Source organism: Thermobia domestica, chromosome 5, assembly GCF_964235325.1.
Source record: "Thermobia domestica chromosome 5, izTheDome1.hap1.1, whole genome shotgun sequence".
NCBI classification, from domain to species: Eukaryota; Metazoa; Arthropoda; class Insecta; order Zygentoma; family Lepismatidae; genus Thermobia; species Thermobia domestica.
Window position 1 is genome coordinate 29,305,156 of NC_137458.1, and position 144,179 is coordinate 29,449,334.

The following is a 144,179-nucleotide window of genomic DNA, read 5'->3' on the forward strand; positions in this document are numbered from 1 at the left end:
ATTTTGCTATTTAATTTAACAAAAGAACAAAATTGTACTAATCAGAAAAAGCGAAGAAGACCCATTTTAACTAACTGAGAATTTCTGTACCTTTTTGTACTATTTAAACAAACGATGGAATAAATTTAAGTGACCTATTCAATTTTGTACCAATGAGAAAAGGCATTTAACTGGCTCAGAATTTGAGTTGTCTATTTAGTTTTGTACCAACCTAAGAAGAAGGGTGAAGAAGGACTATTTTATAATTTTACTACTCAAATAAGCAATGGAGTATTTAGTTTTGCATCATTTTGGAGTATTCAAATAAACAAAGGAATTATAATTTGTGTCAACTCTAAAAACGGCCATTTTGTATTATTTCAACAAACAAAAGAAAAAGCAAAAAGGACCATTTTAAACTATTTAAATAAACGAAGGCATAAACATGAGTGAGACCAGAGAAAAACCGAAGAAGGTCCATTTTAACTAACTGAGAATTTCTGTACCTTTTTGTACTATTTAAACAAACGAAGGGATAAATTTGAGTGACCTGTTTTTTGTACTAACCAGAAAAATCGAAGAATGTACCTTTATACTAGCTCAATGAACGAAAGAACAAATTTGGGTGTTCTACTTTTTTATACCAAACAAGGAAGAACCATTTTGTACTACTTAAATAAACGAAAGAAAAAGCGAAAAAAGACCTTTTTAACTAGCGCAGAATTTCTGTAACGCAAAAAATAATTTGGATGGAGTAACAAGAAAGAAAGCAAATATATGCCATATTAACTATTTAAATAAACGAAGGGATAAATATAAGTGATCTATTCCATTTTGTACCAAGGAGAAATGTCATTTTTATCTAACTAGAATTTCTAGTGCATGTTGTATTATTTAAACAAAACGAAGGGCTAAATTTGAGAAAGCGAACATGAACCATTTTACTCAAAATTTGGATGGAGTATTTAGCTTTGTATGAACCAGAAAAAAAATGTAAAGAAGAACCATTTTAACTAACTCAGATCTTTATACCATTCTGTACTATTTTTTGTACCAATCAGAAGAAAATCAAAGAAGGGTTATTTTAACTAGCCAAGCAGAAAAAAGGAAAGAATTAACACTTTGTACTAACCAGAAAAGGAGAAGAAGGATCAGCATTCTATACTTTTTATGCCATTTATTCGGGTGTCCTATATCTTTTTTTACCAACGAGAACCATTTTTAATTGACTTAGAATTTTATACCTTTTTGAAAAATTTGTATCAAATCGAAAAAAGCAAGGAAATACCATTTTAAATAGCTCAGCATGTTATAGCTTTTTGTGTTTTTGGTCTACCCAATTTAAACAAACAAAAGAATAAATTTGTATGACCTATTCACTTTTATAGCAAGCAGAAAAAGGAAAGAAAAATTTGAGTGGCTTAAGCAAAGAAGGTCAATGGTAACTAGCCTATTGAAGAATGAATAAATTTTGTTTGCAATTAAAAAAGCGGAGAAGATCTACTTTCTGTACCAACCATAGAAAAACAAATTTGTTTGAGCTATTCACTTTTATAGCAAGCAGAAAAAGCACGAAAAAAAGGGAAGAAGGTTCATTATAACATTTTGTATTACGGATGGTCTATTTCATTTTTGTAACAATCAGAAGAAAAGATTAGAATTTTATACCTTTGTGGTGTTACATTTTGTATATTTTTGTGTCATCCAGAGAACAATTTAAATTGACTCTCCCGTCACTAAGAAAGGCTTATAAAATATTTCAACGTAAGATTTAACAAACCAGAATTGTGTCATAATTGTGTAGAACAGACTCCATAGCAATTTGCGTAACATCATGCATGGCCATTTTTTATCACAACAGAAAAGCAGATATTTAAGCAACGTTACGAATGCGTTACCTAACATTTGTATTGCCTATTGTTCAACGATTCAATTATTTTTTAAAATTTTCTTTCCTCGTCTAAGTCAAAAGAGACAAATATATATTTTTGCATTTATGTATTTTATTATAATGGAATATAAGTTTATGGAGGATATTTGGAAATAATAGAACATACATTATGATGTTGTATTGCCTTGAAACATATTATTAAACACGGAGAATGCATAGAACAGCTGAGAAAACTATTTATTTGATTTGTTTTTGCTGAAGAGTAGAAAAATGACTAGCATGGAAATTGTTTATGTTTCACCTAGAGAAAAAGAAATGCAGCTTAAAAACGAGAAACCAATACTGTTAATCCAGCCGTCTGACCCCGATTTGCCAGATGAATTACGTGATAAAGTGAGAATCATATATCCAACACAAGAAATAGAAGAAGTGTATTATTTTAGACGCTATAATAGATATAATGATGAAATACTCCCGGAAAGTGATGATGACAGTGTTTCAAATATTACCTGTTTTGAACTGGAAGCTAATGAGTGTGACTGTACTAGTGAAACTATTAGTGATACATGTGTTATACAATTATTTAATGAGTATACACCAAATTCAGTATTATTATGTGAAGCATGTTCTAAACATAATGAGAATGAAAAAGATCACAACTGTTTGCTGCAGTATGATTATGAATTATTACAAAAGGTGTGGACGATCTTAATTAAACGTGAAATGAGAGAGAAAATCTATAAACTCTATTTAAAGAAGCATTTTAAAGGTTGCAATATTAAGAACACTTATACTTTGGAGAAAAAATTTAATCTGGTATATGAATACATTACAGAGTGTGATTATTATATCAACAAAATAGTAGAAATGTTTTTAGAGAAGGATAAACAATTATTTAATTCTGTAAATGAACACTGAGCCCACTGTAGCATATGCATTTGATTGTGTAAGAATAGAAGAACTTGAACTGTTAACTGGATCAATTTGTAGTATTGTAATATTACAAACATTGGACTCTGGCAACTGAATTGTCAGGGAGAGTCAATTTAAATTGTTCTCTGGATGACACAAAAATATACAAAATGTAACACCACAAAGGTATAAAATTCTAATCTTTTCTTCTGATTGTTACAAAAATGAAATAGACCATCCGTAATACAAAATGTTATAATGAACCTTCTTCCCTTTTTTTCGTGCTTTTTCTGCTTGCTATAAAAGTGAATAGCTCAAACAAATTTGTTTTTCTATGGTTGGTACAGAAAGTAGATCTTCTCCGCTTTTTTAATTGCAAACAAAATTTATTCATTCTTCAATAGGCTAGTTACCATTGACCTTCTTTGCTTAAGCCACTCAAATTTTTCTTTCCTTTTTCTGCTTGCTATAAAAGTGAATAGGTCATACAAATTTATTCTTTTGTTTGTTTAAATTGGGTAGACCAAAAACACAAAAAGCTATAACATGCTGAGCTATTTAAAATGGTATTTCCTTGCTTTTTTCGATTTGATACAAATTTTTCAAAAAGGTATAAAATTCTAAGTCAATTAAAAATGGTTCTCGTTGGTAAAAAAAGATATAGGACACCCGAATAAATGGCATAAAAAGTATAGAATGCTGATCCTTCTTCTCCTTTTCTGGTTAGTACAAAGTGTTAATTCTTTCCTTTTTTCTGCTTGGCTAGTTAAAATAACCCTTCTTTGATTTTCTTCTGATTGGTACAAAAAATAGTACAGAATGGTATAAAGATCTGAGTTAGTTAAAATGGTTCTTCTTTACATTTTTTTTCTGGTTCATACAAAGCTAAATACTCCATCCAAATTTTGAGTAAAATGGTTCATGTTCGCTTTCTCAAATTTAGCCCTTCGTTTTGTTTAAATAATACAACATGCACTAGAAATTCTAGTTAGATAAAAATGACATTTCTCCTTGGTACAAAATGGAATAGATCACTTATATTTATCCCTTCGTTTATTTAAATAGTTAATATGGCATATATTTGCTTTCTTTCTTGTTACTCCATCCAAATTATTTTTTGCGTTACAGAAATTCTGCGCTAGTTAAAAAGGTCTTTTTTCGCTTTTTCTTTCGTTTATTTAAGTAGTACAAAATGGTTCTTCCTTGTTTGGTATAAAAAAGTAGAACACCCAAATTTGTTCTTTCGTTCATTGAGCTAGTATAAAGGTACATTCTTCGATTTTTCTGGTTAGTACAAAAAACAGGTCACTCAAATTTATCCCTTCGTTTGTTTAAATAGTACAAAAAGGTACAGAAATTCTCAGTTAGTTAAAATGGACCTTCTTCGGTTTTTCTCTGGTCTCACTCATGTTTATGCCTTCGTTTATTTAAATAGTTTAAAATGGTCCTTTTTGCTTTTTCTTTTGTTTGTTGAAATAATACAAAATGGCCGTTTTTAGAGTTGACACAAATTATAATTCCTTTGTTTATTTGAATACTCCAAAATGATGCAAAACTAAATACTCCATTGCTTATTTGAGTAGTAAAATTATAAAATAGTCCTTCTTCACCCTTCTTCTTAGGTTGGTACAAAACTAAATAGACAACTCAAATTCTGAGCCAGTTAAATGCCTTTTCTCATTGGTACAAAATTGAATAGGTCACTTAAATTTATTCCATCGTTTGTTTAAATAGTACAAAAAGGTACAGAAATTCTCAGTTAGTTAAAATGGGTCTTCTTCGCTTTTTCTGATTAGTACAATTTTGTTCTTTTGTTAAATTAAATAGCTCACTCATATTTATGCCTTCGTTTATTAGACTAGTTTAAAATGATATAAAATAATCTTTTTTTTTGCTTATTCCTTTGGTTGTTGAAATAATACAAAATGGTATAAAATACTCAACTTCAGTTTTTCAAATGCATTACTTCGTTTAATTGATTTTAGAGTTGACACAAATTATAAGTCCTTTGTTTATTTGAATACTCCAAAATGGTGCAAAACTAAATACTCCATTGTTTATTTGAGTAGTAAAATTCTGATCCAGTTAAAATGCCATTTCTCATGGGTACAAAATTGAATAGGTCACTTAAATTTATTATTTCTTATATTCAGCTAGTTCATTTTTTTCTCGTTGGTATAAAAAGTAGAACATCAAAATTATTTTTTCGTCACAGAAATTATGAACTTGTTAAAATGATCCTTCTTCGGGTTTTTCTGATTGATACAAAAATAGAACATTTCAGTATTTCAAAAGTTACATAATGGTCAATTTTCGTTTGTTTAAACAGTACATAATGGGCTAGTTAAAGTAGCTCTTCTTCTCTTTTCCAGTTGGTACAAAAGGAAATAATCCACCTAAATTTTATTCATTCTTTACTTCTTTTTTTCTGGTATTCCTTCGTTTATTGGAGTAATACAAAATGGTATAAAATGGCATTTCTCGTTGGTATAAAATTTATCCTTTCGTTTGTTTAAATAATACAAGATGATTTAAAATTCTCAGCTAGTTAAAATGTATATCGTTGCTTTCTTTCTCGAAGTAAGCCAGTCATATTTATTCATTCTTCACTTTTCTCTGCTTGGTACAAAATTGAATAGGTCACACAGGTTTTGTTTAAAGTTATTAAGGCTTAAATATTTAACCATTGACCTCGATAGTCAGTACTTTTGGAACATATAATAGTTGATGACGTATTACTAAATGTGGAAACAGCACCTCAATATGGGGATCCATTTTCGAGTTATTAGGTTTTAAGTATGTTGACCTTTGACCTAGATGGCCACTATTTTGGAACTTGTGTTACCTGATGACCTATTACTCAATGTGGAAACAGCACCTCAATATGGGGATCCATTTTCGAGTTATTAGGTTTTAAGTATGTTGACCTTTGACCTCGATGGTCATTATTTTGGAACTTGTAGTACCTGATGACCAATTGCTAAATGTGGAAACAGCATCTCAATATGTGGCTCCGTTTTCGTGTTATTAGGTTTTAAGTATGTTGACCTTTGACCTCGATGGTCATTATTTTGTAACTTGTAGTACCTGATGACCAATTACTAGATTTGGAAACAGCACCTCGATATGTTGTTTTGTTTTTTGAGTTTGACCTTTGTTCACGATGGTCAGTAGTTTGGGGACATGCTTATGTCATTTCTGCTATGTTAAAATATGCTCATAAAAGAGAACGAGTTCACCCCTAAAATGGAGGCCTGCTATGTTATGTAGTCTTCTGCTCTTATATGTGTTCGTAATCTTATGTTACCTACTATGTTAAAATAGTGCTATGTGTTATCTGCCATGTTAAAATAGGGGTTGAAAACGAGTTCCCCTTAAAATGGAGGTCGTAAAAGAGAATGAATACACCCTTGTTATGTTACGTATTCTTATGTATTATCTGTTCTGTTGTGTGTTGCGTAGTTTTATGTGTTATCTTCTCTTCTATGTGTTCGTAATCTTATGTGTTATCTCCTATGTTAAAATAAGGGTTGAAAAAGTGCTCATAAAAGGGAACGAGTACACCCTTGCTATGTTACGTAGTCTTATGTTCTGCTATGTTAAAATAGTGCTATGTGTTATCAGCTCTTCTATGTGTTCGTAATCGTATGTGTTATCTCCTATGTTACAATAAGGGTTGAAAAATATGCTCATAAAAGAGAATGAATACACCCTTGAAAAAGTGTTCATAAAAGGGTACGAGTCTTATGTGTTATCTGCTCTGCTGTGTGTTACGTAGTGTTAAGTGTTATCTGCTTTGCTATGTGTTCGTAATCGTATGTGTTATCTCCTATGTTAAAATAGGGGTTGGAAAATATGCTCATAAAAGGGAACGAGTACACCCCTTCTATGTTTCATATTCTTATCTGTTATCTGTTCTGCTGTGTGTTACGTAGTGTTATGTGTTATCTGTTCTTCTATGTGTTCGTAATTAACATATGGGTTGGAAAAGTGCTCATAAAAGGGAATGAGTTCACCCCTAAAATGGAGGTCGTAAAAGAGAACGAATACACCCCCTTAAAAGTGCTCGTAAAAGGGAATGAATACACCCCTAAAATGGAGGTCGTAAAAGACCGTGGGCTCACGGTGCACGGTGGTCATTTTCTCAGTGGCTTGTGAGTTGGCTAAAACTGGCTCAGGTCTGATCCAGATCGATCCATTTTCTACTACTGATGTATGCTCATTTCGTGTCGCTACAATGATTAGTTTCAAACAAAAACGTGCATTTTCTCACCGTCCTTAATGTACTAACGTTCCACTTTTGATCTTTCTCGGGTCCTAGTGTCCCAACGTCTTGGACTCTGCAGCTACAATTTTAGCTGTGCGAGTTCCCCGAGGTACTCTCTCTATATACAAAGTTTCATGAAAATCGGGCTCTGATAGATACCTAGGGTTCCTTGTAAGAAATGATCGATTGCTCTAAAGGATTGTGAGAAGTATGGACACACTTCTTAAGTTCATGCAAATAATTATAATTATCGAACTGAAACGTCCTGCAATTGTCCGAAGTACCAAACATACTAGAATCGGTTATACTATTTGTGAAAAAGTGAATATTAAAAACAAGTATAGTAGCACCATATACTGAGAAAATTAGCTACAAATTTCCACAAGATGTTGTTTGCGTAACTGCACATTTTCTACAGCAATTGAGACTGAATTAAAATATATGTACCAACGAGAAGCACCAAATATATTCATAAGTTACTTCTTTCATGTTTTTGGAAAGAGTGACTGGCTGTAAATACAGCAGTAATAATCGATCTTTTTCCATCGGTCCAGCAATTTATAGTTCTATTGTTTCCTAGCGAACTCTCATGGAATAAAGGAAGGATGTACAAGGTTCAGAGAATGAGGACAATGTACTAGCAAATCTAGTGTTAAGTCTTATTTGAACACCAATTAATACTGTAATAATGTCATACCTAGTAATATTAAATGCATATACGCTTAGGGAAATCGGGAAATTAACCTTACTGTCATATCCGAAAGAGGATATTTACTCGTATATTCTCTTTTTGCTTTTGTTATGCAAGGCGCTTATCAAATCTCAAAGTAACAACTAAATATAGGATCAGCAATACGACCATCCTTCAGTGGTGATTTTAATTCGATTGAAAAGAACGTAATCACAGGGGAAAAGATCTGGCGAGTATACAGAATGTCAGAACACACTAACACTTTTTAGAACAAAAACTCACGGAAAAATAGTTAAGTTGTGTGCTAAGTGTCATTCAACAGCTTGTAGTAGAGGCCAGTCTGATACTCCGGTCTCTCATCTGATTCTTTGCATTACATGTGTCAGAATTTCAAAATAAATGCCGCAGTAATAGTATGGCCGCTGGGTACAAATCTTCGGTAAACAATTCCTTTGCCGTTGTACAAAAAACAATGGGAAGTGTCTAGATTTTTTATTTTGATTGGTTAATTTTCTGTGGTTTGGGTGAATCAAAACTCTTTCATTCAGCCCTTCTCCACTTGGTTTCAGGATCATACTTGAGAACTCATATTTTGTCTTCTTCGATGTTGATCTGGTGGAAATTTGCCTATTTTTCAGCAGTATTCATGAGTCTTGGCAAAGATTCACACTTTACAGTTTTTCTCGCTCGTTGGGGGCAAGAAACGTGCATACAGTTTCCATTTCTTTAAATTTTCCGCTATTATTTGACAAACAGTATCACTATTCACTGCATGAACCCTGATATTGTCCTGTCACTTGCATTTTTGTAATTCAAAATGACATTCTGAACTTTGTCGAACATTGTAGTTGTTCTTACCTGAACCTGGGTGCTCATCATTTTGCACAGATTTCCTGCCAGCATTGGACCTCTTATACTAATCCCAAAACCCAACAACAAAAGGCAATTGTTCCCATAAATATTTCACAACATTTCAAATTATTCCATGGATTTTCTTTGAGTGCACACGAAGCTTGACATTTAATGTGTTCAGTTGCTGAAAAGGTGACCACATATCACAAAGCCAGTCTATATTTAGCCTCGTTATGTACTAAGCTGCCGTCCACCCGGCAGAGCTGGAAATTTTTGCACCTATTCTCAAGGTCACTTGCAAAGTTCATTACTATCACCAATTTCCAAGCGCCAAAACTTAGTTAACAGAAAAAATCAGTCTCTTTTCCTAATTGTCACACTACATATAAATAGATAAAGTGGCACACCATTGTTTCCCCGAAGTGCTCCTATAGCTATATGAGCGTCTCGGCGAAGCAATTATATGCCATAGTTTCTGATTTTCGGTTAAACTGGAAAAGAAGATTCAACATTCTAATGCAATTCAATGCAATTGCACATATTAAAGAAACTTTCCCCATAATCTGCAGGTACACTCTCGACATTAAACTACCTACATGCTATTCTGTGATTCAATCTTTACCCATTTCACTTAATAACTGAATTTCATCGGAAGTAGGGAACATATGAAAAAAGCAATTTATGTTATTATCATAATGAATATTAAAACCAAATTACAAACTATGCAATTGTGTAAGGCATGATCAAATGCAGCATATAACAATATTAGCAAATATTCATGGGTAAGTGTTCTTTGCACAGGATCCAACGTCCGATTGGTTGTGCTTACCTCAAATACAGACCAGAGCAGATGTTCGGATTTTGCAGTTAGTATAGGACACTCTTCAGATAGCCTCAGCGTTAATCCTCAAAAGGATTTGGGAATAAATTAAAATTTCGATCAAAGTTTAATTCATATTTAGCTTGCGAGTTATTTCTACTCGAAATAATTTATAAATGTTAACTTTTAAAAGTAATTTATAATTTTAACAATATTACGATTGATTGGGAAAGAATAAATATATATATATTTCGATATACCAATGGCCTATATAATGTTGTGCATAGTCCTAGATACTTTCTTATTTGATTTAATTTTAACCTGTTTATTTCGAAAATATTTTATAAGTAGGTCTTCAAGACAATTTTGAGCTTTGTAACTCCGTATATTACATGTAGAGTAGCTAGTGTTTATTTGTTTTTCTTATAAATTTTGTCATATTCTATTTTCATTAATTCTTTATCAGTGTTTCTTGGTTTTATTTAATCGTGTTACTTGTCTTAAAGACGCAACCATTCGTAAAAGTATGCATTTTATGATAATCTATATAACTAATTGCAATTTCTTTATGAGTTAATTATTTCAGACTTTTTACTTTATTTTCAGGTTTTTTGTTGACTTCGTATTATTTATAATTAATTACTTAGAGCCGATACTGAAACAATGAGATTGATTTTTCTAGGTAAGGCGATTATTTTTTTTTCAGTTGATATGCAAGTTTCAAACTAATAAGTATTTAAGATTTCATTATGATGCTTTCACTGATGAACTTTATATCTTCAATTATTTCTGCGGAATAATAACTGTAATAATATAATGTGAAGTTATAAGGGTCCATTATAAAAGTATTGCGCATTTTATGGGAAAAATAGATTTATTGCTCGGACCTGTACAAATGCTTATAATTCTTCAAAATACTCTTCCTCTGCATCAATACACTTGCGGAAACGTGTCTGTCACGCCTGGAAGGTATCCTGAAAGTCCTCGAACGGAATGTCTCTGAGGAACGTTGCAACATGTTTTTGGATGTTTTCCACGATCTCCCTATGCTTTCCTTTTAGCTCTCTCTTTAGTCGGGGAAACAGAAAAAGTTTCAAGGAGCCAAGTCGGGACTGTAAGGGGGTGGGGTCCACCTGGGTGTTGCTCCGGGCCAGAAGTTGGTAACGATGAAGGACGTGTGGCTGGGGGCATTGTCATGGTTGCAGATCCTCGGTCACTATCACATGTACCACAAATATGGACATGCGTAGGGTGTTAGGAATTTGCTGGATGCTCAATCGACGGTCGGAAAGCAAAACTTCGCGCACACGATCCTCGTTCCCTTCGGTTCTGGCCTTTGTTGGGCGTCCATAACGGGGTTCGTCGGCGACCTCCTTCCGGCCCTCCTTGAACGCCTTGTGCCACCTCCTGGACTGTGATCTTGAAATGCAGTCGTCCTTGAAGGCCTCTTGAAGCATCTGAAATGTTTCGGTTGCATTCTTTCCAAGCTTCATGCAAAACTTGATGGCGTATCGCTGTTCAAGCGAACGCTCCATTGCGCCATGTTACAAACTTGAAGAAAACACTTCACACGGAGACACGTCTTTCCGCTCACACTTTTTGGAACATACTGACGACCGGCTGTGTTGAAAAGGCAGTCTCCCCACCACATCGTCCGACCGGTTTTTATCACGCTGCCATGGATAGTCGCGTCACAATAAAATCATGCGCATTATTTTCATAATGGACTCTATATCATTAATATGAAAAAGCTACCAAGATTATACTAGAAACAAAAACCACTTACGTATATAAAAACAGCTAGTTTTGATCCAGTGTGACGGCAGTCTAAATTATTTGTCAACGATTGAGCAAAATTGTGTTTTATACTGTCTTGTATAGTAGGCTATTACTGGCTTGACTGACATTAAATCGACTCACGACCAAGCAGTTGTAGCCGAAGTTGCTCGTCATTTGACCATATAACCTATAGGGTGAATTATTTCAGAAATGACGAATTATTTCAGAGACAAATAATTTTAGACATACCTATACACAGTCTCGGACTGACAAGGGCCAGAGGGCCGGAATACCGGCCCGGGTTCTACCCTTAACTTTGTTCTTTTATATATAAATTTTCAATCCTTATGTAAGTATCTACAACATAACAAAAACACGAAATTCGGGCCTACATCAAATGCACGTCACTGAGTATTTCCAGGGATATCAGAAGATTACTGTAGTTCTTCTCTCCTGGACTCCCAATATCTTACAGGCTCCTTCCCGAAGGTTACAACAGAAATATCATTTAGAAAACATGGCACAGCCGCCATTTCTCGTTCAATTATGGCGATCATTATAGTCTGAATTTACAATAGAGCAAACAGAACGAGGCCCCTTTTCTACATTAGTAATGGATTTTATGTTATCAGTAAAGCTAGGATAATTACACATTTTGGATATTGCATATGCAAATACATGTGTAGGACCGCTAAATTGATCTTGCAGCAGGGGCCCTGAGAGGCTCACTCCGACACTGCCTATACATTTCAAACATCATGCTTGAACCGAACTAACTTTATCGGTATATACTGTGACAACAATGTTGATTATCGTGACGGAGGATGAAGAACAAGAAGGGGGGAAGTAGAAGCAAATGTGAATTTCTGAAGTTTAACTGAGACTATCATGACCCGTTACGGAGAGTAAAACTCCTGGAAGTGTTTTGTCGCGTTCTACCCTAGCCAGCTGTTTTAAGTTGGTCATAAAATTTATATCATGGGGTCAAGGTGGAGCAAAATGAGCCCTGCGCGGCTTCTAACCCGTACCTACTACTACTACTACTACAACTCTTCCTTCTCCACCTCATCCTCATACTACTACTACCACTACTTATCTGCACAAAAGTTAGTAAATAACGTTTTCCAGTATTATTTTCATCTTATTTTAACAAAAGAGACACTGACCAAAGCTTAAAACTTTACTTTATTTTAAATTATAATTTCTAACTGTTTCGGATATCTAGCATATCCTTCTTCAGACACGATCGAAATTAATGAAAATACAGACATATATATAAATGTTGTTATAACAGAGTTTAAATTCTTTAACCGTCATATATATATTCATTGTTATAAAAAATTTTTAAATTCTTTTAACAGTCATATATAGAGTCATATATAGAGTTAACAACATTTATATATATGTCTGTATTTTCATTAATTTCGATCGTGTCTGAAGAAGGATATGCTAGATATCCGAAACAGTTACAAATTATAATTTAAAATAAAGTAAAGTTTTAAGCTTTGGTCAGTGTCTCTTTTGTTAAAACAATTAATCCAAAGCCATGAATAGTCTTACTATCTTATTTTAATGAAAAAGTGTTATGATTTTTTTTTAAATCCTTGGGCCGTGTTTGAACTCACGTCAAAAGCGAGGGCTAGGACGCTCGGCCACGATGACCGACAGCAGTTAGTGTTTTGATTTCTGCTATATGTAGGCTACGTGCCAAGAAACGGATAACTCCAGCCAATCAGAGCCGTGTATTTAGTTTCCACTTCCGGGAGTATTACTCTCCCGAGCTAGTCCTAGACTAGCACGGTATTAAGTAAAATGTTAATATTGTTGTTATTTTTATCTGTTAAGTTGAATTCATGCTAACTTGAGTCCAAACTTCAGAGAACACACACGATCATTTTTAAATCTTGTTTTTGTACACCTTGTCTCAAAAAGGTTGAGCGCATTCTTTATTGGTGTTTTGAGGCAAAAATTTTCTAAGTCCAGCTTCGGGTATCTTCGGGAAAAAGTAAGCCAGGTTCGAACCTCCAAGCCAGCCTTTGCAATCGGGAAAAAGTTTGCAGATGTGTTTTTCTTCTTTTAAATATAATAAGACTTGTTACCAAGTGTTTAAAAAAGCAACATTGATTGAAATACTTAATGATACAATATTTCGAAACCTTGCACATGCTTGTTTGTCATTTAGCTCTCTATACGTAATGGAGCATTTAAATACGTTAAAGAATCTTTCCATATGTAAAAGAATGCTCAAAGTTAAGAAATAGAACATAATTATCGCCTGAGTACTAAAATAAAAGTCAAAGTAGAACAGAAACAGCGTTTGTCATGGATATGAATGTCATAATTATCTTGAGATCCGTTATACATCGCTAGAAGCTTAGCTCTAGAAGTCCTTGTGTTAGCTCATTGGTAAGCTGTCGGATTTCAAATCATAAGGTTGTGAGTTCGAATCCCATCTGCGTCAGTACTTTTTTTTAATTATATTTTCCGCAATGCATGAAAAATTATATAAAATAATTATATTAAAATACATAAGTTGTTTATATATAACATAACAATTGCAGAACATAGTAATTATTATGTTTAAAATATAACATCTGAGATAATTTTCACAGTAGGTCGGTATTATATATGAGGATGTAAATACAAGTTAAGAAACTCGTTCAATAGCAATAAATAAATCATGTAGTGTATTTATTTGCAGCTATTTGTCATATAGAGAGTAATTCTCAACATTCATAATATAGAATGTCATTTATGTTCTTGAAAAGTTATTCGATGCATAAACAGAGGGTATAAACAGAGAATCCAAAGTCGGAACGCTCGCAAAAAAATTCATGAACCCCAAAGGTCACGTGAGCAGACTGGAATTGTCCTTATGAAGCATGCCACAGCAGAAAGTCTTTACATAGATTTTCAATTCAATTCCTGATATATGCTTTTGCAATGTGGAAGTGGTGATGCCTTGAGTCGCCCTCTCTCGCTCGCTCACTCTCTCTCTATTTATACAGAATATAAAAGTGGATTTATGTGTGTGTTTCAACATAATTCTGATATATCTAGAGCAATTTTAACTATATTTCTTACAGTCTGGAAAAATAGTACTGTCGGGATACATATCAAAAATGCTAGAAACGGGTCGATATTATTATTGAATCCATAGTTTCGTGGTCGCTTAGGTGAATAGCTCTACTTTCAATTCAAGTCCAATTAAGCTCCCATTAGCACCCAGGGTGGTTACGTAGCGACATAAAGATATCGAAATCAACCGATATTATAATCGAATCGTAAGTTTCTAGCGCCGCTAACAGTGCAGCATTTCCCATTAGTCCACATTAGTCCCATTGCCTAGAGGGCAACATATTTGCAGAGTGCAAATTTTAAAACTTGAATAATATTTTAATTTTTTCCGTATGAAAAAATTAAAAATCATGAGCAAATATACTATTTCACGAACAATCCTCTTTTACTATTCTAATATGTTTAATAATAGCGTAGGAAATGTAATAGTAATTCAGAACATGTTTCACAGTTGTTATTTTTTCTTACATAGTTGTAGCTGTAGCATGTAGTGAGTGGAATTTAACTGTAATAAATTCACTAATTAACCATATTCGAATTAAGTTTTATTTTTAAGTTCGGAATGAAGGGGCGGAGAAATATGGAGTTATTGGGGGCACCGAGCTTTTCTACATTTTACTTTCAAGATCTCCATTTTTCTTTTGTCATTTGTTCCTAATAAAAAAAGTTCAGTCACTTTTGGATTGTCATAGGATAGTAGGAGTTGGACTTTGGGATGCAGCCTGTGAGATTCTAGAGGAGCTAACTGCTTGAAAAAATATTTTTGAATCATCTGTAACATATGAAATAAGGATATGTATCATACAAAATTGAAAGTAACTATGTCTGCGTAATCATCACGGTCAAATTGCAAAGTCAAATGAATTGACGTTTGGTATATAATCAGGCTCCAATCCCAACTGGGAAGTTATCATACGCGTGTCACTTTCATTATAATACATATCCTTAGGGGGAGTAGAAGTCCGAATTTTTGCGAAAAATTTAGTATCTCACAAGCCGTTCAACTGAGAGCTGAAATTCAGCATATAACTCTTTATTAAAAATAAAGAGAATATACCCTGGCATTTTTAAAATTGTCTTTTATGAGCGGGGGGACGGGGGTGCATTTTCTATATATTGGAAATTGGTAGTGGGTTGATTTGTAAAAATAATCGAAAACGATTGATATTAGTTGAGAAAAAAATTGAGTAATGCAAACTAAAGTTCTTTTTGAATTTTATACCCACTGCTTTCTATTTATAATTGCTGAAGCTGGTGTTTAATATATGGAGCGTTCCGAGCATAAGGCAATCAAGCCATAAAGTTAGAGAAAAATGGCCATAAAATTTGTATTCTAAACTTCATTACATGGGCATTTCCAATTAGTACGGCATGCTTAATTATATAGAAAATTAGTTTCTCTCTCTCTCTCTCTCTCTCTCTTTTTTTTTTTTTTTTTTTTTACGTTGGTCTACTTTTCCTTGATTCGAAACTTTTAAAGTTCACCCTATTTTCTACTGAAATGTGTCTGTAAGGCAACAAAGAAATAATTACATATGATAAATTTAAATTCATTTTAATTCGGAAGATGAGAAACACTTTGCCATTATATATCGTAAAGGTCAGACCCACCAGTATTGTAACAAAGAGGTGCTTGAGCCAATGACGGTAGAAATTCAAACTCCGATAAGTGATAATTTCACAGTCTTGTTTTATTACAAGTGTAATCTCTTTAGTCAATGGAGAGGAGGACGTGGGTCATCGGTCAGAGTTGATGTCGATGGGTTTTGGTGGTTCGGAGTTGGTCGCAATGGTTCAGAGTGGTTCATAGTTGGTGGTGGGTCAGAGTGGATCACGATGGTTGATGGGTCAGAGTGGGCCAATGGGTCATTTGGGTGGTGGGTCATAGTGGGTCATGGTGGGTCGTGGATCAAATTTTCATTGACCCACACCATCTCTGGTTAAAATTGTACTAAAGATAAGAGGCACCGAAGATGCATGTCGGCTATTATGCTCAAATTTTGCGCATGGATAGTACTCCACCAGAAAGCAATAAATCTGAAACGGTTCACGGTATGACCTCCTAGAACTCGAGATGTAGGGGTTTGTCTGATTGGCTAAATTAAGACGTCAATGATTTATCCTTCAACAGCCAAGCTTTTTATGATCGTTTCCGTGGGGAAGTCAGAAGAACACGTGCCTAGTAATCGTAATATTGATAGTTCGCGTCCCCCCGGGGTATTTGTTTTGTGTTTTTTTGTTTCACCTAAATATAAAATATCACACATATAGGCATTTTAACATATTTTGGGAGAGTAATTTTGTGGTTCGTTGGCGTTTCATCGCGTCTCTGCCGCTGGTAGTAAAGTTTTCAAAATGGAACTTGGGCCATCACGGATCGTCGCTGCGGGGCCACCAATTTCTGGCGAGAGGTTAATAGTTGACCATCTGTAGTCCACCGACGCTTACAGCTTAGGGTAATGAACGATGTCCTTGCCTTGTAGACTTCATGACTACCGACGTCGGCAGTCAACTAGCTTTTAGTATTCCTTTACTAACCATCTATCGTTCATGTTTGTACACGGTGTTGTCATAATAATAATAATAATAATAATAATAATAATAATAATAATAATAATAATAATAATAATAATAATAATAATAATAATAATAATAATAATAATTATTATTATTATTATTATTATTATTATTATTATTATTATTTGTAGTAACAGTAGTATAATTGATGATAGAATAATTATTGTCTATGTATTGTCTAGGTAGGACTACACACAGGATTTGGCTCGTTTTGGTTCGACTTGACTCTAATCCGAGTCGAGTTGGAAGATATTTTTCGCGCCGAGTCCAAGAGTAGACCTCAAAGATGTCTGTTTCGAGTCGAGTAGAGTTTCAAAGAAAAGTCGTTCGTGCCCATCCCTACTAATGAGAGCTTAATCGGAGTTAAGCGAAATTGAAAGTCTCACTATTTATCTAAGCGACCCCGAAAACTATGAATCTAATATCGATCATTTTCTAGCAATCTTTTATATGTATCCCCCTCCCATTCACCATAGGTAACCCGACAGCACTCTTTTTGAAACTATAAGAAATGTGGTTAAAATTACTCTAGGCCAGTGGTTCTCAATCTAATTCCTATCACGATCCCCTTTTATCACACGCTCTTGCCAGCGACCCTTTTATAATTTGTTTTATAATAAGCTTGTGTGGGATTTTTAACATACCTATTTCTACAATAGTAGAATCCATTTTTTTTTGTTTATAGTGAACAGTGCCATGGAAAATCATTGCCCGGGGCGAGAGTATAGTACGATGTCACCGTATATATGAGTGACGTCGACAGACAAGCTACGAAGCGCCACCATGGTTGGCACGAAGCTCAATAACATTTTCAAAATAAACCCTACCTTTCCTTAATTTTGAGCACATTTTATTACGTTTTTCCTTCTATTTTACACATGTGCACATGCACTTTCCTAACTTGAGTAACACACTTCCTCCGAAATGTGTGGCCCCTCTTTTCGGCGCCCGGCACTGACAGTGGATACAGTAACTGTAATATCTATATTCCCAACGACGAAGGTGCTGGTTCAAGATGGATGTTAAACTCCTTCATTGAAGAGGCCATTAACGTATCCGATCTAAGCCCACAACTTCTTGACCAAATAATAGAATGATCATGCGACAAGTCTTTGCAACTGGTTTTCTGTAACGAAGACTTGGACAAGTTCTGCCTGATGAGGAGAGAAGAATATCCTGGTCTGGTGATTGCTGCTTTAAAAGTAATAATTCCATTTGCTATATCGTACTTGTGCGAAAGTGTTTTTTTTAATGGTAAACATTAAAACAAAGATAAGAAATCGCTTATCAGTTGAAAACGGCTTGATAATATTCGTCATGAAGATTGAACCGGGCATTGCTGCACTAGTGAAATTACACCATGCTTAGGTATCTCATTAGGTTTTAATTTTAATTGTATTTCAATGTGCAGGTTTTGTTTCATGTGTATTTTCTAGTATTTCTATATACAGTTCTCATTAGTTTTATATCATACCTCTTTGATTTAAATTCATTTTTAAACAACTCTACTAACTAACTAACTCTATGGCCTATGGAACCCGGAGGTTCAATGCCGCGTTCACAAAAGCTCTACACTGACTTCTATCCTTAGCCAATTGGATCCAGTTTCTACTTTGTATTCTTATCTCAGCGAGATCCATCTTAATATTGTCCTCCCATCTGCCCCTAGGTCTTCCTAATGGTCGTTTTCCGTTTGGTCTTCCAGTCAAGACTTTCAAAGCGTTTCTACTTTCTTCCATTCTAGCTACATGACCTGCCCACCTAAGCCTCCTAGACTTGACGACCCTAACAATGTTGGGTAAACCGTATAAACTATGTAGTTCCTCGTTATGAAGCTTCCGCCATTCCCCATTCTCGTTCCTCTTGGGTCCGAATATTCTTCTCAGGATCCTGTTCTCAAATACTTTCAGTCTATGTTCTTCCCTCAGAGTAAGCGACCATGTTTCGCAACCATACAGAACAACAGGCATGATTATCGTTTTGTATATTTTAAGCTTCAAATTTCTCGACAGAATTCGCGACAAGAGACTTTGAACCGAATAGTAACACGAATTCTACACCCTTTGAAAATGTTCAGTAGACTTATTTTTTATTGTTCTTTACAGTGTGTATAAAAAATAAAAGTATGCCTATCAGAACAAAATTAAAAATAATATGTAAAAATAATTTCTGGTATTAGATTCTAACAATATTTATCTCTTCCGCCTATCTTCGCGATCCCCTAGGGGCCGCGACTCCCAGGTTGAGAAACCCTGCTCTAGGCATACATGAGTTATGATGGAACATACATACATACACTTTTATATGTATAAATGCAGATAAGAGAGAGTTGAGAGAGAGCGATTAAGGAATTACCGCTCTCAATCTCTTCACTTTACTTTTGCGATTCGTGAATTTCTTACGTGACAGTTTGGGGCTAGCTAGGTTTTTGTCTTGAACCACGATCCGATTTTCGATATGCTCTACCTAAATGCTGTAATGCGAATATTGAGAAGTTATCTGCGATGAAAGTAGCTGCAAATAAATATATTACATAACTTATTTATTGCTATTACACGATTTTTTAAATTTGTATTCAATATTCACACATAACACACCGACGTTCTGTGAATACCTCAGATGTTATATTTTAATGATAAGAATTACTTATGTCGTGAAATGATATGAATATATATATTCAACTGATATATACAACTGATGATATGAATATATATATTCAACTCATATATACAACTGATGATATGAAAATATATATACAACTGACGAATTGTAATGTAACTATTTTACGTAATTTTCATGCATTGAGGAAAGTAGAATATCATAAAGGAATCTCACCTGAACGGGTATCGAACTCACGATTTAAACGAGCGGTGGTGTACCACTGAGCTAACATGACCGCTTTTCGGAAGCTGCTTCTGAAATATAACTGAGCTCATACGTAAATGCTCTTTTCCGTATGGAAATCACAATGACGAAACGAGAGTGTGAATACATAGTCTCGAAATATTGTATCATTAAGTATTTCAATCAATGTTACTTTTTTCTACAGTTAATACCATTTCAACATGTCTTATTATATTTAACAGAAGGAAAAACATATCTGTACATCTTTTCCCGATTACTAAGGTTGGCTTTGGAGGTTCGAACCAGCAGCTTTAGTTTACTGTTTTCCGAAGACACCCGAAGTTGGACTTCGAAAGTGTTCGTCTCAAAACAGCTATAATCATATCGCTCAATCTGTTTGGTATATGGTATATGTTTTTATACGTGTAAAGTCAGTATAACAATTCATTCTTTAAACAGCTTTTCGTATGTATTAATATTCCTTTATAAAAACTGTTTTTATTATTATTATTACGGCGCACCATTTTCAGATTTCTTTCGCGAGTCGTTGACCAAGTCGTTCGCCACCAGCGTTGCCAGACTCACAGCTCGGAATTATTCCAAAACCTGATCGAACTTATGCTAGATTCGGTCAAATTATGCTAGATCATCATAATTACTAATTCAGGAGTTAAAAAAAAAAAAAAAACAAAGTTGAGATACGATAACGTAACTTAAAATACACAGAGAGCAAGAATGCATGGATAGAACTCAATACTTCACGCACCAAAATTTTAACTCAACTAAATTACTGCAGTCGTTGCCAAACTCAATGGCGTATATATCGTATAAATGAATGCAAAGTTTTTGTTTACATATTTTGAAAGAAAATTACTTCGCAGCATAAGCGGAGTTGGGAATCGTCTGCTGGGGGAGGGGGCAGATTTTTGGTCGGTCTCGGAGCTGTCATTTCAGGAATAGATATGATCATGAAGTCAGAAGTAAAGATGGTGAAGTTGTCAAAAAGTTGGGGGGAGAATGGCCCCCATAGCTCCGCCCATGCCTCGGAGTTAAAGGATTAGAAAACCCTGAGTGGAGCCACAAAATAAAAAAAAAAAAAGCCCAAAGCCGTTCCGAACTTACTTAGGAAAATAAGACTGCCTGTATGGTTTACCGAGTGTATGAATCAATGGAAGAGGATACATTTCTGCCGTTCTTTTTCTTCCCACGACCAACTTCTCCAGGTTTTACGGCTTTTTGATAACTTGCTGAAATTGTGCTAGATTTGGGCAGGATGCTAAAAGCAAGATGCTAGGTGCTAGAGACATGCAAATTATGCTAGATCTGGCAACGCTGTTCCCCACAATAGGCGTGTCGTGCAAGTAACCAATCACACGTCAGGTACTAGCTTTTACCTATTGCTTTCTTCTCACAGCTCAGAACATTGGTAACTATGGATAGACGTACAGCAGTAATTACTTTATGGGAGTTGGAAGGTTATTCTGCAACTGCAGCTAGCAGGCGAGTAGGTGTCCCGGCCTCTACAGGAAGGCAATGGATTCGGAAATATGGTGCTACAGGTCAGACTGGTAATTTACGATCTCCTGGTCGTCCGCATGTGTCAACCGAAGCCCAAGATGCGAGATTAGTAAACGAAGCCCGGTTAGACCCACTAAGGACGTCTAGACAGATAAGGGAAGCTTCTCTCTTTCCTGGTAGTAAGCATACAGCTTTGCGAAGGCTTCGTCATGCTGGGTTACGTGGCCGTGTTGCTGCCGTGAAGGAAAAACTCTCAGACGACCACAAAATTTACCGTCTCGCGTTTGCACAGGCGAATGTGGGTCTCAATTGGGAAAACGTAGTTTTCTCAGATGAATCCATATTCACAACATAAAAGGAGGGACGCCGTTTTGTGTATCGTCCGAGAGGCACCCGATATGACCATGGATATGTGGCTGCTTGCAATCGCAGTGGCCATGTATCTATTTTATGTTGGGGTTGGATTTCCAGTCGCGGAGCAGGACAGCTTCATAGAATTGAAGGACATCTGGACAATGCTCAGTACTTAGACATTATCAGTAATATCATGGTGCCATCTGTTTCAGCCTGATGGTGTAATTCAGTTCCAGCAATACCAGTCGCCAATACATAATTCCCGTGTGGTTCAGGAATGGTTCGCATGGCACCCTGAGATTGATTTAATCGACTGGCCGCCTCGTGGAGCAGACCTCAATCTCATGGAAAATATGTGAGCAGAAGTGAAGCGTACTCTAAGGGAAAGTTGGCCTGAGGCAGATCCACCAAGAACTCAGGATGACCTGTGGCATCTTGTTTCCGAAGCATGGCTGGAGGTAGGGGAAGGAGATAGATTTGTCACCCATGTAATAGATTCCATGCCCAGAAGAATGAAGCGTGTAATAAATTCAGAAGGGTCTTGGACACAATATTAATGTCCCCGCCTTAACTCCCGAAAACAGCCCTTTTCAGGGCTACCTAAACGCTTCTGAAAATATTTCTAGAAGTAAACCACTCCTTGTATCCGATTTCTGTGCAATCCTACTAACAAAAGAATGATAATTAGCTGTAGGCTTTGAACTCAAGACCTCTTCAGTGGCAAGTCCGTACTCTACCAGTGAGCTAGCATGAACACGCAAACCTAACCTGAAGAAACACGACTTTCAATTTCTGGTATTCGATGACAATGATGCTCATATACTTTGCAAATGTTGTATTCAACTTGGGATATTCCGCAACACACACACACACACATAAACAAAGCGAAAGAGAGAGAGAGAGAGAGAGAGATGAATACACAAAAGCATATTCAACGTATTCGAATGAGACTCTAAGTAACGACATTCCGTTCTAAAGAGAATTTGTGTTTCTTCCCGTGACGTTAAGGGGATCGGGAAAAGCTATGTGTCTTGAAGCAGGATACGACTTTGGATACTCTGTTTATACACTTTCTATATCCGTAGGAATATACTGTATTTCACGAATATAAATAACATACTGTAATGAGAATATTGAGAAGTTAAATCTGTATGACAAATAACTGCAAATAAATACACTACATAACTTATTTATTGCTATTAAACGATTTTCCTAACTTGTATTTAACATTCTCATATATAATAACGACCTACTGTGAAAATTATCTCAGATGTTATATTTTAAACATAATAATTACTATGTTCTGCAATTATTATGTTATATATAAACAACTTATGTATTTTAATGTAATTATTTTATATAATTTTTCATGCATTGCGGAAAATATAATTTTAAAAAAAGTATTGACCCAGATGGGATTCGAACTCACAACCTTATGATTTGAAATCCGACAGCTTACCAATGAGCTAACACAAGGACTTCTAGATCTAAGCTTCTAGCGATGTATAACGGATCTCAAGATAATTATGACATTCATATCCATGACAAACGCTGTTTCTGTTCTACTTTGACTTTTATTTTAGTACACAGGCGATAATTATGTTCTATTTCTTAACTTTGAGCATTCTTTTACATATGGAAAGATTCTTTAACGTATTTAAATGCTCCATTACGTATAGAGAGCTAAATGACAAACAAGCCTGTGCAAGGTTTCGAAATATTGTATCATTAAGTATTTCAATCAATGTTGCTTTTTTAAACACTTGGTAACAAGTCTTATTATATTTAAAAGAAGAAAAACACATCTGCAAACTTTTTCCCGATTGCAAAGGCTGGCTTGGAGGTTCGAACCTGGCTTACTTTTTCCCGAAGATACCCGAAGCTGGACTTAGAAAATTTTTGCCTCAAAACACCAATAAAGAATGCGCTCAACCTTTTTGAGACAAGGTGTACCATCGTGGCCCTTATAAACGCAAGTCTTAGGGTGTCTAATAAATTAAACGAACACCAGGCACGAGATACTATTTTGTTTGCATTTGCAATCAACACTGCAACATGAAGTATTTTATAATATAACCTTGATTCCTATGTATTTTAACATAACAAGTTCTTGTAAGCGCTATTTATGAGTTTCTTCTGTAAAGACGGAATATCTATTAGAGCAATGTTGCATTATGAATTTAGCTAAGTTGCCATATCTCGAACAAACTCACTTAAGAAAAAATCTCATTTTGGAATTATGGGTATTATTTTAAAAGTATGGAGAGCTCATCTCAGGTTGTGAAAGATCTTTGATTTGATTTCATGTCATGTGAGTTTATGGTCAATGGTGGTATTCAGCCGGTTCGCTAGAACCGATTGTTAAAATATTTTGAGTTTGAGGAACCGTTTGTAATAGCCAGATATAAACAGACACACATACACACATACACACATGCACATGAGATACCAAGAATGAGAACTGGGATCACATAAATGAAACGGTGAAGGGTTATTTATATTTGAAACACCATTGTGAACAGTTGTCGAACCATTGCTAGATGAAGGTATTTTCAATATTGTGATAAAAAAATCCATCTTGCACAACTCATTTCCAAGACATTTGCAGTGCTACATAATGTCTTCACACCACTTTGTATCAGGATACTGTATAAGTCGCTATTAGTCGCTTGTGGTATCAAGTAAAGAAAAAATCCTTTTGTCTGCCTTGTATGTTTGAGAAGTGTATATATATATCTATCCACCTACAATCTCTCTCTCTCTCTCCAGAGAGAGAGAGAGAAAGAAAGAAAGAAAGAAAGAAAGAAAGAAAGAAAGAAAGAAAGAAAACGAGAGAGAAAGAGAGAGAGAGAAAAAGAAAGAAAGAAAGAAAGAGAGAGAACCGGTTGCTAAAAGTTAGAATAGCACCACTATTTCTGGTGGACAATATCTTGACTGTAATTTCTCGGGATTTTGCTGTTTCCTCTTACATGACCAATCCATAATTCTTCCCTGGTCATCTGCTTGCATTTATCCCTTTGGCCATCAATGAACAGAAAATAACTAATGCACTTCTAAGGATTCAACGTTCTTTCGTTTCTTTTTTCATACATTTATTTATTTTATGACATAGTACTTAATAGATTGGGTATACACATTAAATATTTGTTGTAGGAATTGAGAAAACAGAAAAAATGACACTATCATGATGTTGAACTTATTTTATTTATGTATTGGCATAATAATAATGTTGTGACAGTAGCTTCTAACTACAAAATGTGTTACAGTCAGGTAGATAGTAAATACATTGTATACAGAACTAAAAAGGAATAAGTAACCAGCCACAATATTACAGAACAACAAAGATATGAAGGAACTTGATCAAGAGAAACAAAATGTTTTGAAATACTATACAATACTAAACAATGATAATGCAAATGTCGGTGTTTTATCGTGATCTATTTTCTCTACTTACCGTATCGGTTTCGACTGTATGTATTCTGTTAAGAAAGATAAACTGAAAGTACTGCACGTAATTAATTTGTTTGGATATTTGGAACAGGACTTCTCAACCTTTCCTACTGGTATACCACCATGCATATTAATTGTTAACACCATTATAAGTCATACACATTACTAATAGCGGCTAGTGTACCACCAGTTGTGCGTTTACCACACTGAGAACCTCTGGCTTAGGAGATACAAAACCTTAGCTCTATTTCAAAAATAGAAGAAAAGAAATAAGTACAGTGTTACATTAGCGAAATCTATTTCATCTTCATATAAAATGGTAACTAAGAAAGTTCTGTCGCTTTTTCACCCACCACCTTCGAACTAGATATATCACCTAAGACGTATCTGGAAGATCAAAAATAGTCACCATCAGCATCGACGAACTTCTGCTAACGTTCTGGAAGGCCATGGATTCCATCGTGGTAGAACTTGTTGGTTCGTGAAGCGAAGAAGGTATCACGTGTATTTTACACCTCTTACTTGAGATTTGAATTGGCGTTCTCTAAGGTGATTGTCCAACGAATGCACAGTGCAATGTCCGGGAAATATGACGGATGCAATAGTGTTTCCCATCCAAGGCGTAGAATGGTGTCCCGGCTTATCCTAGCCACGCGGGGCTTAGCGTTGTCCTGTAACAGGAGGACCTCTTTGCGATTCAGAAGTGCTGGCTCCAGAGTTTTCAGTTTTTCTTGAACACGGCTCAACTGCTGACATTACACAGTTGCATTGATGCTCTGACCAGCTGGTAGCAATTCCCGATGCACAATGTCGTGAGCAGTCCACCAAACACACAGTGGGACCTTCTTCTGGTGCAGTACTGGTTTCGGGTGTTTTGGAACCGGTTCATGGGATGTTAACCAATGATGACGGCGCCGTGGAGCTTCGTACAGTATCCACTTCTTACCACATGTCAACACTCTGTAAAGAAATGACTCCTTCCTCAGACGAGACATTAAAGAAACACAGTTGTCTGCTCGCGTTGCCTTCTGGTTCTGAGTCAAATCATGAGGGACCCATCCACACAACTTGTAGTGCTTCCCAAGTTGATGGAAGTGCTGTCAAATAGTTTGTCCACTCACACTGAATTGTAGTCCCAATTTCTCACATGTCCGGCCACTGTTCATCTCAATTGCTGCCTGAAGGTCTTCATTTTGTACATACGTTGGTTTTACAGCATGTGGTGCGTCTTTCTAGTTTTTCGTCACCGTCCTTAAACTTGTTAAACCACCGCTGCATTGTCTGTAGAATCACAACACCCTAACCAAAGGCCTGGCATACCTTCCGCACCGTTGCAGCAGCGCTTGACCCCAGTTTGAACTCGTACAGCATGCACGCCCTTATGACGCTCTGTGGAGGTGCAATGTCCACTCTGTCCTTACACAAGTTCACTGTGTAACTGAACTGCCACAACCAGTTAGTATGTTGGATATACCCAAACCAACAACTGACCTTCGCCTTATCTGCATTCGCATTCAACTCACGGTTTGAAGGCCAATTGAACACAGATCTCCACAAAAACGACAGCACTTTCTTGATTACCTTTATAATTGATGTTCACTATCATATGTTTAGTCGCAGTAACCAGAATTGGAAAAGGTCTGACAACGAGAACGAAAATTGTTCGGGGAAATCGCGACTCATATTGACGAAGTGTTAAACCAGACTTCATCTCAGATACTTCTAGTATATAACATAAAGAAGTTGGAAGCCATCAACTGAAGCAGTTCATAATGGACTGTAGAATTGGCAACATTGACATCTATAAAATACTACAGGAAATTTGTTATTTGAGCTTCTCCGGTGAACATAATGATAAACGCAATTTCCGATGAAATTGAGTAGGTGAAACGGGTTGTGATCGAATCATAGAAGAGTATGTAGGTAGTTTTATTTCGGATATGTCCTTACAGATGGCAGGGAAAGCTTGTTTAGAATGTGTCATTTCTTGAATTACTTGGAAATTATCAAACTTCTCTTCTAGTTTACTCGAAATTTTGGAAATGTAAGATAGCATTATGTTTAACTAAACCACGCATTTATAACTTGAAAGACAAAGCGGTGGAAATTTGTCTTCAACATTCTGGGAGACGGGTGAAACCGTTCCTATAATATTTCTTTTAGCAATGTTTGAAATATTTGTGAAATTGAAAAATAATACTGTGGGGGATCAGGAAAGCAGAGTTGTCTTCGAGATTAGAAGACGGGCAGATTAGAGGCTTATTCTGGGAGTCATCAATTTTATCTCGCTTTCCTTTGTGGCAATCGGACACAAATAATCACATTTCTGTTCGAAAAACACATTTGAAATCGGATTTTTGAGCGTAGGGATGTTCAAGAATCGAGACATGTCTCGAATATCGACTCGACTTGACTCAAATTCGAGTCGAGACACACTTTGTAAAATTCGAGATGAGTCGAGACACGTATATCTCGATTCGAATTTTCGAGTCGAGACACGAGTCGAGTCGAGTCGAAACTGCTCGTAAAAATGTCGACTCGACTCGAATGTCTCGAAAATCTTTCTATAATTTTTAATATTATTTTGAAGATAGTACACTGAGAAAAAAATGTAGGTGGAGTACTTAAAAAGATAGGTTACATGAGTAATTCCTGTAGTTTTTGGACTTAACGTACAGCTGACGTATAACTGAAAACGCATGTTTTATAATACCTTCTCTATAAGTGTTCCATCTATACGTACTTTCCGTATGAAACAATATGGGCGGTCAGGATCTCACATACAAATGGACGTATATAATATATAGCTGACAAAGGTAACATAAGTATATGCATGTGATATACGGAAAACTGTTAGATGTCAGACATCCTGCAACGGCATGATGTAACATCTAAGGGCAGTGCCTATGTAGCATACGAATAACGTATGTTCCGTACTGATTTCTATAGTAAGCAAGAGAATACCGTATATTTGTACAATATACCGCTGTCCGGAAAACGAATTTTTCTCTGTGTATTCACTCAGAAACAGCCTTGAAACCAATTCCAGCATTTATTACTTTAGAAAGGTACCAAATTTCACAAAATTAAATCCCCACGTTAAGCGGGTTTGCATATCCAGGCTCCTAACTATGAAAACATTTACGCTCAGTCCAACCTCAATCATTTCACGAATTCAAACTGTTTTACGTATGTTATTAGGACATAATATCGATTGTGATTTGTTCTAAAAACACTTTTATACATTGCAAGAGCTGTAACGTTCAAATATTTACTGAGAACTCATAGTCGTATCGGAATAAACAAAAGCGAGTATGGAACAGTAAACTGCTATAACAAAAGGCAAAAGAAGACGTACAAAGGCATACAAAACGGTCATACGAACTGGTGGTTTTGCCGTGAGCAGCGGTGTAGTGAACATCGCTGTGGTGTGCCTCCGATCTCAACGAGATTCTTACGTTCGTTGAAATTGTTTGAGTGTTTCGTTTACTGTACTCAGTCGTGTTTTCTCAGTAGTAGGAACTACAGTGTACCAGTGAAAACTAACAGTTCATACCAGTGACAAGCAGTTTATTGAACATAGTACTCCGTTTTGTTTTTTCTTGCCATGAATAACCTTCGGAAAAATACTGTGCGGCTTGCATTTGACAAGACGACACGAAATATCCGGCCTTCGGTTGCGCTCATCCAGACTTGGTTAATTAATGAGTTACAGTTATCAATACACGATCTTGAAGCGATTCAACTTCACAATGATGATTATAGCTTGTATTTGAAATTTAAATCGCAAGAGAATGTTGACACATTTTTACGACGACACCCGGAATCACTGGATTTTCGACATGAAAATGGAACAGTAAGTCAGGTCAAACTTTCAAATGCTAGTATCCAGTACACTCGTGTACGCATTTTGGATCTCCCGATGGAAATTAGTAACGATGAACTTAGTGCTGTGCTTTGTCCCTTTGGAAAGATCATGTCCATAAATGAAGAAATGTGGTCGAATACCCTCCCTTTTCCCATTTACAATGGCAATCGTATTGTGCAAATGTGTTTAGGAAAACATATTCCCTCAAAAATTGTGGTACGGGGTTGTCGTGCTACTGTGATGTATCAAGGTCAACCACCCACGTGCTTCATTTGTTTGGCTCTTAACCACGTCGCAAGTTCTTGCCCTCGCAAAACGAAAGCTCAGATGCCTTCAGTTCCCGTTACTGGATTTAAGATGACCGAACTTTCTACTGGAAAAATGCCCCCCACTCCGAACTTTTATCCATCTTTTAGTGCAAAAACCATGACTAATGAGCCTAATGCCCACAATATGGACTTGGAAAACACTTCAGTTGCCGAGGATGTTAATCTCCATGCTGATAAGGACTTCCCCCCTCTTTCAAGTCATTCTGAATCACTTGCCACAACAGAACCAGAGGAACGGAAACAAGATAGTAGTGTCATCTGTGAGCACCCTATACAACTACGAGAGCCACAACACGCTGTGCATAATGTTTCTTCGTCTGAGTGCCCACAAAAACAAGAAGAGTCTGTTAGCTCTCCTTCCCCTTCCCCCTCCACTGTGGTAGTTCCTTCTTCCCCTTCAGTGGCTGTAGTGAGTGACCCAGTTTTCAAAAAAAGGAAAACAAAAAGGTTGCAAGACAATGCATCGAAAACAAGTGAGTTGTCTGTGTGGAATTCTCCGACTGTATCGCTGCCAGCACCAGTGGCACGTGACAACATAGCAATAGTCAATGAATAACACGTTTGCTCCGTGTATACCTGTAGATTAACACAAATGTCTCACGCGACGGTCAAAGCAAGTGTTCCATGTCAAGGCTTCCTTCCTCTTCAAGGGCAGGAGTGTTACTTGTTTATACTTTAGAGGTGAGAATCTCCTATTGTCCTTCGATCCACAATACGTCTTTATCGCTGGTGTTTACATTCTATGAACATAACCATAGTGTTTACTAATGTGTCGGGAAGTCCAAGGTTTCACAGGGAAGTGTTTGCCCTGTATTGTTTATTTACTTATTTTAATTGTTTATACATTGTATATGCAAGCAATTCCTAATTCCACGTCACGATCCTATATCTCGTTAAATATTCGAGGGATTTCTAGTGATAGTAATCGTACTCTATTACGTCGTTTTATCATGCAAACATCGGCTGACTTCATATTACTGCAAGAAGTAGCGTTTCAGAATTTTGACTTCCTCCCTATGTATAGAGCCTATGTGAACGTGGGCCCTCAGCACCGAGGTACTGCCATCTTGTGTAAAAGAGGTGTCGAGGTTAGGAATGTTGTGTATCTTCCATCTGGCAGGGGTATAGCAATAACTTGTGATGATCTAACTCTGATTAACATTTATGCCCCGAGTGGTTCAAATAATAGGAATGCAAGAGAACAGTTTTACAATGAAGACATTTTACCCCTATTTCCCACTATTCCCACAAAAATAATATTGGCTGGGGACTTTAATGTTGTGAATCGTGGGATAGACACTACCTCGAAGTTCATTCCTTCCCCTGCTCTCCAACAATTAATTTCCTCCCTCAAACTCAAGGATGCTTGGGTACAACACCGCCAGGATCTTCAGTTTACATATAAGACTCAAAATATGTCTAGTCGCATTGATCGATGTCATACAACACCTGACTTAATAGCTTCTGTCACCGATATTCATTTACGGATTATACCATTCAGTGATCACGCAGCAATACTCTGGACATGCAAGTACAATCTCGGTGTTTCGGTTACTTACGGAAAGACTGAGTGGAAATTAAACAATCAATTACTTAATCATGCTGAAACGAAATGTATCTTTCGTCTGAAATGGGAGTACTGGCTCAGACAACGTCATTACTATCCAACTTTAAATGAATGGTGGGTTAAATACGTTAAGCCGAAAATACAGAGTTTTTTTAAATGGCAAGGTGCTGAAGTACAAAGAGAAAAACGAGAAAGTCTCGCATATCTGTATCGAGCTCTCCAGGAGTTGTGGTTCCTCCCCAGTTCACAGCAAAATATGATAGCCATTAACAAAACGAAGGCTTGGATCAAACAAATCCAAGCTACTTCGGTCAGACAATATGCCCATCGCCTGCCTCCCGGTGGTTGTCTTCCCGATGAACATATTACCCTGTATCATTACATGGCTCAACATAAACGTCGCGTTGCTAAGGTTATTGACGTAATTAAGCATGATAATCGAACGATCACGTCCCTCCCCGAGATACAGCAGGTATTCTTCGATCACTACAGAAACTTGTACGCTAAACAAGAGGCACCTCAAGATGGATACCAGCAATATCTGAATCTCCCCCTTCCCGTCCTGTCGGACAGGGAGCGCCAGTGCTTGATGTCGCCTATCACAGAAGAGGAAATAAGTAGGACGCTGGCTCAGTGTAATAGTGATTCCAGTCCTGGGGCAGATGGATTATCGTATGCATTCTATCAAAAGTATTGGGATATAGTCGGGAAGGACATGGTTGCCCTCTATAATGAACTATTACGATCTCCTAACTTTCTACAAAATGAGGGTCACGTGATATTTCTTCCAAAATCTACAGACGCCACAGATGAAACACACTATAGGCCCATAACCTTGTTAAATACCGACTTAAAATTGTTCACCAAACTTTTAGTGCAGCGCATGCGCAATCTCTTTGCTGATAAAATTAGTCCTTTTCAAGCAGCGCTCAATAAAGAAAAGAATGTGTATTATGCACTTACGAAGATTCGCGATGTAGTAGGATACTTTCTTTTTGCCAGAAAACCGGCCTGTCTTCTGTCATTGGACTTTCAAAATGCCTTTGATCGTTTATCACATGATTATCTTTTTGCAGTGCTCAGCGCATATAAATTTCCGCTTAGCTTCCTTAATATTATCCAGCAACTGTATAGCACGGCGACTGCTCGACTACAGATAAATGGTTTTCTCACTCAGTCCATTTCACTGAACAGCGGAGTCCGCCAGGGTTGTCCAATGTCCATGTTTCTTTTTGGGCTTGCTCTTGAACCTCTCTTATATAAGTTGGCTGCGTATATCCAACCTCCGCTTCACGACCTGCAAAATCTCTCCGTCACGGCCTATGCTGATGATGTGAATATTAGTTGCACGACATTACAACAGTTTCACTATATTATTGCCCAATTACGACAATTCAGTGATATTAGTGGTGAACGTATCAATTTCTCTAAAACAAAAGTGTTGGCATTTCATAACTGGAAAATGGATGGCATTCCAGAGCCCTTCTCAACTGTTGAAGTGGTAGATCAAGTTAAAATATTGGGTGTTATATTTTCGAATAGTGACAGTATCCATTATGAACGAATTTGGGATCCATTACTGAATACTGTGCGCGGGCTGTGTCTCCAACAAAAATTACGCAAATTAGACCTTATCCAACGTATTTGGTATGTAAATAGTTATTTGTGTGCAAAATTATGGTATTACGCTCACATATATCCGATATCGGACCTCTATCTTCGAAAACTTCATTCTGTTATTGGTTGGTTTATTTGGGCAGGACTTTATTTTCGTGTCACACGTAATACCCTTATTCTACCTTGGAAACAAGGGGGCTTACAGCTCATTTCGATACGTGAGAAATGTAAGGCGTTTTTCTTAACCAACAACTATAAGCAATATCAATTTCCTGACAGTATTACACATCAGTGGCTTTCGTGCTGGATGGTCTCATTTCCAGCACCCAACCCCCCTAATATGGAATCCCTCAAAGACGCCCCTGTGTATATTAAAGAATGCGTGCAAGGTTGGTCGTATCTACCTCTCTTGGATCCCACCAATTATTTCAATGTAAAAATTATGGGTCAGTACTTACTTGCACCTCTGTACAACGAAATGGTTCCGCACGTTCAGCAAAAATTTCCCACAAAAAACGGGAAAATGATATGGCATAATGTGCACAATGTCACTCTGTCAACGCAGGTAAGGAGTACCTGGTATATGATTGTGAATGAGCTTGTTCCTACTAATGTTAAATTAAAACGTATTGGAGTACTACAAACGGATATGTGTCAACGGTGTGATCAACCAGATACGATTGAACACAGACTGCAATTCTGTGCTCAATCACCTGATATCTGGAGAACGTTAACAAGAATGTTAAGTGTCATCTGCCGTTTACATGCGACTGTGTTTGACCCTCAGTATATACTGTTTCCCGACTATCGTTTCTTTCCGATCACCAAACACAATACTGTCACCTGGCTAATTGGACAATCACTTTTCTATATCATGGATACGTATCCGTGTGGCAATATGTCTGATTACATTATTTTTCTGAAAAATGCTTGTAAAAGATTTTCTGTACAGTGCGAAAACAAATATTTTGCTCACTACTTACGAATCTTGTATAATGAATATATGCACTGAGATGTTATAAGTTCCTGTAATGTAATCAAATGAAAATAAAAAAAAAAAAAAAAAAAAAAAAAAAAAAAAAAAAAAACGGTCGAGTGGTTTGGGTTGATACACTATCAATCACATGTTTGTGTGTTCAAACCCGGTAACAAGTTGTTTCTTTTTTAAGTGTCTTCCTATTTTCATCCGGAGGCTGAAAATATTTTTTTTTAGTAACTCATTGAAAACTTCTTTTGTTTCAAATTCGATTAGAACGTTACATTATATGAATTGCGAATCTTAAATCCATAGCTAAAAAAATGAAGTATATTTCGTTACTCTATTCTCCTCTGATTTGTAACGAAAAACTATTTATAAACAGTGGTGACTTCAGAAAATTATCCTCGGGGGGAATTTCAATATGCGGGGGGAGGGCAAACATTGGTAGTCCACATTGAGCACGATCGAATATATGGTCCTGAAGGCGGAAATTTCTTAGCTCGAGAGGGGTCTCAAATTCTCCCTCAGATCACGTCCTGAAAGCATCATTGCTTAAAAGCTTTTCGTAACAAATATAATATTACACTTGTTTCTCGTTCTACATTTAGAATTGGTAAAATCATAACTTATAGAGGATTATAATAAAAGTATAAAAACTACAATACCAATCATGTATAAATTATCTTGTAAGTTACCAACTTTGGGTCAGATTAAAACTCAAATATTTGTTTTCGGATTGCACTTAGAAGTAAGTCCTCTCTATATAATCCTGATTGGAAAGCCATGTTTAACACTAATTAATTAATCAATATTTATACGAATATTTTTTTATTTTACTATTTTTACTATTCAATATTATATACACTTCATTTCCAAAATCAAAATCTCGAAAATGTATATTGCACGAGTGCAGACTCGCAAATAAATGATTATTTATCATATATATTGGTCTCTATTCGAAATTCTATTTAATCGAATCCGACAAGAACACAGACAGAAACAGGTGAAAAAAAAAGAGAGAAAAAGGCGTTGTAGCCGGCGGGGACTCGAAGTAAGTTCGAATGGTGCTTTACAAGCCGAATGCCTTAGACCACTCGGCTATGGTAACAACTAGTGATTGTAGCAAAGGCTTCGAGTAGTAGTTCTTATTACAGAATAACATTTTCTATTGCCTAAAATTTAAACCTAATTTACTTTGATATAATATATCTATTAATTTGTTACATGAACACGTTTTCGTTACTTTGATGAATGATGTATGTTGTTGATATAGATTCTATTACACGTTCTTTCGTAAATATTATAGAAAGTATCAGGGTTATTTATGATCTTTCATGGAAATTGACTGGCGCATGCGCAGTACACAGACAGTTCAATTGGAAGGTGAAGAAGGAAACGCTAACACACTGTTAGAATGTTTCCCTCGCAAGCAGTAGTTCCCAACCGAAGGACGGCGGGACGCACTTCGTCCTCCTGGGGTGGCGTGAAGGGTTTACGAAGTCCCTTCGTTGTCTTATATTTCTTGAATGATTATACACAATATCCAGTCACATCTTCTACACATTTGGAAGTGTTAAATCGTAGTATAAATAAACCGTCCTCCACACACAGTGATTGTTGCTTTTCCAAGATTATACACTGAAACACTTTTTATTTCAATAGAATATAAAAGTTTCAATGGGAGGGGTTACAACCCCCTCAACCCCCTGGGTCTTCGATATGTCACCGCCTAAACTGTAACTTTCAAGTTAGGACCGAAAAATTGAGACATGTGACCTACTAAATATATTTTATTTCATTATACATTTCCATAAATAAAATATCCACAATTACAATGACAGTAAATGCTAAGTAATTATTGTAAATCGTTGTACTTTCATTTTCCCTCTTTCTTCTCAATTGAGCTTGAAAAATGTAAAAATGGGAGGTTAAGAACTTCAAATATTACGTATATTTTAGCGTATTACGGAATTATATTTAATAGAATCCGGCAGGATCACAAACAGAAACGTCAAGAAGAGGTAAAACCAAAATGTACTGTGGTGGGATTCGAACTACTCTTGAATGGTGCCTCAGAATCTCTAGCCGAATGCCTTAGTCCACTCGGCTAATGTGACAAGTTAAAAATGTAGTATGGGTGTTTCATTTTCAATCTTTTGTTACAGTATGAAATTTATTTTGTATTCTCTGAAGTTTAAGCCTATTTTGGCCTGATGTAATAGTCTGTTGAAATTGTTTTAAGTTTACGGTATTCTTTACTTTGACGAATGATGTTGTTAATACAGGTTCTATTGCGTATTCGTTCATAAATATTACAGCAATTGTCAGGATTATTTATTATCTTTCATGAAAATTGATTGGTGCCTGCGCAGTAGAAACAGAAAGATGCACTTTACCGACATTTGTCATACACGCCAGAACGCAAATTTCTAACAGGTTCTCAAAATGCCTCGTTCTAAAGGTTGTGGAGAACTGTCTGTTGCTCTGAGAGGGGAAATCATAGGCCGAGCAAAAATGGGACAAACTGTGCCTCAGATTACTAGAGATCTGGGATGTGACAAGAAAACGGTCAAGAAATGGGTTCAGCGACATGAAGAAGGTGGTGAATGGTTCAGGTCTCGGTCAAGAAGTGGAAGGCCAAAAGTGACAACTGCAGCTCAAGATCAAGCTTTAGTTACAGAAGTAATCAACAGACCTCTACGCCACACGTCAATCCTCTTCGACAAAACCAGAGAATATAATTGTTCTCACAAAACAATAAGGAGAAGATTATTGGGGGCTGGTCTACACTGATCAAGACCCGCTAGGAAGACTCTTCTGACTCACAAGGCCAGACGAATGGAATGGGCACAGAATAACATAACCCAACCTCAGTCATATTGGGACTTAGTCATCTGGACCAACGAGAAGATTTTCAAGTCTAACCAACAAGGCAGAGTTATATTGTATAGACCGCGCGGAACCAGGTATGCTGAAAAAAATATTATCAGAACTTCTTGTTCAGGACGAATATCAGCACACTTTTGGGGATACATGACGGCTGCTGGTCCTGAAGATTTGGTTGCGGTGCCTGAGAGAATGAACAGCAGTGTTTACATTAATACCCTCGAAAATACGTTGTTACCGTCCTTAGAAAGAAACTTCCCCGAACCGGAAGAATATATATTTATGCATGACAACAGTACTGTTCACACTTCCCGGCAAACACGAGAGTGGCTAAGTGAACATCCAGAGTTAATTTGTATTGAGTGGCCCCCTCTATCCCCAGATTTGAACCCAATTGAACATCTGTGGGCCTACATGGTGCAAGAATGGAAAGAGAGACGTGAAGACAGAGACCAAACGTTTCTTCAAAATCATGTTATGGAACTGTGGCAACATTTTCGTGACACGCCGTCGTATTGCTCGAGACTTGTATCTAGTATCCCCTCCAGACTTCAAGAAGTTACTGACTCTGGAGGTGACTATACGAAGTACTAGTGTGTTATTTTTTGTGTAAACATTTATTTAAGTTTCATTTATTTATTATATTTTTTCAAGAGCAATACTTTCGTTTTTCATTCTTTTCCTTTGCTTGTTTACTTATTAGTTCGTTAAAACGTAAAGGAAGAGCAGTATATCTTCAAAAAGTAGTTGTGAATTTACTTTGAACGTTTCTAAGAATACATTTACTTTTTTTCTTACTCTATATCATGCCCAATATTACTTTCATTTCAGTTAATTAATAACTTTATTTCACATCTCGGATAAAAGTATTATTGTCTTTTAACGATATTTTTCCTTTTGATTGTGTAATTTCTAGTTTCATTGAATTATCTCAATTCGAATGAATAAGTCACATTTTGTTTATTGTCCCTTCCTTAGCTAAGTTCGAATTCGAGAACAATGTGGTGTAATATACGTTCTTTATTCTTCATATTGTGCAGTAATGACAATATTAATTATTTTTCATGAGTCCAGTTGATTAGTAAGAACTTGGACAAACATTAACCTGGTGATTCTTTACGCAATGACAAGCGTAAAATACATTTTAGCTGTTCTTTATACTTCACAACGATGAAACATTCTAACACTGTGTTAGCGTTTCCTTCCTCGCCTTCCAATTGAACTGTCTGTGTACTGCGCATGCGCCAGTCAATTTCCATGAAAGATCATAAATAACCCTGATACTTTCTATAATATTTACGAAAGAACGTGTAATAGAATCTATATCAACAACATACATCATTCATCAAAGTAACGAAAACGTGTTCATGTAACAAATTAATAGATATATTATATCAAAGTAAATTAGGTTTAAATTTTAGGCAATAGAAAATGTTATTCTGTAATAAGAACTACTACTCGAAGCCTTTGCTACAGTCACTAGTTGTTACCATAGCCGAGTGGTCTAAGGCATTCAGCTTGTAAAGCACCATTCGAACTTACTTCGAGTCCCCGCCGGCTACAACGCCTTTTTCTCTCTTTTTTTTTTCACCTGTTTCTGTCTGTGTTCTTGTCGGATTCGATTAAATAGAATTTCGAATAGAGACCAATATATATGATAAATAATCATTTATTTGCGAGTCTGCACTCGTGCAATATACATTTTCGAGATTTTGATTTTGGAAATGAAGTGTATATAATATTGAATAGTAAAAATAGTAAAATAAAAAAAATATTCGTATAAATATTGATTAATTAATTAGTGTTAAACATGGCTTTCCAATCAGAATTATATAGAGAGGACTTACTTCTAAGTGCAATCCGAAAACAAATATTTGAGTTTTAATCTGACCCAAAGTTGGTAACTTACAAGATAATTTATACATGATTGGTATTGTAGTTTTTATACTTTTATTATAATCCTCTATAAGTTATGATTTTACCACTTCTAAATGTGAACGAGAAACAAGTGTAATATTATATTTGTTACGAAAAGCTTTTAAGCAATGATGCTTTCAGGACGTGATCTGAGGGAGAATTTGAGACCCCTCTCGAGCTAAGAAATTTCCGCCTTCAGGACCATATATTCGATCGTGCTCAATGTGGACTACCAATGTTTGCCCTCCCCCCGCATATTGAAATTCCCCCCGAGGATAATTTTCTGAAGTCACCACTGTTTATAAATAGTTTTTCGTTACAAATCAGAGGAGAATAGAGTAGCGAGTATACTTCATTTTTTTAGCTATGGATTTAAGATTCGCAATTCATATAATGTTCCGTTCTAAATCGAATTTGAAACAAAAGAAGTTTTCAATGAGTTACTAAAAAAAATTTTCAGCCTCCGGATGAAAATAGGAAGACACTTAAAAAAGAAACAACTTGTTACCGGGTTTGAACACACAAACATGTGATTGATAGTGTATCAACCCAAACCACTCGACCGTTTTGTATGCCTTTGTACATCTTCTTTTGCCTTTTGTTATAGCAGTTTACTGTTCCATACTCGCTTTTGTTTATTCCGATACGACTATGAGTTCTCAGTAAATATTTGAACGTTACAGTCTTGCAATGTATAAAAGTGTTTTTAGAATAAATCACAATCGATATTATGTCCTAATAACATACGTAAAACAGTTTGAATTCGTGAAATGATTGAGGTTGGACTGAGCGTAAATGTTTTCATAGTTAGGAGCCTGGATATGCAAACCCGCTCAACGTGGGGATTTAATTTTGTGAAATTTGGTACAGATTGCACAAACTTAATAGTTAATCTTTCGAGATCAAGATTTAATTTTGAGCTCAATTCAGTTAATGAAAACTAATAATAATTAATGTCGTGATATTTGATTGTACTTCAATGATAATAATAATAATAATAATAATAATAATAATAATAATAATAATAATAATAATAATAATAATAATAATAATAATAATAATAAACTTTATTTTTACGTGCTGAGAACAGCTAAAATACAGCACTTTGTCTTATTCTACATTATTTTAGCAATGAATATATAGTACTAGTGATAAAATTATGGTTACATCTATAACATAAATTATTAATAATAAAAACACTGAGAGTGTAGTGTACGTCAATTATTAAAATAAAGAAGTGTCAAAAATTAAAAGTAAAAAATAAAAACTACTAAGTTATATTTAAAATTCTAAAATAAAGTCATATTTTAAGATATGCATTCATTATAGCTTTCTAAAATTCTACAGATTAAAATATGTTTTCTGTTATGCGGTTGCAATAAAATTTTTACCCTTGTACCGTATGTTGGAACTTTAAAATCAACATTTTTAAAAATATAGTCTGAGGTATATTGGTTGTCAAGTAACTTTTCTACAAATACAGATTAAATCCATTTTCTCCTGTCAGCCAGTCGTTCCAAATTAAAATACGTTATACAATATTCATACGTACTAGAGTAATAGTCAAGTCCTAACTTAAAACAAAGTATTTTGCACCATCTCGAGTTCGTTTACGAGAGTTTTTGTTAGGCTGTTCCAAGTCACTGATGCATATTCTAGTTTCGAACTTACCAGTAATTTATATAAGAGTACATATGTATTTGATTGACAGAAAGCAGGCCATTGATTAAACAGGTAACCGATTATTTTTCTTGCTTCATTACACACATTTTGTATATGATCACCAAAGCGTAGTGACCTGTCAAATGTTACACCTAAATCCTTTATTGTGTCAACTTTCTGTATTACAGTACCTTGTATTTCGTATCGACTTACATATTATTGCGATTTGTTACTGTAGGTCATGCACTTAGTTTTCAGACAACTGATGCTCATACCGTTATCCTTGCACCACATAATGATTCTATTTAAGTCATCTTGTAGCCTATCGTTGTCCTCAATATTATTTACTACTCTAAAATGCTTAATGTCATCAGCATAAAGTAAAACATTTGAATAATTTACGACTGTTGGTAAGTCTTTAATAAATATAGAGAAAAGTAATGGGCCCAGAGGAGAACCTTGAGGAACACCGTTACTAATACTGGCTGAATCTGACATGATATTTCCAATTTTAATGTGATATGTTCTACGAGTCAAATAGCTTTCAAAAAAATTTAGATACAAGGGTGTTACACCTGTATTTGACAGTTTTTAAATAGTAATCTGTGGTCAATTGAATCAAAATAATAATAATAATAATAATAATAATAATAATAATAATAATAATAATAATAATAATAATAATAATAATAATAATAATAATAATAATAATAATAATAGTCGTAGTAATTGATTATCTAGTTTGTATAAAAATATTGCGATAAAGTGAATTTCATAAATTCTCTGAATGAGCAATTGGCAGTGTAATTTAGCATAGTTATAATTATTGTTTTCTCGTTTCCAGGATTACAATAGAGCTACATCAATTATCCGTTGTCTTGCCCAAGTCAGTTGCTTGTCTTGTCAGTGCGTTGTCTTGTCATAACTTGTGAAATTTCCTGCAAGTTAATCAGAATGTTGAAAATTTCCTACATTTTAGATTTATTTATTATACTGATCAGCCGGAACATTATGACCACCTACCTACTATCGACATAAACTCGACCAGGCGATAGCAGCGTCAACTGCCGAGGAATGCCCGCTAGTCAGACACACGTACGGTGCATGCAGTATCAGTGAGAGTGTAGAATGGGGAAGGCGTGCGATCTATCTCAGTTTGACCGAGGGCAGGTTGTAATGGCACGGAGACTAGGCACGAGAATTTCGGAAACTGCAGGACTATTCGGGTGTTCGAGGAGTGGTGTGGTGAATGTCTTCAACAAATGACGAAACCAAAAGGAAACGACGTCCAAACGTCGAGGGGTTGGGCGCCCCCACCTCATTACATATGTCGGACGTCGTAGGCAGGGCAGACTAGTAAAACAGGACAGGTAGCGAACTGTGGCAGAACTAACATCAGACTTTAAAGCTGGGCAAAGACAAGGTGTCTGAACACAGAGTGCAATGAACATTTCTAACGCTGGGCCTCCATCCGACGACCCATCCATGTGCGAATGTTAACACCACGACATCGGCAACTACGACTGAAATGAACGCCTATCCATTGCCACTGGATCTTGGCGCAGTGGCAGACCGTTGGATTGTACACCTGTACTGCGGAACGGAGACAAGCTGGCGGCGGTTTAATTATGCTCTGGGGAACATTCACGTGAGTATCCATGTGTCCAATGAAGCTCGAGCAAGGTACTATGACGGTCGAGGCGTATCTCACAATGTACACTACTTCATGACGACCATGTTTCCCAACAGTAGTGACATTTTCCGACAAGATAATGCACCATGTCACAAGGCCGAAGCATGATGGAATAGTTCGAGGAACACAGGGGCGAGTTCCAAGTGATGTACTGGCCCTTCAACTCGCCGGATCTGAACCCAATCAAACACATTTGGGATGTGTTTGAACGTCACGTCAGAGCACATCACCCCTCTCCGGAATTTACGGGAATTAGGTGACCTGTGTCTGCACATGGGGTGCCAACTCTCTTCAGCGACCTACCAAGGATCATTGCGTCCATGCCAAGACGCGTCGCCATTGTTACCCGTGGCAAAGGTGGACATACTAACAATTAGGTAGGTAGTCATAATGTTCTGACTGATGCGTTAGTATATTTTAACTCGACTCGAATTTCGATATGTCTAGTCTCGAATTCGAGTCGAGTCGAGACAGAAACACATTTTCGAGTCGAGACAACATTTTCTCGAGATGAATCGAGACAGGCCTAAATCTCGACTCGACTCGACTTTTGCGCATCCCTAATTGAAGGAGACAGTCCCCCAGTTCCAAGATTGGAAGGGATATATCCCCCTCATCACACCAGTAAAAGATCAATACGTAATAGACCAATATATATAATTTCAATAACTTAATTTTTAGGATCGTAATAATAAATCTTATTTTATAAATTTATTTGATCAATATATATCTACTTGTGTATCTATTTATGTCTATTTATCTATTAAGTGTCTATTAAATGCAAAATAAATGAACAAGAGAAAGACAGCAGAAATAAAAATGAACTTTTCTCCTATAAAAACAAGAGTTCGTATTTAAAACAATTGGATATTGCTTAAAACGGCCTTTTATGTGTCGAAAATAAAGACTTTTGATTGATTCTGAATCTGAGTGGATATTATCTTGGATGAAGCGTAAAGTATTAATGAAATAATGGATGTTCTACTAAGAACGGTTCTAGGTCAAAACCGCGTTATAGCATAGTATTTAATAAAAGGTATGATGATTTATTCAAATAGTAATTCAACATTTTATTATAAAGTGTTTTCCATTATAGCTATATCATGAGGTAATCTTATAATTTTGTTAGTTATACCGGGTGTTCAGAAAGTAACTATGCAGTGCCATGTTGTGGTGTGCTGAGTGATGACAGTTACGATTGTCAATTAGTAATACAACATTTTCCATTGTTTAACATATTTGAACCATATTTGACCAGGTATTTGTATTTGTTCAAAAATCCGGTTTGATTGAAGACCAACGTCTTGTGTGGCATTATTGTGATCCAGATCATCATGCTGACGATTGAACAAAGAGTGTTTGTTGTGGAGCATGTGTTCCGCAATGGAGACAAGTTTACCTGAGCAGTAGAAGCTGCATTTGCAGCAAAGTTCCCAGGACTGAAGATGCCTAACCTTAATACTGTACGGAACCTCATCTCCAAGTTTCGAAAGACTGGAAGCGTTCATAATGCTCCAAAATCAGGTAGGCCATCCACAGCCACATTCGCAGAGAAGGTGGCGGAGGTATAAGACGTGATGCTGCACAGTCCAAAGAAATCGGTTAGACGACTATCTCAGCAGGTCCACGTGTCCGTGGGTTCCGCTCACAAGATTCTCCGGAATTCACTGTCCATGTATCCTACAAAATTTCGGTCGTGAATGAACTGACAGACACCGATCGTCCGGCACGTGTAAACTTTTGTAATTGATTCCTGTCCTTCCTGTAGGACAATGGTGAGGGGATTCTTAACGAAACGTTTTTCACGGATGAGGCATGGCTTCACCTCTCCGGTTACGTGAATAGCCAGAATAGTCGTGTGTGGAGTACGGAGAATCCGCATGAATTTTATGAGTCCCCACTGCTTGATCAAAATGTTGGTGTTTGGTGCGCCGTGACTCGTAAATGCATCATTGGGCCCCATCTTCTTTCAGGGTACTATAAATGTAGAACGGTACTGCACCTGAATTCTGGATCCCTTCCTAGGTGAACTGAATGAGGACGAAATCGAGAATGCCTGGTTCCAACAGGATGGGGCGACTGCACATACCGCCCACAAGGTGATGAACTTTTTACAGATCATCTTCGGTGACAGCATCATCTCTCGAGGACTCTGGTCTTCGCGTTCACTCGACTAGCCTCCACCGAATTACTTTCTATGGGATATGTTGAAGGGAAAGGCCTATGGAGGCAATGCGCACACCGTACAAGAACTCCAAGCTGCATTGACATGTCACATTCATAACATCACTCCCCGATGTTCTGCAAAACGTCTTCAAGAACATGTAGAAATGTGTGCAACTATGTCTTCAAGTGCAAGGGGATCACTTCCAGCATCTCTTATAACTTCCATGACATTAAAGTTTAGCTTCGAGTTAATTTCAGTTGTTTAAAGTTGTTTATAGAAAATAAAATACGGAAAGTTATGAACTGCATAGTTACTTTCTGAACACCCTGTATTTCACTGCAACTAAATGCCAAAAGTAACATCTAACAATAATCTTAAGACTCTTCAAGTTCAATCTTAGTCTTTTGATGAAAAGTTTAGTTAAAATTCAAGATTATTGTGATCAATCACTCCACCGTCAGGCTGCAGAGAAGAATCGAAACTTTTCCGCCTCATATCACAAAATCACAGAATCTTTGTAAACCTAGTCAATTTTGGTCGGCGCGCAACTTGCAAAAGTTTTTGCAAAACTTCGTTCACATTTTAATAATTTTTCACAATAATATATCAATCGTGCATATCATATACATACAATCGTGCATATCATATGCATTGTTCATATATCAATCGTGCATATCAATTACATATATTTACGTTACAGGTGTGAAGTATTCAGCCACTTCAAAACAACAGAAAAACCTCTTTAAGATTTGTCCTGTTGTTAGCAAATAATTTAAACAAAGTATTCAATATTTTATTACCACATTACTCCGAATATTTGTAAAAGCTGATATGGATTTATTCTGATATTTATCCAACAGAACAGTTCTTAACACCTATGTTTTCGTTGTCTTTAGTGCGTATATTATTATTATTATTATTATTATTATTATTATTATTATTATTATTATTATTATAATTATTATTATTATTATTATTATTATTATTATTATAGAATATAGTCTAAACACCTAATTTCTATTGTTTCAGTGCTCTCTGCAGTCACAGCAAGAACACCAACAGTTCAACGTCTATCAACAGTTTCTGAGAATCAGGATGCAACACAATTACGAGATGCTGCAAACTCTTTTGCCATTCGCTTGTTAATGGTGAGTATAAAAAGTTTTTCGAATACATTGTTACCGTACAGTTGTTAAATTGGTCGATATTTGATATGTTTTGAAAGGAATTACTAAACTAGAAGTAGGATGCGCACGAGACAAGATTTCGAAAATGCGTCGAAATCCAGGTTTTGCGTCGTTCTCGATGGATGTCCTTCATGATTTGAAACGCTGAAACCACTCATAATACTGGGTTGGGTACATATATTCTGCCTCGTACGCTTTCTGCAACATTTTAAAGTTTTCTGCAAATGTCTTAGCCAATTTGAAACAAAGATTTATGCACAAACGCTTCTCTTGCTAAATCTTCATTTTTGTAATACCACAAAATCATCATAAGTACTGAAACAAAACTTCACTTTAATGATTGCAGTCTCATAAGGACACAAGCGAGGATTATGTAATTAGCTTTAAAATGCTTGGGAAGAATCTTACTACGCGGCGGTGACGGGAAGAAGGTCAAATATAGTTTGACCGTAAAAGTCAAGAGAGTTTGAAAATTTGATTTCTTTCTAGACATACCTCGTATTTACACTGTATTTCTCAGTATATATATATATATATATATATATATATATATATATATATATATATATATATATATATATATATATATATATATATATATATATATATATATATTAGTTTAATGTCTCACAATTTTGTAATGAGGCTAAGGGAGATAGTGATGATGAGATGGTTGAATAACGAAAGTGGGAGGAAACGGGAGAACTTTCAGAAAACCCAAGCTCACTGCTTTTGTCCACCACAAAATCTACTTAGAGGAAGATGGGATCAAAACAGAGACCCCATGCATGGCAGCTGGTCGCTCTATGACTTAAACACCACGGCCCGTTATAATATGTAAGTAGATATCCCTTTCATCAGAACTTACCATTCACTAGCAAGAATGATATAATTGTTAATTTGGTTGCCAAGAGCTATGTATCAGAATGTATCCTCAACATACAATTTCATTCAGCTGGGTGTGATCTCGCCATTGATACATTTCTGTTTTGGGCCTAATATAGTAAAATAAATTAAATTTTAAGAAATAATAGTAATAATAATAATAATAATAATAATAATAATAATAATAATAATAATAATAATAATAATAATAATAATAATAATAATAATTAGAAAACGGTAAAAAGAGGAGCACTAGTATAAAACACAATGATGATAGAAGTCAATTAAACAGAAATAATTTCTTGTCGACGCTGTAAAAATTGTCAAGCTCTCTTTCTAAAACAAGGAAATGCTAAGAACCGCAGTCTTAAAATTGTGTTTTAGCTTAATGTTTCTAAACATCATTGCTTAAAAACTATAAGTCAAATCTCATAAAATTTTCACTTTGTTAATATAGTAAGTCTAAATTTACAGTATGTGCTTCAAGAATCTTTCATTTTTTTAAAAAAAATTCTCATTTCCAATTCATAATTACTAAAATCGTGCTATTTCGTATGCTATGATTTGGTACTTTAAAAAACCTATCATCTTTCATAAACAGTATTCACTGATATGAACATTATCTAGTATAAACATGATATAATAATAATAATAATAATAATAATAATAATATTAATAATAATAATAGTAATAATAATAATAATAATAATAATAATAATAATAATAATAATAATAATAATAATAATAATAATAATAATAATTTATTTCAGTGCCACGAACAGCTGTTGTCAAAAATACAGCACATTGTGTGGTACCAGAGTGCATTGTTATACATTACGATGGAATAATAATACTAACGATAATAATAGTAATAATAATAAATAATAAAACAATGAAAAAGAGGAGCACTAATATAAAACACAATGAAGATAGAAGCCAATTAAGCAGAAATAATTCCTTGTCAACGCTGTAAAAATTGTCAAGCTCTCTATCTGTCTAAAACAACGAAAAACTAAGAACAGCAGTCTTGACAGCCACAAGGGTCAGTCAAGAGAGCATTGCATTACCAGTTCTTCATGGTGTGCCACAAGGGTCAGTTTTAGGTCCACTATTATTTTTGATTTATATAAATGACATAAAAGAGTTAAACCTCAAAAGTAAAGTTGCTTTATTTGCAGGTGACAAAACAATACTTTATGTTGAAAACTCTGTCCAAGAACTATTGTGTAATATAAAACACGATTTAAACATTTTAAGTCGGTGGCTTTGTGAAAACAAATTGGTGCTGAATCCCTCCAAAACAGTGTTTCTAGTGTTTCATAAGCCTTCATTTAAAACACGGATCCCTGGCAAACTACAGGTAGATGAATTGACTATACTCAGAGCAAATACTGTAAAATACTTAGGTTTGGTACTGGATGAAAATATGAAATGGGATAAACATATATTAATATTAACACAGAAGATATCACCAGTTGTGGGAGTTCTCAGTCGTGTACGTAATATCGTACCAAATTCAAGTGTTAGAGCAGTATACTATTCACTCATACACTCCCACCTATCTTACTTATCGGTAATCTGGCATAATGCTTGGCAATCAGATATAAAGAGATTAGCAATTCTCCAAAAGAAAGCAATAAAGTCAATGTATGCATTACCTCCCAGATATTCCAGCAATAGTTTGCACATGACCTCAGGAATATTACCACTAAATTTAATTACAAAAGTTCAAACAAGTATTTTAATCTACAAAATTATAAATTCCCAGACACATATTAATCTCAAGCTTCAAAAAAATAACGATATTCATGAACACAATACTAGACGTCGGAATATAATTGTACTTTATTTCCATTATTGTTTATGTTTTTCTTTCTTTTATTTGTCTCTTTTTAGTCTATGACAAACATATATTGTCATGTTATATTATTATTGAAGTATGTACGTAGTGGATTGTACTGCCCCTTAATGTGAGCATTAGCTTGTTGGGGCCAAAGGAAAGTGATTAAATAAATAAATAAATAAATAAATAAAAATTAGGTACATTTTAGCTTAATGTTTGTAAACGCCGTTGTTTAAAAACTCTCAGTCAGATCTCATAAAATTTTCGCCCACTGATAAGTGTTCTTTGATGTTGGGAGTTCTTGGAGGTGCACTGTTCTAACTATCGCTGTATTCGTGTTACAGATTTTTACCTTTGACTGATACAAGATAGGTATAGCTTTCTCCTGTGAAGTTGTCGTTTCTGTTTCCGGATCTAATTAGCAGAACCAGTCGCCTGAGTCACAAATTAACGCAGAGTTTTAGAGTCCATGGAATTGTAAATTTTGATAGTTACTGGTTAGTCCGTCTCGTATAGAGACATTAAAGATTGTTCTATGAATCTTAAGAATAATTAACACAGGTGGGAAATATTGATCATATTTATTCATAGAAGAAAGTACAGATTCTAATTGGTTCCAACGTTTTTGTCTACTAATTATCTTTAGAAATCACATTCCTTTGTCTATTAAACTATATTAATTGACTAACAGTGATTATTTTCTTATTTGTAGCAACTATCTGCTAAGAATCAAGACAATATGGTATTCTCTCCATGGAGTTTGACAACTGCTTTGTTGATGTTGCACGAAGGAGCCGGGGGAAATTCCAGGGATGAATTAGAGAGAGGTCTTGCTCTTTCAAATAACATAGAAGTAACGAGATTAGCCTATACAATAGTCGTTTCTGATATTTTGGTAAATATCTCTTATTTCCTTCTATATGATTATTGTCATCCTGTGTTGCAAACTTGAAAGATGTTCAAATTCAGTACATAGTATTCTCTATATTATATAAAATCAAAAGCGTTTCGTTTCTACTAGTAGCATGTACGGTCAATAATTTGCAAGAAAGCTTTAAACTTTTTCTTCAGGAATAACAATCTCATGTTGTGTTGTCAATAACAATATTAGTAGATAATCCATGTAAAACTTTGGTAATGTGTCTATTTTCAGAATAATAATTCTACAAATATTTTGGACATTGCAAATGCATTGTTCCCTGATGAGGAATTTCAGCCTTTACAAGAATTTGTTAACGAAATCTTAACAACATATAACGGAATAGTGCAAGAAGTTAACTACAAAAATGCCCAAGAAGCAGCAAACATAATCAACCAATGGGCAGATAAAAGCACGAGAGGTCTCATTAAAGAAGTTGTTACTCCAGGTAGCCATTTTTTTTAAATATTTACTTCTCAATCAATCCTTTACTCTTGAAATCTCTTGATTTCTTATTTAGATTATTAACTGTAAATTAAAATTTTACGTGTAGAATTGTTCTGTCATATAAATATAACAATTATTTTAGTTTGAAGAATGTTTACTTCTGTTACCTTTGCGTAAAGCATTCCAATGTCTGTTAAAACAATTTTAATTGTAGTTATTTAGAAGTTTGTGATATACTGCATTTTAAAATTTTATTCGTATTAAAGGTTAAAATTGTTAATGATGTAACAACAAAATTGAAATGTTAATGGTACCGAGATATTTTAGAAAAAAGTCAGCATATATTGTATAATTTACAGTGTTTATGAAGTTATGATATGTCTATTTATTAACGTTATTCAATATAAACGTGAACTATTACAATGTTGCCAAATCATACAACCCACTGAATAGTCAAAAAAGTATTAAAATAAAATTAAATATAATAAAGCTTTTTTTTTCAGTTTGTTGTCTCATGCAAGCAAGTTGGTAATAAGAAAAATACTATAAGAATTCATATTATTATTATTATTATTATTATTATTATTATTATTATTATTATTATTATTATTATTATTATTATTATTATTATTTTATCGAAATGATGTAATAGACTTGTAAGGGAGTACACATATTGTTTAATGTTTTTGACAATACTAACATTTCATACGCACTAACCTAATACAGTCTGTCATAAGTAAAGGAAACTACTATATTGAAATACTTTATTTTTAGTATAAAGAAATTACATCACTTATATATTGATTTTTATTAAAAAGTATATTTTTCTTGAATTCTTATTATCATATTAGTTTTATTCAAAATGAAATTTTCTACTACACGAAATGAACATTATGTTCTTGTTCTTCTTCTAGATATGTTGTCTCCACCTCCTACTCTTATATTGAGCAATGCAGTGTTCTTCAAAGGAATGTGGAGTTCTCCGTTTAACTCCAGCTACACAACTGAAGAAAATTTTTATCCAGAGGGCTACGAAGGAAATCCAATCAAAGTTCAAATGATGAAACAACAACACAAATTCATTTATGGAGATATCCCTGAAATGGAATGTCAAACACTGATGCTTCCCTATGACGTAAGATCATGATTTATTAATTTATTTATAATTATTATTAATTAATTTACTTTCCTCAATTGATTGTTTCTACTTTCTTTAACATTTTCTATCAGTGACGACGCTAGAACGGGCACCTCCTGGTGGCATTATACTTCCCTTTGACATATTGTGATACAATTTAAGGAATATAAAACTATTATTTTCGTTATACAGAAAATAACTGCCCACTACAAATGTTTCTGTCCCTTCGCTTGCACCCTCCAAGGAATCAAATCCAGCGCCGTCACTGTTTTGTAAGCGATGTTCAGGAGTATTTATAATAGAAATGATCAAACATATTATGAGACACTATACCAAGTTGATATAGTCTGTTTAGCGTTTCATATTTGTTGTTAAAACACCAAACAAATTTCTGCTAGGTAATTAAAAAGGAAACGAAGCACTAACATTTCGCCAAATATAAGAACAATGAAGATGTTCTTTTTCTTTTAATTTCAACTGAATTTGAAGCATAACAATGTGTTGTGTTTTAATGTAATGTTGGTAAAGGGCTTTGAGAGATAATAAATCAAGTTTGTTGCGGGCAATTAATGTATAATCAATATGCTAAACGGGGTTGGACAAATGTCGGAATTTTCGTACCCAAGGAAAAATATGAATTGGTGCTTCAAGATCACTGCAAGCTAAAGAAGCAAAGATAGCACAATGCACTGTTCTTATTGATGGTATACAAATCAATAGTTCTTTTCAGCAGGAGGGATTTTGCTTGCAGTGCAATGTTAGTGTGAGTCATGCCACCTTGTTTCGGTAAAAGCACTAGTTGATCGCATTCAACACACAACAGATCAAAGCTTGACCATTGAGAAATTTGTATATTTTGTGGGGAGAAAACTTGACAAACCACAAAAAGACTAAAAGCATTTTTTTAGAAATACATTTCTGCTAAATATGTTCATATTGCAAAGTTTACAGAGTATTAGAAAACCACGCATTTTGTGTGCTATTAGGTCGTAATTAAAGTTAATGGCTTGTTTGATTTATTAAACCACTCAATACCTAAGATTTTGATTGAATTAGCAACTGTATAGTACGCACAATATGTAGCTCAGTATCAGGGTGAATACATAGCAGCTTTATCTTTTATTTCTTTAATATTGCTATAGAAATTCGTTGATACTTGTCTAAAATTCTCTGAATATCTTCTAGGGTAAAAATGTTGTTAACATAGTAATGGACGTCATCTATATTACTCGCGACCGAAATGAAAGCGTGGTAAACATAAATGTTAGTGAGTCTGGTCTTTGCCGCGTATATGAGTGATGTAATTGAGAGACTTCATGCTGTCTCCTTGAAGAATTCCAGTACGAAAAGAATGAGAGTAGAGCCTAAATCTCCATTGATTTTCAATTTAATTGTCCTGTTGCGATACACTCCTTGAAGTATAGACAGAATAGTGCAATTGAATCCAAATTTGTGGAGAACTTAAAACAGATAATCGTATGGCAGCCTATCGAAAGCTTTTGAGAAATCAATGGATAAAATAGCAAGGGAAATGAGAAAATTATTCACGTGATAGGCAATAAAATCTCTTACGTTACCTAAGATTTCATGAATTAAAATACGTTATCCATGACCGTATTAATAGGAAATAAATAACTCTTCTACATAATGGTTCACAAGAAGCACTAGACAGTGTTAAGATTTAAAGGCCGCGTATAAAAGAGTGATCAGACGATAATTGTCAATGGACGTAGAGTTAAGCTGTTTAGGGATTAATTGAGTAATCCCGTGGGGAGAGATTCTCCTGAAATACGAGTTTTTCGATTTTTATTGAAGATATCTGTAAGAAATGGGACAAAAATATTAATGATACTACAATAAAATTCTAGCGCTAAGGAGTGGATACCAGTCGATTTGCCACAATTCCCTAATCGAATTAAGCATTCAACTTCATTGATTGTAAAGGGACTGTTTAGATACACAACATTACATAACATCAAATGAGATTTTAATAACTTTTCAGTACACGAAATGATAACTTCGATTTTAAAACGCTTCATACTATTATTTCTTTAGCCTAGAAACGAAGTATTCGGATTTCGGCAAGAATCACACATTTAAGCATTAATAATTTTACGTCATGATGAACCTTCTTATCACTATTGCGTTATTGGCTGCACATGAGAAACATTAAACTGGTTTCTGCATGTAATCATAAATGGTAAATGTTTGTACTTTTTCTTTCACATGGCAAAGTAGAATGAGTAGATATTGTGTATTATGTAATTACATAGCGCCAAAGCAAGAATCAATTGACATCACACATTAACTGCAATACTTGGATGTGGATTGTCACATTGAAGATTTATCACTTTTAAAACCACAATGTTCATTTACTATAGCAATTCTCCACAAGATAATCTTTTATGTTTATAAAAATGAATTAATGTGTCATGTGCACATTTCTCCATAACTCTGCAACGCCTGGAGCAATTTTAATTAAACTTGGTAAACATATTACTTGTAGTCTTTAAATGAATACTGTCGGGGTAAGACCAACATAGCGCATCTAGTTAGGATAGCACATCTAGTTAGGAGGAGAAGGGGAAGGCATACAAAAATGATCAAAAACGACCGACATCAATGTCAAATCTATAGTTTTCGAGGTCCATTAGCTGATTGGTGAGAGTTTCGATGTCTTTTAAGTCCAAGTTCAGCCCGCCAGTAAAAGTAAGACCCCGCTTATACACCTAGAAGAAGGGAGATACATACACTGAGAAAAAAATGTACTTAAAAAGATAGGTTACATGTGTAATTCCTGTAGATTTCGGACTTAACGTACAGCAGACGTATAACTGAAAACGCATGTTTTATAATACTTTCTGTATAAGTGTTCCATCTATACGTACTTTCTGTATGAAACAATATAGGCGGTCAGGATCTCACATACAAATGGACGTATATAACATTTAGCTGACGAAGGTAACATAAGTATATGTATGTGATATACGGAAAACTGATAGATGTCAGACATCCTGCATCGGCATGATGTAGCATCTGAGGGCAGTGTCCATATAGCATAAGGATAACGTATGCTCCGTACTGATTTCTGTAGTAAGCAAGAGGATACCGTATATTTGTACAATCCGCGGCAAAAAACTTGCAACATGAGCATATAAGTTTATTGTGAAATGCCGAAGTCTTTTGCTCCAAAATAAGTGTGCACGGGAGGAGGTCGAGGTTTATCCTGGCGTGATTCGTTCCACTTAGACATTATGTTCATTCCCTGTGCTGTTAGGCGTAGTTTCACAATAAACTTACATCCTCATGTTGCAGGTTTTTTGCCGCGGATTGTACAATATACCGCTGTCCAGAGAACGGATTTTTGTCTGTGTATAAAAAAGATCGAATCAATTGCTACAGGATCATTCAGATAGACAGTTACACTCTCGATGGCATTTAAGTCTGATTTAAGCCTTCATTAGCACCTGTAGGTGCGGAGTGAAATGGTGAATGCAAAAATATCGAAAACGACCGATATTAATGTCGAAGCATTAGTTTTACGCGTCGTTAGTTGATGGCAGTTCTGATGCTGTTTATGTCCAAGTTCAGTCTTCAGTGGGAGAAGACCCCCTGAACACTCCTACAAGATAGTGGGATTGTGCGGCATAAAAATGATAAGAAACAACTGATTTTAGTGTCGAATGCATAATCCTCAGGATCGCTTACGTGAAGAACACCATTTCAGATGCCATTCAACTTCCTGTTCAACCTTCATTATTAGCCTTGGGGATAGTAAAATTGAGACATGTATAAATAATAGTAAATGGCCGATATTAGTTTCGAATCCATAGTTTTCGGGATCTCGTTCAAATGAATAGTGATACTGCCGTGCCGTTTAAGTTCATCCCCATTTGCAGCGAGCGGAAGGTGAAAAATAAAATTCCCAAAAAATGACTGATATTTCTGTCGAATTCATAGTTTTCGTGGTCGGAAAAACCTTTGTCTTGTTGGAAATGACTTTTGAAAGGTAACTAGTACCCATTTCAAGTTGTTTTTTTATTCATATCAAATTTGATTAAAAGCATATTTTGTGAGGGTACTGTGTTTCAATATTTGTAAAAAAACTATTTCTTCATTAAACTTTGATTAGAATAACAATTCTAAGAGGAAGGGGATTTAAATATTCCAAAATCAATGTATTTGTCCCGTGCGAAGAATGGACATACCGACTAGTATAACTGTAAATTATTGGTACTTGGTGTTATCCACGGCGCAGAAACTGGAAGGTATCTCCGGCTGTTTAGAGCGTGCTTCTCGGATTCCTCGGCAGTGTGTATTTGCTTCTTGATCCTCGTAGTAGTAGTACTTCGGCTGGATACTTCAGACGAGTGGAAGAAGAAGATTTTTCTAATAAATGATGTAAGGCAGTCTACGGCTACAGAAAAGGATCTATCACCACTAATTGATTGCTGTGCTTTCTCGGGAGCATAAACTGAAAGCATAAATTATTATATTAATTGGTTTTGAAACATGTGAATATTTGCAGACAGCAATTCTTCATCTGGAGTTTCTCCGGTTTGGTTTGGAAGATTTGTGAGAACTGATAAGAACTGAAACAATTTCTACAGTTGTATATTTAGCGTATGACATCAAGTATGAAAGCACATGAGAACAGTTCAATAACATATTTGAGTAGTCTCGGAAGCAGGTTATCAGGTATAAGAAATTGGAATGAAAGATCACGTTTCTTAAAAGGGTTGACATTTTATGGAAGTTTCAGTTGCGTAAGTGAAAAATGACGTACGGAGTGGCCCATAATTACAAGTATGTATATTATTGTGTTTCAAAGACTGCGGTAAAGAAACTAGCAACATAACGTGAAAATAAAATTGAACATAAACACATTACTCTCACACGTTTCTTTACAAAAAAAAAAAAAAAAAATAATAATAATAATAATAATCTCTGTTCTCCGTGGCATGGTCCAACAATGCACCATCTAAATCTATACATCCCTGGAGACAAAGAAGAACCTTGTCACAAATAGATTGACGGACCCGTACTGGAACACTGTGGAACTCTTCTGTGATAGCTTTCCATAGTTCAACCAAATTGTGTATATCACGTTGATACACTTTGTCCTATAAAACACAACAAAATAAACAGTCAGGTGGTGGTAAATTGGGAGATCCATCTGGCCATTCCACAGACCCACGTAGACCGATCAAGCGGTTCGGGAACGTTTCGGGACCGTTCCGCGAACCTGTCTGGCATACTAACGGTTCTAAGTCCAGTGACGGTTATCTCCACTCTTAGGCTACACAGTGTTGCCATATCGAAACTTTTTGTCCAGAATTACAAATACCACAGTAGTCAAATATCACATACATAGTTATGTACTACTCTTGTATAACCTCAATTACATCGTAAGTTTGTCCTCTAAATATAACATTTATGTTATAATTACAGTTAGTGCAACTAATATGTTTGATTGAGAAGTTTGGTCACAGTCTTGTATGGTCTTAGGGAGACTGCATTAGTTATTATTATTATTATTATTATTATTATTATTATTATTATTATTATTATTATTATTATTATTATTATTATTATTATTATTATTATAACCAACAGTTGAGGTTCAGGTTTGATGTCGTGTGGTGAGTTTGATGCAATTTATTTTTAACCTTTTGAGTGTGAGTAAACTCAATTTTGCTGTAGAGTGAAGTGGGGGAATGCAGATCAGTGGGGTAATTCCGATCATTGAATTACTCAAAAGTTACATGACCTGGTGACCCATACTAGAGGTTTACTCCTCTAGCAGAAGTCACAAAGTACTCACGAGAAGAAGAAGGACCTTCGTTCAGTTATGGTTATTTTGCGTAGTAAGTACTTGTTATTTTTGTAAGAGTCTCATGAGTCTTACAATATTCCATAGCATGTTCTTTTAGCAAATTACCGCTGAATGTTTCACTCTATGTATTTGAATGTTTAGCCTGCATGGCTTTGTTTAATATAAAATAGCAAGTCGAGGTAACTTCGATTGATTGATTGATTGAGTTTAACGTCCCGTTCAGCAGCGAGGCTATATGAGACGTGGACCTACTGATTAACGTGGAATCCGAACCACATGAGCTCCCGCCGGGAATCGAACCCGGGACTCCCACGCCAAAAGTGCGGACGCTAACCGCTTAGCCACGAAGGAGCTTCGATCAGAGGTGATCAGACTTGTACTTAAGTGATCGGAATTGCCCCGTTTTGTAATAATGTAACTACGATACGTAGAAGCTTTTTAATTAGGGTATGGAGTGTAGTAGTACATACTTTCTACATGTATAAATCCTATTCTTCTTAACAGCTTGGAAGAAAATTTGGGGGGATAAAAATTAAATAACAGAAAAGTCAAATTTACAGACAAGCAGACTTCAATCCGAAACAGAGAAATGCCTCATTAGTGACTCTGTAATATGTAAATAGACATGTAATTGGATCTCCCTATGCAATAGGCATTGATTAAACATAGTCATGAAATAATTTTTATTCGTAGTTTCTATAGCAACGATGTCAATTTTAAGAACCTCAGGTAAAATAAAGCCCACCCCTTCTATTTGTCTCCTACCATTAACACGAACGTTTATTTTTAAGGTTAAAAAATTTATATAGTATGCTGTTCTACAACATGGTTTTGGCACTTTTTCATCCATAATTGAAACAGATATATTGGTAGGTGTACAATGACTGAGCAAAACTCATGCGATGTTGAAAACTCATGCGATTTTTTTATTCTGTATATTACTAAATGGTGATCAGAATTCTCCCAAATCGGGGTAAGTCCGATCAAACGCAACCTACGAAAACAAACAATACGAGAAAGGTTCAGTAATTATTATCATGTTTAAAATACCTGAGCTGGAATGGATTATGGGGAATATTGTAGCCTAATGTCTTAGGGCCAGTCCTACAATATCCTGATATTCTTTCTGATTACTATCAGTCAGAATTAGATATCAGGAAGTTGTCAGTTACTTTAACCCGTAGTTCGTTTTACAATATACTGTGCCTGATATACACTCTGTCAGATAGTTAACCCGAAAAAAGTTTTTAACGGACCATTTGATTGGTTGGTTTTCTGTTGCTCATACTGAAAACAATTGAAACGTCAAGTGCGTTTATAGTATGCTTGCTTAAATTATCCTATTGAAAACATGGGAAACAGAAATGAGTTCCGTATTTTTTGTTATGCACGTTATTGTCTAGGGGTACACTATCGTAAAGGCAAACACAAACTTAAGGCTGCAGACTACTAAATATTTTTGAAAAAGTAATATTTTTTCTTTTGCCCGTTTTTCGTAAGTGGAAAGAGATAATAAAATGTAACTTACCACAGTAATAGATAATATTATTCTACACCCGAAAATACGAATCGGAAGAATTTTCAGTGTTGCTATCCATAGAAATTACAATGTGACCAGAATTTGAATTACTCAAAAATCTAGGTTAATATCTAGGCAGCGACTAGAAAAATGAACTCAATGGTAATTGATGACTTATCATGCTGTCTATGTTCCTTGTTTACTACTTTTTAAATAATATTTCTATTTATTTTATAAACCTTACATAAATTATTAGAAAATAAATAAGTCATTACAAAATAAATAGAAACATTATTTAAAAAAGTAGTAAACGAGGAACATAGACAGCATGATAAGTCATCAATTACCGTTGAGTTCATTTTTCTAGTCGCTGCCTTTACCTAGATTTTTGAGTAATTCAAATTTTGGTCACACTGTAATTTCTATGGATTGCAACACTGGAAATTCTTCCGATTCGTATTTTCGGGTGTAGAATAACATTATCTATTATTGTGATAAGTTACATTTTATTACGTCTTTCCACTTACGAAAAACGGGCAAAAGAAAAATTATTAGTATTTCAAAAATATTTAGTAGTCTGCCCCCTTAAATAATAAACACTTTTTAGGCTACACTTACATATGCATTGCTACTATATACATAGAAATATTGCTGTTCGTCCTTACAACTAAGAAGCATTACTAAAATTTATAACGTTAATTTCGTTATATATTACACTCCATTTTATAATACTACACGTAATAACACAATCTGAGCTTTTAATTAATTCATTTATTTGATATTCCACCTCTAAACATATGTAAATTAGATTAATAATTTAGATATGTTTTTATATATCATTCAATTTCAATAATTAAACTCTATATTTTATATAGAATATATTTCTTCATCTTCTAACTACACAAATTACATGGCGCTTATGTGTGGGCACTTGCAGTCAACGGGTACTACTTATCGTTATAAATTGGCATATATTCGAGCTAAAATGGTCTTCTAGGCCTTGCTATATATTGAACAATCTCCTCGGACACCATCAACAATTCTTCGATTTCGTCCATGATTCCGTACACGACAACTAACAAGTAGCTGATAGCTGTTAACAGGCAATTGAACTTCCTGTGAAAGTACCAAACAGCTGATAGGGTTTATCAGTCACCTGATTGTTATCAGGACATTGTAGAACACTTATCGGAAAAATGTCAGGAGGATATTTATATCAGACAGATATCAGAAGATGGTAGGATACCTTGGCCCTTAGATACCTATATGATAAATTTCAGAATCATAGCTGCTATATTAATATATATATATATATATATATATATATATATATATATATATATATATATATATATATATATATTTTGTCGTTTCAGGTGTGAGAGGTGACACCTAGCTTGAAAAATGGAGAAAACGGAACAACGAACTGTCATCAAGTTCCTCCAGAAAAAGAGGTTAAGCCCAAAGGAGATTCATGAGGACATGATCAGTGTGTTGAGTAATGGGGCTCCTTTCTACCAGGTGGTAAAGAACTGGTGCCGCGACTTCCGTTGCGGCAGGGAAAGCTCTCAATAGGCTCCTGGTGCTGGTAGTCCAACAACAGCATGCACCCCCAGAAAACATTGATGCTGTGCATGATACGATTATAGTAGACAGACGAATCACAGTGCAACAGTTAGCAGACATCATGCACATCTCTGTAGATTCAGTGGAAACCATTATGTATGAAATGAACACTTGGGATTCAGAAAGGTGTCAGAGCGATGAGTACCCAAAATGTTATCTCGTGAAAATCAGAAAGACGGAGTTCGATGTTCAAAGACTGGTTGGGAGGTTATGGCGGAAGACCTGAAACAGTTCTGTGATAGATTTGTGACAGTTAATGAAACGTGGCTCCACCACTATGATTCCGAGTCCAAACGACAGAGTATGGAGTGGCGGCACAGCAGTTCGCCTCCCCCACGCAAGTTCAAGATGCAAGCATCAGCACGCAAGGTTATAGCCACAATTTTTTTGGGATGCGAAGTGTGTGCTCCTTATTGACTACCTGGAGGTTAGACATATTATCACGCTGGCCTATTATACAGCCCTAATCCATAAGTTACGCGAAGCAATCAAGGAAAAACGATGCGGGATGTTGCAGCGAACAGTGCTGTTCCACCAAGATAATGCTCCGGCCCACAAAAGCCATCTTACTGGTGTCCCAATCAATGCTGCTGGTTTTGATGTGTTGGAACATCCTTCGTACTTACCCGACCTCGCCCCTAGTGACTTGCATTTGTTCCCAAAGTTGAAGAGCACATCATGGGAAAGATGTTTCACTCAAATGCAACTGTTACTGAAGCTGTGGAGGAATGGCTCACGGCTCAGCCAGAGACTTTCTTTGAAGCTGGCATAGTGGCTTTACAGCATAGGTAGAAGAAGTGCATTATATGAAAGGAGACTTTTGGAAAAATAATACTGCTTATAGGTCAGGGACAATAATTATTGAATCACCCTCGTATTGTATCTTTCTCTTGCTTGTGAGCTACAATATGGAAGCAGTAATTTGTAGCAGAAGATTCGGTAAATATATTTTTACATTTATTACTACCCTACTAGTTTTCTCTCCTCTCGCATTTTCCCTTAAGCGATCGCCTTTCGTCCACTTTACTCTACACTCTATAATAACTACTTTTTAATTTCTCGCAATAATATCGTTGAAATCGTGTCATTATAACTTTTGTATTATTATTATTATTATTATTATTATTATTATTATTATTATTATTATTATTATTATTATTAAACATTGAATTCCTTATCTTTTCAGAATGACAAGTTTTACATGTTGATTTTGCTTCCTTACACGAGTTCTAATATTAACAATATGATCTCCAAATTCACAACAATGGACAACATCTTAGAGAAAATGTCCGAAACAGATGTAAAAGTCTCCATACCTCGCTTTACAATTGAAAGTTTACATAACCTCAAGGAGTTACTGGAACAGGTAAGTTGGGAAGATTTACTCTGTTCGTAGGATCACTTTCGTAAAACTACCAATCTATATCTTCGACATATACAACGCTACTCACAATGAATTGGACCTCTGATTCAATCCGAGATGATCTGATTTTGTGGTGGTGACCATCGTGTTTGTGGGTTTTCTCGAAATTTTTCTGTTTTCTCCCACATTTTCATTCTGCCTATTCTTTCCTAATCTTTCACTTTTATTAGGGTCACGTAGGTGGGCCTTATAATTTTGTAATATTTGTATGTATATATGTGCTTTCGTTGCTGTTGAACGAAAACGAAATTTCGAATTTTTTTGTAATATATATATATATATATATATATATATATATATATATATATATATATATATATATAAACTCCATGGTTCCGGATACTTATAATAACATTTAAAAACAAATTTCTCACCAGAAACTGTAACAAAAAACGTATAGTTATTAATATAATTCATTTCGTTCTGGTCAGAAATGTGTTTTTCAATTTTATATATATATATATATATATATATATATATAGATATAGATATAGATATAGATATAGATATATATAGATAGATGAATATAGATATAGATATTACATATTGCCAATATAAAAGTAGAAGTCAGGATTGAGACTCATGTAAGAGACTCCCAAGATAGTAAAAACTGTTTCCAGTTTGTCGACAGACTTTTTTGGCAGCAAACACAAAACCAGTATAGAACATCATTTGCGTGATTCCAAAACAGCAATTTGAAATATGTAATACCCTGACATAGTGGCATTTGAAAACAATACAACTTCATAATGGGTTGGCAACACTGTTAATCCTGTAACATCACAGTGTGTTAAACAATATTTCCCTGACGATGTTTGCATGGCGCAAAATTTCAACATTTTTTTTTTGTCTATTAGCTCAAAAATTACATGGACGCATCAAAATAGAGAAAACTCAATTTCGGAGAAGAATGAGCAACCTACTGTACAAAGGAGAGATGTATCGTACAAGAAAGACAGATCCTAGTTGTAGAAGCAAGAGAAAATACTTTAACTTGTTCAGTAAAATTGAAAATATGGCTATCATCAATAAATTTAATGTTATAGCTAACAAAAGTAGACAGGGTGCATATTGCAAAATTCTATTTAAGTAGGGCAAAGGTAGTACAATTACACTCGGAATGGTTTTCTTCCACTACCAATTTTATTTCAAAATTTCCGTTCTAACCGATATAATACAAAATAAGTAAGGGTTCTCTAACGTTTTGGGTAAATTGGCGTTTCTAGATTTGATGGTGTCGTGAAGGATTTCTCACAAAGCAAGCTAAGTGAGGAGGAGTAGGACTCTCAATGCTTCACGGCGAACAGAGAGGGGTTGGAATCACGATAGAGCTGCACTGCAAGCTAAGCGGGAAAGGAGGCATAGAGCTTCACTGCAAACTAAAGGTTTGGGTTGGGTAAGACTCTTCCAGAGCTCCATTGCAAGCTAAGGAAGGCAAGTGGACTAGCCAGAGACTGATGTCAGTTGCTGTGATTCTCCTGGTTTTGTAGCTGTTCCAATGTCACGGTGGCGCTGATGGTTTTTCTTCGTCACTGATGTCACTGGTGTTCCTGTTATCTGCCACTGTGGTAATTCATAGTATAAACCACGAGGTTAATGTTTATAAATATAAGCACATATTGGCTGAAAGGTAGATCAGATATGATTCTCGCCATATAAAGTAAGTCATTATGGACAAAACAAAAGTAAGGAAATATACTTTTTTGCAGTTAACTATTATGAAAATCTATAAATGGACTTTGAAAAACATCAACTAGAAAAATATTTCAAAGTGAAAAAGGTTGTATCTCCAGAAACAATGAATACAGAATTGAAACACCGATGGTATTTCATCTTAGAAAGAAGAACTTTCTACTCATGCTTTCAAGGCGTCACAACAGCTATTACACAATGGGAGTTTGAAGAAGAAGAAATAGAAGATAAATAAAGAGACAAGATTTTTTTGTATTAAAGAGAGCAACGTATTAAAACAACTCTTTTGTTTCGTGTTTAACTACTGTAACGTACATTAGCAAATAAAAATTCTAAACAAAAAATGCAGTTGCACAGAATAGAATATTAGCTTCAGGTCCTTTAATTCAGGATAATTGTTCAGAATAGGAATCTAGCTCTGCTAATTCGGGGGGAATTATTTTTAGTATTATTATTTTTAAAATGACGTGAATTTATATCACATCAAAAAAGTAAATAATTACTCATCTAAAGTTCAAAATGTCAAATACAAATGTGCCAAATAAGGTTTATATAGTGATTAATTATATAAGAAAAGAAGATAATTCTTACTGTATGATTTATATATGGTCAAATAGAGTTGAATACAAAAATCTAAGCAAGTGACTTTTCGATACAACTGATAGGAATAGAATTACAACAATCTTCAAAATAGATACAAAAATATTAACGTTAAATATATATATATATTTAAAGAACTTACCAATTTACTGTATAAATTGAATAATAGGAGATCTTCCAAAATTCAATAACGAAATACACCACCTTAAATGACCGATTATCACATGTTGATCACAATCAAAATGGTCACTAGTAATGAAACTTACTTCCAAATCCTTTTTCTTACTCAAACACACTTCACGATAAAAATATATATATATTAACTTCATATTAGGATTTGCTCTATATAACAATTCTGGTAATAACTTCACGATTAATTATACTTGGAATTTTCAAACATTGTAAAGACATTTTCTCCGCCGATTTTTACTTCACTTATTAGGTGATGTTGCACCTTAGCAATTCCGAACTATTATATTTAGCCCAACCCGGAGCTATTCAAACGTAGAACGAGTAGTTCCAAAAATCACCGTTGGCGCTGACAACCAAGCATACGGAGAACGACACTAAGCTTCCTCTCGACAGTAGCTGAAAGCACTACAGGGTAGGAAACTAAACCAAATTATCCGGACTCTCGAGAGACTTTTCCTTTTTTTTTAAACTACGGAATAGAGATTTAAATCTCTAACCGTTACACACATCCCTTCGTCCATTTAAAAAAATGCAATATTTTTTTATAATAATAATCTAGCTTTTTGTATTTAATGTATAACAACCTGTAAGCTAAATGCTATTATGAAATTATATTGTTGTCGAATAATTGTTAATTACTATTAACTACTATAAACTAACCCAAAATAAGAAAACCAAAGGAAATTAAATAAAATTAAATGCAAAACTTAAACAGAATAGAACTAAAGAAAATTCCCAAATAATAACTACGTAAAATTAAAATAATCTACTGTATGACAACAATATACATTCATAAATTATAAATACATAACCAAACTACATATCCAAAATTATACAAAATCTGCTCTATACATACATACATATATATATATATATTGATCTCCTATTTTACAATAAATAATAAGCTGAATAATATGTAATATAAATATATAGAATTTTATCATGGTATATAACTTCAAATATAAGTATATATATTTGTCTTATTAACAGTTGACAAATTTAATTCTTTCATTTATTTCAAATCTATATATGTGTGAGTATTAATAGTTATCTTGATGGTAGATTTCTTCAGGTATTTCCAATTTCTCAATGACTAGATGATAAATTATGAGAGTGATGAGCTCATTCATTCCATAACATCCACATAATGAGGCCAAATACATAAATATGGAATAGTCGAATCAGCGACTTTACATCTTCCAATTTACATTAAGGTCTTTGTTATTCCTGAAAATAAAAGTACTTTAGTATATGTGCACACATTAATTTAAATTTTTACAACTTAGGAACATACAAATGATAACAATCATACAATTCCTAATGACTGAGTTCCGGAACAATACAAATAAATAACATTTATACAAGAATGATATCAACGATTTGACTATATACATAATTAAAAATGAACTATGAAATTATGATATATTCATATAGAAATATCAACCAATACCATCACTTTTACAATAATTTATCTCACTATAACAATTTACAGATTGTAAACACATATCTTTATGATCGTGGTACCCTAAATTTCTTTGTTAAAGAGACGTGACATTTCCTAATATCACGCTCGTCCGAATCATTTTGTACCTGGACTGTATTTTTCGTTAATAGCTTAATAACAGTGTATGGCCCTAGCCATCGATGACATAAGCTTTTCGTAACCTTATCTGCAAGGGAAGATTGGAATTGGGACTTAATTAGTAATTTATCTCCCACTCGATATGATGACACTACTCTGTTTTTGTCGTATAGCTTCTTTCTACGCAGCCATGCTCGTTCCATATTCCGCAAGGCATTCAACCAGATATCTGGATCCCTGTGTCGAACATCAAATGAATCAACATTCCATTTCACATCTAGTGGATCAAACACTGGATATGTATATACTAATTCCATCGGACTGTGTTTATGTTCTGAGTGGACAGATGTATTCAGAGAAAATTCAATTTCATGAATGCCTTTGTCCCAATGATGTTGCTTCGTTGCAAAGTATGCTTTCAAAGAGTCCTTGATCACTCGTATGTAACGTTCACTTGCGTTACTTCCACTGTGGTACGGTGCGATTCTAATATCCCTGATACCGTTTGCATACAAGAAATCCTGGAATCTTGCTGATACGAACACAGAGTGATTGTCATGGCATAAGGCGTGAATAAATCCATGACGGCACATCAACTTGTATAGCTTGTTAATTATAACCTGGCTAGATAAAGTTCTAAAAGGTTCTAAGAAAATTCTTTTCGTAAAAGAATCTACAACAATTAAACAAAATCGGCCCGAACTGGACTGTACGAGTGGTCCAATGACGTCACAAGACCATCTCCCGTTTGGAAACGTCTCATAGGTTGATACCAACTGTCCCATAGGTTTAGTATTCTTACTTTTGGACTTCTGGCACTCAATACAAGAAGTCACATAATCTCGAATTTCTGCTATCATTTCTGGCCACGTATATCTTGCACAGATCTTAGAAGCACATTTGGAAAAACCCAAGTGCGCCCCTGGAAGAATATAAGAGTGGTAGAATTCAATGATGTTTCTTGATAAACTCCTGGGCAAACAAATCTTGTAAGGGTTTTTCAAAGCTTTAGTACGCTTGCATAGGATATTCTTTAGAAGTTTATATCCCTGAACCTCCTCTCTGTTTTTCAACCTAGCAATTATAGGGCTCAATTCGGGATCCTTTTCTTGATGATCCTTAATAGAAAGTTGTGCATAAGGCATATTCCATATATTAACCATAAATAAGTTAATGACCTCTTCATCTAATGAGGGGTCTTCATTAAAATCTTCGAAATCTTCTATATTGTGTAAACGTGATAAGAAATCTGCAGGTACATTTAAGGACGAAGGTACACTCTTAACTGTAAAGTTAAATTCAAAGAGCCTATATAATAAACTACCATATCTCTTAACTCTTTTCAAGTTTCTAAGAGCATAAGCTAGACCCAAATTATCGATTCTCAACTCAAAGGGTTGATGTAAAAATGTACGAAAACGTTCCATGGTTTCTAAAGCTGCAATGAGTTCAAGAACAAAGATTGGCTTGTTTACATCATACTTTTTAAGCTTCCTAGAATAAAAACTTACAGGAACTAGTCTATTTTCAGCATCTAATTGTGAGATAGCGCCTCCAATTGAATGACTTGAGGCATCACTTGAGATAACGAAAGGCTTATTTAGATCCGGTAATTTCAATATTACATGACTTTCAAAACATTCTTTCAATCTCTTAAGAGCTACATCTTGTTCTTCTTTCCACTCAAAGGGAACCTTAGGAGAACGTAGACGACTAATTGGCTCTAAAATTTCTTGAAAATCTGGTATATACCTACTATAATATTGAGCAAAACTACACAAGGCAATTACAGCGCGCCTATTTTTAGGTCTTGGTAGTTTCCTTATTACTTCTAATCGAGCTGGATCTAAATACATTTTACCATTTTCTATTATTTGACCTAAATAGGAAATTTGTCGTTGAAAGAAACAACATTTATCTACTGACAACGTTAATCCACTCTGAGCAAGTTTACTCAGGACTAAATCTAATGTTTTCATATGTGAATGAATATCGGAACTGGCAATTACTACATCATCTGCATACCAACTTACTCCTAGATCTTTCAGAGGATGCAAAATATCTGTTATCAATTTACTAAGTAGAAAAGATCCAGAGGCAATGCCAAATGGAACATACTTAAACTCAAATAATCCTCTATGCGTGAGGAATGCAGTATATTTATATGAGTCTGGAGCTAATCTTATAGTGTGATAAGCTTTCTTTATATCTATTCTAGATAGCACAACACCTTCTGATAATTCTGCTAATACATCTTCAATACGTGGTGTATATTGAGTATTGACTATTAGTTCTTTATTCAGATCAGTATAGTTGACAACTAGCCTCTTAGAACCATCCCTATTTCCCACTAAAAAGCATGGGAAAGCATACTCACTTGAACTAGGTTGAATAATATTTTGTTCCAATAGTGAATCTAATATTTTGTCTAACTCTCTTTGTGCAACCCTGGACATCGGATATGCCTTATGTCTAATTGGTTTATAATCTTTAAGTTGAATATTATATTGAAAATTAGGAACTTCTCCTACTCTATTACAAAATACACTAGGATACTTTATACTTAACTTTTTTATATATTCATCCAAACTAGGATCTTGTTCTAGGAGAATTGGATCCACTGTCATAGCTGGTGGTCGATCATCGTCCTTCAGGATCTGGAACATTTGGGATGAACACTCAGAATCATTTGTACTGGCAGAAGTACCTAAGTTCAGCTTGGCTGGACTACCGGGAACACTGCTTGGCTTAGCCTCCATCCATATTTCCTGACTTCCAAATAGCTGACTGGAACCTTGGACTGGACTGGCACCATCATGGAAAGCCGCTCCTCCATTTCCACCACTAGTTCTGCTATCATTAGTAGGATCGAGATATCTATAATCATTGGACCTAAATTGGAATCTCGGATGATGAAGATTTAAAGTAAATGGATCATTATTATCGTCAATACACGATACTGAGTTCGAAAAAGATGCATGTTTGATAAGAGGTTGAAGTTCCAAATCACCATCATTATCTAATAAAGAATTCTTCAAATATTTAGAGTTGGCAACACTACACTTCCGAGTAGCAGAAAGTTGATTAAAATCCATCAGATTTTCATTACACACAAAAGTTTTATGTTCTTCTCTTGAATCATTATCCCTGGTGTTTTCTTGCATGAAGATGGCAACACTGTTACTCTTTGAACATGATGGGAGAACATCATGTTCGGATGTTAACTCATGTTCATTCACATATCTGGATTGTTTAAGTTCCAAATGTAAACGTGGATTTTCATTGTCACTAAGAAAAGGATTAAGTCTGGCAACACTGTGTACCGAACCTAAGGTATGGTCTATGTCCCCAACCTTCGAAGAAGTTCGATGATTAAAAGAAGTCCGAAAATTGTTTGTACCATTCTCAACTGATGTTTTCATTATAGAACTGGCAACACTGCTGTCACTCTGGACCGTAACTCCAGATGTAGCATCTCTTCTCTCCCATAAACCTGTGCATCCCATTGATTGATGATCACTATGTCCACTTGGAGAAGGTAATACCCAACTACTAGAAGATGTTCTCGGTTCATCTAATGAAGGATGCTGTCCTCTCATCATTTGATGGTTGGATGCTGGATGGGCCACTGATGAAGTTAGATCACTATTGATGTGGAGATGTGATGGACCACTGATCCCATCATGAGTACGCAAGATCTTCTTCTTTATATGAGACACTCGTGATTCTCTATGTGATGTGGCAACCCTGTGCTCCATAGACCTATCAACGCGACCATAATGAAGATTAGAGGGATGAGGAATATCCTTTATTAAAGGGATTTGAGGATTGAAGATCTCTGGGTGCAATATGTATCTGCTGTCCATTCGGCTCCATCTCCCTCGTAGGGGTGCACTCAGAGGAACCTACCTTAACGGTGCCCCTTACATCATCTTCCTTCCCTAAACACACATATTTATCTTGAATATTCATTAACTCAGAATTCAAAAATATATTTGAAATGTTAACACTGTCACTGAATGTTACTTGTTCCGCACTTTGAGAAACACTATTAATGTCATGTAAATTGTCCGAAGAGGAGTTTTCCTTACACTCATACCGTAAAGGTATATTCACTTTTTCTATTCCAAGATATAACTGATTGTTTTCAATATCTACTCGCGCCTTTAACATTTTCAATTCATTTATGCCTATCAAAAATATAGGTTTAAGTTCAGGTACTAAATAAAATTTGAGTCTATATACTTTCTGATATAATCTCACTGGTAACCATACCACACTGTCTAACTTGATTTTCGTATTTCCTACACCAACACCAATAAATTTTTCTGTGAAAATCTTAACCGGTCTTTTCAAAGATCTATTCCATTTTAAAAAGCTCTCTTTATTTACTAGCGAAGCGGAAGCACAACTATCGTTGGCGCCACAATTCTGCGTACCTAAAATGTAACCTGTTATAAAAGCCGCCACTAGTTTTCTTGAGTGTGATGTCAGGACACAATTTGCATTATGTTTTTGACTTATATTGTTCTCTGCACTAACTTCTGGCTCTATTCTCAAGGATTGGGATCGAACTGAGGGCCTGTCAGTTTTGAAGCTAGAACCTTGCCCACTCGCATATTTCTGTCTATCATTATTATTATTAAACGTAGCTCTATTAACATTAACGAATCTACGTCGTAGATCACACTGAGCCACCAGATGCGGACCTAAACATTCAAAACACCTCGGTGTTGTTTTCTTCCCTCGAATTGTAAAGTTCGACCTTTCACGCCTGGCACTTACCAACGAATTATACATGTCAACATTACGCTGGTGAATGCTGTATTTCTTTAATTCTTGTACAAATACTGGTAAAGATGAGGGTGTATTATATCGAAAAACCTCATGTCTGACTACTGGGTTCAAACCCCGCAACAATATGTCTCTCAATTTATCGTCCTGCATACCGCCATAACAAATCGTAAAACTGTCTATCACTTTGTTTACGTATTCCAACACACTTTCTGTAGTCTGTTGTAAACAGTAAATATATTTATCAAAAATATGTCTCTGGCCTATGGGTGTGACTACATTTGTAAAAATAACATTTGCTATGTATATCCAATCATGTGATAACCCTATTTCTCTTAACAATTCAGTATGAAAACCACCACGAGTTTTCCCAATAGATGCCATGAGTATTGCCTCTATCGGATATATGCCTTGCTTGACAATCCGATAAACCGATAACAAAAATTCAAAAATTAATAGGTCGTTAGTCCCGTCACATACTGGTATGGATCTACATATATCTGTGAAGTTGTTACTAGTTATATCTACTGTTAACTTGTCAATATTGGTAGAAAAAGGTACTTCAATATTTATAAGTCTACTATTTTCCAATACTGTTGGCTGATTATCGGTAAGAGAAATAAAAGGATTTGTGTTTTTATTTCCTTCTTTTTCTACAAACTTATGAAAACCTGGTTCCATCGGAACAGAAACTGGTTCTTGTCTTATCAATGAATTTTGTTCCATGACGAAAGGATTATGTGCACTTACACACGATACGGCTGCTCGAGTCGTATCGTCATTGTTTATATTTTGCATCACGTTAGTTCCTGCTTGTCTGTCACCACGCGATGAAGAACAGCTACCAGACGTAACTAACCAAGAATCGCTATAGGTATGCAAGAAAGGATCGGGAGTTGACAATTCACTCGAACTGTTACTTTCTGTTCGTGGTCTATGACTCCTAATATAGAGGCCATGGTCACCATTGGAAAACCCGTTTAACCACAAGCCTTACAGGACGACTATTACTGGAAGAACTCCTGTACATTTTATTGAGTTTTTTTTTTTTTTTAATATACTCCTGCTATCAGAAGGATTACAATTAATAAGGCACAGCTTTTGGATTCGATGCGTACTTAACAACAACAAAACTATGATGTAGAATGCAACGTTTTGTACTTTTCACTTGCTTAGACACTAAATTATTAACTTGAAGTTTACGTGATTTAAAAATATGTCTCTTGTATGTAAATATACAAATAGAAACACCTCCTAACTGACCTTCTGACTGCTCTATCTTAACAAGGACACTAATTGCTAATATCATTTATCCTTACGATCATTCTCTTAAATACATTTGAGAAAACTACTCTTATAGCACTTATACAAGGTCTATCCAGAACTTTAGTGCTTGTAAGGAAAGATAATAGTTCGGAATTTAACTGTGTAACGTACATTAGCAAATAAAAATTCTAAACAAAAAATGCAGTTGCACAGAATAGAATATTAGCTTCAGGTCCTTTAATTCAGGATAATTGTTCAGAATAGGAATCTAGCTCTGCTAATTCGGGGGGAATTATTTTTAGTATTATTATTTTTAAAATGACGTGAATTTATATCACATCAAAAAAGTAAATAATTACTCATCTAAAGTTCAAAATGTCAAATACAAATGTGCCAAATAAGGTTTATATAGTGATTAATTATATAAGAAAAGAAGATAATTCTTACTGTATGATTTATATATGGTCAAATAGAGTTGAATACAAAAATCTAAGCAAGTGACTTTTCGATACAACTGATAGGAATAGAATTACAACAATCTTCAAAATAGATACAAAAATATTAACGTTAAATATATATATATATTTAAAGAACTTACCAATTTACTGTATAAATTGAATAATAGGAGATCTTCCAAAATTCGATAACGAAATACACCACCTTAAATGACCGATTATCACATGTTGATCACAATCAAAATGGTCACTAGTAATGAAACTTACTTCCAAATCCTTTTTCTTACTCAAACACACTTCACGATAAAAATATATATATATTAACTTCATATTAGGATTTGCTCTATATAACAATTCTGGTAATAACTTCACGATTAATTATACTTGGAATTTTCAAACATTGTAAAGACATTTTCTCCGCCGATTTTTACTTCACTTATTAGGTGATGTTGCACCTTAGCAATTCCGAACTATTATATTTAGCCCAACCCGGAGCTATTCAAACGTAGAACGAGTAGTTCCAAAAATCACCGTTGGCGCTGACAACCAAGCATACGGAGAACGACACTAAGCTTCCTCTCGACAGTAGCTGAAAGCACTACAGGGTAGGAAACTAAACCAAATTATCCGGACTCTCGAGAGACTTTTCCTTTTTTTTTTAAACTACGGAATAGAGATTTAAATCTCTAACCGTTACACTACTTATTGTTTTACATTATGTGGCATAACAAAGTCATACTATATGAAGTGATTGGCAACTATTTCAAATTTATACATTACATAATCAAATTTATATATTATGTAACATTATATTCAATATATAACCTATGTTATAGAATACAATTCACTCATAATCATACAAGAATGTAACGATTTATTCACACTTCGGATATTTAACGATACTTAGCAATATATACAAAGTGTTTCAAAACAACACTGACAAAGTTCGGGAGGTGACTTCTAACACCAAGGTAAGACAGAAAGTAGAGACCAATCTGGGAGCACAGATGCTTCCTTTCAGAGTTATAGACTGCCGACAACAGGGTCATTTTTAAAGGAATAATCAATTTTAAAGGTCCATAGCTCCAAAACTATAGGACATAGCGTAGTCAGATCAAAACTTTACTTAGGAATTAATATATACGCTTTTCAAAAATACGTTTCAAAATCCTAAGGTACTCACGCAACAATTTTTATAGAGACACTTTGGCTAATTGCATATAATTGAAGTACTCACCAACTCTCCCTATAAAAATTGCTGGGGAAGTACCACAGGATTGTGAATCTTGGATATTTAGATAGAACACAGATTAGTTCCTAATTAAGTCTTGACCTAACTACAGTATGTCCCATAGTTTTGGAGCTATGGACCTGTAAAGTTGATTTTTTCAAGTTGATATATATATATATATATATATATATATATATATATATATATATATATATATATATATATATATATATATATATATATATCACGTTGATATTTCTGCTTCACTCAGTTAAGACACATAATTAATAGAACAAGCCCCCAAAGAAACCTCCTAAACAAGAGACTCAAGATTACGATATTTTTGTTCCTCCAAAATATACTCCAGTGACCTTTACGATTCAAGCAATCAATTTCCTACTCCATAAATCAATATCGTAACTCTTAATTAGTAATATTTTGTTTCTATCCAGTTTGGTATCCGAGAGGTATTCAGTGATTTTGCTAATCTAAGTGGGATTTCCGAGAAAGGTAATCTGAAGGTAACTGACATCATTCAAAAGGCGTTAATTGAAGTCAATGAGGAAGGAACAAAAGCCGCTGCGGTTACAAGTGAGTATTCGATTTTTAATTGATCAAATAGACTGAAGAGAAACACAGAATAACTTTTGATCAGAAAAGGAATATGATCGTTACATTTCTTAATTTTGAACCCGATTGCATAAGCTAATGCTGTTACACTTATTCGAATAATTATACGAAATTTGTAATTCGAATAATCGTTAATTGTTAATATTCGTTATTCAAAAAATTGTTCTGTTGTTATTCAAATATTCATTATACCAATAATTGCTTTACTGTTATTTAAATATTCGTTATTTCAAATAATTGTCCTATTGTTATTAGAATATTTACTGTACTGTTATTCGAAATTTATTATTCGTTAATCGTTCTATCGCTAATGGTCGTTATTCTAAGAATTGTTCTATTGTTATTCAAACATTCATTATACCAATAATTGCTTTACTGCTATTCAAATATTCTTTATTTCAAATAATTGATCTAGTGTTATTCTATTGTTATTATTATTATTATTATTATTATTATTATTATTATTATTATTATTATTATTATTATTATTATTATTATTATTATGTATTCTACCTATCGACAAGTCCCGGGACTAACGAGTTATTTTTCCTAGATTCTGGTCTGGAAATATTTTCTCCACGCTTCTCCCGATCTTTGGCTTCTTTTACTTCTCAATATTTTCTTCTGTTCTTTAAATCAACTATCATTTGTGCTTGTGTTCTTACTCCTCTCCTTCTTTCGATCTTTATTTGTTCTACTCTTAATTAAATATTTGTTATCCGAATGATGGTTCTATTGTTGTTTAAACACTTGTTATCACAATAATATTTCTACTGTTATTTAAATACTCGCTATCCGAATATTTTTTCTATTCTACTAGTATGCTATTCGAATTCTAATAGCAATATACAAATGCAATATTTGAGAGTATAATTACCAGAACAAATATTTAGCGGAGAGAGTTCGAAAGCAGAGTGTGCTTATAAAGTACAGAGTTTGGAGTTCAGTGTCTGTTTTATGGTAGGTAGATACAGTGTGTGCCTAAGTTTTCTAAAGTTAATTCGATCAATTATTTTATTGCGATTCATATGCAATACTAGTTGTCTTTTTTTGTATATACAATACACACACAGGATTCTTAAAGTGGATGTACCGCTGCGGGAGATTCTTTCTTGTTATTTTATTTACGTATACTGAGTTTAGTGTGAGTTTCATATGTTAAGACAGCAACTCAGAATAAGATATAAATTACTTGCGCTCTCCGATTTAGCCACAAACACGCCTATAAAATGGACTGTGTCTCTTCCATTGTCTAGAAGAGTAATAGTAAAAGAAGAAAAGTAGAGTAAGGGTAATTGTATATACAGATACCTATCAATATAATGTAAAAAAGAACTGAAAGATTGCCACTTACGAATATGATGTTGGACTACTTTTCGCCCTTAGAACAGCTCTGATGCAACACAAACTGAGTTGCAACTCGAAAGACATTTGCAGCGCTGCAAACAACTGTACGAGTGTTGAATGCAGGCGTAGAGCTTACAATTTTCATCAAGTGGAACATTGCAGCATTTTAAGTGCAGTGAGTCACTCAATTCCGTGAGAATGGATGGAAGCGAAAATCTGCTCTGAGTTCGGACAACAATTGTTTAATTATCTTCAGACTCAAAAGTTGGACGGACAGAGAAAACGTTCAATTTCATCCTGATGTTCTTCAAACTATGTCTCAACAGCTCCTGCTGTGTGAATGGGTGCATTATCAACCTGGAATATGTCGTCATTGCTCTGAAACGTTTAGAACATAGAATGCAGATAATCTTCTAAAATGGGTACATAATCACGGACAGTCACGCGAAAATGAGTGTTAGCGTAGGATCCCCTGATAACTAAGATAGTGCGGCTCATAGTAATATAGAGCCACCACCATGTTTCACTGTTGGGTGGAGACACTTTCTGTACTCCGTCATACATACACGTGGGTCGTGATTTGAAATAATGTGATTTATGGAAGCTGGTTGTTGGTGTGTGGGAAGATATTGCACAGGGACATCGATAGATCGCAAGTTTAATTAATTCTTTACCAAGTAGGTTAAGAGCCGTCATAGAAGCTAATGGGAACTAAGCAAGATATTAATTTTGAATAAAGCTTTGAATAGTTTTCTAGCCAAACCTAAAGAGTTCTGGTGACATTTTTGATGTCTATAATTTAAAACTTTCGATACGTTAAATATTTTATTACTTTAGAAACTATTCCATTTGAAATATTCTTTACAAGATAAATGTATTTTCGCATTTGAATAAAGAATATAGATTTTCTACAGATCAACAGGATTATTCCCATTGATTGGGTTTAAAAATCTATACTTATAATTTAGTGATCGTTTATTTTTTACATAATGATTCCCTTTGCGCGAAATACTGAAGAACTAGATGAACGCTTTCTGCATTACGTTCGGCTCAAGAATATACATTAGAGACAAAAGCAGAAACATTTATGATTCGATTTAATATTTATGATGTAATGTACTATATTTCATGACTGTGACATATTTAAAATTTCTTACATCCATACTCTTTGTAATAGAATGCAGATTCTTTGTTTAAGCAGTATTCGAAATTATGCTAATATGGAGTTCTATACGCAACTCCGTTATGAATGCTACACCAAACACACTTCACTCTACAAGTTGTACGTCTATGTATATTATTACTTTAGTGATCTACACCCCTGTCGAAGCATGAAGTCTATATCACCCAGTAAGCCAGATTTTGATTTCATTTGTACTTTTTGTCACATTGTATGACCTTTATAGCAATTACATGTTTACTTGACTGCAACATCTAGATAGTAAATATCCCTGCTCCAAATGGTCATGCTTTTCTGTACTAGAATGAAGAGGAAATAGATTTGGCTCTAAGAACAGATCTGAAGGACATAAAGAATCTAGAGTATGTTTTTCGAACTTAGTTGTTTCGCCGTCTAGGTTTCTACGACTAGAAGTGTACCAAATTCTTTGTAGTCACAGCACTATATTTAGAAATAGTGATATTTAATGATAAGCTAGTCACTGAACCTTTCAGTTTGATTACTTTGTATGGAAGTAGCTTCGATGTATGCAAAACAACCACATACCATTCTTCAGCTAGAAAACTCTATGAAAATCTCAAATCCTCTTTCTGTCAGGGTGGAACGTACAATGATTGACTGTATGAACACGAACATTTTCAATATGATTACTTGAAGGGAAGAGATTTATAACATGAACTACTTGTGCATGATTCACAAATAGCGTTGCATAAGAGTAGTACACAGAGGCGTTGGTTCGTCTAAGTCAGAAAAAATTTACAGGGGCCTTGTCCCGGGTCAGCGGAGTCCAAGTTCCAAAATAAATTTTGGAAGGAATATATTGGCACACCTCTTTCCTTTTGACAGTGGTACCATAGTCCATACTCAATTCTTGGCAGAGGAGCATATTAACACCCTTAAATGGTAATTGCCAAAACAAGGTTGGAATGTATGGAGCAGAGGTATGTTTTTTGTAAATTTGAATAGTCCGTCTCTTCCTCTAGGATGGGTAAAAAATTGCTAAACAATAGAACTTTGGAAGGATTTGTGTTATTTAATCTTGTATTTCACCCTCTTGTATCTTTATCGAGCAACATTGAAATTTTATATCTTTCAGTTTCATCTTTCCACTGCACGGATTTCCCGGGAAAACTCAACTAAGTAGCCCAGTGTTATTAGTCGCCACCCCAGCGACTACTGCGGGAAAGATATATTAATGCAATCCAGATTCGTAGTCGTGGGGTAGATGCCTTACGTGAATTCATTAGTCCAATTGAAGTACATGAGGATTTTTTTATGCTAGCTTAGACTAAAACAAATATTCTACGGTAACGAAAAAAACACTTATGATTAAACTTGAGTCGACAACGAAATTTCAAGTTAACTTATATTACAGGTTAAGCAGGAACAGATGAAAGAAGACAAAATTAATACGTACAAAGAAAATAACATGGAAAGGTAAGTAACATTAATTCGCCACTCACAATTATTAAGTGAGGCAATCATTACATCAAGCAAAAGCTGATTCTAGTTTCCTAAAGTAGAAGTTGTTAAATTAAAATAAATTCTGATTCGTAAATTCCAGAAGTTATTTCCATTTAGTTGTATCAGCAGTATGATAGGAATATTATTATATGCTCCTTTGGTTATACCTAGTAGTAACTAATGCATAAGGGTTGCATTGTTAGTAAGCTTTTAGATTTTATATAAAGCATGCATGTATGCGTAAATAGATATTATGTTAGAGTTCTCTTAGATATATTGGATATGATAGTTTTAGTATTAATATATAGTTGCAGTATAATATATAGTATCTCGTATTTGCATGTTTTAGTATTTCATGTTTATATTGTAATTCCTTATTTTAATATTTAATGTATTGTTTCTTCCAGATATGCGGCGTTAGACTCAGGGGACTCTCGATTCAGCCTTTCTTCTGTCATTTTTACCAGGATACTTTGCGGTCGGTGATGTCATGTGGAGGTATCGCCAAGGATGTTATAAATAGAGGATCTGCCCGTACCACAAAATCGTGAAGCCATACGTTACAGCCATACGTATCCTATGATTGTTTTTGTATTACCTGTGAAAGGTTATTCACGGTAAATTTTTCTCAATCCTATTTGTACACCAATACGTGCAGCATGTAACCATTGTGTAATATCAATCTGAAGCAACATCTTAAATAAAAATAAACGACAGACACACTACATGTCTACATATGAAGATCGGAATGTTTTAAACCAACTTATATGGCGGAAACGAGAGTAGCCAATCAGACGTGCCAATGATAGTTTTTTTTTAGCTTCATTCAATTAATAGGATGAAGATACATATGGGCAGATTGTCTGTTTTATAACATCCTTGGGTATCGCATGGTGTCGTTCAAGGGAACAAGTGAAATTCTGCATACGCAATTATGCTAGTTGGTATACTGTTTCAAGATGGGTAAAAGTCCCTCACATGAAATCACGGTCAGGGAGCCAATGAGAACGCTAGACTCGAACTGGGGCTACCTGTTGTTTTACATACCTTGGTTAGACCAGAGTGAATACGCAACTACTGATATGTAAGTTCTATATATTTGTTTCTGATTCTTTGTATATATATATGTAGCTTTATATATACGTAGCTTTATATAATTCTCTTTTATTTCTTTTTTATAATAATTCATTATTATTAACATTATTTTATATTCCACTTCATTTGGACGTATTCGTATTATCTATATTTTATATTCCTCTACTTACTTCATACAAATCTTTCTGTCTATACATAAAGTAGCAAAATAAAAATTTCTAAATGTCTTTTGCAGACCACTGCTAGACAAGGCGATAACGCTGTAAGAGCAAGTACCCATCGGACCTAAGGAAGCAATGAACAGACAGAAGAAAGCAGACACTGCATATTACCAGAATATCGTAGAGGTAAAATACTTATATCAACATCTTCAACACCCATAAATACATATAGATCGTAACCTGTGTGATAAATTAACAGATGTATGCTTAAACTGTATCAGTTTATTTGAAGTTAACCATGTTATCATTTAATAGCAAGACAAAGGCCAAAATAAGAAGTGGAAATCGTACAAGAATTTTGTTGGTAGATAACTATTTCAACCATAAATCTTAAATTCCGAGGATTAAAGATTACGAGGAAGAAAGGGGCTTATGTATAGCCCGCTCCCCCCAGTTCTTTGTCACCGGAACTGGAGGAGTCACTACTACTACTACTGCTACTACTACTACTACTATCACTGCTACTTTACTACTACTACTACTACTATTATTATTACTACTACTATTACTACTACTACTACTACTACTACTGCTACTACTGCTACTACTATTAGTACTACTACTACTACTACTACTTATATCGAGAACAGAACCCAACCAACCCCTGCGGGGCTTCTAACCCGTTCCTACTACTAGTACTACTTCTACTATTGCTACTAACTACCACTACTACTACTATCGCTACTACTACTACAACAACTACTACTACTACTACTACTTATACTAAAGTTTCCTTACCACAAGATTTATATCTTAAATCTTTATAACATGCGATTCAGATTCATTATGAACTAATATGAATCGTTAGAATCACTATGATTCGTTAAAATCACTGGGGGAGCGTGCTACACTCAATCCAAGAAAGGATTTGCACCCTCCAAACCTACTTTTCTAGTAGACTTGCATTTTAATTCCATCTTTTTTTGCAAAATCTAAATCGAAATATATGCAGGAAATAGCACAATACCTTATGTTGATTACGCTTCGGATATAGTATACATGAAGCTGCATCAGTTAACGAAGGAGCAGGACGCTCATACTTTTAGGGATTATTCATTGAGTATGTACGAACTTACAAAGGGGGTAACAATGCGACTTTTATTCACTTATCGACTGATACGAAAATAAAAAAGAACGTATCTGTACTTTATATCTGCATGTGTATTGCCCTTGTACTTTATCTATGACTCTGTGTGTGTTGGGGGGGGGGGGAGAATTGTGCACATGGATACTTCTTACTATTGCACTACGTAGAAAATTTATGGTAATAGAACACAGAAGAAACGCAGATCAGGGGGTTCTCATGTATACTATTGCCTCAGGTAGTAATTTTCCTCCTAAATTCTCTACACTTAGTCTAAAATTCTTCACTCTGATGCAATCAGGGAAATTATTGTTTTACTATATTTTTAAGCTTTAATTAAATCGTTTACATTTGTATAGTTCGTATATTTTATAGGTATATTTATTGATTTATGTAGTTGTTTATGTCAAAACTTCTTCTTTTTGAGGTGCATATTTATTCCACTTCGCCATATGCTTTTGCCGAGAAGATACATGAATAATACTATATTAAAATTGAACTGTAAATAATACACAAGTAACAACAAGAAGGAAATGGACATCTCTAATACAGTCATGAAGTGACCGGCTCATTACATCCTCTTAAGATGAGGCTTTCTCCGAAGTAAAAGTATATAGGCAATATTTTAGTTCTCATCAGTGTGAAACAAAATGAATGAACTTCTCTTTGATCTCACATGTGCTGGTACGTGCTATCAAGTTGTGTGTGTAGAACTGGAATCATTGCTTCGTTTTTACGGCTCAAGTATGATCTTTTTTTTTTTATTATTATTAAGTACAAAGCTCAATCAAAACGCCTGCGAAAATTCATAGCATTTGCGATTTAAATTAACACATACTAAAGAAGTAATAACAGGATACTAAAGAGATATGTCTTAGTTCTTTATACTTTAGTCTTATTGTGAATAGATTTACCACGTTTCTATAAATGGTTCGTAAGTGAGCGAACAAATAGAGAATGATAAAAATAATATGTAGTAGTGGACAGATAGTCGAAACTTCTTAGAGGTTGTAGTTCCCAAGAAATTTTTTCAATAATAACTTTGCATTTATCTGGGTGCGGGGGACTTTACCTCGGTTTCGCTATGATAAACTATTATATCTTGCTTGAAACTGTTTTTTTACCTTTATCTCTTAATTATCTTTTATTTTTAGGAGGCATGAAGCTTCTTTTTATTTCCCTTTTAATTTCAGTGTATTAAATTAAGAATAAGTTCTTAGAGCTTTGCTCTGTTCTATGTTTTCAAAACATATGCTTATTCTCAACCAAAGAACTAGATTTTATTTAATAAGTATTCTCATAAGGTGGATTTAATCTCATAGTGCAACATGATTTAGTTTAAGAAATTGAATCAAGGAAGTTTCGTGCAGTTGCTTGTACATTTCCTTTATAACAGATTTTGGAAATGCACTGAGAACATATTCACTTTTGTATAAAATTGAGAAAAATAGAAGAAACTTGCTGGTTGATCATAATTGACATAATAGATTAGACAAAATATACTTTATTCACTATCATTGACATCGTAATCAACTAATCAGACAATTCGACAAGTTTTCTATCTCGCATTAACATTTCAATTACCATCTCACATTCGTCTCATCGTTACAGTTCAATTTTAACTGTCAGAGGCTGCGTATCTGTGTATGTATTGTATGTTAGTTAGTTTCCAGTGTGATTTATCCAACATTGAGGATTATTTTCCGTTTCTGAGGTAAGTTGAAATTTAAATACTATTATTGTAGTAATTTATGTTTAAACAGATAGAATAATATTAATATATTCATTACACTATTTGTTTTTGTTTTATTTCCTTACTTCCTGCCTGGTGTCTAATTGCAGGTACGATGATTCTTCTTCTTTATGATTTGACTTTACTTTTGCGATACATTCAATTTGGTTGACAAAAAAGGAAGATTCAAAAAATAATGAGAGGAAATAATAAACAGCTTAGTAGGACCATTATCTCTCATGCTATAAACCTATTTCCGTACGTCAATGATAAACCAAACGAAGAAATGAGTTACTCAAAGTCCACAATGACTTACTCTTCAAAGAAAAAGGAGTTGAATCATAACCGTTATTCATACATAATTATATTTTTATGGAAACATTTTCTATAAATAAATTAATACATTTTCTTCATTGCATTTTTCAAGCTAATCACATTTTCATCCTTTTTCATTTCAGATTTGAGTAGTTGAGTCTGTGTTTTGCTTCGCTTGTACTTAATAAATTCGACGATAAAAAATCATTATAAATAATTATGTTTCACAAAGATTATTTTTGTAACTAATATAGTTTGGAAAACTATTAACCATTTGTGTAAATTTTGTGATCACCTTGTCCCAAAAATGTTTTAGTAAAGAAGAAAAATATCAAATTGTTTATTGGTTGGTATTTTTTTCTGAAATTATTTTTTTAGTTTGTTTGTGAATTTGTTTGTTAAAATTATTTTTGGTTGATTTTTTTATTTAATAAATTATTTTATTTTTACGATGAAGATGTTTTAGTCTGCTAAATTAGTTAACATTCACTGAATGTTATGTTTCAATTTTTTTAATTTTGTTTTTTTACTTTGAAAACATTTTTGTTTGGTAAAAAGTATTTTTCTTTGAAAAGATTACCTTTCTTACAAATTTTTCCTCACTGATAACTTTTTGTCTGTCAATTTTAGTTTCCTAAAGATATGTTTTTTGAAAGTTTTTACTGATTGAAAAAAATTATAGTGTTCAAGAAAGCTTCTGAGGCATTGAATTCACAACAGAAAATTATTAGTAATAAATAGAGACCGGATGTTAGCATTAAAAACTTGAAAATTAGGCAGGCAAACAGGCACTTAAGATTTAAGAAATAGACAGTAAAATAGGCACTAAAATGTAACTCGAAATACTGAAGGTAAATACTCAATACAATTAAAAAAATAGTTGAGAATACTCCAACAGCATTGTCAGAGCGAACTTTAAAATATGGAGAGATGGACTGGGAAGGATAACTGAGATTTTCCCTACATATAAAAGTAAATCTTTTTATCCGTGCCTTCTTGTGTTTCTCACAAAAATTCGCAAAATATCATGTGTCTATGACTTACCGTTCCCGAGATATGGTTCTTTATATCTCCCGAAATTAAAACTATTTTTGCCAATGTATGGGGAACTGTGGCCAGTTGATCAGTGGCCACCGGTTACTGTTTGGTACAATAATGTTCGCCATCCTCTTAAATATTGATCAACACCAACATAATCTCTCTATGACTTACGGTTTCTGAGATATAGCTCCGTAGTGGCCAGTTGGACTGTGCCCACCCGCTTCTATTTGCTACCAAAATGTTCACCATCCTCTCAGGTATTGATCAAAACTAACAGCACTGTAACTTAAATTTTGGGAGGGCAACCATTAATATGCGTGTTTGGACCCCCTAGAAAAGTTGTTTTTCTAATTCTTGGGATCCCTCTTTCCATCCTTTTCTTACTCTTTATGGACCTCGGAGCCTGTAAGCCGTCCCGCACGGCAAGATCTGCGGGGCCGTTACTTATGCTCCACGGCCCGTTCCATACATGACAAATTAATTAGGGGGACAATATTGAAAAATCACAAAATCATACGAATAAATATTATTTCTAGAGCCCCTAATAGTAGACATTTTTTACTGAAATGGGTCCACGACTCATTTTTGTTTTATTTATCTTTTGTGTACTGCTTTGTTTATGTAATGTAGTGAACCTCTTTGATGCCCTTCATTTACAATTTCATTTTCATATCGTATACATTGTAATAAAATTTTGTCTAAAAATGGGCCCTCCTCGAACGGAGGGAACTTCCTTGGGGTTGCAGTTTCTCCCTGCCCCCGCACAAGTTACGGCCCTGAACGTCAGTATCATCTCTCTATAACTTATGGTTCCCGAGATATGGCTTCTTAAGTCTCCCGAAATTGGACATTCTTTTGCCAATATCTCCGGTATGTCAAGAGTGACGCGAAAAATTCCATCATTTTCTCAAATCGTTTTTGATACTCTATCGAGTGAAGGACCCAAAATTGAAAACTTCGCAAATAACAGACAGACGCACATAGAGAATTCAGTAACGAAACTTCAGTAAATTCGTTGATAAATTCAACTGATAGATAATGTTCAAAGAACATAAAATTATATATATTTGTTAATATCTTCTTTTACTGTATATATAAAAACGAAGCTTGACATGTATTCCATGTATATTTGGTAAAATCATTCTACACAGCACTTTATCACTACACATAACAGTCCAAATTTTATACACTTATCAATACACACAGCAGTCCAATTTTTATACTATTTTTTTCAGTAACAGTCCAAAGTTTTACGACATCTTATCACTAGAAACAACACTTATACTGTATTTCTCGGAAGAGGAAGAATTCTTTCTTGAAATACTAAATTATATATATTTTCCCAATAAAGTCTTGTTTTGAATGGAATGCATAGAAAGTCAACATTAGGCACTAAAGAAATTATTTAGGCAGAAATGGTCGGACTAGGCAAAATAGGCAAAATAAAATTGGGTTAAATTGAAACTCTAACGCCCCATGTAAACTTTAAAACATTATTTTTAATCATATCTTTAATATTAAAGAATATGCACTTTGCCTAACATCCGGTCTCTAGTAATAAAATTATACAAGTCTATAAAAACGTCACTTTTACAAACGTAGTGTAGCGTGCCTATCCGCCTGAGGCCTAGGAGAACACAGAGCAAGCAGCCAATTAAAAGAAAAAGAAAATAAATACATACAATTGACTAATCACCCTGTATTCTCCTAATAGGAACCCCACAAGAGACGACACTACGGACCCGCAGAGCCATTATTTGCAAGCTACATGAATGTCTGAACAATCCAATCACTAGAGATTGGGATAAGGTACAACACATAACAAAAATAATTCAAATACCAAATTTTCAACTATAACAAAATTTATTACAAAAACCTTGTGCTGAATATATATTTACACGTTAGATAAATATATATTCAGCCAACACAACAACAGTTATATAATAAAAATGATCAAGCCTCGTATATGTAAATATAGTTTGCGAAGATTATCCTAATTTCAACAGGTATTCGGAATAATAAATAACAACTCGATTTAATGATATTGAGAAGGTAACAAAATTTAATTGCTGTATCGGTCCTAGCTTCAAAAGTCAAAGAGCCATCCATTTTCTTAACAATCAGACAAATTCTAATCTTAATGAGGGATTCGCAATATAATTCAAAATAAGAAATTCAAATACTCAATATAATTCAAATACACAAAAATGATTACCAAAATTGAGATTTGAAAGTTTTTAAAAATTCACTCTCTCAAAAATTGCTCCAAACATTACTAGTAATTTACTTCAAATTCGGTTAAATTAACTTCTAAACTGTTCATTTCAAAATACTCTATGACTTTAATTAATCAGAATTACAAAAATTGTCGCTAATCTTATCAATTATGTTCCGCTCGATCGGATATATCATTATTTGACTCACAAGTACAATTATATCAAACTTAATAATCTTAGTTCTTTCATCAAAAACCTTCGCAATTTCTCTAACCAAATCGGTCATCAATAATTCTTTAACCAGAATATTTCTCTTTCAGAAAGCGAGGCAATGAAATTCGTTAATAACTTTTTCGCAAGATAAAAATAAATGAAAACTAATCCAGCAAAAATGTACAGAAACAAATTCTCTTTAAAGACAACATTCAGACAACAAACGTGTTCAACTAGCTTCAAATGTTAGATCGGAAATTTTTGTTGGGGGGATTTCTTTAAATTCCAACTTCTCTCAAAATAAAAACTTTAAGGCAGAATGCAAGATGTAGATTAATCAAATTAACAATCCTGCTTATAGCTTTCTCTCTTATGCATCTACTACTCCCTTCACCAAAGGTTTCACTCTTTAAGGTAAATTAGAGTAAAATAATTTCCACTCTGTTACCTTCCAAAATAATCAGCAGTTCACCTCTCTCGTCTCTTTAGATGGTAATATGCTCCAGGTCTAATTACATTTCACGCAGCTCACGTTGAAGTGAATCGTTATCATTCCAGCAAACAAATTATTTCAATTAAAATATTTTTCCATAAACGACGAAATAGAAAGAGAAGAATATATTGAAACACCATCAATAAAAATACAAAGACAGCCTTAGCGTATACTAGGGAATCACGAAACTGCCTCTCACTTCACTTTTTTCCGCAATTTTTTGCTAAAAAGTAACTTCTTACTTATTCGACAAAACGCGAAACAAGAATACGAAATAACAGTAATTCACAGCTGATATTCATAGTCTTCTGCTTGGTTATTTAAAACCACCTCACTTCTCTTGTTATACTCTCGTTCTTCATTCATACGCTCCACCATTCGACACTACACACTAGCCGAAAGAAAGCCAGAACATACGTCACACATAGCGAGCAAACAAGAGGCTTCAAACACTTCCGGCGATCAGAACATAGTCCTTTTTTATTATTTTATGTTATTCATGTTTAAATATAGTCTTATGAATATTTTGAATAGTAATTTTCAAGTCCCGTAAATTTTTTGATAATCCTAAAAATTTTTGGTTAGTCCTCGAATACTTTTAGGATAGTCTTTTTGAAAACTTAGTCTTAGTACTCTCTAATGATAGTCGTAATAGGCGAATTATTATTTTTATCTAGTCCTGTAACTCAAAATTAGTTTGAATTTTTTAAACTCAAACATATCAAACAGTTCAAACATATCAAAAAGTTCAAATATATCAAACAAGTCGAACATATCAAACAGGTGAAACATATCAAATAGGTCAAACATATCAAACAGGTCAAACAAATCCAAACAGGTTGAACACGTGAAAGGACTCAAACAAGTCTAGTTTAAATTAGATTATTTTTTTAATTTAATCGAAAGTTTCTCTAGTATTTAAATGCATATATATATTTGATTTCAGTGAATAGTTGAGAATTCGTAGGTGATAGTTTAATGAATTTTAGGTTAATTTATAAAAAAATATTGATAGTTCCCTATTCAAAAATTTGTAACTAGTATCCTCCTGCCTATTAACAAGAAATGTCTGTTAATAATTATTGGATTTATTTAATTGAATTTAGTTTGAATGTTAGAATTTGAAATTGATTTTTGTATTAGACATATGCCATCTCAAGTTGCTAATGGATTAGAAAATTCTACTTTTGGGTATAGTAGATTAGCTAATGCCAGTATCTCAAGAGATGGAATATACCATTGTCAAGTAAATTAACTGAATTTCAGAACTGCCCTTCGAGGAGTGATTATTGAGGCAGTTCCAATTTTAGATTAGGTGATCGTTGCCAAAGTAACGGCAATAGGTACCAAATTTAGGTAATTATTACCAAACTGTTTCACATTTGCGAAATTCCACTCCGTGAGTTGGAAATGAAAGGAGAGCCATGATTCCGACATTGAATGTTGATCAAAATCAGCTTTATTATCCTATGGTAGAGCAAAGAATGGGAGATGTTAGATTAGTTAATAATTTTGTTGGTCCTGATTCTCAAGAAAAACAAATCAATATTGAAGTATACCTTTAATAAAAGAAATAAGTTTTTGGAGAATCAATTAAGGAATTTCTGAAATGTAAATGGCAGTAAAAGTCTTTAGATATTTGAGGTACTTGTTAGTATAAAGGAGACATTGCTTAAGATCAGTTACTACTTAAGTATGATTTTGACTTACTTAATTTCTCGCTGTGAAGGTGCAGTTTTGCGGGAAGTGTTATCAGCATTGCATGGTAATGTAAATTGGAAACCTTGCGAAATTCTTTATTAATAAAATTTATTACTCCTGTTTGTGCTCACTCTGATTGCGGAACGTGTTTACAGGAAACAGAAATTCAATGAATTGGTTAACAATTACATTAGATCAGTTGTAATTGCGATGAATGTCTTAGGAATGAATGCATCTGAAGATCTTGTAAACAGTATATTAGGGGGAGTAAATCCTAATCATATATTTCGAATGTTACACCTGTATTTTCCAAGAGATAAAAAGGAACTTATGTATATTGCAGATCAGTGTGTTTTCTTCAGTAGGAACCAACTTGATTATAACAAGCAGATGAGATTTAGTAAAAGCAATTCAAAATTGGTTTTGTCAAATAGCGGCAAAAATTATAGTCAGTATTTGGAAAAAGATTTTCATAATTCTGGATCCTCGTTTGAGAATTGTACATCGAAGCTAATGAATGACAAGTCTAGAGATTTTTTACCGTCAAGTACTCGTTATTCGAAGAATGATAATTCAGTCAGAGTTCGTGGAAGTCCTAAGTTTAATATTCCTTCAGAACTGAAAGATACTATCGCATCACGTGTGTTTGGAAAAATAAATAACCAATTAACAGATATTTGTCTGGATGGTAGTTCTAGTTTAAACCTAGTTGTTGAAGATCTAGTTAGACGTTGTGGTGAGCAAAGATTTGTAAAAGATGTTGATGGTCGATCAGTCAATGCGCCTTCAGGATATTCCTTTAATACCAATCGAGAAGTTATCTTGAATTTGAACTTGTCTGGATATTTATAGCGTATTCATTTTAAGATCGTAGATAAACTTACTTGTGAATGTTTATTAGGAACATCTTTCCTTAGAAAAACGAGATAAGTTATTGATTATGCCAATAACAGATTGTTATTGAATAACGGGAAGAAAATTCTTCGAATGAACTTTGATCGAGTTGTTAAGAGAAAGGGAAGATGGTGTAAGTCAGGTGAATATAGTGGACATCCTGATAGTGTATCATCGAGTTTGGCGTGGTTCTCAGGTCTTCGATCTGGACGTTATGTTTATTAGATAAGATACCGATTCTTTGGGCTTCTCTAATAAATTAATTCAATGTGATCTTGATTATTTGAATGTTGAATCAATTTTATTAAATACCGATCCTCTGTCTCAATTACAATTGAACGAACTGAGGATGGCAATGGAAAAAGAATGTAAAAATAGGGATCAAATGAGTGGTGTGTTCAACTTCTGAGGATGATCGAACTAAGTGTTTTTTGCAAGATGATTTTCCGAAGTCAAAGAATGATGATAGTGGAATTCTGTCGATTGTTAGGAAGAAATTTGATGAGATGTCGACTAACGTAATGAAAGAGCAGTGTGGTGTTGGTGTACAGACTTTGGAGGATTTGAGTCCTAATAATGGTATGAAACTTGGTGAGCTTCGGTTTCCAGTCTTAACCAATACTCTTGCGATGAAACATTTATCAACTCATACAGGGAATTCTGATTTGAGTTCGACCAGGAGGAAGAAGAAAAAGGAAAAAAGTTAGAACATGAGAATGTTGTGGGAAATAGTCAGGAAATTAAAAAAAATCTGACTTGGTGACCGAAACTTCAGATAGTCACCTGTTGAAGCATGAAGTAGGAAACCATCAAATTTTGAATCATGTGAAAGAAGGAAATTTGCTTGATAGTAACTCTGAAACTTCAGACGTGAACTTGGAAAAGTGAAAATTTCCATGATCTTATCAATCGAAATAAAAAGTTCTTGGTGCTTGATATTTCTAGTGAAAATAAAAGGAATAAGTCACAGGTGAAAGACCAAAGTAACACACAAGCGGAAAAATCAGATATAAAAAAGATGCTTGGCCATATAAGGATCCAGAAATGCTATCATCCATAGAGTCGATTAAATCTGATTATGCGGATGTTATTACTGAGAAGATTGTCTGTATAAAATATTTCGTTAGGAAAATATATTTGAAAGAAAATAAGCCGTTTAAGGAAAAACCTTTTCCATTGCCGTGTGATAAGGAAAAAATTGAGGAGCAGATTGGACAATTGGTTCGTCAGGGGATATTAGTACAAGTAGACCATCCTAATTATGCCAGTAGGTGCTTCCTAGTGAAGAATAAAAATAATACTTACAGGATAGTTGGAAATTACGTTAAAGCCAAAGACCTGATTGTCAATGTATTTCCATTTCCTAACTTGCAGGAATGTTTGACAATGTTGGCTGACAAGCAATTTTACAGTAAACTGGATCTCCGTAAAGCTTACAACCAAATTTATTTGAATAAGGACATACGAGACATCCCCACAATCGTGACTCCCAAGGAGTGTTTCCACTATACAAGAGTACCAGTTGATGTTAAGATTGGAAGTAATGTTCTGGTCAGAGTAATGCAATAAGGAGATTTAGAATCGGAGGAGGTTAAAGTGTACTTCGACGATGACCTCATCTAATCAAGGCCAGTAGATGAACACAAAAGAACTATTGTAAATGTGTTGGATAGGTTTCGAAAATTTAATATTACAATATCTCTCTACAAATGTTTAATGTTCTATCGTAAGATAAATTACCTGGGTTATATTATTAGTGGCGATCAAATGGAGATAGACCCAAGGAGAGTATCTGCAGTAACCAAAATTCGTCCTCCTAGAAATAGGAGAGGATTGATGAAGATTCAGTTATTACGCGAAATTTGCTCCGAAAATCATGAGTCCGTTGAAGTTGACTAAAGTGAAATTTGTTTGGACTTCGGAACATCAATGCGTCCTCGATAGGTTAAACGAAATTCTGGTCGAAAATGTAGTTTTGAAAACTCTGGATTTAAATAAGAGCTTTGTATCTAACGTGGATGGCAGTGTTAAAGGAATTTCTGGGTGCGTTTCTCAGGAAACGGTCTAGGTGAGCTCCAACCTGTTTGTTTTTCATCCAAAAAATTGCCAGAGGTCGATAAACATCGGAAAATTTATGAGATTGAATTCATAAGTTTAGTTAAGACAATCTATAGATTCAGAAACTATTTAATCAATAAATTGGAATTTTTAACCGAAGCCTTGACATGGGTTCTGAGTAATACTAAACGCCTTTTGAAGTATAAATCTGTGTCAAAACTTTGTTTTAATTCAGTTTCAAAATTAAGCATATAAGATCTGGTGATAATTTTGTAGCTGACGTTTTGACAAGAGTTTATGACCCTTTCGAGTTTAATATTTTAGAAGGTCCCACGGGTTTTGCAACACTTACTAATAATTTCAGATTAGCAAATACATGGAAATTGTCGTTGGCAAAGGATCCTTTGGATATTTGGCAAAGGGAGGATCTCAGCTATCTGCTACAGTAGGAAATTGAAAAGAGGAGAAGCGCGTTCCGGTTATATCTTGAATAATAATATCTTAATGAAAAGAACTCAGTCAGCTATCAATCCATTTAAGGTTGTTGTACCAACTAACTTGAGAAGAGTGATGATTGAGTAAATTTTTCGTTTTTCGTTTTTCGTTTTTTTGAAAAAAAAATTTCCTATTTCCTTTTTAGAAAAATTTTTCGTTTTTCGTATTTCGTTTTTCGAATAAAATTTCGTTTTTCGTTTTCCAAAGAGCCATTTTTTCAAAAAGTTTTTTTCGAAAAAATATGGCCATCCCTACTTATTAGACGCTTGCAGGGACATGAGTTCAGATGTAAATGCAGAAAAAACTAAATACATGAAAGTGTGTCGGAAACGTAATACAGCAAATTATAGATTTGTTAAAATATTAAATAATTCTTTTGATAAAGTTGATACTTTCAATTGTCTAGGATCAATATTAATAGACGAAAATCATATTCACTAAGAAATTAAATGTCGACTAAAAGCAGGGAATTCATTTTATTATTCAGTTCAAAATATCTTGTCTCGAATTCTGTGAAGGAATTTGAAGCTTAAAATATATAAAACGATAATCATGCCTGTTGTTCTAATGCTTGCCAAACATGGTCACTTACTCTGAAAGAGCATAGTCTGAAAGTATTTGAGAACAAGATCCTGAGACGAATATTCGGACTCAACAGGAACGGGATTGGGGAATGGCGGAAACTTCATAACGAGAAACTACATAGTCTATACGGTTTATCAAACATTGTTATGGTCATCAAGTCTAGGAGGCTTAGGTGGCAGGTCATGTAGCTAGGATGGAAGAAAATAGAAACGCCTTTAAAGTCTTGACTGGAAGGCCAATCGGAAACGATCATTAGGTAGGTCTAGGCGCAGATGGGAGGAAAATATTAAGTTTGATCTCGCAGACATAGAAATACAAAGTACAAACTAGATCCAGTTGCCTCAGGATAGAAGCCAGAGGAGAGCTTTTGTAAACGCTACATTGAACATCCGTGTTCCATTGGCCATGGAGTTAGTGTAGTTAGTTTTATATCAACAGATAATGGCTCGGTATTGTTTTCGATTACTTTCGGAAATTCTTGTTAGGACTTGGAGTAAGACATATTCGTTTAAATCCAAACCCTCCGGAGGAGAATCCAGCTGAACGTTCATAAAAACGTTAAAATCTTCTCTTCTCTTTGATCCGAGAGCTACAATATACACTTAATATTAGTGGGCATGCTGGTCTTAGGATGTCTCCAATCGAAGCTTTTAATGGACGTCCTAATTACACACCTTTGTAAATCCGATGAAACATCGCAGAGACCGATTTAAAAGGGATATCGACATTAAATAGGGTAAAGCATACAGTCATTGGCCATCAAGTAGTGATTGGCCACATTGCGATTAAAAGTACAATAATAAGGACGTGCTTCGAAATTTCTCGTAATTATGTTGCTGAAGCGGACGGCGATTGTCTTTTCTTTGTTTGTAAATCGTCATTCTCCCGCAAGATTGCGCCTTTGTAATGCTAGAGTTTCGGAAGTGAAGACATGTGCGGATGTCTGAAATTCTAGGTAAGTCTTATGAAATTCTTAAGGATTCTTCTAACAATAAATCAATCGCTTTTAGGATTTAAAGTTGTTTTGCTTGTGGTAATTGATGATAATGGATTTCTTAAGCTTTGAAGCACTATATAACAGAATATCTGATATCTATTTTTTTTATTTTCTTCATTTTCGGGGAGTGGCTAATAACTATAACTTTATTACTCTTCATTTACAGTCATTGGCCACGTATGCCAATTACAATGTATTTGCGCAGTTAATAAATGTGGCAATTTAAAAATATTTTCAGCCTTTATTATGCACTTTATGAAACATATCTTTTTCTCACGTTAATCTGAATGTATTTACCAGTTGTTGGCATGGTGGCCAATAACTAAATATATCGGGTGGCCAATCACTATGTACAGTTCTGATTTCTCGATTCTGTTTCAGGCTTTGCAGTCGTAATCGCAAATCCAAAAGTTGCTAAAATGCCTTACGGTAACGATATTATAGAGAAGGCTCTCAGTGACTTACATGAAACAAAAGCATCTCAGAGATCCATAGCAAAGAAATATGGAATTCCAAGAGCTACGTTACAATATAAGATAAAGAACCCCGACTGCAAGAACACGTCTGGTGCTTCCCCTATTTTATCTGAAGAGGAAGAAGAGACTACTGTTCGGTAAGCCCAATTGATATTTGCATTAATACTTATGTTTCTACTTAAGTCTACTATGTATTCACTTACATAAACTTAATTCAAACTGCATGGAATCAAACATTAGTCGATCACTAAGAGATGGCAGTAATAGTATTGGTGACATTCATAGCATTATTAAACGTGATTTCTTATGTTGTTGTCAGTGTAGAAATTTATATCGGAAACCTAAAATTTAAAGATAGGGCCTATATTTCTAAAATTTATTTCTTGTTTATTAGAGCGACTAATTTATTTTCTTTTTACAATATTGCAGGCTTTTCTAAAGAGACATCCGGAACTGACTCAGCACACTGCAGAAGATGTAACGTACGCCAGTGCTTGTATAAGTGAGAAAGACATTCTCAGTTTGTTTCCTGAAATATACAGTTATTTACAGGAATCAGGACTGCAAGACATCCTAACACAACCATGGAGAGTGTTCAACGGAGATGAAACTAATTTTCATGTCTGCCCTTCGAGCGGTAAAGCTCTTGCATTCAAAGGTGATAAAAACGTTTACGACGTAAAAACGTTCTCTTCCAAAGAAAATCTGACAGTGATGTTCTGCTTCGCTGCCAATGGTAAGTTGTGTCCGACGATGATTGTTTATCCATATAAAAGAATTCCAAGTGTAATAATAAACTCTGCTCCTGAAGGTTGGGGAATCGGTAGAAGTGAAAACGGTTGGATGAAATCTGAAGTGTTTTATGAATATATAGCAAATATATTTTATCCTTATATTGTAAAAGAAGGGATTCACCTCCCTGTCATCCTCTTCGTTGGTGACCACAAAACTCACTATACTTATCAGTTAAGCCAGCTTTGCAGAGAACTAGGAATAGAACTTATTGCCCTTTACCCAAATTCGACACGTATTTTGCAACCAGCTGATGTAGCTGCTTTTAAACCAATAAAATCTGGTTGGAAGAAAGCTGTTAGCGATTGGTACAGGAAAAATCCTAATTGTGTACTCACAAAGGTAAACTTCGCCGAAGTGTTACAGAATGTAATACAAACTTATTTAAGACCTGCAGTAATCATTAACGGTTTTAGAGCATGTGGGTTGATACCTTGAGATCCTAATGCCGTTGATTATTCTAAATGTCTAACAACTTCAGGAACAAAAGTGAGCACAAAGTTAACAGAAAACACTCCCGTTCTATCATTTGAGAAATTTTGCAGTATTGTAGGTAACAATAAAATTCAAAAATTTGAAGAAAACGATAGAAATGGCCTTCAACAGAAAGATGTAAATGAAGAGAACAATTTTGTCATCCCGTACAATATATGGAAATTTTTCAATCAAAACCATTTGAGTGTAACTAATACTGCTGATGTGGAAAGGAGCCCGAATGGAACACAACAAATACAGACGAATATTGAGAACGATGGTTTTTGTGCAAGATGAAAGTGTTCACGAACAGAGTGAAAAGATTGGAATAATCGATCCTTTACCAAGCAGCACTAGCAGTGCAGTATTACCTAAAGAAACAGAAAGTCCTCTTTTGGAAACCCAGCATTCCCAAATAATTGTATACTTGGCCTGGCCCGAAACCCCTAAAAGAAAAGGAAAGAGGAACATAGAAAGAATGCCTTATGCAATAACGTCAGAAAAATACAGGATGTTATGTGAAAAGAAGTTAACGGAAAAGGCTAAATTAAATGGGGACAAAGAACGCAAAAAGAGAGAACGAGAGGAAACTAGAAAATCTAAAGCAACGATGAAGTCACTAGCCCCAAAAAAGAGAACAAAAAGAAAATTTGATCTCATTAACACTTTTGAAAGTGGTAAGAAATATTTTGTTTGTAAAGGTAGCGATTCTAAGCATCTGTTAATCTGTAGCGAATGTGATAATGCGACTCATGAATCATGTGTCCCCAGAAATCATCAAACCAAACATTCCACTCTCACCAGATGATGATATTTATGTATGCCACAAGTGTTTCCACATTGATGATGAAAGTGATGTACCTAGCAACTTCGAGATTGGTGACAGTGATACAGAGTCATTCGCTGAAATATTGGAACTAATTGCAAAAGGTAATTGAAAGACTAATAGCATTGAAAGGGTGATGTTAAGCTCAACTTACAAAAAGTATGATATGAAAGAAGGACTAACTGTAAGAACTGTTTATTATTTGTATATTATATAGGCCTAATTTATATAATATTCAAATATTTTTCAAGTAAAGTTACTTTTGTATTTGTCGTAATTTCTACATTGTAAACTTCTAAAACTGTAAAGGAAACATAATACATAGAAATTAATATTTTGTTAACAAGAAATTAATAGATTTTTAAAAAATAATCACAAAATGCATTGTTTCATTTTCACAATCCTAAACTACTTTTGTCAATATAATAGTGATTTTGGTGTTTAATTTCTAGCCTGTAGAACAAAATTGTACTCATATTAAGCTCAAACATTTTGATTGCGTTTAGTGGCCAATCACTAGTACAAACCCCGGCCAATCACTAAAAAATGTGACCAATTACTGTACATTTTCGTATTTTTTTTCAAAAAGAGATTCTGTGAAAATGCTGTATAACTTAGAACAAAAAGAATAACCGAAATCGAAAGCTAATATCCCTATAAGTCCACTTAAAAAAGATTAGTTTTAAATTGCAAGAAATAAGGGCACCACTGAACACCAAAGTCAAAATTTTCCTTAAGTGGCCAATAACTGTGCATTTCACCCTATATTGTCTAATGCTCTCATAAATATGGAAAAGGGCTAGGTAAGAAGAAGACATTACATGATGAAAAGAGGAAGTGAAGTGAATTTGCAACTTGGAGATGAGGTTCTTATTCGCTCGCATGTAAAATCTTTTTTTTAAAGAAAATGTTGCTGGATCTTTAAGCTATAAATGGTTGGGTGCTTTTGTTATAAGGAAATTCATCAACCCGAATACATTACTGCTTTCAGATGAGAAAGACGCCCTAGATTCCTATCGTAGATTTCACGTTACGGAGATAAAAATTTATCGTGAACGTAGAAATTAGTTTTACCAATTGAAAATTTGAGGAGATTTGAGAAGTCAGAAACGTTGTATTAGGTGTTAGATTTTTAAGTATTGTTTTTTGTTGGGATATTTGAATGTCTAGTAATTAATATATTTTGACCAGAATACATTAAAAACTAAAGATATGTAATAATGTGAATATTTGCGCATATTTGAGAATTCTCGTTGTTAATGATTTTATATATTTGTATATTTGATATATTTGTTGATATTATCATAATATATATATCTTATAATTGTATTTATATTTTATAGGTTTACTAAAAATAATCCTGCTTGTTCATGTTTTCTGTTACTGATGGAGATGGTAGCAGGCAGCTACATAGATATCTGGAGTTTTATTTGATCTGGATTTTGGGTATTTTTGGTTACTTGCCGAAGACAAAAATGGAGTAAACAATTTTAAAAAATAAAAAATATGGACATGAATTATTAAATAACCTATAATGTAAAAATCGTTAAAGACATGTATAAGCTAAATTAGGTGTTTTTTTAAGCTTTTTAAAAAAATTAAGGAAGGGAAAGAATTAGAAAGAAGCCAATGAGATCGGAATTGCTTTTGCCAACATTGATTCAGAGTCTTGGTTGCGTGGTTTGTTGCGTTGCATGGCTATAATATAAAAAGTTTGCTAAACATAAACAATTTAGCTTATACACGTCTTTAACGATTTTTACATTATAGGTTATTTAATGATTCATATTCTCTATTTTTTATTTTTTGAAAAAAATATTTCCTTTATTTTGGTCGTCTTTAAGTAACCAAAATACGAAAAATCCAGACTAGCTGAAACTCCAGATATCCATGTAGCTGCCTGCTGCAGTAGGAACAGTTTAGAATAAACAGGTGACAAAAATGTATACTAATCATTTAAGGTTTTTTAAAGTGATTTAACTCAACTAATCGCTTGTTTCAGGCAACTAAGAACTGAGCAATGACATTAAGGAACCATTGTTAAGAGAAAATTGCTGAAACCATTCACGTTTTGAAATCCCTGTTGATAACAAACCAGTGTTGTCTCTACTGGGTTGGTCTGTTTATTCAAGTTTAGCGTTCCTTTTCAGTTGCAAGACTATCTGAGACATGAACCTACAGTTTAATGTATACCTTTAAAGTTCTAATCACCAAAATGCTTTCAAGTGTTTAATGTCCTCCTACGGGAAATCTAATCCCCAATATTTCAGTGGGTGTGATATAGACAAATATTAACCAATACTTGATATTAACAAAGACGATTTTTGAACTCGATCAATCGTTGTTACAATGAACCAATCGAAATTAATGTTCTTATTGTTGAACTTTAATCACATTTTAGCGATCATAATCTTTTCACAACTCAAAATCTTGCAAAGTCGATAAATTAAATAAAATTAACTAATCAAAAATTAGAAAGGAGAAGCTACAAAAGTGTGCATTATAGCAAATAATCCGTGTGACACCATTAATAAATATTCCAATGTCCAAAACTTTTGATGATTAAGGGCTTTGTAAACCACGTTTGCCGAAGATATGACGACGTCTAAAATGATTTCAATTGACAATCAAAATTCATAGTTTCGGGAGTAAAATGACCTAGATGACGATCTAGGCTATATCAATTAGAAGATATATTAAGTGACCACCATCCAAATTATATGACAACGTAATAGAACAAGATGTTCTTATACGCACCTGTCAAAGTATAATTTTAACACCAATCTAAGAGTAAATAGTTGTCCTATATAATCATGTTAAAATTACCAAATTCTTGTGAGGTACAAAATGGCCTTATACATTACAGTAACAAAATGGTTAAATTATTATTTTAATACCCATCTAAAGTTTTCTCAAATGATAAGAAATTCGTGACCTTAAGATTTTGAATTCCGCAGAATGCAAACGATTACATACTCCTCCCAACGAACAACCTGCTCATCCATAAAACTCATGAAGGAACAAAGATTCATCTTAGAGAATAAATTATAATAGAAACTTTCCAAATTTGATTTTTGACGATATTTCGTCTTCGAAGCGAACCAGATAACAATTCAAATTTTCACAGGTACATACCCCGGTCCTATATATTCCTAGTATTCCTTTTACTTTTGGCAATTTCCAAAATTAAGGGACGGTCACTGTTACCCATAGTGAGGTGGTTGAACCAACATATACCTCTATTAAAATAAAAAAAAATGAATCTCGATACCACCACCAAAATTTTTTTATCACAATTGAACACTCCGAGTTTGGGCCAAGGCACTCCTACGTTTTTTATTTACTCAGCGACTAAAACTTCTCCAAGGATTAAGTGAACTGCCTAGGTAGTATAAGGGAACAATAGAGAGTTTCTACATTTGTGCAACTAAAACAGGTATGCCTTCGATACATTAAGGACACCAGTTCAATGGTTAATTGCTGCGCATATAGACCTTTTGAATATGTATTTTTGAAATATGTTCATGTTTTTACTTCTTATTAGTCTTATGATTTTTCTACTCTCAAATATATAAAGAATTTATCACTAATTTTCCTACTCATAATATTATTGGAAGCCAGTGGAGGCATGGGTATCAGCAGAGAAATCGATGGAGCTACTCGACAATCAGGAGATTTAGTTTATATCACCTTTAAGTATGTTTCTCTCCATACTTCATTTTTGTGTGGCGAAAAGTCTAGAGGACGAATTAATGAATCTTGTTTTTTTTATCTCTTTCCCTGATGAAGCAATATATTTATTAAATAAGTAGAATTCCTTCGTCAGATTTTATTTTAATTCGAAATACTTATTTTTCAACCTTTATTTCCACTTTGAACGTGAAAGAAACTATTTCCAGAACAATCTTCTTCTTCTCCTTGTGGCACCTATGTCCAAAAAATCAAACTTCACTTTCCCTAATCAAAATGGTATATATGCAGCAAAGAATTATTTATTCTTATTCCGTAAGAAGTTATACTGAACGTAATCGGGTGGAAGTAAATTGGCGTGTGGAAGTGAACAAGTGAACATTATATAAATTTAGTTTCTCGACATATTTTGTAGACACAAGTGATCAAAATTAACAATGCTTTTGTTGGTCTTCAGATGTTTGTTCCGAGATTTAAATAAACGTGATATGACCTTGTGAACAACACCAGACATATACAAGTGATTGCACTAACAAAGCTCTTATTTCATCTTACTTTTCTAGAGATGATTGTCGGACTAGCATTGATTGATTCAATATCTTCAATTTTTAAAGCGGATCGTCCATTCCTCAACTTCATCGTGGAAAAAGAGAGCGGACTTATTCTTTTCTGTAGTACTGTCACAGCTCCTAAAGAATGACCTTATATTCTATTATGTAACATGATAGCAATCTGATAATAAAGAACTAACACTTTATTTATGTTTTTATTTATTAAATTTCACAAGACTTGGCAATAACGTAACAAAGCTTAGAATGTTAGTATGGTGCGTTTCACGTATTATTAAATTGGATTGGATTGGAATGGGTTTGAATTTATCAGCGAGGCTACATAAGACAAGGATGCACATCTTAACGTGGAACCTGAATCACATGACATTCGACTAGGAATCAAACTCGGGCCTCTACTGCTAAAGACGAGTACGCTGTGCACATTAGCTACGAAGGACATCACACTATTAAATAACCTGTGCACATTACAAGAAAGCATTTAATGAAAAAAAGGGTTAGAGAAATAAAATGAAGTTTGTAATTTAACGCCCCACATTTATAGAGTTTAGGTTAAAGGCAGATGCCTAATAAAGTGAATGATTAAGAAATAATTGGGAGAATAAAAATGTGGGAGGAAACATGAACTCCATGGACAGGCTGTTATCCATCATAAAATCGCATCGCCTGAGATTGAACCAGGGATCCTTTACGACGGAAGTGAACGTTTTTCCTCTGAGCTACTGTACATCTTGTTTCTGTAACTCGAAATATACAAGATATTGTATATCATCAGTTGGTATGTAGCATAAAAGTACGGAACCACTTTCAATACAAATAATAATAATAGTATTCCAACTTAATGTTCTAATATTGTAATTATTCTTAATGACAATAATAAGCATTCTGTGTTGAAAACATATCAATGAATTAACTATCTTTGTAAAGGTTTATTTTCATGCGTGATTTCGTAAAAATATTCCCCCTGCAATTTTAGACAAAATATTAATAGGTAACATTCCCCCGTCTCGCTGTCTAAAATCAGACTCTAGATGGTTAATACCAGAGGAATAAAATCGGTGATGCTTAACACTTTCGAGTCTGAGCTTATATACGTGACGAATTTCAGTTTTCCGATAGTTCAGTGCATTCTTAAAAGACGTATCTTAGGTAGTAAAGAAAGATAGAGATGCGTGATACATGACAAATAAAACTTTACATGTTCTTCTTTAGGATGCATACAAGCTGATATTTTTGAGTGGAATTGCTATTATTATTACTGCTGTAATTACGTGAAAATACTACAATGTTTGCTGTTTGTTCTTAAATCCTATGTATAAAACTATATAAACTGATAAAATAAATAAGTTCTTCCGGTTAACGTGGAAAGTTGAAATTTGGCTTGACTGTAGATTTTCGGAACTAACCCACAGGAAAATTGCCAAAAAGTGATTTTTTTAAGGGGTATAAAGGAGGATGAAATAATTCTCATGTTATTTAAATTGACCTTTTTTGGACCTATAATCTCATGTTTAGGTACTTGGAAGAAACTTGAAATTCGGTATGCTTGTACGCTTTCGTTAGCGTTAACTAAGTAAATCATCAAATACAAAAATTTCCAAATGTAGAGTATTTTTATGGTGATCTGAAAAGTCTTTCCCTATTATTTATATGGGACATCTACACCCGAAAATGTTTAGGCACTTCATGCAGAATTCGAATGGTGAAATTTGGCATGACTTTAGCCTTCTAGGACTAATCCACAGTAAAATTGCCAAAAGTTAATATTTTTTAGTTTTTAAGCGGTCTCAAGGGGGATGAAGAAATTCCCATGCAATTTTAATGGACTTTATCTTGGGATACAAAATCTTATCTTTTAGATAGTTGAAATACAGAAACAAACTTGAAATTTGGTAGCATTGTGAGTTAAAGAGGTGCAAGGCCGTAGGCTGAGTAAACGCGGGGTCAGGGTCCGAAACCCCCAGCTGGGCCAAAGTTAGGAAATGTTAAGAGCAAATGCACTTAATTCACTATTGATGCAAAAGCTGAAACGTAAGAGAGGCTAGGCCAGCTAGTGAACCCCCCAGCTAGCCAAAGGCTAGTCATTTATATTCCTTCATGAATTACAACGGAGAAAAATAAATAATACGACATTAGCACCCAATTGAACACCATTCTTACAACTATAACCTTTTGAAAAAATTGTGTTATGACAATGATTTTCGAAGTTACTGATATTTAAATGACAGCATATTAATCCATATATCTTAATCATGTTATGGTCTGGTTTCATATCATATTCTCGTAATATTAGTACTTTATATTAGTTGTGCTTTTGGTAGTATTTTAATGTTTCTGTGATGGATTCCAGTGATGACATAGATCAGGGGTGCCCATCCCCCCAAAGCTGATGGCGCACTCCCCCCCCAAAGTGATGCCACTTTTGAGCTGGTTTTCAGTTTACCGCAGGCCCTGGAAAATGAAATCATTCTCCAGGGGGTAGGGGGATTCATACTCGAGATTAAAAAAAAAGAAAAATCGCATCGTGTTCCAATGTTATTCTGACGACAGCAAAATTACTTATTCGACATTAGAGTAAAATTCTTCCCCAATTTTTTTATTCCCCCATTTTTTTTATCGATGGCACAACTTGCGCCATTCATCCCTCTTGTGGGCGGCCCTTCTGTCTTAAAACGAACCAACCTTTCCTTTCATACGGCTACTTGCGCGGTACTTCATTCATCGAGTATCGAAGCAGGGGGGTACGGGGGTTCACCCAGGAAAATTTTTGAAAATTAGCTTCTCAAAATCGTGTTTTAATGCTATTCCGACAATAAAATTGCTAGTTCGAAAGTAGAGTAAAATCCCCCCCAAAATTTTTCTCAATGGCGCAGCTTGCGCCATAGATTCCCTCCTGTGGGCGGCCCTGACATAGATAACAGTAAAGCTACTCAAAATTTCCATTTGACTGAATAACTCATTTTGTACGTACGAATAAGTCTAGAGAATCAGTTAATGTTCCTTGTTTTAAAACATATATTTCTTTTTATCTAGTGAAGTGCGTGTATTAACTCAGTAAATATAAGTACTTCATAAGATTATTATACTAATTCAAAATACCATTAACTTTGAAATTTAGAAGTAAGTATTGCCAGAGTACTCTAGACTGAGCTGTTTTGTTTTTCTGCTGCCAAATTCATGTCCGATAATATAAATTTCGCTTTTCTTAATCTTAGGATGTTATATTGAAATCAAGGAGCTGGTTTCGTGATACTTTAAGATGTTATAGTACCTTCTATTGCGTAGATTTTAATAGACGTGTACAGGTCAATAAATGTTTCATGAAGTCACTTTAGTGTGCATGGTAATATAACCAGAAGCGCTACATCTTCATAATTTTAACTTTTCCATTTTCTTTAGACACACAGGTGATTTTAACTTAAAGTCCTTTCCAGCTTGGAAATTGAAGGGAGAAATTCTTAGGCACCTCTGAACACTTCCCCGGAACCTCGATCCATTTGTGCTTTGAAAGGGGGAAACTTGGTAATGGCATCAAACCTTCATGTGTAATTACAAAACGTAAATTTATAAACAAATAAAAAAATCAGTTTTTCAATTTACTACTGAGGAATCTGTATCAAAATGGGATCTACTCCGAGAAGAGAAAGTACAAAATTTTATAAATAGTACGGTGGGTTATCCGAAACGCTGAAAAGTAACAGAGGCCAACAGGAAAGAAAGTTAATTTGAAATTTGTTTAATGTGACAAATTACGAGTTACGGAAAATATATATTTGTATTACTAATTGCTTATTTGTGTTATTCAATTGTGTACCTAATTTTTAACGAGTATCCGTTCTATACTTTGTATATAATACTGATTTTTTAAACAAGAAGGGGACTATTTGAATAAATATTAATAATAATTGCAGTTATTCACATTTGTAACTTAAATTTAACGTGGTGTTTTAGTGATTACACAAATTACAATTACGAGCATACTTTATGGAGATGCTCTCACAAAGGGTACCCGAGCAACTTTATACGCTTTGAAAAAATGATTTTTTAAGTTTTTAATGAGAAAAATATTGTGAACTGAGAAATCATAACTTTTCCATATTGCACAGGGATATATTCCTGTGAGTAAAACTTTCTTTTGGAATGCCTTAAGAAATTAACACTTAGTCTGAAGGAGTATCTACTAGTACAAGTATATTTTAGGCACACGCTAACTTCTCCCCGACCTTGAAGTGCTGCAATTTCCACACTGGTCCTTTCCCTGCTCTTTGGTTATTGGTTCCGAGTTTTAGGTTACGGTCTTGAGAGCAAGATAAAACATGGACAATTCATTATAATAATTAAGTTTGTATTTTTATTTTAGATGTATCAACCTCAAAAGTTTTAAAGCAAATCGTCCATTCCTCAACCTCATCGTGGAGAAAGATAGCGGAGTTATTTTTTTCTTTAGTATTGTTACATCTCCTGAGGAATGATGCTATATTGTATTATGTAGTGTAATGTCAATTTGATGATAAAAAAATTAAATATTTTTTATTTATTTATTTGAGTTTCACAAAATTTGACAATAAGAGAAGATACCTTAATATGGTATATTTATGCATTATTAAATAACATACACATTGGAAAGGATCATGGAATTTTTTTTTTAGAAAAAAAGGAAGGAAATATTTAGTTTTACAAAAACTTTGCAAAGTTTTGTGTTATTTATCTTCTAAGTACGAGGCTTACACAGAAGCAAATGTTTACAAGCAACATTTTAAAGTTTTTATCACCGTTTTTTGTTGAAACATAATGAATGAACTTGCATTTTATCTGAATGGTGGTATATACTGGCATGTTGTATTTGTAAAACTAAGTCATTGCTTCGGTTATACGGCTCAAGTGTGAACATATTATGACAATATAGTAAGAATTTTCGATTCTCTGTCTATTACTACATGTTTTGTTTATCTTTATTTGTCAGCTGGCTCACGAGTCAATTACAGAAACGTGGTGAAATCTATTCGTAATAATACTAAAGTATCGTGAACTAAGACATTTCCCTCTTTGTTTAACATAAGTTAGTTTAGAAATCAAATTCAAATGTAAACACTTTGATTGATTTGTTTATTTATATAGGAACAACAAGCTCGCAGAAACTCAAAATGAATTTGAATGTAACAATGGTAAAATAATTTATTATCATTACCTGCTTTAGATTGAAAATTGATTCACCAGCAGAGAAAGTCACAACAAAAAATCGTTATTGATAATTAAAATGGTTAAAGCTTCCCCGTCTTCCTGCTTCTCTTACCTTTTATCAAGTCGGGTTGCAAATACAGTTCGTGTTAGAAAAGAGTTATGTGTCAGCTAATAAAGTTAAAGTTTTTGAGTATGCACTTTGACTTTCGACCATCGAAAGTATGGTGCTTGTGAAAAAGAATCGAATTCGAGATTTCAAAGGGTTACTGATTTCATTGTTCATACATGCCAGAAAAAATATTTTTCGACATTTGTCCACGTGTTTGTAAAACGTATAGAGGAAATTTTTTTTGTAATCTCTTTACCTAATGAAGTAGTTTATTACTCAACATATAGAAGAACTTCATCAGATTTTATTTTTACTTGAAATAACTATTTTTAAACTTTAATATTTCCATTTTGAACATGAAAGAGAACTGTTACCAGAATAATGTCCTGCCGACAGGTAGTTCCTAATACTAAATTTCACTTTTCTAATCATGATGGTATGCGTGCATCCAGTGGCGAATTTACGATTTGGTTTCGGGGAGGGCTTTGCTAACTTTCGGGGCGGATTTGCCTGAAAATGTGAAAATTCTGCAAGATATTTAATATATTTTACTATAGTAAGTAAGATTTCGGGGGGTTTAAGCCAGGAAGGCCCCCTAAATACGCCACTATGTGCATCAAAGAACTGTTCCCTAAAGCTGTATAGTGCCTTAGATCCAGTGAATATCAATTGACGTGTGCAAATGAATATTGATGTTAATTTTGTTACGCATATTAATCTAACCACAACAATTATAGCTATATAATTTTAATTTTTCCACATGTTCTCTAGACAAACAGGTGATCAGAACTAACAAGCCTTTCTTCGTGCTTTCGCTACTTGTTACAAGTGTTAAATAAACGGGATACGATCTTCCAACCCAGATCAAACATAGGCTAGTCATTCTACTAATGAAGTTATTTTTATTTTTTCCAGCAATGTTTGTTCTCACTAAGGCTCGAAGATTTTCAATTTTTAAAGCGGATCGTCCACTCGTCAACTTCATCGTGGAAAAAGATAGCGGAGTTATTCTTTTCTGTAGTACTGTCACAGCTCCTAAGGAATGATGATATATTCTGTTATGTAATATAATATCAATATGATAATAAAGAAAAACGCTTTACTCATCTATTTATCCATTTAAATTTCACATTTGACGATTAGGAAACAAAGTTTAGTATGTTAGTATAGTGTATTCACACGTAATTAAATTGCATTGGATTGGAACGGAATAGAATGAAATTTGTTATTTATGCTGTTTAGGCTAAAAGCAGATGGATACTTAATGAAAGTGAATTATTAAAAATAATTGTGGAATAATAATGTGGGAGGAGACAGTAAACTCGAGGACACACTGTTATCCACCACAAACTCACATCATCTGAAATTGAACAAGGGAACACTTGCACTACAATGAACCCTCTACCACTGAGCTACTCTGCTTGTTTGTGCGACTTGAAATGTACGAACTATATATTATTTGTAGGCACGTAGATGATCTGCCCATATGTATCTTCATCCTATCAAATCGATGAAGCCAAAAAACAACCGAGCATCGGAACGTCTGATTGGCTAATTCTCGTTTCCGCCATCGTCTGATTGGCTACTTTCGTTTCCGCCATGATTGTTGGCTTAAAACATTGCGATCCTATTGAGCGGAGTGGGCAGAGTAGGGGTTGCGAAACTGTGACGTATGGATTCAAGATTTTGTTGTAAGGGCAGATCCTCTATTTTATAAAATCCTTGACAAATACGGAACAATTTTCAATGCAAAGAGTAATAAAAGAAATATTCCAACTTAACATTCCAGTGTGGTATTAACTATTATTATTATTATTATTATTATTATTATTAATGGCAATAATAAGCATTTTGTGGTGTACATATATCAATGAATTTCCTATCTTTGGAAGGGTTTATTTTCGTGCGTAATTTCGTGGAAAAATTAATCCGACATTTTGTCAAGATATTAACTGATAACATTCCCTCTTTTTACTGACTGAAATCGGACTCTAGATGGTTAGTACCTCAGAGGTAAAATTGTTGATATTTAACACTTTTGCCTCTGAGCTTACATAGAAGACGCATTTAAGTTTTCTGAGAGACTAGTGCCTTTTTTATATGCATATTAGGTAGTAAAAAAGATAGAGATGCGGAAAACATGACAAATAAATCTTTACACATTCTATTTTATGATACATACAAACTAATTTTGCTGAGTGGAAATGCTAGAATATTATTTCAAACAAATGCTCTTCCATTTAAATTCGACAACAGAAACCTAATGATTAAGCGATGAAAATGTTCATTATTGTTGTGATTGCGTGAAAATGCTACAATGTTCGCTATTTGTTTTTAAATTATTTATATTCGTTCACGCACTACAACAGAAAAATAAATACAACGACCTTAGCACCAAATGGATCTCCATTTTCACAAATATGAGCTCTAAAATATTTGTGTTCTAACAAAGTTGTTTAAAGTTACTAATACTTATATGAGAGAATATTGATCTAGATATTTTAATTATGATATTATCTGGATTCAGAACAATGTGCTTCTAATATTAGCACATTATATTAGTTGTGCTTTTCATAGTATTTTAGTGTATTCATGATGGATTCCAGTGATGATTAAATAAGACTATCGCTACTAAAATTTTTCATTTATATTTTTCTCATAGCCTCATTCTGTGAGTGGGAATAAATTTAGAGAATCAATCATAGTTCTTCCTTGTTTTAAAAATATTGCTTTTTATCTAGTGATGTGCGTATATTTAGCCAATAAATATAAACACTTCGTATGATTTTATACTAATTCAAAATAACATTATCTTAAGTTACTATAATAAGTTAAGAAGAAAGTATTGCCCGAGTACTCTAGACTATGTTGTTTTTCTTTTCTCCTGTGGAATCCATGTCCGATAATATAAACTCTGCTTTTCTTGCTCTTATGATGTTATACTTACGTTAAGGAGCTGGTTTCTTGATACTTTAAGATGTTACAGTATCTTTCTATTTCATGGATGTTAAGTGACGTGTACATGCCAATAAATGTTTCACGAGGTCACTCTAATATACAAGGTAGTATAACCAAAACCACTACATCTTCATAATTTTAACTTTTCCATATGTTCTTTAGACACATATGTAATTGTAACTACCAGTTTATTCCGTATTCTTTGGTTATTGGTTTCGAGTGTTAAATAAATGTGTTACGGCCCCGTAAGCAAGACCAAACATGCACGATTCATTGTACTAATCAAGTTTGTTTTTTTTCCATGTGTATCATTCTCGAAATCATTAGTTTCAATTTTAGTAGGACATCGTCCATTCCTCAACTTCGTCGTGAAGAAAAGTAGCGTGGTATTTCTTTTTTGTAGTACTGATAAAGCTCCTAAAGAATGATTCTATTTTCTATTATGTAGTATAATGTCTAATTGATAATAAGGAAATAACACTTTATTCATTTATTTATTAATTTAAATTTCATAAGATTTGACAATAAGGAAACATAGCTTAATATGTTAGTATGGTGTGTTCACGCATTATTAAATTGGATTGGATTGGAATGGATTTGAGTTTATCGGCGAAAAGCTTCATAAGACAAGGATCCTTATTTTAACATGGAACCTTATTTTAACGTAAGACGAGTATTCTTCCACTAGCCACGTGGTACATCACACTATTAAATTACATATGCATATTGTAAGGAGTCATTTAATAGAATATAATTAGACAAATGAAACAAAATTTGCAATGTAACGCCCTACATTTATGCCGTTTAGGCTAATGGCGGGTGGATAATTAACAAAAGTGAATGGTTAAAAATAATTAGGGAAATAAGAATGTGGGAGGAAACACAAAACTCATGAACATATTGTTCTCCACGACGAACTAGCATCGCCTCAGATTGAACCAATGATCCCTTGCGCCCGACACCACTGGGCTACAATGCCTCTTGTTTCTGCAACTTGAAAAGTATAAGGTATATCATCAGTTGGCTTGCAGAATAAAAATGCGAAAGTAATTTCAATACAAAGAATAATAAAAGAAATCATTTCAACTTAACATTGCAGTACTGTAAATATATTATTAATGACAATAAAAACCATCGTGTGGTGTACGTATATTAATGAATTACTTATGTTTGCAAAGGTTTATTTTCGTGCGTAATTTCTTGAAAATATTTACCCGGCGTGATGAGCAAAATTTTAACAGATATTACAATATTCTCTCTTCTCGCTGTCATGTGGTTCGGATTTCACGTTAATCAGTAGGTCCACGTCTCATATAGCCTCGCTGCTGAAGGGGACGCTAAATAAAAAATCAACATCAACATCTCTTCTCGCTGTCTAAAATCGGAATCTAGACAGTTAGTGCTAGAAGGGTAAAATCGGTGATGCCTAACACTTGCGTTTCTGAGATTATATACACCATGAATTTAAGCTTTCTGCAAGTTTACTGCATTATTAAAATATGAATATTTAGTAGTAAGGAAAGAAAGAGATATGAAAAACATGGGAAACAAGTCTTTGCATATCTTACTTTAGAATGTATAGAAACTGATATTGTTAAACCGAAATGCTACAATACACCTACGTAATTGAAACAATTCTCTTCCATTTAATTGCAAAAAAGGTTTACAACAGAAAGAATCAAGAAGGTGCACACTTGTTTATTATTATTATTATTATTATTATTATTATTATTATTATTATTATTATTATTATTATTATTATTGTAATTTTGTAAAAATGCTACAATGTTCGCTATTTGTTCTTAAGTCATTTATATTCGTTCATGCTTTACAACAGAAACAATTATATAAAATGACTTTAGCACCAAATAGATCACCATAGTTAACAACTATAAACTCTAAAATAACTTTTAACAACATTGTTGAAAATTACTGATGTTTGCATCAGTAATGACACTATTAATTTTGACATTTTAACCATGTTATTATTTCGATTTCAATTATTGTGTTCCTAACATTATCATGTTATATTAGTTTCGTTTTTATAGTATTATAATATTTCCTTAATGTATTCCTGTGATGAGACAAATAACAGTACCGCTATTAAAGTTTTTCATTTATATTTTTCTCAATACCTCATTTTCTGCGTGGGAAAAAGTCTAGAGGATCAATTATTATTTCCTGTTTCAAAAAAAATTCTTTTTATCTAGCGAATGCGTGTATTAACTCAATAAATATAAGCGCTTCTTAAGGTTTTATATTAATCTAAAATAACATTATCTTTTTAGTTCGGAAGAAAGTATTACCAGAGTATTCTAGACTTAGCCCTTTTTCTTTTCTCCTGCCAAACCCACGACCGAAAATGTAAATCTTATGATTTCATGATGTTATGCTATGATCAAGAACCTGGCTTCTTGATTCCTTAAGGCGTTGTAGTATTTTCTATAGCGTGAATGTTAGTTGACGTGTGCAGATCAATATCTTAATCTTCTTCTTCTTCTTCTTCTTCTTCTTTTTTTTGTAAAGCAACACATCAGAAAAATCAAGTTTTGAGAAAAAATGAGAAAAACTATACTACATACTACAGTTTCTCCAACAACGTTTATTTATCCATAATATACCAAGTTTAGGCAACAGTTTGACTGGTGTGGATATCTCACAGAATGTGTATCTACGCGTAGCAAACACAATATTGTTGTTAATTTCGTGTCTTACAAAACTTGACACGTGTCGTTTTACAAAACAACGATTCATTGTGTCATGAGGTCATTTAATGAGAATTTCTACAAATTCAAAAATTCTAATCGTTTCATATGTTCTTTAGACACACAGATAATTGTAATCCTTCACGTATTCTTCGGTAATTGGTTCCGAGCGTTAAATAAATGGGCTACCGCCTTGCGAGCAAGAACAGGCATGACAATTGATTGTACTAATTAATTTCGTTTATTGTTTTTCAGGTATATTAATAGAACCAAAAATGCCAAAACCAGATCCTTCCATTTTTAAAGCAGATCATCCATTCCTTAACTTCATCATGGAGAAAGAGAGTGGAGTTATTGTTTTCTATAGTACTGTCACAGCTCCTGAAGAATGATACCATATTCTGTTATTTAGTATAATGTAAATTTGATAATAAATATATAACAATTTATTTATTTATTTATTGAGTTCCAAAAAAATTGACCATAAGAGAACATAGTTTAGTATGGTGTATTCATGTATTAATAATTAACATAATTATTGGTAGCGATCATCAAATAGAGTATTTTTTTTAAGAATAAAAGGAAATGAAATTTTTAATTTAATAAAAACTTTGCATGGTTTTGTGTTATTTACCCTCAAAGGCCGAAGCTTACTCAGATACAAATCTTTAGAGAAAGTTTCCATCAATGTTTTTTGTTGAAACGAAACGAATGAACTTTCCTTTGATCTTATACATGATAGTATATGCTGTCGTGTGATGTGAGTAAAGCTGGAGTCATTCCTTCGATTTCATGGCTCAAGTGTGAACGTGTTATGACAATATAGTAAGAGTTTTCGATTCTATGTTTTATTACAACATGTTTGTTTGTTCTTCCCTTATTTGTCGGCTTACTCATGAGTCATTTACAGGAACGTGGTAAACCTATTCACAATAAGACTAACATATCGTGAACTAAGACATTTCCCTCTTTATTACTTGCTTAACATGTGTTAGTTTAAAAAGCAAATTCAATGGTAAACATCTTAATTGATCTGTTTATTTATTTAGAAACGACAAATTAGCAAAAACTCAAAATGAATTTGAATGTAACAATGGTAAAATAATTTATCATCATCAATTGTTGTAGATTGAAAATTGGTTCTTCACCAGGGAAGGTCACAATGAAGAAATCGTTATTGACAATAAAATAGACGGTGCTTTTTTGTCTTCCTCTTTCTCTTATCTTTTATCAAGTGGGATGGCAAATATAGTTCATGTTAGTAAAAAATCTACTTGTCAGCTAATAACGTCACATTAAAGATATTGAGTATGCATTTTTACTACTGTCGAGCGACGAAAATATGGTGATTGTGAAAAAAAATCGAATTCGAGATTTCTACGGATTTAATCATTTCATTGCTCATACATGTCAGATAAAACTATTTTTTGGAATCTCTCCATGTCAGTTGGTCTGTTCGTCCTGATATACGCTAACTTAGAAGCCATACCGATCAACTTATCGAGAACAAATTTTAATCTTAATGATTTTTGTATGATTTTCCAGGGAGTTCTTCGCATTTTATTCCTACATCTGAAAGTAAGTGTAGTTTACTGTAAGGTGAAAATAATTTTCCATTTTCTCAGAAACGATGCTAACGATTTTGTTTTTATTCCATAAATCAATTTTCCAATAACCACACCATAGTGTGGAGGAATTCGAGAAAGGGTAGTTTACTCTTGGCCTGAGTTTTCTTCGTACAATTTTCTCAAAAGTGACTCAGGGGACTTTGTTCATATTTTATAAAAAAAGTATTTTATTAACAACCTCAGAATATGATAAATTCATTCATTTTCAAGATATGTACAAGGGGTGGTATATTCTTGAAGTGAGTTTCTTTCGGACTATTTTCTCATAAGTGACACAGGCGATTTTCTTCGTATTTTAATAACTTAATTTAATACAGCATAACTTATTTATTCTAAAAAAAATACTTCACGAGTGGTAGAGTATTCATGAGGAAGAGTTGTTTTCAATGATCCTGAAAAAACATGACAAAAAGTGAGAAAGACTGATAAAGCAGATTTTCTTTATATTTCATAAATATTAATAAGCCGTTAATATGGCACAATTCATTTGTCCTAAAAAGTACAAAGGGTAGTGTATTCTTGAGAGCTTCTTTCCGGGCGACTTTCCCAACAGCAAAGTGGACGGATTACTTCGGGTGAGTTTATTTTTGACTTGTTTCTCAAAAAACAACTCAGGCGATTTTGTTCATATTTTACAAATATATATTTTATTATTTCTATAATATTAAGCGGTAGTTTACAATTAGGATGAGTTTTGAATAGTTTTGTGAAATACGACTTTTGCAATTGTATTATTTTATATACAAATATTTCATTAACAAACCTAATATATGGCATAAGTCTTTTCTTATGGAAAAATCTATATGGAGTAGTTTACATTTAGCGGTGGTTTCTTTTTGCAAAATTTTCCGAAAATGTCTTATAAATTTTGTTGGTATTCCCCAAGAAAAATGTTTCATTATTAACTGCAAGAAGCATGGTTGAGTTCAAGAAATTGAAGCAACTATTTTAGTATGCATGGTAATCTAACTATAACAATTATAGCTATATATTTTACTTTTTCTACATGCTCTCTAAACATACATAATCTCGGAACTAACAATCCTTTCCTTGTTCTTTCGTTATTTGTTCTAAGTATTAAATAAACGAGATATGACCGCAAAACAAGGCCATACATAGACAACTATTTCTACTTATGAAGCTCTTTCTTCATCTTTTTTTTTTTTTTTTTTTTTAGCTATCACTGTCGTACTAACAATGATGGATCCAAGATCTTCAATTTTTAAAGCAGATCGTCCATTCGTCAACTTCATCGTGGAGAAAGAGATTGGACTTATTCTTTTCTATAGTAGAGTCACAGCTCCTAATGAATGACCTTATATTCTATTATGTAACATGATGGCAATCTGATAATAAAGAACTAACACTTTATTTACTCTTTTATTTATTTAAATTTCACAAGATTTGACAATAAGTAAACAACACTTAACATGTTACGAGGGAGGATCAATGAGTTCTCGCCCTAGAGTAGAAAGAAAAGAGATAAGATATTCATTTTTTAAAATTATTTCTCAATATAGTCTCCCTGGCCTCAATACACTTGCCCAATCGATGTTCCAACATTTGCATACCCTTCCAAAAGAAACTTCCGTCGAGACTGTCAAAATATTCCTCTACCGCACATATGACATCGTTATCACTCTTAAAATCTCTTTGCTCGCAGCTGCTCCTTCAAATTCGGAAAGAGGTAAAAGTCATTTGGCGCCAAGTCCGGTGAATAGGTAGGGTGTTCGATCAATTTGAAGTTAGCACCATGAATGGCTACCATCGCAACTGTTAACTTGCGGGTCGCAGCATTCTCCTAATGGAAGATGACTTTGCCTGACAAATTTCTTCTTCGTTTCTGCTTGATCGTTTCACGCAAGCTTCGGATTAAGTTTGCGTGATAGTCACCTGTGATGATATGTCCACGTGGCAAATAGTCAATGAATAAAATTCCTTTAGCATCCCAGAAGACTGATGCCATTATTTTCCCGGTGCTGGGTACGACGCGGAATTTACAAATGCGAGGGAAACCACGGTGTTTCTACTTTATAGATTACGTCTCCGGATCGAAATGATGGAACCAAGTCTCATCCATGGTTACAAATTGCATGTAAAACTTTTCTGGATTACGCTTTATCTTGGCCAAAGTTCTTGAGAACAAACCACTCGGTGCCTCTTCTGATCCATCGACAACATTGTTGGCACCCATCGAGAAGATATTTTTTTCATGGGTAGAACATTGACCAATATTGACTGCACTGTACCATATGATAAGTTAGTCTCTTGCACGATTTTGAGTATAGTTACCCTTCGATCAGCCATAATCATATCATGGGTCTTGTTTATGTTTTCTTCATTCGTCTCTGTACATGGGCGACTGGCCAATTTCGTATATGACTCTCTGCCAAGTTTGAATTCATGACATAATATCTTTATAGTTTAATATGATGGGGAAGAATCATGGAACGTACTCACTACTTCTCCATGGATTTGCTTTGTGTTTAGTTGTTTTTTTAATGGGAACTTTATCACTGCATGGTACTCTGAAGTCTCCATTTTCGGCAAATGGCACAAAACGGATCACTCACATACCAGTAATTAGAAAAGAAAATGAGTTAGATATTTGAAATTTTAGGTGTATAAACCTACTAAACACTACAAGACAACATATTAAATTTCCGAGGGTGGATCTTATGCCTAAGAGTATCAGAGCGAAGACTTATTTATTCATCCTCGTAGTATGGTGTGTTGGCGCATTATTAAATTGGATTGGAACGGATTTGAATTTAGCGGTGATTTTACTTGCGCGGTTGTATGAGACATGAAAATATACCTAAACTTGGAACCTGAATTATATCATTTTCGTCTGGGAATCGAACTCGGGCCTCCTGTGCTAAAGACGAGTACGCTATTCACATAGTCACGAGGGACATCACACTGTTAAATAACATGCACACATTGCAAAGAATCATTTAATGGAAAATAATTAATTCATCGAAAATTGTAATTTAACACCTCGTATCCATGCTGTTTAGAATAAAGGCAGACGAATAATTAATGAAAGTGGACGATTAAAAATAATTTTGAAATAAGAGCGTGGGAGGAAACAGGAAAGTCACGGACTTAATATTTTCCACTACAAACTCACGTCGCCTGAAATTGAACCAGGTATCCCTTGCACCAGAAGTGAGCGCTCTATCACTGAGTTACTGTACCTCGTGTTTCTCAAGTTGAAATATACAAGTTACATCATAGATGACATGTAGCATAAGTATACGGAACCACTTTCAATACAAAGTGCTTTAAAAGATGTATTCGAAATTAAGATTCCAGTATTATAATTATTATCATTATTATTAGTGACAATAATAAGCATCCTGTGGTTTACTATATGAATGTATTATCCATGTTTACAAAGACTTATTTTCATGCGTTATTTCCTAAATAATAATAATCATAATAATAATAATAATAATAATAATAATAATAATAATAATAATAATAATAATAATAATAATAATAATAATAATAATAATACATTTTCGGCAAAATATTAGCAGATAACATTCCCACTTCTCGCTGTTTAAAATCAGACTCTAGACAGTACCAGAAGGTTAAAATCGGATCGTAGACAGTTAGTAGAGAGGGTTGAAAACAGTGATACTTAACACTCTGGACTCTGAGTTTGTATACGTGACGAATTTCAGCTTTCCGGCAGTTTAGTGCATATTTGAAACATATATATTAGGTAGTAAAGAAAGGTAGAGAAGCGAGGTACATGACAAATAAATCTTTACGCTCTACTTTAGGATCCATACAAGCTGGTATTGTTTAGCGAAAATTTTGCAATATTATTACAAACAAATACTTTTCCCCTTAAGTGCAAAAAATGTTTACAACAGAAACATAATGAAGAAAGGTCGCAACATCTGTTTATTATTGTTGTATTTGTTCTTAAATCTAATTTAAATAAAACAAAGAGTTTATTTGTCTGTGTGTCTTTCTGTCTGTGCGGCTTGGGGAGCAGACGAGTGGACCGAGAGTTACCAAATTTGGCTCACTGGCACCTTGGTCCAGGTCCCAGACCACAACAAAGAGCTTTTTTTTAATTTCAAGCCAGGGTTGTCTCAGGGGAAAGGGGGCATTTACCAAGACATGTAAAAGTACTAGAAAGTGGCCGATATTAGTGTCGAATTCAGTTTTCTCGATCGCTGAGATCAATTGTGAAACTCCGATTGCAGTAACATCCAAATTCATCCCATTCAGTTACTGGGCTGGGGTTACCGAGACATGTAAAAATGATCCAAAATGACCGATATTAGTTTCAAAAATACATAGTTTTCACGGTCGCTGAGACCAACGGTGACCTTAGCGATGACTTTCAAATTCAGCTACCATTGCGTGCAAACCGGGGTTTACCTGCAGGGGGAGTTACCAAGACATTGAAAAAGAATCCAAAGTGAACGATATTAGTGTCAAATCCGTAGTTTTCGCGGTCGCTGAGATGAATGATGATTCTCTCACAGGCGTTGACTTGCAAATACAGCCACCATGCGAAGAATGGGTATTTCAGATAGTCATTTATATTTTCCCATGCATTACAACGTAAAATAATAAATAAAAATAACTTAGCACCAACTGGATTGCCATAGGTACAACTATAATCTTTAAAACATTGTGTTATAACAACGGTGTTCGAAGTTACTGATATTTATATGACAGCATAGTAATTTAGATATCCTAATCATGTTATAATCTGGATTCAAATCAATGTGCTTGTAGTATTTGAATCCTGTATTAGTTATGTTTTTCATAGAATTTTAATGCTTCTGTGATGGTTTCCAGTGATAAGATAAATAACAGTACAGGTACTCAATATTTTCATTTGTATTTTCCTGAATAACTCATTTTATGCGTGCTAATAAGTCTAGAGGATCAATTAATGTTCCTTAATTATTTTTATAAAATTATTTTTATCTAATGAAGTGCGTATATTTACTCAATAAATATAAGCAGTTCTTCAGATTTTTATACTAGTTAAAATTAACATTCTGTTTGTAGTTTAGAAGAAAGTATTGTCAGAATATTCTAGACTGGAACTGTTTTCCTTTCCTCCTGCCGAAGCCATGTCCGAAAATATAAATTTCGCTTTCCGTGATCTTATGATGTTATACTTACATCAAGAAGCTAGTATCTTGGTACCATAAGATGTTATAGTACCTTCTATTGCGTTAATGTTAATTTACGTGTGTACAGATCAATAAATCTTTCATGAGGTCACTTTAGTATGCATGGTAGATATGTAATATAACCACAAGTATTACACTTTCACAATTTTAAATTCCCATATGTTCTTTGGACACATAGGTGATCGTAACTAACAGTTCTTTCCCTATTCTTTGGTTATTGGTTGCGAGTGTTAAATAAATGAGTTATGGCCTCATAAAGAAGGCCAAACGTTAAAAATTCATTATAAACTAATCAATTTGTTTTTTTTTTTCAGGTCTATCATTCACGAAATCATTAATTCCAATTTTTAAAGCAGATCGTCCATTCCTCAACTTCATCTTGGAGAAAAATAGCGGAATTATTGTTTTCTGTGGTACTATTAAAGCTCCTCAATAATTATTCTATTTTCTCTTATGTAGTATAATGTCAATTTGATAATAAAGATATAACAAATTATTTATTTATTTATTTGAGCTCCACAAAATTTGACAATAAGAGAAGATATCTTAGTATTGTTTTATGGTATTATTCAATAACATACTTATTGGTAGGATCATCAAATAGTTTTTTTTTTAAAAAAAGAAAATGAAATTTTAAATTTAGTAAAAACTTTGCAAGCTTTTTTGTTATTTACCCTATACTCACATGCAAACGAGATTTTAACAATATTTCAAAGTTTTCATCAGAATCTTTTGTTGAAACAAAATGAATATACGTAGTTTCCTTTGATCTCACCTATGATGGTAGATGCTAGTATGTGGTGTGAGTAGAACTGAAGTCATTGTTTCGTTTTTACGGCTCATGTGAGAACTAGTATTTCATCAAAGTAAGAATTTTCGATTATATGTTTTAATACTGCATGATTGTTTTATATTTCTTTATTTGTCTCGTTGCCCATGAGTCATTTACTGAAAAGTGTTAAACCTATTTACAACAAGACTTAAGTATCGTGAACTAATACATTTTCCTCTTTATTACTTATTGAGCGTGTGTTAGTTTAAAAAGCAAGTTCAATGGTAAACATTTTGATTGATTTGTTTATTTATTTAGAAACAACAAGTTAGCAGAAGCTCAAAATGAATTTTAATGTAACAATGGTAAAATAATTTATTATCATTAATTGTTTTAGATTAAAAGTTGGCTCACTAGCGGAGGAGGTCACAATTAAAATCGTTATTGATAATTAAAATGGATAAAGCTACCTCGTCATCTCTTTCCCTTACCTTTTATCAAGTCGGATTGCAGATACAGTTTATGTTATAAAACATCTACGTATCAGCTAATAACGTAACGTTGAAGTTTTTGAGTATACATTTTTACTTTCAAGCATCTGAAATATGGTGATTGTGAAAGAAACAAAACGAATTCGATATTTCAACAATTTTACACGTTTCATGGTACATACAAGCCAGAAAAGATAATTTTTCGACCTCTGTCCGTGTTTTGATCCTCTCGTTCTGATGTATGCTAACCTATAAGCCATACCGTTTAGTAGACCTGTCGCTTCTTGTACACAACAATAGGACCTCAGGTGGTCTAATTGAGTTACTAGTGTGTGAACATCCTTGTCAGTGGGGCCGGAAAGGCCCTGCGTAGGTTCCTGGGGAGGAAGATTTATTACCTGACTGTTAGGCGGTCAGACTGGTTCCTGGAAAGTGGAATGAACTTTTTTCCTGTTTGAAGCATGATCATACAAGATTCTTTAATCGAAATTTTAAAAATTATGATAAAATTAAAATACTTATACTATTATATACTTAAAATACTCATTCATTTTATTTTAATTCGTTTTCATTAAAATTATTTCTCTCATAATAAATTATTCCAACACTTGTGTGAACGTGCTAAAATTATTCCGAAAATATTTAAGAAGTATGATTTTTAATGGATTGTGTCTATAGCAATTTTAGTTGCTTTGGTTGTTATAGAAAGTTACTGTTAAAATGTTGGAAACTTATAAGAAGAGCTTGCGATGATTCTACAAATAATTTGGTTGTTAAAATGTTGTGAACTTAGAAAAAAATTCTGAAATTATTAACAGACAGAACAGAACAAAATAGAAATAAGATGTCCAAGAAAGGGAAGGAAAGGAAAGGAAAGTAATGAATATTTATTTATTTTTCAATTTTTTCGCTACGAAGCGAACTTCATTTTAGTGTGTCTTCCTTCCCACTATCTCCCAACTGAAATGGTCTCTTTCCAAGTCCTTCACTGCATCCGCTACAGAAACCAAAGATGGAATCTAATTGGTAAAACAAATCAGTTTAGCCACACCTCCCACCATTATCCGATACTAAGGTAGACACTTGTCAATCACTTCCCCCTCAACCCTCATAGTTTCCTTCTTCTGGACTGGTAAACCCAACTTCCCCGCGATGATTGACCAGCAATATCGCTCTCCCTCCCACCTTTCTTTTCCTGTTGGCTGACGAAGTGCATTTGTAGGTGAACGACCCGGCTGGAAGCATTATCTTATTCCCCACCCACCCCCTGCTGAGTGACTAGCTTTGTCTCTGTACACAACTGAAAGCCTGGCGGAAGGTTGAATTTATTGAAGCCTCTTTGTTTGTTTCCAATACAAATATCCCGTTGGGCGACCAATTGGCCCTTATGAACACTATGTGAAACAGCATTACCCTTTGTTGATTGCTATATTGGCCATAGGTTATTGGTCTTTGAGTATTCAGAGACAAAAATGGATGCTCTTTTCTTTTCGACAAAAATACATTTATTGAGATATACTTCGAAATGAAGAACATAAGTTTAAAGAGTATAAAACTGACAACGGTTTTCATTTTTCATTGAAATCTAAGGGTTATTAAATTTAAATTAGTAGCTGTATACTTTAAACATTGTTGGTCGCATCCCGCCTTCACATTGTTCGCTACCTTTGTAGTTATCAGCTTGAATGTCTGGTGACGCAACATATGTTATTAAAACTCGACAAAACGTCTCCTTTTGGTAGCTATACAGGCCAGGAATTTAGACATACTGGGGACTACGAAATAAAATCTGCCGAGCAGAGTTTTAAACTCACTGTAAACTGTCTAATAAAATGCTTAATACTTTGAAGAAATTTATATTTATTGAGCAGCTACCTCCATAGAAAAGAAAGAAATTTATTCTTTGAATTGGTCACTATAGATTCTACAAGATGTCTGAAAACGAAATATCCCTTCCCTTTGCTCTTTGTGCAATGAGATTTATTACTACCGAAAGTGGCATTTACACAAGGACAAACGAAAATTCGTTTACCCTATTTCTCTTTTATCCCCCTTCTGCCGTGTCATCTTCGTGCGGAATGAGGCCAACGAATATGGACGCGTCACAAGAGTAATCAAACTAATAAAGGAAAAAATCACTGTATAATAGATTGAGAAAATCATAATATGTTGTAAGAGTCACTATAGAATATGTTAGAATCATTGGTTTGGTTCAATATGTTCTTTTTAAAGAAAAGAAAAAGTAAAAAAGTTTAAAAAGTAAGAAGAAAAAATCATAAAAATATGTGGAATTTTAAGGTAACAACAGTTGGAAAGACTGTTAAAGAAAATGATTGCAGTCGCGATAGGGGGCGTAGTCAACGTAACCGACTCTACAACCTAAAGTAGGTTCCCCTCCTACTTTACTTGTATTCGTATTTGTCTAGCCGAAAGATTGTCCTACCGAAGGATTGTACTTTCGTTTCGACAGGGTTTCTCTTTTTTGGAGAATGTTTCACCGTTGTACTTCTTGTTAGTGTGATTTGTGTATTATCGACGTGTATCTATAAAGTCATATTGGTGATATGTCAGTTATATATTAGAAAGTGATCAGGGGAAAAAGGAATGTTTTATTCCTTGATTTTTCAATTTTCGCTAGCTAACTTAGTGGCAAGTCAAACGGGCTCTTTTTCTTTCCTCTTTTTGTGGCTACTAAGTTATGATAGTGAAACAGAGTGTGAAAGCTTTCTTTGAAAGTGTGTTAAATGCTTGTGAATTGATAGCACAGATAGTTATTTGCGTTATAATCTTATGATTTCAATTTCTTTTAATTCTGTGCAGAGAAATAGTGTATTTAAAGGCCAGTGTTGTGCGGGTACTTTTATGCCAAGTGAAAGCCCGATTAGATCACGTTAATAGTAATTCATATTGGGCATTAGCTGGTTTAATTTGCTTGAAAACCAGTAATAAATCTTTCATGCTTTATATTTTTGTGAGGAAACTAAGGCACGTAAAGAAATTTGTGAGGAATTCCGTTACATAAGAATACTGACGTTTTTCTATCAATTTGATTTTATTCGATAATCAGAAAAGCTCGGACTGAAGCCATTTTACCTAAAGAGAGAGAGATTAACTCATTGAAGGTAAATCCGCATTTGAAACAAGTAAAGGTGAGTGAAATTTCTAACTTATTTCCAAGAAGTCGCTGTGGCTTGTTTAAATTTATGTTTGTCCGGTTGTTTAACTTTTGGTCCACTCCAGGCCGTATTGTTTAGGTAATTTCAACGACTTTTCACCCTTGCGTTAATTTCCAGAATTTTCTGCAATTTTGATCTTCCGCGGAGTGCTAAGTAGGAATGGGGAACAAACATCGCCTTTTTGGTCAAATCACTATAATTCCAATATTTCCAGATTAAATTGGTTTCTTTTTTCAGTTTAAAGTTTATATTGGGTATATATGAGTTTTCAGAGTATTTTTGTCGTAAGAAACCCAAACTGCAAATTATTTTGCTCTAGCATTCTCATTCCACATTTATTGAAAAGTTTAATGAGTGATATGAATATATTATTGACTGAGAGTTGACTGAAATGTTGATTAAGATATATTTAATTGAGAATTGAAGTTTTCAACATCTTTATTCTACTGTTCTAGATTTGAGACAGAGTTTAAATGAAAGTAAAGTTATTTAATTACAGATTAAGAGATTTTATATAAACTTATTTGCTTCAAATTGAATCTAAAGAATTATCTCATATTGGATCTTGTTAGTCTTCGTAAAAAAATTAGATGCGCGCTAATAATTTTAAATATTCACTTTACTTTATGAAGTCGATTTGCAGTAACGTTGATAGAATTATTATATTGAGAATAATCTTTGAAATTAAAAGGAAATTAAATTAAATTGTTCCAGTAGTATTTGCTCAAGAAATAGAATCTTCTTCTGAGGAATAAAATTGAAATTATCATTCTATTTAGAATTCAAGAAGATTAAAGAATTTATTGCATATTAGAATCATTGAGATTTTTCATTAGTATTTTTTGTATCAATATTTTTTCTTGTTATGTTATTTCGTTAGTGTATCTACATTATTCTAACGCAATAGTGTAAATACACAGCCCTAGTTTTGTTTAATAAAATTGTTATATAAAATTGAATATCTTTTGTGGTCATTTATTTGATATATTATATTTATTTCCTATATATGTTTGAATTTTCTGTGGTATTTGGAAATATTGGAAAAAAATTAAAATTCTACACTGACGAATTGTAAGATGGAGAACTAAATCTTCCGGCCCAAGTCCCATGGACTAGGTGTTAGCGGATTGCATTCGAACTGACGATTATTATTCTTTTTATTATTATTATTATTATTATTATTATTATTATTATTATTATTACTTTGAATAGTAATAGTTGTCGGACTGGATGCTTTCTGTGGATACTAGGTGGAAGGGGCGTTACAAGATACGAATACAAGTAAATTTTTTTAGTTTTTTTATATTTAGTTTAGAGTATTGTTATATTTAATATTTATGAATAGATCTCAGTCTTTAATAATTTCTTTGAGTATTGAATTATACTTAAAAAATAATTTTTGTGGTACTTCAAATATTTTGAAATTAAGATTAGAAATATTTTCCTCCAACGTTATAATTCCACCGAATTTTTTTGAAAAATTTGGAATATAGAATTAAATATAGATTTACTTTTTGAAAATTATAGTGACTCAATAAAATTAATTCAATTGAATATAAAGTATTTTTTCATTGAATATAAGAATTTTTATGACAGAAAAATTCTTCCAACCTTTGAAAAATTTTGTATATTATTATAATTATTGGAATATTTAAACAATTTCGATTTTCCTTCCAACGTTGTTGCTTTGGTCGAGTAGATTTCCATCTTATTACTATTGTAGAGTAAAAAATAGTAGTACTTGTATATGTTTAGTTATAGTATTCTATTCTTATATTGTTATGTTGTTCTTTATAATCTTGTTTGTTTAATTCTTTATCAAATAATGGAGTCTCGACAAGATTATGTTAATATTGACTTGTCGAATGCAGATTTCTTAACAGTAGACGCTACTGGTTATCCTAGATTAGATCGAAATTCAAGTTTTGGTCATATTAGCATGGAACTTACTCCTCCATTAGCAAATAGTTTTAATGTAAGATCGTTTAGTGTTCCTACTAATAATAATATAGATAATCAATCATTGATGAACTCAGTTGATCTAAATAGAGCCACTCGTATGGCTAATCTATCCAATAGTCATTTTGAGAGAAATGATCCTAGAGTGACTTTTGCGGAACCGCCTTTAAGTAGAAACATTCCGAATACTTCTTCTAGTAGTAACTCAGGAGAACGAGTTGGTATACAGAATAGATATCTTAACTTAGGTAACTATTATAAAAGAGTTTCTAATGTTATGAGTTCGACTCCGAAAGTGGGTTTAAATAATCCTAGTCTTGGAATGCATGGTCGTAATCCGAATTATAGGAACCAGAATATATCTGAAGGTGATATGGTTTATAACTTTCCTGTGAATAGACAAGATCATGTGTATTCAGATCTTAATTTAGAATACAAGCTGATGACTAAATATACCTATCATAAATATGTAACATATTTAGAGAATAAACTGTCAGAAATTAAGAACATTAGTGGAAATAATAGCATTCAAACTTTTGAGATGTTATTTAAAATCGAAGTAATATTAATGGATACTAGCTATTCATTTAATATGATTCTATCTGTACTTCTTTCTAAATGTGATGGTATGATATTAAAGGAAGTTACATCAGCCTTGAATAATAACTTTGGGTTTATTTTAGGAATATTATTATGTCTAGATATATTACACCCACTGATGGATTATGGGTTTTGCATTCACTAATAAGTGAAAAAGTCTACAGAAAACAGGGGTTGTCAGAATTAATTACGATTATGTTAAATCCGTAATGATATCTATGGATGTGTAAAAGCTCGGTTTAAATGAAGGTCAACTAGTAGGTATCATATTAAATGGTATGAATCCGAATCAGCGATATCGGATGTTAAACTATTATTGTCTAGCTAATAGACAGGATTTGCTAGAGATATCCGAACAATATGTTTCGCATAATAGAGAACAATTAGAGTACATTAAATTGCTGAGGAGTAATAAAGGCAAGGAGAAAATGTCTTGTTCGAATATAGGTACTTCAATAGATAAGAAAGAATATTGTAATAGTAATCCGAATTCTAATTTACGTAATGTACAATCGACTCTCATGAAGAATAGTTTTACGGTTTCGGATGCTTCAAGACATTCTGGGAAATTTAATAGAAATCGATATGTTCCTCCGGTTAAAAATAGTAATAGTGTCCCATCAGAAATGGACGGATTTGTGGCAACATTCGTCATTGGTAAAATAAATAATATTTTAACAAATATTTGTGTTGATGGGGTCTCTAGCTTCAATTTAGTTAATCGAGACTTAGTGAAAAGATGCAAAGTGGAAGAACATGTTCGTAAGTTGGAAGAAAGAACCATCAATGCGCCTTCTGGTTTTAACTCTGTTACGGATGAAGAGGTGACTTTGGTGATAAACTTATCCGGATATTTTCAATCTGTGATATTTAGAGTAACTGATAATCTTCCTTGCGACTGTTTATTGGGAATTCCATATCTGTGTTCAACTTCGGCATTAGTAGATTACGATAAACATATTTTGGTTCTGTGTAATGGAAAGAAGCGTGTGCGACTTAATTATCGCAGGGATTTTGTTGAATCATTTCGAAAGGGATTTGGATATGGTGAACAGGTTCGTCAACAAGAATGGACTGGTGAAAAGTTTCGAAAGAAGAACTTAGCAACTAAATCAACTGGAATATCTTCTATGTTTATTAGGGCAGATTCGTATTCAATCCGACATAACGAAAAGGGTGTGCAATGTGACCTCGATCTTCAACATCCGGAAAAACATTTATTGACTATAAATGCTTCTGATGCTTTGCAGCTTCTTGGGCTACGAAATTTAATTGAAGGAGAGTTATCGAGAGACAGCATTAGTGTTGACCAGCAAATTCGGAGGTTGGATACTGATCAAGTTTGTCCAGAAACCTCTTCCATTACCCATAAGTCAGTGGATAGTGACCACCATTGCTTACATCGTAGATCTTCAGTGGACTTAGCGATGATTTCGACAAATGTTGGTGACATAGGAAATAAGAACATTTCCAAGGAAGATAGAAAGTGTGACACTAGTTGTCAGACTGTTCCAGATTTAAACCGTTCAGAGAAGGATCCCAATGTTAAGAAACATAAACCATCGAAGAAGAAGAAGCCAAAGAAAAAGAAGATGAAGAAGAACATCATAGTTGGTGCAAATGAAAAACAGAATAAGAGCGATCATAGTGTTGTGTTTGAAAAGAAAAAGAAGAACGTTGTTTCAGTTCCTACAGCGACTTCTAAAGTTAAGAACAATGATCCATCTAGTTCTTCGGAAGCTTCTGACGTGGACATCGAGCAGTCAGAGAAATTCCACGCCTTGTTAAAGAAGAATAATAAGTATATTGGGGAGGAAATTAATCGAGATTCAGTTAACAATTATGATCGATTCCCCCAGGTGAAAAACCCAGAAAACATACAGGTGAAAAACTCTGATCGAGAATCGTGGAGTTTTCGAAATCCTGATATAGATTCTTTCGTGGGTTCGATAAAGGATCAGTTCTCAGATGTAATTACCAATAAAATCGGATGTATTAAGGGTTGTATAGGCAAATTATATCTAGCTGACAGCAAACCTTTTAACCAAAATCCGTTCCCTGTTCTTAAGGATAAAGAGAAAGAATTTGATGCTCAAATTTCAGAATTAGTTAGGCAAGGTATTTTTATTGAAATTGACCATTCGAACTACGCCAGTAGTTGTTTTCTAGATAAGAATAAGGATAATAGTTATCGAATTGTAGGGAACTTTGTTAAAGCTAACGAACTGATTATAAAAGGTTCTTTCCCGTCTCCGAACATAGAGGAATGTTTAGCTGTCTATCAGGAAAGCTATTCTATTCAAAGATAGATTTGAAGAAAGCATATTTCCAAATTGTGCTAGATTCTAGCTCACGTGACATCACTACAATTGTTAGGTCAAAGGGTCTTTTTCAATTTACGAGAGTCCCAGTAAGAATTAAAACTGGTAGTAACATTCTTAACCGAGTGATGCATAAAATACTTGGAGATTTGGAAAGGGAAGGATTACGATCATATTTTGATGATGTTCTCATATTTTCAGATACTATAGAACATAATAAAAATACTATAATAAAGGTGTTAGAAAGATTTCGAGAATTTAACGTTACCATATCTCCGGATAAATGTTTGCTTTTTCAGGCAAAGATTAACTATCTAGGTTATATTATTTCCGGAGATCAGATGGAAATCGACCCGGTTAGGGTTTCAGCAATTAGAAATATACCACCTCCACGGAATAGGAGAGGTCTTACTAAGATCTTAGGGCGTTTCAGTTATTACGCAAAATTCGCTCGTGAGTTCCAGGAACTAATGGGACCTCTCTGTGAATTGAAATCTCCTAAGAATAAATTTGTCTGGAGTCCGGAACACCAAAGGATTCTAGACAAATTAAAAGAAATATTGGTGGAAAACATTGTATTAAAGACCCCAGATCTAAATAAACGCTTTGTCTTACATGTAGACGGATCAGGAAAAAGCATAGCTGCTTGTTTGTCTGAAGAGAATAGTAACGGAGAACATCAACCTGTTTGTTTCTTTAGTACGAAATTATCAGAAGCAGACAAACATAGGAGCATATACGAAATAGAGTTTAGAAGCCTAGTAAAAGCTGTCCCGATTTAAACACTATTTGGTTAGAGAATTTGACGTCCTGACAGATAATAAGGACCTTACTTGGATTTTAAGCAACTCAAAGCGTCCATTAAAGTATGGCCCTCTTGTTGAGACTTTATGTCAGTTTTCTTTCAAGATTAACCACGTTAGGTCAGCAGATAACGTTATAGCTGACACTCTCACAAGCGTTTACGACCCTTTTGAGTTTTGCTTAGTAGATGGACCTTTGGGATTAGCAGCCTTTGATAGAACTTGAGATTAGCTCATAGATGGAAGTTGCCTATGATACACGAACCAATCGAAGATCTTCAAAGAGAAGACCCAGAACTGAAAGCAATAATAGATAGATTAGAAAATGGCGACAACATTTCTGGTTTTGTTTTAAATAAAAAGATTCTTATGAAAAGAACGAATTCAGTCCATAACCCTTTTAAGATTTTTATCCCTAATGCTGTAAGAAGAGTTCTGATAGAGTACTACCATGAGGATAAGCTTGTAGGAGGTCATGGTGGTACATATCGGACTCTAAAGAAATTAATGTAACGATTCACGTGGGGAAATATGAGAGAGGAAGTGGCTGAATTTGTAAGATGTTGGCATAGGTGTCAGCTTTCCAAGGAAGAGAATAAAAGGAAAATGGGGTTACTGATATCAGAATATAGTAAGAGGATCGGATCACACTCGTACTTTGACATTATCGGTGTATTGCCTAATTCAAAGGGATTTAAGTACATATTAATTGGGGTTGATAACGCTAGCCGCTTTGTAGTGCTAGAGAAGTTGAAATCGTTATCTTCAGCCTCGATAATGGACAAAATGTTACGCTAAAATCAAAACGCTAAAATCCTCCATTCGATCTTAATTTGCAGACAAGCAACATCTTTGGTCGTCTCTAATACCAGACCTAAAGTATACGCTCATTATTAGCAAGCATTCCGGTCTTAAGATGTGCCCTATCGAAGTATTTTAGGACGTCCTTCTTACACCCCATTAGAAAATTGGTGGGATATCTCGAAATCAGATATTACCGTAAAGTCAACAAAAGCTTTATGGTCGGATGCCATAAAGAATATGGAAAAGAGCTGGGTTAGAAGAAAACGACTTATGTTGCAAAGAAGAAGAGAAGTAGCGTTCCATGTAGAAGACAAAGTATTGATTCGATCCCATATGAAATCTTCTTTGAAAGTCAAGGTTGCTAAATCACTCAGTGATAAATGGAATGGACCATTTATAGCCAGGAGGTTCTTGACACCAAATACTGTTCTAATTTTGGACGAGAACGATACTCCTGATTCCTACAAGCGAAGTCACGTCTCCGAGATTAAGATTTATTGGGTCCAAAGGAATTAAAAGTCAAATAAATGCTGGAAGTGAAAATTGAAAACAATGGTAAAAGAAAATTGTATTTGGTCTAGGAATTAATTCGTGCGGTTGGTACGCACACATTGAAGCTGTAGTACAAACACAAAATACATAAATACCTTAAGAAAAATATTGTCCATCGCTAGCAACCACTTTCGCCCATCTGTCAGGCAATGTACGGATTCCGTAGCGAAAGAAGTCCTCATCCTTGGAAGCGATCCAGTCAGAGACCCATGTTTCGATATCTTCTGAAGAAGTAAACCGCTGTCCAATCAAATCGTTGTTCATGCAATCGAACAAGTAGTAGTCCGAAGGAGCAACGGCTGGTGAATACGGCGGGTGGGGTAAAACTTCCCATCCGACATTTTCTAAATAGGTTTTGACCGGTTTTGCGACATGTGGGCGAGCGTTATCATGTTGAACAATAAGTTTATCATGTCTGTACTCCCATTCTGGTCGTGTTCTGGCCAGAGCTTGCTTCAAACGCATTAATTGTCGTCGATAACGTTCTCCATTCATAGTTTCACCCGGTTGCAGCAGCTCATAGTACACCACACCTTTCATATCCCACCATATGCACAGCATAACCTTTGCACAGTGAATATCTCGTTTTGGTTGTGATGGACCTGGTTCACCTGGTTTCACCCAGGCCTTTTTTCGTTTAGGGTTCTCGTAATGGATCCACTTCTCATCACCCGTAATAATTCGATGCAGAAACCCCTTTCTGCTCTGTCGTTGAAGCAGCAATTCGCAAATGGTTTTTCGTCTTTCAACGTCTCTGTCTTTCAATTCATGTGGAACCCAATGTGACATCTTTTGAATCATTCCCATGGCTTTCAAGCGTTTGGAGACTGTTGTTTGATCAACGGCTAATGCTGCTGCAAGTTGTTCCTGCGTTTGACACGAATCCTGCTCGAGCAATGCTGTCAATTCTTCGTCTTGAAATTTTTTTGGCTGTCCAGCTCGCTCTTGGTCTGCCAAGCCGAAATCACCACTTCTAAACCGTGCAAACCACTTCTGACACGTTCGCTCAGCTAGAGCATGGTCACCATACACTTCCACCAAAATACGATGACTTTCAGTCGCACTTTTCTGCATGTTAAATAATGCAGCAGGACACCCCTCAAAAACACTTTATCAGGCACAAATTGCGCCATGTTCACTTAACTACAAACTGGTGTTGTTGACGCTTTAATCCACTGCCCTATACTACGAACGATACGCGATGACAGGGGTTTGCAACACATGTGTGGATACACGGAACTGTGGGACGCTCCGTTCGTTGCGCCATCTCTTGTCCACCCGCACGAATTAATTCCTAGAACAAATATATATGAATAATTAGTATATAATGAAATTTCATATAAGTGCTACTACTCAATTGTAAATATTTATTCATATATTTTAATCACGGCCGTGATTACCAAAAAATATTGTAAATAGAGTATTGTATATAGTAATTAATTTTATCTTTTGTATATAATATAGTGTAGTAGTTTGACATATATTCTTGTAGATTCATCAAATATTTAATTATATTTTGTAAGTTAATGATATTTTTCTGTATTTATAGAATCCAGACTCCATTATTTAAAAAATTCTGCTCCTACTTTACTTGTATTCGTATTTGTTTAGCCGCAAGATTGTCCTACCGAAGGATTGTACTTTCGTTTCGACAGGGTTTCTCTTTTTTGGAGAATGTTTCACCGTTGTACTTCTTGTTAGTGTGATTTGTGTATTATCGACGTGTATCTATAAAGTCATATTGGTGATATGTCAGTTATATATTAGAAAGTGATCAGTGGAAAAAGGAATGTTTTATTCCTTGATTTTTCAATTTTCGCTAGCTAACTTAGTGGCAAGTCAAACGGGCTCTTTTTCTTTCCTCTTTTTGTGGCTACTAAGTTATGATAGTGAAACAGAGTGTGAAAGCTTTCTTTGAAAGTGTGTTAAATGCTTGTGAATTGATAGCACAGATAGTTATTTGCGTTATAATCTTATGATTTCAATTTCTTTTAATTCTGTGCACAGAAATAGTGTATTTAAAGGCCAGTGTTGTGCGGGTCCTTTTATGCCAAGTGAAAGCCCGATTAGATCACGTTAATAGTAATTCATATTGGGCATTAGCTGGTTTAATTTGCTTGAAAACCAGTAATAAATCTTTCATGCTTTATATTTTTGTGAGGAAACTAAGGCACGTAAAGAAATTTGTGAGGAATTCCGTTACATAAGAATACTGACGTTTTTCTACCAATTTGATTTTATTCGATAATCAGAAATACTCGGACTGAAGCCATTTTACCTAAAGAGAGAGAGATTAACTCATTGAAGGTAAATCCGCATTTGAAACAAGTAAAAGTGAGTGAAATTTCTAACTTATTTCCAAGTAATCGCTGTGGCTTGTTTAAATTTATGTTTGTCCGGTTGTTTAACTTTTGATCCACTCCAGGCCGTATTGTTTATGTAATTTCAACGACTTTTCACCCTTGCGTTAATTTCCAGAATTTTCTGCAATTTTTGTCTTCCACGGAGTGCTAAGTAGTAAGGGGGGACAAACATCGCCTTTTTGGTCAAATCACTATAATTCCAATATTTCCAGATTAAATTGGTTTCTTTTTCAGTTTACAGTTTATATTGGGTATATATGAGTTTTCAGAGTATTTTTATCGTAAAAACCCAAACTGCAAATTATTTTGCTCTAGCATTCTCATTCTACATTTATTGAAAAGTTTAATGAGTGATATGAATATATTATTTACTGAGAGTTGACTGAAATGTTGATTAAGATATATTTAATTGAGAATTGAAGTTTTCAACATTTTTATTCTACTGTTCTAGATTTGAGACTGAGAGTTTAAATGAAAGTAAAGTTATTTAATTACAGATTAAGAGATTTTATATAAACTTATTTGCTTCAAATTGAATCTAAAGAATTATCTCATATTGGATCTTGTTAGTCTTCGTAAAAAAATTAGATGCGCGCTAATAATTTTAAATATTCACTTTACTTTATGAAGTCGATTTGCAGTAACGTTGATAGAATTATTATATTGAGAATAATCTTTGAAATTAAAAGGAAATTAAATTAAATTGTTCCAGTAGTATTTGCTCAAGAAATAGAATCTTCTTTTGAGGAATAAAATTGAAATTATCATTCTATTTAGAATTCAAGAAGATTAAAGAATTTATTGCATATTAGAATCATTCTGATTTTTCATTAGTATTTTTTATATTAATATTTTTTCTTGTTATGTTATTTCGTTAGTGTATCTACATTATTCTAACGCAATAGTGTAAATACACAGCCCTAGTTTTGTTTAATAAAATTGTTATATAAAATTGAATATCTTTTGTGGTCATTTATTTGATATATTATATTTATTTCCTATATATGTTTGAATTTTCTGTGGTATTTGGAAATATTGGAAAAATAATTAAAATTCTACACTGACGAATTGTAAGATGGAGAACTAAATCTTCCGGCCCAAGTCCCATGGACTAGGTGTTAGCGGATTGCATTCGGACTGACGATTATTATTCTTTTCATTATTATTATTATTATTATTATTATTATTGTCATTATTATTATTATTATTATTATTATTATTATTATTATTTTTACTTTGAATGGTAATAGTTGTCGGACTGGAAACTTTCTGTGGATACTAGGTGGAAGGGGCGTTACACCCTACGACCTTCATAAGGATGCTATACATATATATACATCCACTGCGCCACTTTCTAAACTAACTTTACTCTTGCGAGACGATTAACTAGTGGTTATCGCGAAGTCTATAAACTTGTGTTTCTCGTGTATTTTTGAGTGATCATGAAAAGATATCAAATTCAAGTAAGTTTTTACAATATTATTATTATTGGTTTGATATATTTGTATTGAGAGTGGAGGGAACCGTAGGAAATTTACATATATTGTGTTTGTCCTTCAGAAACTTATTTGCACAAGGATTGAAGCGGGAACCCCAAGAAATTTACATATATTCTGCTTGTCCACCAAAAACTTATTTGCACAAGGATCGGAGTGGGAACTATCAAGCATCAGAGATATGTTTTCTGCCACAGATCCATTATGTTTTTAAACCGAGGCAAACTACCCCCAACCAGCGGTGCCCCACACCAATCTTGAATGTTGTGAATATTTATTTGTTCATTAACCGTTTCACGCCTAACCAGATTAATGTTTGAAGACTGTGTTCTCTTGTCTCGTTTCGTCTTACATAGGCAATGCAAACTTTATATTGTTTGAATAGCATGTGCTTGTCTCGTCTGGTGGGCAAGTTTTGTATTGTCTCGTGGGTAACTTAACCATTAAATTATTAAAGGACGAAACTATTATTATTATTATTATTATTATTATTATTATTATTATTATTATTATTATTATTATAACTAGGAACATCTGGGGATCTAAAACTTTGTTATTTTTTCTAACATGGTAGCGTCTTGTTTACACGGAAAATATCCAAATAGTTACGAAAATTACCCAGTGAGTCTTTTCAGAAAATGCTTGGTGACGTCCCTTAAGAGCCGCCACAGATGAAAGAATTGTTTAGTTGCGTCCATGGTTTACTGCTGAAATCATGTGGGATTTCTTGTGATTTTTATCCTATTGACACCCTCCTCCTGGTATATATCTATTGACACCCTCCTTGCAGCCTACCTTAGAATCGGGGACGAGTGCGTTATGACACATAGAAGTCCCTTCCGTTCATTATCCGGAATGAACGGGTTTTCTACCTGGTTTTAATGATTACTTTGCGAGAGGATAATTAAGAACTCCAACTATTCTATGAAATCTGTGGTTTTCATTATTTGAAAATGTGTAAGGTGACATGTGTGTATAAGTGGATATGACATAAGTTTTCAGATCACAGTAAAAGCGTGTCTGCTAATCTAGCCACAGGCAACCATATGGCTGGGTAAAACATACTTGCTGATGTCTTGGGTCGTTGGTTCTGTTGATTAAGCTGTCCACCCTCTGGAGTCTTCTCTGGAAGTTTATGGTGGAATATCCTTTCCCGCTTCTGCCTTCGTCGTAAGCCGATAATCATTGGTAGATGTTACTTTTCCTTGGTTTAACAATTTGTACAAGGAGTATAATAGACCATGATACCTCAGTCTATTCAATCAAGTACTAAAGCTTCTAGCGTCGAATCTAGAATACTACTCCTCTTCTCGACGGCTGCTCACCCCTTCAACTCTCTCGAACTGCTCGCCGACTGTCTCCGACTGATCTCGATCCATCTTGTATTTGGGTTTTTATAATGAACCTCCAGACGATGGAATCTGCCGTCTCGTGTCTGGAACGCCGCTTGTTGCCCCAACTGTTGGTCAAACTCTCGTTTCTCCATCGTCACACCATGACTAAAATTCCCAGACAGTCCGTTTCTGCAAATCTATTATGTCATATCCAAAATTGTGTCTCTGTTAACAATGTTATGATACAAACATCTTTCTTCATTTAAGGATTACACTTTCTTTTCTTACTCTACTATTTACATCATACTGCCGACTCACGTCTCGACTGCGTTACATCAATAACAACAACAAATCAACGTGCAACGAATTGTTTTTATTTACATAATTTCTTTGTACTATTCACAGATGAAAACATAATTATATTCTAATATGATTTTATATGAAATAAACTTAAATAAATCTATTATAATTCTGTGTTCCTTGACACTATATCTATCTATCTATCTATATATCTATCTATCTATCTATCTATATATATATATATATATATATATATATATATATATATATATATATATATATATATATATATAGAGAGAGAGAGAGAGAGAGAGAGAGAGCAGAATAAATGTGGTTATATTTTTCATAGGCCCGCTGTGGTTTAGTGGTAGAGCGTTCTGGTTCATGGGGCCGTTGGTTCGATCTCAGCTTGCACAAAGTGAGATTTGTAGTGAAGGAACACCGTGTGTGCGTGGCTTTTGTCAGGGTTCCCCTGTTCCCTCCCACTTCCTTCGTTCACAATTTTCATTCATCCCTCACATCACCGTCTCCTTTACCTAGCTGACATACGCATGGGACGTCTAACTTAAAGATTTGATTTCATTTCATTGACAAAATTAGTATAATTCATAATCTGCATCTTTATAAGGCAACTTGAACAATCTTATAGATATATAGTGGTTAATTTAAATTGAATTAAGTCGCAATTTAAGTAATCTGCAATATCTGAGGTTTCTCGTTTATTTACATCAAATATTTAGTTATATTTTATAGCAAGAAACATAAAATGAAAACTTTAGTTTTACGTCCCACGCTCATGCCGGTTAGTATGAAGGACACAGTGATGTAGAGAACTGAATGAAATGGTGGAATCAAGAAATTATGAGGAAACGGGAAAACCCCGAAAAAATCCACGAGCACGGTGTTGTCCTTCACAAAGTCGATATTAGCTGCTATATAAGACACAATTATCTATACCTTTGGTGTGGTAGGCCCTGGTTTGATTCCGGCGTGAGCTCATGTGCTTCGGATTTCATTGTAATCAGTAGGTCCCGTCTCATACAGCTTCGCTGTTGAGAAGGAAGCTAAACTCAAATTCAACTCAACTAAACAATTATCTATATATTGAATTTAATTAGGAAATCGGTATTGTTATCATAAGAACAAGTTTATGAAAACGAAATATATACTAATGGTTGTATATAAAATAGTTTGCGTAATGTTGTAATGCCTAACTAGGGTTACAACAGTGGACAGTTCAAACTGTCAGTCATATCATTCTAATTATTTCACTTCAATGTTCATGTTCCAAAGTTGTGCCCGAAATGAATTTATATACCAGCAAAAGCAAGCAAATAGTCGCTGTTCAGACGGTGAAGTCATAGACTACTAACGAAGTCATGGAGTCCGTGTAAGAATCTCGCTGCGGCCATAATTGTTCATAGTAGGGATTCAATTGCTACGAAGAATATTTTTGCTTTGCTGAAGCATTTAAATTTCTTCTATTTCTAGCACTGGGTAAACTTCTATCAGTATGTGCAGTTGGTTGCTCCAACAGCTCATAAAAAGGTATCTTTTATTTGCTAACAGCCAGAATCTACTTGTTATTTCGATACATGTTGTTTGACTTAAAGTGTGCACTGCATAACTATTTAGTAGAGTATATTCTGTTCCACTTTCCTTCAGGCAATTTTTACACGTTAACAGACAATATTGTACTGACCTTGTAAATGCCTCTAGGCATAAGACAAAATCAAAATGTTAACACACTGTTCTGTGAGTATTAGCTCAGCAGAGATTTCGATTTATATTTACTTGCTATGTATTTGCTCTCTTTAGATACGACAGCTATTTGTCGTATAAAGAAATTAATTCGTTCCATTACTTTTTTAAACGTTCATCCACTAATGCTAAACGATCATCTGTTTTACAGAAAAACAATATGTAAAGTTTCACTTTACTTTTCAAGTGCTATATGCTAATCAGTACTTTATTCGTAGAATGGAATAGGAATTTAAGTAATTACTGCTTTCTCAGGGTGGAAAGAGTAGATCCATCCCTGTAGAAATCTAATTCTCATAAGCATTATCAATTAGGCAATATTCTTTCTACAATACTGCAAATATATTCTGCACCTCAAGTAATATGTAAAATAATAATAATAATAATAATAATAATAATAATAATAATAATAATAATAATAATAATAATAATAATAATAATTTAGTATCAGACTTGAAGAGATTTCTATATGATTCATGTATTCATGAAAATAGTCACTACTTGTTGCGTACTAAGTTCGTCTTCCATTCCCGGCGGAAGCTCATGTGATTCGGATTCCTTGTTAATCAGTAGGTTCTGTCTCATATAGTCTCGCTGCTAAAAGGGACATTAAACTCTACAATGAAATGAAATCTTTGAGTTTTATGTCCCACGAAAATGCCAGTTAGGTTAAAAGAGACGGTGATGAGAAATAAATGAAAAGGTGGAATGAAAAACTGGGTGAACCCCGAAGAAACCCTAGCACATGGTGTTTGTCAACCATAAAGTTCACTTGGTACAAGCTAAAATCGAATGCACGAGAAGTGAACGCTTTAAAACTAAGCCACTGCGGCGTGGTTTAAGCATATCTAACATGCAATACTTCCCAAGTGTATCACTCCGATTTTTATAAAAATTTAGTAGCTAGATACTACACATAAACGAATACGTCCTTTTTATTTTAGTAGTAGAGTAGATACTACACATATACAAATCTCCCACCCAAAATTTTGAAAGTTGACGTCCGAAAGTCAAGAATGGACCAAAGTTAATGATATTGAGTACAGATATTGTAGACGTAAGTTGAGGGGATACGTGATTCTAATTTTCCTGAAAATAATAATAATAATAATAATAATAATAATAATAATAATAATAATAATAATAATAATAATAATAATAATAAAACAGTTGCGTGGACCGAAGCGTTGGGTAGCGGAAAGAGTGGACCGAAGCGAATGAAATTGTGTGTAGATATTATATACCTAAAATAAGGCCTTTCGTGTCCAACATGTGTCCTCATCCGATTTCTTCAAATTTGGTATATCAACAGTAAGCACAAACAGTATTGCGTATTTTATACTATTTCTGGAGGCACCTTTAACCCTTAGAATGTTTTTCCGCATAAACAGAAAGACGTGTTGAAGCAAATCACATGCGGATACTTGGAAAAAACGAGAGATCTTATTTAATATATGCAATACCTAAACATAGCTTCATTTTCTTGGGTCCACTCCATCCTGCGACACTGGTAAGGCGCCCTGTGTTAAATGAAAAAAAAACAATATTGCCCGTTCAGCAGCCTGGTCCCTTGGGGATTCACCCCCAATAATCCTGTGACGCACAATTTACTAGGATTTCTAGTAAAAATGTAGATCTAAAGTAGTATTGGCTGCACTTTGCCGAACTTTTTGGCCCCTGGGTCCCTGCCTCAGGACCCATGGTCCCTGGCCCGGGGTCAATGACCTAGGGGTACCATGGCCCACCCCCTAAAATTTGGCAGGGGTACATAGGACCACCCCCAGGACCCATGGTCCCTGGCCTGTGTCAATGACCTACGGGTACTTAGGACCACCCCTCTAGATTTTGGCAGGGGTACATAGGACCACCCCCTTAAATTTTGGAAATTGCCAAATCTAAAAATTGGGTGTGGTAGCCTAGGACCACAGTATGTACCTCTATCAGTATTGGGGGTCTATGTCGTTTCCTTTTATGAGTAAAAAATTGCCAAAAATTTAAATTTTGGAGGTTTTTGACCTAATTTATCCCCTTTGATGGGGTATTATTATCCTATATGGTTATATGTGCATATACAGGGGTTCATTACCTTTCATAAGACATGGGTATATTGGTGCACCCCTTTAAATTTTTGGGAGGTGTACCTTGGCCCACCCCTTTAATTTTGGAAATTGCCCAATTTAAACATTTTGGTAGAATAGTATGTATTACTATAAATTTGGGTGGTCCACTTCGTTCCCTTTTAGGGGTACAAAATTGCCAAAATATAAACGTAAGCATTACGTTGTACCACGTGTTTGGTTTTTGACCTAATTTATCCCCTTGGATGAGGTCCTATTACCTTATATAGTTATATGGGTGTATACAGGTGTTTATTTCCTATTGTAAGACATAGGTACATTTGTGCACCCCTTTAAAAATTTGGCAGGGGTGCCTTGGCCCACCCCTTAAATTTTGGAAATTGCCCAATTTAAACATTTTGGTATAATAGTATAGAATCCTAGTATGTATTACTATAAATTTGGGTGGTCCACTTCGTTCCCTTTTATGGGTACAAAATTGCCAAAATTTTAGTACAACCACATGTTTGGTTTTTTTGGCTCATTTTATTCCCTTGGATGAGGTCCTATTACCTTATATAGTTATATGGGTGTATACAGGTGTTTATTTCCTATTGTAAGACATAGGTACATTTGTGCACCCCGGCAGGAGTGCCTTGGCCCACCCCTTAAATTTTGGAAATTGCCCAATTTAAACATTTGGTATAATAGTATAGAACCCTAATATAGATCACTATAAATTTCGGTGGTCTATCTCGTTCCCTTTTAGGGGTACAAAATTGCCAAAATATAAACGTAAGCATTACGTTGTACCACGTGTTTGGTTTTTGACCTAATTCATTTCCTTGGATGAGATCCTATTACCTTATATGGTTATATGGACATGTATAGGAGTCCATTCCCTATTATGAAACATAAGTACATATGTGCACCCCCGGGAATGGTACCTTGGCCCGCCCCTTAAGTTTTAGAAATTGCCAAATTTAAACATTTGGTATCATAGTACTGGACCCTAATATATATTACTACAAAATTTGGGTGGTCCACCTCGTTCCCTTTTAGGGGGCATTTTGTTCCGCTTTAGGAGTGAACATGGATACCTTGGAATCGTCCCGAGTTTGATTCTTGGAAATGTTGAATTTAACGTCCCCGCGAAAACGGTGAGAAATGATAGGACGAAACATGAACTTACTTGACTGAGGATTGAAGCAGGGACCTCATACAGTAGAGACAAGCACTGAGCCATCGTACACGTGTGTTGATTACTATGCAATGGTCCCGAGTTTGATTCTTGGTGCTAGTGTTAGAAAAATTTAACGTCCCACTTGAAACGATGATGAGAAATGAGAAAACATCATAAACTTACTTGCTTGCGGATTGAAGCAGAGACCTCACACATCAGAAAAAAAAAACGCTGAGGCACCATGCCAACTTCAGTGCAAGCAATTTTTGCGTATGAAAAAAGAACATGAACAGATTATGTTACATTACTACACATTTCTGCTCGTTGTTACGCATAGAAGCTTGTTATTGTGAAATTGCAGAATCTGCTTATACTACATCAGCATTTTTTCTCAGCTGACGGACTTTTAAAGCTCAACTTTACATTTATGTCAAAGACAGTTTCGTAACATATCGATGAGTGTTACATTTTTTCAATCAAGTTTAAGAAAAATGAATCACATTTTAGATGTGGTAATTTGAATGTCGTAAGAAACTAACGAGTCAACGGTATGATGTCATTATCAAAATTGCGATACTAGATGTCGTAACGATTGATGTGTAAGGAGAAAAGCGTGAATAATGTCACAACCAATCAGATTGCTTCTTACATCACGTTTCGGCTCATGATACATGATGAAAGCTGTGTTTTCATTGGTTCTCCGTGATGTCATTGATTCATTTTCCTCGTTATGATTGGCTGATAGTGTTGTCACTTTATAGTTGAACCGTTTCAGACCTAAATAAATTTCTTAATTTCATTTTCAAATCCTACTTCCACGAAGATCGTGAATGAACGTAGGTGTACCTCTTGTGTCAGCGTGACTTTACTCCGTTCCTTGAATTTGAGGTAAGTATCAACCGCGTTTTCTTAACATCAATGGAGTGTTTTTGCATGAGGATAACATTGTTATCATTGTTTTTATTTTAACATGAATTATTTAGCAAATGAAAGAATAACCCTCACTTACTTGACCGGGGATCGAATTAGGAATCCCACACATTAGAAGTAAGCACGAGAAAATTGTTGATTTTTGGTTTAGCGTCCCTTCAGTAGTGAGTCTAGGAATACAGCTTAATGTTGAATCTGATCGCATACTGGGTGTTGAACCCGGGCCAGAGGAACGTAACGCTAACCACTTAGCTCAGTTTTGAAAGTTACCATTAACGTAAACAAAGAAACTACGCACGAATTTGTTCCCTACAACGTGAGACGTGGACTTGCAGTTTAATGTGGGATCTGATCTCCCGCCGAGAAACGAATTCGAGTCTGTCTTGTCTTAGCTCGAAAAAAAAAAGCAAGCACATGAGATTTTGTTTTCGTTTCATGTTCGTCATACGTTTAAAGTTCAGTGTCAGAGGAAAAATGCTTACTACTACAATGATTCTTTCAGCACAGTTAGAAAACAATTTCATTCATTCTTTTTATCACTACAGAAACTTAGGTCAATTACATGTTGGTCCGGGTTTGATTTCCAGTATGACGACAATAAAACGTTTCAGTAGTAGAACTATTTGAGATATGATCATTCTTTTAGGATTGATCGTGTAGTCATTTTGATAACGTAGTGATCTCTGAATTCAATTTTAATTCGTGCTTTTTTTTCGTTTTAGATATTTGTTTTTTTTTGCCTATTCCTTTTTGCTTACCTTACCTTTTTTTCCTATTTGAATATGGCTACTTCTGGCTTTACTGTCTTGCGAGAAATCAATAGACATTATCGGCGTTTTAATCTCGAAGGACGAATGCTGGAAATTCAAATTAATGCTCCGGCCAGTGGCACCGATATTGTGGAGTGGGTTCAGGCCTCCTTTTAACAGATGTTGGATTATTTATTGGAAAACGTCGACGAATCATCGATGGTTGGATTATCGATTTTATCCCACGATGAGAAGAACAAGCCATTTTATTTATCTTTCCGGCATGCAAGTAATTTGACACTGGAGACTTTATGGGCATCCTTTGATCGCATCATTCAAAGTAACGATAGTTTTCTCATGAACGAACCGTTCATTGTCCATTTTCATCATGTGGATGTGCCCCGTGGATTTGGAAGAATGCGTCGAGGTCTTTTATCAAACGACGAATTATTAAAGTGCAAGAAAGGCATTTTACGTGTAAAAAACACCGACAAGAAATGTTTAGCGTATGCAATTGTGATTGCTATTGGCCTAAAGAAATATAAGGATACGAACAAGAAACTGTACAGACAATACCAGGACCAGAGCAAGTGTGTCGTTCTCCCAGCCGTACATGAACTTTTGTCTCGATCCTCAGTGAATTTAGATCATGGGGGATCCGTGGAAGAATTACGACAATTGCAACGCTACTTGACAAATTATAAACTTACCGTGTACACCAGCTTTTCCGGAGAAGATATTCTGTATGAAGGGCCAGGTGGCGAAGACAAGATTCCAATCAATTTAATGTGCATCAATTCACATTATGACATCATCACGTCATTAACAGCCGTTTTTTCAACTGTGTATTATTGTGTTGCATGCCACAAAAAATATGATCATCTTAATAGACACGTCAAGAACTGTTCGGCCATGTGTGAGAAATGTTTGCAGAAACCGACATGCAGTAAGACCAATACGGAGAAGCAGTGCCTAGAATGCAATCGTGAATTTTATGGTGAAACATGCTATACAAATCATCTGACTGTACCATATCATAAAGGCCAGCCAATATGCAAGATGGTGAAACAGTGTGCCAAATGTCTACGCATTTATTCGTTTGTCCATACAGGGGAAAGAAAACATGATTGTACTGATTATTTTTGTAATGTGTGTCGTAAACACGTTACGTCTACCCACCAATGCTACATGAAGCCTGATACGACTCAATTAAAACCTGGAGTTCCATCAGTGTTACATGCCAAGAAAGCTATGATTGTCTTCTATGATATCGAAGCCACACAGGATACTTTCTTCGATGAAGACACGTTCATTCATAAGCCCAATTTACTGGTGGCCCAACAAGTATGTTACAACTGTGTTCAAGATGAGGATATACATCATCCGTGTGAAGTTTGTGGACAGCGAGAACATATTTTTCAAGATGATCCGATCAATGCCTTTCTTGCGTATTTACGTCAACCACGACCCAACATCAAACTTATTGTATCTTTGGCACATAACTGTAAGGGCTATGATGGTCATTTTATTCTTAAATCTTTAGTGGAAGAACATGAATTGAAACCTACTTTGATCTTGAACGGAGCAAAAATTTTAAGCATGAAAGTGAATCACTTATCGTTTATTGACTCCTTAAATTTCATGCCAATGGCTTTAAGTAAATTATCCAAGGCATTTCATTTACCCGCGACCAAAGGATATTTTCCACACTTTTTTAATACTGCTGCAAATCAAACGTATGTGAGAAAATTACCGGACATCCATTATTATGGTGCAGATGAAATGAAAGTGGATGAACGAGAGAAATTCATGACATGGTACAACGAACACCAGAACGATACGTTTGTTTTCCAAAAAGAATTGGTAAACTATTGTGTCCAGGACGTCAACGTACTTCGATTGGCTTGTATATCTTTCATGACCACTTTTGAACAAGAAATTCACGTCAATCCTTTCCTGGAGGCTATCACTTTGGCGAGTGCGTGCAATTTAGTATTTCCACGAAATTTCTTAAAACCTAATACTATTAGCATTCTTCCTGCACGAGGATATCGTCACAGAAACAATCAGTCACGGATTGCTTTGCAGTGGCTTGCCTACATGGAAGAAAAAGAGGGTCATTCAATTCAACATGCGGCCAAAGGCAAAGAAGTTTATGTTGCTGGTTTTCATCTGGACGGCTACTACCAAGATCCCGACACTAAAGAGGAACACGTGTATGAATTTGAAGGGTGCAAATTCCATGGATGTCCTCTATGTGTCCCTACAGGCCGTGATCAACCCATTTATGAGAACTCCGAAGAAACAATGAACTATCGCTACGAGAGAACACAGCGTAAAATGAAGTTATTACGATCCATGGGATATAAAGTACATGAAATGTGGGAATGTGAATTTCGTCAAGTGTTAAAATCCAATCCAGAATTGGCCTCTTCTTTAAGCACACATCCTTATACTAATAAGACACCATTAAATCCAAGAGACAGCTTCTATGGTGGTCGTGTTAATGCCATTAAATTGTATCACGTCGCAAATGAAAATGAAGGCGAAGAAATAAAATTCTTGGATATCGTTTCCCTGTATCCTTATGTGAATAAATGTGGACGGTATCCAATAGGGCACCCACGAATATATCTACAGGGAGATCCAGAAATGCCCGACATTCAAGATGTCAACGGATTGGTCAAGTTGAAGATTTTGCCTAGCAGAAATGTGTTTCATCCAGTGCTGCCATTTCGCTCAAATAAGAAGTTGTTGTTTCCACTTTGTGCTGCCTGTGCCACAGCATTAAATCAAGATTCTGAATGTACACATTCGGACAGTGAACGAAGTCTAACAGGAACATGGGTGTCCTATGAAATTCAAAAAGCCATTGAACTTGGGTATCAAGTCATTGAAATTTACGAAATTTGGGATTACGACATCACCGTATATGATCCAGAAACCAAGACTGGCGGATTATTCAGCGAATACATTAACACATTTTTGAAATCTAAGCTGGAAGCTTCTGGTTGGCCTGCCAATTGCGTCACCGAAGAAGAAAAGCAGCAGTATATCCAAGTGGTACAACAACAGGAAGGCATAACTTTGGATGCAGCAAATATAATGACAAATTCAGCACGTCGTAGTCTTGCAAAGCTCTGTTTGAATGCCTTCTGGGGACGACTCGCTATAAGAGACAATTTCAGCCAAACGACCATCATTAACGACCCCAAAGAACTGTATCAAAAATTAACTGCTCCAGACATAAAAGTCAACCAAATTTTACCTGTTAACGATTCGATGTTATACCTTTATTGGCAGTATGAAGATGATGTTCCAGTACAAAATCACAATGCTAATGTTGTCCTTGGAGCATTTACAACGTGTCAAGCTCGTCTGGAACTCTACAAATATTTAGAACTGCTGCAAGAAAGAGTATTATATTTCGATACAGATTCCGTGATATTCACGCAGCGACCATCAGAGCCCATAATAGAACCAGAAGTATTTGTTGGTTCAATGTCAAATGAACTTGAATCAATTGGACCAAAAGCATACATTAAAAAATTCGTGTCTGGTGGCCCAAAACAGTACGCCTTGGAAATCTACAACCCCGACACGAAATCAACGAGTTATGTATGCAAAATTCGTGGATTCACACTCAATTATACAGCAAGTCAAAAGTTAAATTTTAACAGTCTGGAGCAAATGATCATAAATCAATCGAGTGAAAAAATCTCCATTAGCACGCCGCACAAAATTTACAGAACCCACGATCATCATCTTGTCACAAAACCTGAAGAAAAGAAGTACAGTTTCAACTATAAAAAACGCCGATTAATACCAGACACATACGAGACATTGCCCTATG

The 144,179-nt window shown here is 34.4% G+C and overlaps 1 protein-coding gene across 1 annotated transcript; it reads left to right on the forward strand.

Annotated features, from left to right (window-relative positions):
* The first annotated feature begins 10,015 nt into the window (after positions 1–10,015).
* On the forward strand, positions 10,016–99,092 carry LOC145684613 (leukocyte elastase inhibitor-like). The gene is made up of 8 exons (XM_081757000.1): positions 10,016–10,094; positions 44,727–44,845; positions 48,325–48,507; positions 48,766–48,979; positions 49,893–50,113; positions 60,284–60,463; positions 72,785–72,923; positions 98,915–99,092. The coding sequence occupies exons 1-8, from the start codon at positions 10,076–10,078 to the stop codon at positions 99,049–99,051; spliced, it is 1,212 nt and encodes a 403-aa protein (XP_081613126.1). The 5' UTR covers positions 10,016–10,075; the 3' UTR covers positions 99,052–99,092.
* The last annotated feature ends 45,087 nt before the right edge of the window (positions 99,093–144,179 follow it).

Excerpts from the sequence above, each read along its gene's own strand:
- LOC145684613 (XM_081757000.1), top strand. Across the intron at positions 48,508-48,765 it reads TAGTCGTTTCTGATATTTTG|AATAATAATTCTACAAATAT; the intron begins GTAAATATCTCT and ends GTCTATTTTCAG. Across the intron at positions 48,980-49,892 it reads TAAAGAAGTTGTTACTCCAG|ATATGTTGTCTCCACCTCCT; the intron begins GTAGCCATTTTT and ends TTCTTCTTCTAG.